Source organism: Aquarana catesbeiana, linkage group LG01 (assembly GCF_042186555.1).
Source record: "Aquarana catesbeiana isolate 2022-GZ linkage group LG01, ASM4218655v1, whole genome shotgun sequence".
In the NCBI taxonomy this organism is placed as follows: domain Eukaryota; kingdom Metazoa; phylum Chordata; class Amphibia; order Anura; family Ranidae; genus Aquarana; species Aquarana catesbeiana.
In genome coordinates, this window is record NC_133324.1 from 970,751,893 (window position 1) to 970,896,071 (window position 144,179).

Below are 144,179 nucleotides of genomic sequence, written 5' to 3' on the forward strand. Positions count from 1 at the left end.
GGTCTGGTATGATGATGAGGGTCTGGTATGATGATGAGGGTCTGGTATGAATTTCAAGGGGGACTCCAAGCAAAAACAAAATCCATAGCAGACCCTTATACAACAATGTAGCCTGGCAGGCCAAAAAAGTAGGGGGTCAATCATGTACTTCCACCCCGCTTCCTGAACCATACCAAGCCACATGCCCTCAATATAGGGAGGGTACCATTCCAGTGGTGATCCCATAGCAAAGCACCTTGTCCCCATATTGATAAATACAAGTGCCTCCTCCTCAAAACCCTGGCCCAATCTGTAGGTGGGGGGGCTTATCAGAATCTGGAAGTCCCTTTAACAATAAAGGGGCCCCTAAATACCAGCCCCTCCACATAAAAGAGAAAAGGGTACACAGTGTCCCTACACAGTCACAAAACATGTGTAAATAAAAACACACCTTTTGACAAGTGTTTTATTTTTAAAAAAAATGTCCCATTATGAAATTTCATTGTCACTCACATCATCCAGGGACAACCATGATGAACATTGCTCGCCAACTTGCTAAAAGAAAAAACCCGCCAACTGATGGGCTTGTCTTATCCCATCGCTACACTCGCAACAAATGACAGCTCTGGTCCTGTCCACAAATGTAAACAATAGGGTGGGGTATTCCCAAAATATGGCCAAGTGGCTATATCTGGGAAATGATGTCATCTACTGTTGCTGTTGACATGACCATATTTGGTCAGTGATGTCAGTGCTATCCTCGCCCCTTTGTTTACATGGCTGGAAATTCCTGGCCAGCAAGTGAATGAGGCCCAATTATGTCACTGACTGCTAAAGACATGGCTGGTGCCTGCTGCTTCAATGACACAATGACATTTGTCTCCTGCCCAGGCAGATAAAAGGCCGGATCAGCAAAGAGCTCTCTGAGATAGATGTTCTGTCCTATTCTATGATTTGTGGCTTTAAGAGAAAAGGAAAGATGGCTTACAAAATGTTAGTAAATCTTGTTGATCTGGTAAAATTACTTTCAGGGGAACTACAGACCAACGTGTGGAGGAGCTGTGTAAACTCTGCTTTGTTTTAATTCTTTTAAGATAAGGAAACCAGTGATCCTAGGAACGATGAGGAGGAGGATAGTTATGATGATGATCATGCTGATGATGATGATGATGATGATGATGATGAAAACAATAGGTGAGAAGCTGTGGATATCTCACTATTTTTTTTTCCATTAATTTTTCCTAGGTGGCAAAAATAAATAAAAAGGGAACAAGATCTTCTAACATGTCCACAGGCCAATTAGAATAGTTGAGCTAAAAATAGGGTTGGAGGGGGTTGGGTGGATGGCAGTCTACCTCCAGTATCTCCTCTATACTAAGCCTCTCCTCTAACCAGGCATGTACTGGCCATTGGGACTATCGGGAGTTTCCCGGTGGGCCGATGGCTCAATGGGCCGGTTTGCTCTGTGTGTCTCTCACTCTGCAGTCCGGGTCTCCTGCGTGTCATAATGAGAAGCAGGCAGAGCCGGCTTGAGCAGCAGCGCTTCCACCTCTAATCCTGCCCCTGTGCAAAATACATCTCCACCATGTGTGGAAGAGGGCACACAACACTTAGATGCAGGGCTGGATGATGATATTTCACAATCCCATTCCCGACCATCAAAGGGAGGGGGGAGGGGAGATTTTTGCATCTCATCTCAGTGTTAGCCAATAATGCTTTGTCCATGCTGCAGCCCCTCCCTCTTCTCCTCCCACCCACCACATTTTGACTTCAGTGTTCCAGGAAGAAGCCACCATTAGTCCTCAGCGTGCTGCTAATTCCCATGTGAGTTTTTTTCTTTATGTTTATTTCAGGGAGGGGGAGAAGGAGGTTCTGCAGCAGCAGGGACAGTCATGTGTTCATACTTCTAGTGTAGGTGATGGAGGAAGAGGGGGACAGGACCAGTATTCTTTTATCTATTCACATTGTCATGTATTTACTCTGGCACTGTATACCACCTAACCTGGCACTATATACCACCTAACCTGGCACTTTATACCACCTAACCTGGCTCTGTATATCACCTAACCTGGCTCTGTATATCACCTAACCTGGCTCTTTATACCAGCCTAACCTGGCTCTGTATACCACCTAACCTGGTACTATATACCACCCAACCTGGTTCTGTATACCACCTAACCTGGTTCTGTATACCACCTAGCCTGGCACTATATACTACCTAACCTGGCACTATATACCACCTAACCTGTTTCTGTATACCACCTAACCTGTCTCTGTATACCACCTAACCTGGCTCTTTATACCAGCCTAACCTGGCTCTGTATACCACCTAACCTGGCACTATATACCACCTAACCTGGTTCTGTATACCACCTAACCTGGTTCTGTATACCACCTAGCCTGGCACTATATACTACCTAACCTGGCACTATATACCACCTAACCTGGTTCTGTATACCACCTAACCTGTCTCTGTATACCACTTAACCTGCCCACTGAGGCTGTAGCAATGTTTCTGCATGACGTTAGCCCTCCCACTTCACTTGTTTTTGTGCTTGTTTGCAAAATTAAAGTGGGCCAGTCTGGATGAAGTACAGGGCCAAATTTTTGTCCTAGTCCATCCCTGCCTCTACCTTCAGTATCCCCTCTATACTGAGCCTCTCCTCTACCTCCAGTATCTCCTCTATACTGAGCCTCTCCTCTACCTCCAGTATCTCCTCTACACTGAGCCTCTCCTCTACCTCCAGTATCTCCTCTATACTGAGCCTCTCCTCTACCTCCAGCATCTCCTCTATTCTGAGACTCTCCTCTACCTCCAGTATCTCCTCTATACTGAGCCTCACCTCTACCTCCAGTATCTCCTCTATACTGAGCCTCTCCTCTACATCCAGTATCTCCTCTATACTGAGCCTCTCCTCTACCTCCAGTATCTCCTCTATACTGAACATCTCCTCTACCTCCAGTATCTCCTCTATACTGAGCCTCTCCTCTACCTCCAGTATCTCCTCATTACTGAACATCTCCTCTACCTCCAGTATCTCCTCTATACGGAGCCTCTCCTCTACCTCCAGTATCTCCTCTATACTGAACATCTCCTCTACCTCCAGTATCTCCTCTATACTGATCCTCTCCTCTACCTCCAGTATCTCCTCTATACTGAGCCTCTCCTCTACCTTCAGTATTCCCTCTATACTGAACCTCTCCTCTACCTCCAGTATCTCCTCTATACTGAGCCTCTCCTCTACCTTCAGTATCTCCTCTATACTGAGCCTCTCCTCTACCTTCAGTATATCCTCTATACTGAGCCTCTCCTCTACCTCCAGTATCTCCTCTATACTGAACCTCTCCTCTACCTTCAGTATCTCCTCTATACTGAGCCTCTCCTCTACCTCCAGTATATTCTCTATACTGAGCCTCTCCTCTACCTCCAGTATCTCCTCTATACTGAGCCTCTACTCTACCTCCAGTATCTCCTCTATACTGAGCCTCTCCTCTACCTCCAGTATCTCCTCTATACTGAGCCTCTCCTCTACCTTCAGTATCTCCTCTATACTGAGCCTCTACTCTACATCCAGTATCTCCTCTATACTGAGCCTCTACTCTACATCCAGTATCTCCTCTATACTGAGCCTCTCCTCTACCTCCAGTATCTCCTCTATACTGAGGCTCTACTCTACATCCAGTATCTTCTTTATACTGAGCCTCTCCTCTACCTCCAGTATCTCCTCTATACTGAGCCTCTACTCTACATCCAGTATCTCCTCTATACTGAGCCTCTCCTCTACCTCCAGTATCTCCTCTATACTGAGCCTCTACCCTTAAAAATCTCCATAGGCGATGTTTAAAAAATTGTACAGGTTGCATGTTTTGAGTTACAGAGGATGTCTAGGGCTAGAATTATTGCTCTTGCTCTACTGATCGCGGCGATACCTCACATGTGTGGTTTGAACACTGTTTTCATATGTGGGCGCTACTCACGTATGCATTCGCTTCTGCATGTGAGCTTGACGGGACGGGGCGCGTTTAAGTTTTTTTTTTCCTTATTTATTTTACCTTTTTTATTTTTTATTTTTACACTGTTCTTTTTTAAAAAAAGGTGTCACTTTTATTCCTATTACAAGGAATGTAAACATCCCTTGTAATAGGAAAAAAGCATGACAGGATCTCTTAAAAATGAGATCTGGGGTCAAAAAGACCTCACATCTCATATTTACACTAAAATGCAATAAAAAAAAAAAAAAAATTTGTCATTTGAAAAAAAATGGCCCTTTAAGAGCTATGGGCGGAAGTGACATTTTGCAATGGTATGGAGACGGCTGGGGGCCATCTTCACCTCACTCGTCTCCGTGCCACTGACATGAGCTGCTGGCGGCCCCGGTAAGCGGTGGGAGGCACCGGTGCATGGCGGGAGGGGGGTGCCCTCTCCCGCCGCTGATAAAAGTGATCTTGCAGTGAATCCACCGCAGAGACCACTATTATCGGAAATTGGACCGAAGAAGAGGATACCGGGGTTATGGTAGATAGCTGCTGCCATAACAAAGATATCCCTCTAACAAGAGCTGCTGTGTATGTAGCTCCGCATTGTGGACGTGTAAATAGGCCCCTAATGATGTATAGATGATTACATAACTACATGAATTTGTGTCTGTTATATCTGAGTTCAGCTATATTCACAGAAATCGTATCCTGTTGGTACAATGAGGTAAATGTTCTCCTTGTTCCTCTCTTTCAGCTTGGCACCGTTGTACACCACCATCACCACCTTCACCATCATGGTCTCCCTCATTGTGCTTCTGCTCATTCTGGCTGTCTACTCCCTCTGTCAAAGGAAAAAGAGAAACGCACAAAGTAAGGAGGAAATGCCGGATGTTCTTCGAAAATTAGAAAATACGAAAATCAGAAAATTCAAAGGAACGAAAATAAGAACGAAAATTCAAAAATGTGAAAATCTGAAATAATAACTAACTAATAATATCTTAACTATTACTAACTATTAAATTATAGGTATTGGAATTTCCTTTCAAATTTGGCTGTTATGCCACATACACACGGGCGGACTTTCCGACGGAATTTCCGACGGACTTTCGACGGACTTTTGACGGACTTCCGACGGACTTTTGAACGAACGGACTTCCCTACACACTATCACACCAAAGTCCGACGGATTCGTACATGATGACGTACACCGGACTAAAATAAGGAAGTTGATAGCCAGTAGCCAATAGCTGCCCTAGCGTCGGTTTTCGTCCGTTGGACTAGCATACAGACGAGCGGATTTTTCAACCGGATTCAAGTCCGTCGAAAAGATTTGAAGTATGTTTCAAATCTAAAGTTCGTCAGATTTTCGACTGGAAAAGTCCGCTGAAGGTCCGATGAAGCCCACACACGATCAGATTGTCCGCCGGACTCGGTCCGTCCGACCAGTCCGATAGAAAAGTCCGCTCGTGTGTACGCTGCATGAGTGAACGTAAGGAATACGAATTCATCTGATGTTACGAATTATCCGTATTAACGAATGCCGCATCTAAACGAACGTAACGTAACGAATTAATAATAATAAATAACAATAATAATAAAAACGTATTATTATTATTTATTATTATTTTGTTCCGTTCCATTTGTTTTAATGCGGCATTCTTTATTTTGGACAATTCCTAACTTCAGATAAATTTGTATTTGTTACGTTCACTAACAGCCAAATTTGAGCAGAAATTCCAATACCTATAATTTAATAGTTAGTCATTATTAGTTAGTTATTATTTTGAATTTTGGGATTTTCGTTCTTTCGAATTTTTGGATTTTCGAACTTACAAATTCCGAATTTCTGAATTTTCGGAAAACAAAACAAACACGTTTTTCAGCAGTGCACATGTCTACTGTACAGTCCCACTAATGAACGCAAGGCAGACTGGTGACAGTACTGGCAGTGCGGCAATCATATCCACCAACTGGGGTTCATTTCATCTAAGATAAGATTGGTTAATATGGATGGTGGCACACATGGTGGTCGCTCTTTGACGGTATCCATGGGCGTATAAAATGAATACGTGAAGGACAATCAGTGTTGGGTGAACAATCTTATCTGTATAGGATAAATTTAGTACAGCGCAATCATCAGTAAAGTAGTAATATAACATACATAAAACACAATATAAGTGTAAAAAGAAAAAGGAAAAAAACAAAAAGAAAAAGTCTCTTAAAATTCAAGTATATAAACACAATTCACTTCTTTTTCCCAGAAACGTGAAAAAAACAAAACCTTTCAAAACTAGAAAGAAAAATCGAATAAATCCTTAGATCAACGATCACAATAAATCAAAAACAGGCGCTCATACAATCCATCACCAGTGCTCTCTAGCTCTCTAGCAGCTCACCTCCAGCTCCTGCTTTACCAGAGAGTCAAAGCACAGTTCCCCTTGAGGGATAAATGGAGATCTGTGCGTGTGGATGGATATCCTTATGGCTTTCACAGCTCAGCTCTCTCCTTCATGGATGTTCACATGTAATATCAACCATATAAAACAGAAAACATACCTCTCTGTAAAAAATGTTTTAATTGTCATAAAATCTGTAACGAAACGTCCCACACTCCGCGTGAGTGCTTTCGTCATATACCTCCAGTCTGAATATAGATATCAGATATTCCAAACCGCTGACAACCAATAACTAGGCAGTACTCGTTTTGGTTACTCAACATGAACTATTTATTGAAACACAGGTACACAGAGGTAACACTCCCGTTGCATTCAGACTGTCCAATCAACAGGGAGAGGAGAGCTACCTTTGACTGTGCTCCCATCTAATCTAACTCTGTACCGCCCTATATTACATCCAGCCCTTGCAATTACCTTACTATGGTTATTTTTACAGCCTGGTGAGTTGTTTTACCTTAACATATGCCACTGTGGTGGGCATGGTGTTTTCCCTTTCACACTTCCTCTTTCTTCTCTCCCCCCCCTCCACACTACTTTCCTTTCACTTCTATTACTCTATCACCATCTAAACCCCCCTTCCCTCACACCCCTTGGTTTCCCCTTTCCCTCTTCTCCCCCTTTCCCCCCCCCCTTTTTTGTCCTCACTTATTTCCTCACTTTCATAGTTTCACTTCTTTATTTTCTGTTGCTCCCTGTCCTGTCCTCCCCTACCTCTTCCCTTTCCTTTTTCCCCCCTCCCCTCCTTTTTTTTTTCACCCCATATTCTGCCCCCTTTCTGTTTAGGTTTCCCTCCCTTCCCGTTCCCCTCCCTTTTATGTCCTGTCCCAGTACTCTCCCCTATCCTCTTCCCCCTGCCCCTTCCTCTTCCATCCTCCCCTTCCCTTTACCCCTGCCTCTCCAGTTCCTACCCTTTCCTCCCTGGCTTGCTGTTTTCCTCTCCCCTCCCCCTGTCCCCGCTTTCCCCTACTATGACCCTTCCTTCTCCTTATTTCTTCTCTTTTTTTCCCCCCTCTTCCCCCCTTCCCCCTTTTCCTTTTTTCATTCTTTTTCTCTCTCCCTCTTGTCTTTCCTTTCTTTCCCCCCCCTCCTTCCCTTTTCACCCCCCCCCCCTTTTTCCCTTGGTAATTTCTCCCCACCACCCTTCCCCCTCATCCCAGTTGTCCCTTCCCTCACTCCTTTTGTCATCCACATCCTGTCCCCGCCCCCTTCCCTCCCTCCCCCTTTCCCTCCATCTCCCCCCCCCTCCCCCCGCATTCGGCCCCACAGCAGCACTATCTTGGTTCCTCCACCACTGTACTACACCACCTTTTTATAAAAACTTTTTTATACCCCAACCTTTATTATTACCTTCTAATCAGAGATTGTCATTCACATCCCCCTTGTCCTCCACGGGGGGGAATTTGTCGGGTCCTGGCGCTAGTCGGTTTTGTCCAATCGGGTGAGCAGGTCTTCCTACTTTAACATTGTAGTATGTTGTTAAAGTTTATTTTGCTCTGTAAATATGTTTTGTCTTAATGTATTATCTATTTCATAGACCACTCTTCCTGAAGAAGCAGTTTAGACCGTGAAACCGGTAGAGGAAACAACCTATACTCCACTCCAATAGAAACTCTACGGGGGAACCCTTTAGTAGTTAGTTACTTGTGGTGTATACTTTTTTAATAATATTTTTGTATGGTTTCTATGTATTAAAATTTGATTTTTATCACATTAATCTTGTCATTGTATCAGTACCGGGATAGACCATTCAATCAATTTAGGTGGTCATGTGTGTTGGTCAGCGTGAGCAACTGCCCTCATATTTCCACCTTCCCAATTTTCGAATACGCGAAGGAGAATCAGTGTTGGGTGAACAATCTTATCTGTATATGATAAATTTAGTACAGTAGTAGTAATATAACATACATAAAACACAATATAAGTGTAACAAAAAGAAAAAGTCTCTTAATATTCGAGTATATCAACACAATTCATGTCTTCTTCCCAGAAAAGTGAAAAAAACAAAACCTTTCAAAACTAGAAAGAAAAATCTAATAAATCCTTAGATCAATGATCACAATAAATCAAAAACAGGCGCTCGTGCAATCCACCACCAGTGCTCTCTAGCAGCTCACCTCCTGCTCCTGTTTTACCAGAGAGTCAAAGCATGCAGTTCCCTTTGAGGGATAAATGGAGATCTGTGCGGATGGATGGATGGATATCCTTATGGCTTTCACAGCTCAGCTCTCTCCTTCGTGGATCTTCACATGTAATACCAGCCATATAAAACAGAAAACATACCTCTCTGTAAAAAAATATTTTATTGTCATAAAATCTGTAATGAAAAACGTCCCACACTCTGTGTGAGGCAGTACTTGTTTTGGTTGCTCAACATGAACTGTTTATTGAAACACAGGTACAAAGAGGTAACCCTCCCTTTGCATTCAGACTGTCCAATCAGCAGGGAGAGGAGAGCTGTTAGAGGAATTCCCCCCTCCCTCCTCACAGCAAATACACATACACATCACATAATACCCAAGGCAGACAGACACAATAGAACAATGGAATACAGCCACACCCCAATCGACCCAGCAAAGAGTCCCCAACAGTATGAGACAATATATATATATATATATATATATATATATATATATATATATATATATATATATATATATATATATATACACAACATTCCAGTGTGGTTGTACAGTGAGTCTGATTGGTACAGATCAAACTGGGGTTCTCGGTCGCATTGTGGCCCTAATAGACACTCGGCTCGGACAGGGGAGGGAGGAGGAGGGTAGATTGGAGAAATCCCAGGCAGGACATCTTCCCCTCCTAAGGTAAGGAGTCCGTCCTTCTCCCACGGGGGGGGGGGGGTGTTCCTGTGTTCCCTGCATTCATGTCTGTCTTGGGGGGGGGTGTCCCTTCCCCCCTGAATTATTGATCACCAGCCGCCACAGCCAAGCATATGTCAGAGAACCAGAGATAAACGTAGTAGTACAGCAAGCAGGATCAGGAGCCAGAACGAATGTCAGCCGAGCAAGTCTTCAACAGGAAAGCAGGAGAAAGTCTCTCTGATGTTAACAAAGGCGAAGGCAGAGATCAAGTGAGCTGGATGACTTTAAGAAGGCAGGACTGACAAGCAGAATCAACAACAGCTGGGTAACTGTGGAGAGAGATGGGAGCTGGCAATTAGCCGACAGCTGAGCGGCCAGCTCAGAGAAGGAATGGCTGAGTCCAGCCCTGACAGTACCCCCTCCTCAACAACCCCTCCCCCTCGGAGGGCCACCGGGCTTGAGGGGAAAATGTCTATGGAAATCACGGAGGAGGACAGGGGCATGTATGTCCGAGGATGAGACCCAAGAGCATTCCTCCGGACCATACCCTTTCCAATGTACCAGGTACTGTATGCACCAACGGAACCTACAGGAGTAAATAATGGATTGTACTTCATAATCCTCATGGTTCTCAACCTGTATAAGGTGAGGACGTGGCACTGAGGTGGTAAAGCGATTGCAGAGCAAAGGTTTCAATAAGGAGACATGAAACACATTTGAGATGCGCATACTAGGAGGAAGGTCCAAGGCGTAAGCCACTGGGTTAATCCTGCAAAGGATACCGAAAGGCCCAATAAAACGAGGTCCGAACTTCAAAGAAGGAACACGAAGTTGGAGGTTGCGAGACGACAGCCAGACCCTGTCCCCAACCTGGAAGGAAGGTGCAGGCAGGCATCTGCAGTCAGCATGGAGTCTGTACCTATCGTTAGCATGTTGCAAAGCCTCCCGAACTTGTGCCCAAGTGGAACGAAGACCACGGAGATGCTCCTCTAATGCAGGAATACTCTGCGGAACAAAGGAGTCAGGCAACATGGAAGGTTGGAAGCCATAATTCGCCATAAACCGGGACAATCGGGAAGCAGAATTCAAGGCACTGTTGTGAGCAAACTTTGCCCAGGGTAATAGGTCTGACCAGTAGGAATTGCTCCAAGGACTGATTGGCTCGTTCTGTGGCCCCATTAGCCTCCTGGTAATACGCAGAGGAGAAAGCAAGCTGAATTCCCAACTGTGCACAAAAGGCTCGCCAGAACCAGGAGACAAACTGACTACCCCTGTCCGAGACAATCACCTTGGGCAGAACATGTAAGCAAAAGATCTCCCGAGCAAAAATGGAAGCCAGTTCCTTAGAAGTGGGCAGCTTCTTAAGTGGAATACAATGACACATCTTTGAGAACCGGTCAACCACCATAAGGATAACAGTGTTGCTTTGGTTGTTGGGTAACTCCACAATGAAATCCATAGACAGGTGGGTCCAGGGCCTCTCTCCATTGGGTATGGGTTGTAGGAGGCCCACTGGAAGGTGTCGTGAAGTCTTACTTTGAGCACACACAGAACAGGCAGCTACGAAGGCAGTTACATCAGTCCGTAGACTAGGCCACCAGAATTGTTGAGAAATGGCCCAAACAAGTTGATTCTTCCCAGGGTTGCCAGCTGCCTTGGGAGAATGGTAAGCATGGAGCACGGCAGTACGGAGACTCTCTGGGACAAAGCAGCGGTCACAAGGTTTCTCAGGAGAAGCATGGACCTGAGCAGCAAGAATTTTGTCACCCAAAGGAGAAGTAAGACTGGTGCGAACCATAGCCAGGATACGATCAGGAGGAATCATAGGAACCGGAACCGACTCCAACTTGGAAGTGGAGGAAAATTGTCATGACAAGGCGTCAGCCCTTACATTCTTAGTACCAGGTAAGAATGAGACAATGTACAGTAATTAAAACTCGACAAGAAAAGAGCCCATTGCGCCCTTCTGGGAAAGATGCACTTAGCCTGAGACAAGAATGTGAGATTCTTATGGTCAGTAAGAATGAGAACCGGCACAGTGGTACCTTCAAGGAGATGTCTCCATTCTTTCAGTGCTAAAATGATCGCCAACAGCTCTCTGTCACCAATCTCGTAATTGCACTCTGCAGGTAACAATTTCTTGGAAAAGTAGCAACACGGATGCATAGCTCTCTAAGAGTTAGGACGTTGAGACCGAAGGGCGCCAACTCCAGCCTCAGAAGCATCAACTTCTAGGATAAAAGGCAACGTAGGATCAGGATGTGCCAACACAGGAGCAGAAACAAAGGCAGCCTTGAGACTCTCAAAGGCCTTAATGGACTTCCTGAATGAACTTCCGATAATACTTGGCAAAGCCCAGGAAATGCTGCAGAGGACGTAAACCCACGGGTCGGGGCCACTGTAGGACTGCCAAAAGTTTCTCTGGGTCCATCGAAAAACCAGCAGTGGAATTTAACCTGTTCACGATGGAACTTGCACTTCTCCAGTTTACAATAGAGATTGTTTTCTCTTTGTTTCTGAAGCACACGACAGACATCTGGTTGGTGGCTCTCCAGGGACTTGGAACATATGAGAATATCATCGAGATAAACCACCACACTTAACTGCAACAAATCTCGGAGGACATCGTTAATAAATTCCTGGAAAACTGCCGGGGCATTACAAAGGCCAAAAGGCATTACAAGGTACTCATAATGGCCTGTTCTAGTATTAAACACAGTTTTCCACTCGTCGCCCTCCTTAATCTGCACGAGATTGTATGCCCCTCTCAAATCAAGCTTTGTGAAAACCGTTGCTCCCTTGAGGAGATCAAATAACTGTAATCAACAGAATCGGGTAGGCATTCTTAATCATGAAACGATTGAGACCCCTATAATCAATACAAAGTCTCAGTTCACCACTCTTCTTCTTCACAAAGAAGAAACCAGCACCAGCAGGAGAAGAGGATTTGCGGATGAAACCTTGAGAAAGTGCGTCTGCAACATACTCCTCACTTTGACGAAGCGCAGGTGCGTGAAACATGTTAGTCACGGTCGCCACGGCAACACAACAGAGCTTGTGATCCGCCCAGCATTTGGTCTCTCCTCACTTCCGGCTCTGATCTTGATCTCCGGCCCTCGGATTCACCGTGTACCATCCAGAGCGCTGTTCAGCAAGCCAGGTCCTAGCTCAGCTGGTCAGCCAGCCCAACCGGTGGAATCATTTGACACGATCTACAGGATACCTTCCGTTCACAGTGAGTCTGGTATCCACGTTTAGTCACCTGTTGCACTCTAGAGAGCGGTGTCCCTCCCATTCCATTTTTTGTGCACACTGGAGTTACAGAGTCTGCTACTGAGAATTGATATACAAAGCACACTTGCTGACATTAACCCTTTGTTATCTGGAGTTACGGCGGCATCGCTTACACTAACATTCGGAGTACTTCAATTCTGACAGTGATTTGTTTTTAATCAGTTTGATTTTACCTTTTTATTGCCAGTTGTTTTTTAATTTCGATGTGCATCCAATAAATGTACTCGATTGTTTAAATCATTCATAACACTCTTTTATTGCTGGTCCCATCGAGTGCTGCATTTTTGTCTATTTTGTTGCCCACTTCCCTCCAGGAGTTAGCAGCTGCACTGGGCTCTAGCCATTTTTTGAAATATTAATATGACATGACAATGGTCTTTAATGTTTGTCAGTTCTAGCGCTTAAGGACCTACTGTGGTTTTTTTTCGTCCTGGCCAACACCCATTGTCTGAGTAATAGTTTCATGATAAGCCTAAGGCTCCACTCTGTGTTAGCTCTTGTGGTTCTGCATTTCTTTTTCTTAGGTTACTGATTTTGGTTTGTATTTGACTATGATTCTTTACTACCCATCCTTTTTTTTTACCCATCCTAACCTTTGACCCATTCCTGTGTCTGAATCTGTCTCCTTTGTACCACACTCTGCTTCTAACCCCCTAGTCAGCTGCCATATGCCTATGTGTGCCCCACGGGCCACAACCTGGTACACCCTCCAACTACCCTGCTAATTCCTGTGCTTTGCCCTCCTGACCCCTGTACACTGCCATGATTACCTACTTATTTGCCCTGCTGACCTTTGTCCTCTGCCCTGCTGACCCTTTTCTTCTCCCCCTTGCTGACTCTGATGACCCCTATACTCTACCTGCCCTGCTGACTCCCATCCTCTGCCCTGCTTACCTCTGTTCTCTACTCTAATGACCCCTGTCCGCTGCTCTGATGACCTGTTCAATGCCCTTCTGAACCCATTTTCCACCCTGCCTACCCTTGCACTCTGCCCTGCTGATCCTTGTACACTGCCTGCTGACCACTATCCTCTGCTCTAGTGACCTCCTGTACACTGCCCTACATACTGCTGCCCTCTGTACACTGCTTTACCTACTGCTGACCTCTGTACACTGCTCTACATACTACTGACCTCTGTACACTGCTCTACATACTGCTGACCTCTGTACACTGCTTTACTTACTGCTGACCTCTGTACACTGCTCTACATACTACTGACCTCTGTACACTGCTCTACATACTACTGACCTCTGTACATTGCTCTACATACTACTGACCTCTGTACACTGCACTTCATACTACTGACCTCTGTACACTGCTCTACATACTACTGATCTCTGTACACTGCACTACATACTACTGACCTCTGTACACTGCCCTACATATTACTGACCTCTGTACACTGCCCTACATACTGCTGACCTCTGTACACTGCCCTACATACTACTGACCTCTGTACACTGCTCTACATACTACTGACCTCTGTACACTGCCCTACATACTACTGACCTCTGTACACTGTTCTACATACTACTGACCTCTGTACACTGTCCTACATACTACTGACCTCTGTACACTGTTCTACATACTACTGACCTCTGTACACTGCCCTACATACTACTGACCTCTGTACACTGTTCTACATACTACTGACCTCTGTACACTGCCCTACATCCTACTGACCTCTGTACACTGCCCTACATCCTACTGACCTCTGTACACTGCCCTACATCCTACTGACCTCTGTACACTGCCCTACATACTACTGACCTCTGTACACTGCTCTACATACTACTGATCTCTGTACACTGCACTACATACTACTGATCTCTGTACACTGCCCTACATACTACTGACCTCTGTACACTGCCCTACATACTACTGACCTCTGTACACTGCCCTACATACTACTGACCTCTGTACACTGTTCTACATACTACTGACCTCTGTACACTGCCTACATACTACTGACCTCTGTACACTGTTCTACATACTACTGACCTCTGTACACTGCCCTACATACTACTGATCTCTGTACACTACCCTTCCTACTACTGACCTCTGTACAATGCCATACATCCTACTGATCTCTGTACACTGCCCTACATACTACTGACCTCTGTACACTGCCCTACATACTACTGACCTCTGTACACTGCCCTACATACTACTGACCTCTGTACACTGCCCTACATACTACTGACCTCTGTACACTGCCCTACATACTACTGACCTCTGTACACTGCCATACATACTACTGACCTCTGTACACTGCCCTACATACTACTGACCTCTGTACACTGCCATACATACTACTGACCTCTGTACACTGCTCTACATCCTACTGACCTCTGTACAATGCCCTACATACTACTGACCTCTGTACACTGCTCTACATCCTACTGATCTCTGTACACTGCCCTACATACTACTGACCTCTGTACACTGCCCTACATACTACTGACCTCTGTACACTGCCCTACATACTACTGACCCGCTAATAAGAGTGGTCAAATGCGCTCAATTACAATATACAGGCTAAAGTATAATGTTTGAGGAAAGAGAAAAATATCCTGGACGGCCGCACACCATAGAAGGCATCTTTATTGATATGAGCTATGAGCCATGAGCTATGAATAAGCGCCATGATGGGGCGTGAAACATGTTAGCTATCTTTCCTGTTCCTCCCTGTACATGAGGTGACTGCATTTGGATTTTATTTCTTCATATCAATAAAGATGCCTTCTATGGTGTGCGGCCGTCCAGGATATTTTTCTCTTTCCTCAAGCTTGTGCAGAGCCAGCACCTGTGAGTTCCATTAGGGCGGGTGTCTTGATACGGATTTGAGAGATTGGAGCGGCAATCTTTTACCTGAAGTATAATGTGTCAGAAAATATATTAGCCACTGTGATGAACCCTTGTCCTAAAACCGGACTATGTCCACCGTCAATGCTTCCTCTGTCCAGATCCAACACTATCCAAGACTGTTTAGCCCACCCAGTCACCAGCCGCAACACAGTATAGAGTGGCAAACAACAAACTGCTTTATTATCACACATGGACACAACAGATAAAATAACTCAGAGACTCTTTCCACCACCCTTGGAAAACAGGGCGGGTTAAATTGTCCAATGACAATAGACACACAGGTCAGGTGTGTTTATACTTCTCATCAGTAAACAGTCTTATCCGCAGGGGGGCTCCTGGAGGAGTCCCCCTCCCTCTTTCCTCACAGCAAACACACTTACATATCCCATAATATTTGAGGCAGACAGCCACAATAGAACAATAGAATACAGTCACACCCCAAACGATCATAGCAAATAGTACACAATGGCATGAGACAACACACAATATATACATATATACAACATTGAGTCTGACTAGCACAGATCATAGTGGGGTTCTCATTCACCCTGTGCTCCTATTAGAGACACAGGGTGATGTACACATAAGAAGACCTGGGGAAGCTGGACACAGAGTTTCCAGAGCTCTCCAAGGTAAGCTGAGTTGCACAAACCCCCCCACCCAAAGTGACCCCCGTCACAGCCACAACTAGCTGACTATACTGATTGTGGACCACATTCCTGACCACATTACATAGAGTAAAAGCAGGTTCCTCAAATTGGGACTTTAAACGGACCACAAACAATATTTATGTAAAAATATACAAATTTATTGGACATAAATACCAATCAACATCAGAGTGGAACTAAAAACAAACACATATGTTGGGAGCATAAATGGAAACAGCTGAAAAGAAAGCCCCAAACCTGTCAGGCAGACAGAGCGTCCAACGCGTTTCGAAAAAACAAAATGTAGATCTTCTTCAGGGTCAAAGAGCTTGCAAGTTCCAAATCTGTAGCTTAAATCCCAAGTGTTAGTGCTCCACCCAGACAGAGAGAGGTCATATTTCAATAATGGAAAGAAATATTTGTCCGTCAAAACCATGCACAGGCATCAGACCAGGAAGTTAGCAACAACCAGTGATCCACATAGGACAGAATAGTCCCACTAAGGAAAGGCCAGTAGCCTAGATATTTGACTGTGGTATATATTCACAGAGCCTCTAGAGGAGATATAAAGTATCCACCAAAAGCAGGTCAGGTCGGTATAGATCCTGGTTTCTGCCATTTTGGTGCTGGTTGAAAAGACTCTCCATTCTGATTGTAGAGCCACTAGACCCAGCTCAGGTCCAGCATGGACCTGAGCTGGGTCTAGTGGCTGAGAAGAAAGCATGGGCTTTCTTCTGGTGACTCGACCATGCAGCCCATCTTTCTTCAAGTGTCTCCTTATTGTGCATCTTGAAACAGCCACACCACATGTTTTCAGAGTCCTGTATTTCACCTGAAGTTATTTGTGGGTTTTTCTTTGCATCCCGAACAATTTTCCTGGCAGTTGTGGCTGAAATTTTAGTTGGTCTACCTGACCGTGGTTTGGTTTCAACAGAACCCCTCATTTTCCACTTCTTTATTAGAGTTTGAACACTGCTGATTGTCATTCTCAATTCTTTGGATATCTTTTTATATCTTTTTCCTGTTTTATACAGTTCAACTACCTTTTCCCGCCGATCCTTTGCCAATTCTTTTGCTTTCCTCATGACTCAGAATCCAGAAACGTCAGTGCAGCACTGGATGAAAGATGCAAGTGTCTGTCAGGAGTCCAGAAACTCATTGACCTTTTATACACACACACTAATTACAAGCAAACAGATCACATGTAAGGATGGTTACCTTTAACTGCTTGCCGACCAGCCACTGCAGTTATACTGCGACAACATAGCTAGGCTGCGCGAATCACCATCATGTTACCTCGCTTCTTCTGGTGGCCAATGCAAGTGCCCGGCAGCCTCGATGTCCGCTGTGCTCCCGCGATCACTCGTGACTCGTCGAGAACCGGGATCTCTGTGTGTAAACACAGAGATCCCGGTTCTCTGAGGGGAGAAAAAACTGATCGTGTGTTCAAACAGGGTATGAACACCGATCTATCTTTTCCCCTAGCAAGTCCAATCCCCCCTTCAGTTAGAACACGTAGCAGGGAACACAATTAATCCCTTGATCGCCCCCTAGTGTTAACTCCTTCACTGCCAGTGACATTTTTACAGTAATCAATGCATAATGTCGCAGTCATGATAAAAATCGCAGATCGCCGCCATTACTAGTATATATCATATTTATTGCTATAAATCTATCCCCTATTTTGTAGACACTATAACGTTTGCGCAAACCAATCAATATACGCTTATTGCAATTTTGATTACCAAAAATATGTAGAAGAATACATATCGGCCTAAACTGAGAAAAAAATTGCTTTATAAAAAGAAAATGGGGATATTTATTATAGAAAAAAGTACAAACTATTGTGTTTTTTTCAAAATTGTTGCTCTTTTATTGTTTATAGCGCAAAAAATAAAAACCACAGAGATGATCAAATACCACCAAAAGAAAGCTCTATTTGTGGGAAAAAAAGGACGCCAATTTTGTTTGGGTGCAACGTCGCACGACCGCGCAATAGTCAGTTAAATAGATGCAGTGCCGAATCGCAAAAAATGGCCCGGTCATTCAGCAGCCGAATCTTCCGGGGCTGAAGTGGTTAAGGTTATATATGTGGACACAGAGGGGTTTCTCCACAACACCAGTCGCCGTAGGAATTTGAACTGTCGTATCTGCGTAAAGGGAGGACAGAACGAAAACTTTCTTATTATCCCTCCACTTCACAACGAGCAAATTATTACATCTCAAGCAGGCTCTCTCCCTCAGCCTAAGACGGGAATCTTCAAGCCGCTGGGGTAAGCCCCGGCGATTAGATCGCACGGTGCCACATGTGCCAATTTGAAGTTCAAACAAGTGACTAAAAAGTGTCACGCTCATGTAATAATTGTCCACGTACAAGTGGTACCCCTTTCCAAATAAGGGTGACACCAAGTCCCACACTATCTTGCCAGCGCTTCCTATGTAGTCAGGGCAGTTTGTCGGCTCTACGTGACTATCTTTGCCCTCGTAAACCATAAAACTACATGTATAGCCTGTGGCCCTGTCACAGAGCTTATACATCTTGACCCCGTATCTGGCACGCTTGCTGGGAAGATACTGTTTGATGGACAAGCAGCCAGAAAACTTAATCAGGGACTCAATGCAGACAACTTGATGGGGAGTAAACAAGGCTGCAAAACGTTGGTTGAAGTGGTTTACGAGGGGCCGAATTTTCTAGAGCCGATCAAATCCAGGGTCACCCCGAGGGCGACAGAGTTCATTGTCATTGAAGTGCATGAACCACAAAATCTGCTTGTATCGTGTCCTGGCCATAGAAGCAGAGAACACGGGCATATGGTGAATTGGGTCAGTGGACCAATATGACCGCCACTCACTCTTTTTAGTTTTGCCCATGTTGAGGGAAAGGCCCAGAAAGATCTTAAATTCAGAGACCATAACAGGGTTTCCATTCTCTGGCAAGGGTCAGCTGGGGATTAGCAGCGATGAATTGACCAGCATACAAATTGCTTTGGTCCACAATAGGGATGAGCCGAACACCCCCCTGTTCGGTTCGCACCAGAACATGCGAACAGGAAAAAAGTTCGTTCGAACATGCGAACACCGTTAAAGTCTATGGGACACGAACATGAATAATCAAAAGTGCTAATTTTAAAGGCTTATATGAAAGTTATTGTCATAAAAAGTGTTTGGGGACCTGGGTCCTGCCCCAGGGGACATGGATCATTGCAAAAAAAGTTTTAAAAACGGCCGTTTTTTCAGGAGCAGTGATTTTAATAATGCTTAAAGTCAAACAATAAAAGTGTAATATCCCTTTAAATTTCGTACCTGGGGGGTGTCTATAGTATGCCTGTAAAGGGGCGCATGTTTCCTGTGTTTAGAACAGTCTGACAGCAAAATGACATTTTGAAGGAAAAAACTCATTTAAAACTACTCGCGGCTATTGCATTGCCGACAATACACATAGAAGTTCATTGATAAAAACGGCATGGGAATTCCCCAAAGGGGAACCCCGAACCAAAATTAAAAAAAAAAAATGACGTGGGAGTCCTCCTAAATTCCATACCAGGCCCTTCAGGTCTGGTATGGATATTAAGGGGAACCCCGGCCAAAATTTAAAAAAAAAAATGACGTGGGGTTCCCCCTAAATTCCATACCAGACCCTTCAGGTCTGGTATGGATTTTAAGGGGAACCCCGCGCCAAAAAAAAAAAAAAAACGGCGTGGGGTCCCCCCAAAAATCCATACCAGACCCTTATCCGAGCACGCAACCTGGCAGGCTGCAGGAAAAGAGGGGGGGACGAGAGTGCGGCCCCCCCTCCCTCCTGAACCGTACCAGGCCACATGCCCTCAACATTGGGAGGGTGCTTTGGGGTAGCCCCCCAAAACACCTTGTCCCCATGTTGATGAGGACAAGGGCCTCATCCCCACAACCCTGGCCGGTGGTTGTGGGGGTCTGCGGGCGGAGGGCTTATCGGAATCTGGAAGCCCCCTTTAACAAGGTGACCCCCAGATCCCGGCCCCCCCCCTGTGTGAAATGGTAAGGGGGTACATAAGTACCCCTACCATTTCACAAAGAAAGTGTCAAAAATGTTAAAAATGACAAGAGACAGTTTTTGACAATTCCTTTATTTAAATGCTTCTTCTTTCTTCTATCTTCCTTCATCTTCTGGTTCTTCTGGTTCTTCTGGCTCTTCTGGTTCTTCCTCCGGCGTTCTCGTCCAGCATCTCCTCCGCGGCATCTTCTGTCTTCTTCTCCTCGGGCCGCTCCGCACCCATGGCATGGGGGGGAGGCTCCCGCTCTTCTCTTCTTCTTTTCTTCTCTTCTTCTCTTCATTTTCTTCTCCGGGCCGCTCCGCAATCCATGCTGGCATGGAGGGAGGCTCCCGCTGTGTGACGGCGCTCCTCGTCTGACAGTTCTTAAATAACGGGGGGGCGGGGCCACCCGGTGACCCCGCCCCCCTCTGACGCACGGTGACTTGACCGGACTTCCCTGTGGCATTCCCCGTGACGTCACAGGGAAGTCCCGTCAAGTCACCGTGCGTCAGAGGGGGGCGGGGTCACCGGGTGGCCCCGCCCCCCCCGTTATTTAAGAACTGTCAGACGAGGAGCGCCGTCACACAGCGGGAGCCTCCCTCCATGCCAGCATGGGTTGCGGAGCGGCCCGGAGAAGAAAAGAAGAAGAGAAGAAGAGAAGAAAAGAAGAAGAGAAGAGCGGGAGCCTCCCCCCCATGCCATGGGTGCGGAGCGGCCCGAGGAGAAGAAGATAGAAGACGCCGCGGAGGAGATGCTGGACGAGAACGCCGGAGGAAGAACCAGAAGAGCCAGAAGAACCAGAAGAACCAGAAGATGAAGGAAGATAGAAGAAAGAAGAAGCATTTAAATAAAGGAATTGTCAAAAACTGTCTCTTGTCATTTTTAACATTTTTGACACTTTTTTCGTGAAATGGTAGGGGTACTTATGTACCCCCTTACCATTTCACACAGGGGGGGGGCCGGGATCTGGGGGTCACCTTGTTAAAGGGGGCTTCCAGATTCCGATAAGCCCTCCGCCCGCAGACCCCCACAACCACCGGCCAGGGTTGTGGGGATGAGGCCCTTGTCCTCATCAACATGGGGACAAGGTGTTTTGGGGGGCTACCCCAAAGCACCCTCCCAATGTTGAGGGCATGTGGCCTGGTACGGTTCAGGAGGGAGGGGGGGCCGCACTCTCGTCCCCCCCTCTTTTCCTGCGGCCTGCCAGGTTGCGTGCTCGGATAAGGGTCTGGTATGGATTTTTGGGGGGACCCCACGCCGTTTTTTTTTTTTTTTTTGGCACGGGGTTCCCCTTAAAATCCATACCAGACCTGAAGGGTCTGGTATGGAATTTAGGGGGAACCCCACGTCATTTTTTTTTAAAATTTTGGCTGGGGTTCCCCTTAATATCCATACCAGACCTGAAGGGCCTGGTATGGAATTTAGGGGGACTCCCACGTCATTTTTTTTTTTAATTTTGGTTCGGGGTTCCCCTTTGGGGAATTCCCGTGCCGTTTTTATCAATGAACTTCTATGTGTATTGTCGGCAATGCAATAGCCGCGAGTAGTTTTAAATGAGTTTTTTCCTTCAAAATGTCATTTTGCTGTCAGACTGTTCTAAACACAGGAAACATGCGCCCCTTTACAGGCACACTATAGACACCCCCCAGGTACGAAATTTAAAGGGATATTACACTTTTATTGATTGACTTTAAGCATTATTAAAATCACTGCTCCTGAAAAAACGGCCGTTTTTAAAACTTTTTTTTGCATTGATCCATGTCCCCTGGGGCAGGACCCAGGTCCCCAAACACTTTTTATGACAATAACTTGCATATTAGCCTTTAAAATTAGCACTTTTGATTTCTCCCATAGACTTTTAAAGGGTGTTCCGCGGCATTCGAATTTGCCGCGAACACCCCAAATTGTTCGCTGTTCGGTGAACTTGCGAACAGCCAATGTTCGAGTCGAACATGAGTTCGACTCGAACTCGAAGCTCATCTCTAGTCCACAATAGATCTATAGAGATCTTCAGTGAAAAACAGCGAATAAAAATCAAGTGACGTAAAATCAACTGTTTCCACCTGAATGCCGGGGTTGGCCAGTGAATAGGGGAAGTACGGGTGCTGCAGAAGTGGTGGGTTCCCAATTAGGATTGGAGAATGCAACAGGAAGGGCACTATGGGCACGACGGGCCTGTGTTCATCTTCTTGGTGGCAGTGGGACACTACTTGTGCTTGCCACCTCGCCAGCTTGAACTGCACTTATGGGACTCGCCACGTCACCAAGTGTTACTGCAGTGCTGGATGTACGACCGGGGTGTACTAGGCCGCTGGTGCTTGCCAGTTCACCAGAAGGAATAGCGGCACTAGTACTTCTCTGCTCCATACGAGAGCCCTGCGGTTCTTGCACCTCAACAACAGCAGAAGAAGTTCGGGGTCTGGTACGCCTGACCTTGGCAGGGACCACAACTCCGTTGTCAGAGCTATCTGTCATGGAGCCGCTGTCCTCTACAGGATCGTATTCTGAGCCTGAATCTGGCAAATGAGTGACTTCCTCTTCACTATCTGTCATGCTAAGAAACGTGTAGGCCTCTTCACTAGTGTACCTTCGATTTGACATTTTGGGCTCTAAATTTAGTGGTATACTAGTGAGACTCACAGGTAAAAAAGCTCCTGACTGTCAGCGACTGATTCAAATGCTACCAAAAAAACTGTTAGCAATCGCAGGGATCAGGCCTGACTCTGCAGTTATGTGTGTTGTGTTTTGTAAGTGACAGTGATCGATCGATACTGCACTTGGGTGGGCTGGGCCGGGCGGAGGGGCTAAATGCAGGTGCTAGCAGGTATCTGGGCTGATCCCGCTAACACTGCGTTTTTGGGAACCCTAAACTACTGGGGACGCTAGTATAGATCTGATCGGATTAGATATTGATCCGTTCAGATACTATACCACTAAGGGAGGTGTACGGTGCGTGCGTGGGTGTTAGTGGTACTAGCACTAATCTGACACTGCCTGGGGCGACGCAGACCCTGACTGACACTAAAACCTAATTTTGATCACCCGCCGTTAAACCTTTATTGGGTAAAATATGGCGGGTGCCCTGATGCTTTAAAAAAATAAACTAGCTAAACTGTGTCACCCATGACACTTTTACAGTGATCACAGGTGACAGGGGGTAATCAAGGGGTTAAACCTTTATTGGTGGAGGGTTAGGGGGGTCCCTAGACCTATCAGGGCCTAAGACTAATTACCCAAACACTGATTAGTGTCATTAATGACACCAGTACAGCGATCAAAAAGAAATCTGAATGCTGTACTGGGTGACACAGTGACAGGGGGTGAAGGGGTTAACTTGGGGGTGATTGGGGGGTGAATTGTGTGCCTACGTGACCTGGTGTCAGTGTAGTGTTGTGCAACTCACTCTGAGATGTCTTCTCTCCTCTCGGTCTGGAACGGGAAAAGACCGACACGAGGAGAGATGACATCACTTCCCCTGTCAGTGTTTACAGTTACACAGACAGGGGAAGGATCTCATTCGCTAGGACCGATCACCAGGTCCAGGCCACATTTCATTGGCCTGGGCCTGGGAATTGATCAGTTCCTGATCGAATCCGATCGTCGCAGCCGGCGCCCCCCCGCCGGCCGCGCGCCCGACGTAACATGGCGGCGATTCGCCTGCCCGTGCCATTCTACCGCAGTATAACTGTGGCGGCTGGTCGGCAAGCGGTTAAGCTGGTGTTCTGTTTCAGGTCTAAAATTCTGAAGATTGTCCTTTCTTGTCTGGCTGCTCATTTTGGTGATCTGCGCTTTTCTTCTTTATGTCAACGTAAGGAGAAAATGATTCTAATCTCTTGTCGGTCATTTTCCTTGTCAAAAGAAGTTTATTGAGTATACAATGTTATAAAGATACATAAAGTAAGTTTACAAGGATCTATAAAGTAAGCTCATTGTTTTACAGTAGGGTTTATATAGGTAAATATCATGAAATTTCAAATATTAAACATTGGGTTCACGTAAACCTAAATTAAAGATATATATCATTTCCTTAGTTACTTTTGTAGGTATTTAAATGATTTATACCTACTATACATATTGTTTACAAGTAGAGTGTATATAGGTCAAAAAAATTCTGATAATGAGCTTTAATCGTAAGGTGGAGAAAAGGAAAGAGAAAGAAGAAAAAGGGTTGAAAGGTAGAGGTATGGTCCACAAGGTTGTCCCGCTCGTCAGTTTATTATTCTTTTTAGTTCTCTTTGAAGCCTTAGAATGGGTGTCTCTGTAAGTCATTTAATCTGTTACCATGGCAACAGGACAGAGTCATTGAAGTTTGACAGGAACTGTTGTTTTATCCAAGGATGCCAAAGTTTTTCAAATTTTGGAATTTGATTTTGATCGATGGCTACCATCTTAGCATGGGACATTGTATTATTCATTCTGTGAATTGTTTCTGCTAGTACCAATGTAGGAGATTTCCATGCCTTAGCCACTGTTTGTTTTGCAGCCGTTATTAGTTGGATCACAAGTTTGAATTGAGAGAGTGTTAACCATTCCGGTTTTAGATTAAGTAAAGTTAAATATGGATCTGGTTGTATTATTTTTTTAAATATTTTAGATGCAATCACGAAGACTTCCTTCCAGAAGGTTTGGATTATTGGGCACGTCCACCATATGTGTAAATATGTGCCTATTTCTGGGCATCCTCGAAAACAAAGAGCTGAGGTATTAGGTGAATATTTTGCCACTCTAGTGGGTACAAGGTACCAGCGAGTTAGGACTTTATAATTTGTCTCCAGTGCTAAGATGTTGGGTGAAGATGACTTAGATGTGAGCCATATGTTAGACCAGTCCGTGTCTTCTAAAGTTCGTCCCAGGTCCTCCTCCCACCTCTGAATGTAAGAGGGTCTATTAAGATTTGCTACTCCATATAATTGATTATAAAGTGATGAAATTGTACCTTTAGCAAATGGATCTTTTGTACAGATTGATTCAAAAATGGATAATTGGGATAATGGTGTATCTCCCTTTAGGAATGGTGTATAGAAATTTTTGATTTGGAGATATCTAAATATCTCAGAGTTTGGTAGATCATATTTTTCTCTAAGCGATGGGAATGAAAGGAATGATTTAGATGCTATGAAGTCATTTAGTGTCTGAATGCCTGATGTTGTCCAAGCTTTAAAAGAATTTGGGTAGATCCATGCCGGATAAAAGGCCGGATTTCTGATAAAAGAAAGGAGAGGATTGTGTGGAGATTGTAACTGATATTTGGTTTTTAGTTTATCCCAGAGAGACAAGAAGTGTTTAGTTATGGGATTATGAATTTTAAAGCGGTCTTTAGGATCAAGCCATAATAAATTTGATATTAATAGAGGGTCATTTTCTGAAGCCTCTATAAATACCCATAATGGGATTTCCTGTTTTGCATGGTATTTGGACAGACTGGCCAAATGTGCTGCTCTGTAGTAGTTAGTAAAATTAGGGTATCCCAGGCCTCCTTTATTTTTGGGAAGATGTAGTGTGTGTATAGGTATACGTGGTTTAGAAGAGCCCCATATAAACGAAGTTGCTCTTTTTTGTACTATTCTCAAAAAATAGGAAGGAATTGGAATAGGGAGGACTCTGAATAGATAAAGCAATTTGGGTAGAATAGTCATTTTGATTGCATTAATCTTCCCTATCCAGGATAAAGGAAGTTGCGACCATTGTTTTATTAGATTTGTGATCTGTCTTAATACAGGAGGATAATTGGTTGAGAATAAGTCAGAATGAAATGCTGTTAAATGAATTCCAAGATATGGGATTGATTTTTCTGCCCATGTGAATGGGAGTGCAGCCCTAGCCGGGATCAATTCCATGTTTGTGAGTGAAATATTAAGCACTAGGCATTTCTTAGGATTAATCATAAGGCCGGATAGGGCTGCAAATCCATCAAGAGCTGGTATTAAGTTAGGACCAGAGACCTGTGGTGATGATAGAAAAAGTAATATATCGTCTGCAAATATACATAATTTGTGTGTAATACCTCCTACTTCAATGCCAGTTATAGTTTGGTTTGTTCTGATGTATTGGGCCATGGGTTCGAGTATAAGGGCAAATAATAAGGGAGATAATGGGCAACCCTGTCGGGTACCTCTTTCGATATTAAAGGCTTCAGATTTGTATCCAGCATATTTTATATAGGCTTTGGGTTTATTATATAATGCTTTGATCCATGTTAAAAAGTGGGGTCCAAAACCCCATTTTTGTAATGAATATTGCATATATTGCCAGGATACTGTGTCAAATGCCCTCTTAATATCGAGAGATAGAAAACATAAAGGGATTTTCCGTTTTTTAGCAATATGTGCCAATAACACTGCCCTGCGTATATTATCGCCTGCCTGCCTGTCTATTTGGCATGAAGCCTACTTGATCTCTATGTATTAATTTTCCTATAATGCTATTGAGGCTTTTGCTATTATTTTTGCTAATAATTTAATATCGAGGTTTAACAGAGAGATAGGCCGATAATTCACACAGGAAGTATCATCAGAAAGGGGTTTTGGGATCATACAAACAATTGCCATTAGTGTTTCTTGCCGAAAAGAATGTCCATCTAGAAGTTGGTTAAAAGTTTCAGTGAGAATGGGAGAGAGTATTTCTGAGAATGTTTTATAGTATAAAGCCGAGTAGCCGTCTGGGCCTGGTCTTTTGTTAAGTTTTAGGTCTTTTATGGCGTTAGCAACTTCATCTATAGTTATAGGCTCATCCAAACTGCTTTTTTGATTCTGAGATAACTCAGGTAAGGTTATTTTTGAGAAGAAGGATTCAGCCTCTGTAGGATTAAATTCATTGTTTGTCTTGTATAAAGTTGCGAGATGTGAGTGAAATTTATGGACTATTTTAACTGGATTGCAAGTGTAAACATTTTTTGATAATTTCAAACGTATTGGTTTGAAATATTTGTTAGTTGAATTTAATGCTCGAGCCAAATATGTACCTGGTTTGTTTGTATTCATGTAGAAATTGTGTTTGGAGCGTTTGAGGGATTTATCAACTGACTCAGTGAGAAATAGATCGTATTCCAATCTAGATTTTTCCAGATGAGATTTTGTACTCTGAGATGGATTATCTTGAAATGATATGTAGGCTGCATTAAAATTGAGTTCTAGTTTTTTTGCTAGATTTTTGCGTTCCCGTTTAAATAGTGCCATTTGTCTTTGTATTGTACCACGCAAGACAGGCTTATGAGCTTCCCACAGTGTTATTGGGGAGATGTCTGTTGTATTATTAATTGATATGTATTCCTTTAAAGCTTGTTCAATGGCCATCTGATGTAGTGGGTGTTTGAGCATTATGTCCGGTAAGTACCACGTTGGGTCATGCGCTTCTGGTATGGCTGAGGCTATAGTAGTGTATACTGCATTATGGTCAGACCACGGAATCGGAATTATATCTGATGCAATAATTTCTGGTATCATTCCTGTTGTTAGAAAAATATGATCTATTCTGGTAAAGGTTTGATGAGGGTGCGAGAAATAAGTGAATTTCTTTTTCATTGGGTTACTTTCTCTCCACGAATCTACCAGATTGTATTTGGAAAGAAGTTGAGAAAAAGGTAATCTAGAGGTTATTTTGGATGGTGTAAAAGGTGATTTATCTAGAAATGGGAGGAGGACCTGGTTCGAATCCCCACACATTATCACTGTTCCTATTTTGTGTGTATTAATAACTTGTAATATATGTGAGAGGAATGGTGTAGGTTGTTTGTTAGGAGCGTAGTAGGAAATCACCGTGATTGCTGTATCCATTATATAACCCATGAGTATCAGGTATCTACCTTCTGGGTCTTTAATTTCTGATGATAAGGTGAATGGTGTGGATCGGTGAAATGCAATTAGAGTTCCCCTTTGCTTGGTACAGGCAGAAGCCGTGTAAATTTGTTGATAAAAAGGAGAAATATATTTTGGAGTAGAATCTTTGGTGAAGTGTGTTTCTTGGAGGCATACTATGTGAGCCTTCTTGTTATGGAAAGTACGGAAGGCTTTGGTCCTTTTTTGAGGGACATTTATTCCCTGAACATTCAGGGAAAGTATATTCAGTGGTGCCATGGCAATAGATCAAATAGTTTTGACTTACTTTTTGTTATGCAGAGCTGACTGCGCAGATCAACCTGTGTGGACTGAAGAGATGAATAGATAGAAAAGAAACCAGTGAATTCTGGAGTAAAAAGTAAACAAAAAACATATGCGATTAGATGATACATTGTATAAATTATTTTTTGCAAGTAATCACAATTTACCCGTGAAAGAGAATAAATATCTCTCTCAGGGGAATAAGTGCCTTCGTCACACTCCCACATAATATGGTTGGGAGAATGAGGAGGGCTAATGGGGGTACACGGATCTTCCGCTTACAGGAGAGAAGTGCTATGTCAAAAGACATCAAAATGATGTTTCATTAATTGGAGTGCAGAATATAGTTTTTGTTGAAATTATTTATTCCAGGGTGGTTGTATATGGTTAGTCTTGCCCTAGGCTAAATAATTCAGTTAGAAAGGTACTGTTAATAACTTTGGTATTGATGAAGATAGTTTGAATTATTTTGGGATTTTAACCCTTTTAGAGTAAACAATTACATATTTTATTCATATGTAACTGTTTAGATATGTTAACTCATAAAATTGAGGTTGTATTGCTTCAGATTAGAATAAACAAAAACATAATTCTAGGAACTAGTTAGGTAATAATATATTTGTTTTAAGAAAAGAAAGAAAAAGCTTCCATTACTTCTGGGTTATTGAACATATTTGTCCTAAAAAGTAATAAATCTATTGTTATTACCTGATAATATATAACTGAACAAGAATTTCCTTATTTCACTTATATATTCTAAGGCTATATGAATCAGAAGTAATAAGAAATATAACTGGAATGTAACATGATCCCACACAGTGTGTGACTATCCGAATGCAGTTACATTCAGTTATAAATATAGGTTTTTTATAGAGAACCATCTCTTAGTATAATAAATGAAGAGATATCAGGAATTAGGATGTCAGTCCATTGAATCTTCTTGGTCCATGGATGATGTGGCATAACGGCCTCTTTTGTGAGAATGATGATTCCCATTTTGTTCTGAAATTTTCTGGGTGCTGCCTGAAGGTGAAGATGATGCCATTCTTCTGCGTGTGGGAGTGTTGCTTGTGGGTTCTGTCAGATTTAATTTTAAAAGGGTTTGTTGTAGTTCATCTGCTGATCTGCTTCTGTAAATTGTACCTTGGTAGTTAAATCTGACTGAAAAGGGGAAGCCCCATTGATACATAATGTTGTGGCGTTGTAGTTCCATTAGTTGGGGTTTCATGGATCGTCTTTTAGTAATAGTAAGTTGGGATAGGTCAGCAAAAATTTGATAATTGTGTCCTTGAAAATTAAGTTCCTTTTTTTCTCTTGCAGCAATTAGTATTTGTTCTTTCGTTCTGTAATAATGAAATTTTGTGATTATATCACGTGGGGGTCCATCTTTCTTTTTGGCTGTGAGGGCTCTGTGTACTCTGTCCAGTTCTAAACGTTCAATAGGGATATCTGGCTTTAGTTCTTGTAATAGAGCAGTAATAGTAGATTGCAGGTCTGTCACAGTTTAGGTATTCCCCTTATGCGCAAGTTTGAACGTCTGGCTCTATTTTCGTAATCTTCAAGCTTAGTTTGAAGTATTAAATTCTCTTTTTTTAATTGTTCCAATTTTGTTATATTTTCTTGGGTTGTAATTTCGATCGCGTCTTCTCCCTTCACTGCCTGGATGCCAAATGAGGGGAAGATGGCTCCCGCTCGGCTCCATAGCATTGGAGGGCAATGCTTTTAAAGGGGAATTTTTTTTTTAACCACTTCCCATCCCAGCCATTGTACGATAACGGCCGCAGAAACACTCTGTCCCCTTGGGAGGCCGTCATATGACGTCCTCGGCTTCCCGGCATTGTAGGGGGCGTGCGTGTGCGCCCACTGCATCTCTCGGGAGCCAATGCACATGCCCTGCGGCCGCAATGTTTGCTGGGCACCCGCGGTTGCTCGGCACAGAGCAGGAACATGGATCTGTGTGTGTAAACACACAGATCCACGTCCTGTCAGGGGAGAGGAGACCGATCGTGTGTTCCTGGTATATAGGAACACCGATCAGTCTCCTTCCCTAGTCAGTCCCATCCCCCCACAGTTGGAATCACTCCCTAAGACACACTTAACACCTTGATCGCCCCCTAGTGTTAACCCCTTCCCTGCCAGTGAAATTTATACAGTAATCAGTGCATATTTATAGCACTGATCGCTGTATAAATGTCACTGGTCCCAAAACAGTGTCAAAGGTGTCCGATGTGTCCGCCGCAATGTCGCACTCCAGATAAAAATCGCAGATCGCCTCCATTACTATGAAAAAAAAAATAATAAAAATGCCATAAATCGATACCCTATTTTGAAGGCGCTACAACTTTCGCGCAATCCAATCAATATACGCTTATTGTGATTTTTTTTTTACCAAAAATATGTAGAAGAATACATATTAAACTGAGGAAAAATGTTTTATCTTTTTTTTAAATTGGGATATTTATTATAGCAAAAAGTAAAAGATGCTGTGTTTTTTTCAAAATTGTCGCTCTTTTTTTGTTTATAGGGGGTATTTGTATTGTCCTGGCATGTTAGGGCCTCAAGAAATGAGATAAGTCGTCAGTTCATCAGAATTGATCAATTTTCAAATATATACTATATACCATAGTTTGTAGATGCTATAACGTTCACACAAACCAATCAATGTACACTTATTGGGATTTTTTTAAATTAATGTAGCACCCTCTAGCATTGCTAGAGTGCTAGTGATAGGTCTTGTGTTAGTGTTGGTAAATTTTCAGGCTTGCTGGCAGCCAAGCCTGTGTGTTTTTCTGGGTCAGGTTTTGAGTAACTCAGGTAGGCTGGGTGACTCCTCAGCAGCTTCTCTGGTGACTTCCCCTGCTATCTGGAAACTTGGAGAAGATTCCAGAAGCTGTTGCAAGGAGTCCAGGATGAGCTAGCTGGAGTCTTCTAAACTCCCTGACTAATCCCCAACAGAAGGGTTGGCAGGTAGCAGGCCCCCTCAAATACTCAGGGTCAACCCAGTTGGGGCAGTGTGGAGTATGGTTGGAAGTTGGAGATGGAGTGTTAGGCCATTGAGCGTAGCTCCCCAGTCTGGGGGGGGGGGGTGAACTCAAGCCTGGTCTCTGGTGGCGAAGGGATCCCTTCGCATGACACACGAAGGGATCCTGAACAGGAGGCACAGGAGCAAGGAGAGGACAGCAGGAGGACATTGCCGGGGAATTCTATAGGGAGGAGGATATGCAGGGGGGCTGGTGATTGTTACAGTCAGAGCCATGCCCGAAGGGACTGGGTGCAAGCAGTCTGGGATGGATGCAGAGTCAGTCTGGAAGGACTGTGGAGAAGTAGCCAGAAGAGCTAGTGAAAGGGGCAGCTTCAGCCAGGCAGGCTGGCAGTGCCTTAATTGGTGGTGCTGGGATCAATAGCCACAGGACTAGGACGTCTAACAGCAAAGACCTCAATGTTTGCTACACCAAAAAGGGGCCCATGGTCCCTGCCTGCAAGGGGCAATTGCTTTGGATTTGACTAAGTCAGTGTCAGATCCTCCCATCAGTGCTAGCTGGTCCTGGGAGTTGTAGTTCTACAAGCAAGTCTGTGCTGGAGGTAGAAGAGGAGTGTGTATATACCGGATGTATATAGTTTGTGTCCCTGAAGAGTTTCTACTGATCAAATGGGCATCCCATAATAACTATTTTCCCCCATCCAAGTTCAATCCCCTTAAATAATAAAACAATATATGTTTATTATTTAGTTCCCTTTTCTTTTATGGGTTGAAATTATTTAATATATTTGTTGCCTTGATCGCCTCCATGATTACTCCTCCCTCACATGTGTGAAAGGTTTTTGCAGGACCACAGCTGACCCCTATCTGGATTAGATACAATTGGTCAGGTGACCACCATGTATCATTTTGTTGTATATAAAAGACAGATTGCGATCGGTAGTCCTACAGCTGTAATTTTTTTATTTTTCTTTGTTTTTTTATTTAGAATTCACATATTTGTACAGGTCAATATCACTATTTCCCCTGAAGAAGCCAATGTTTGGCGAAACATGTAGGGAGTCATTGCCTGTAACCTATATTGGCCTGTTAAACATCTTTCCCTGTTTTGGAATTGTTCACGCACCTATGTATGTATTTTGTGGTTTAATATTTTTTATCAAATAAAATTATAAAAACGATTTTATGTATTCTTTGTAATGCATATACTTCTTGGCACCGTTATAATCCCCTTTCCCTAACCCTTCCTAATTTTCTAAACAATATTTGGGATGAGGTGCCTTACATTTTGAGGACTTTCCAGCCATACTCCATTTTTTCCTATGATTAATCTCCATTAACGGTGCGAAACGCGTCAGCTATCACCTGTGTCTCTGATTGATGTAAGGATCAAGCTTCATTCAGTAAAGGCATTATTTTGGAGTGCGGCCATCCTTTTTCCATTTTCTACCGGAGGTATATAGTTTGTGTCCCTGAAGAGTTTCTACTGATCAAGCGGGCATCCCATAATAACCCTTTCCCCATCCAAGTTCAATCACCTTAAATAATAAAAAAAACAAAGCTCCAAGGACTGCTTCTTGTCTCAGGAGTGATTGAAAAATGAATGTGCCTGGCTGTGCAGGATGGGAGATAACCAACATTCACCAGCGGCTCCTGCGGGGGTAGTGCTACACCAAAGACATGGACATGTTTTATATCAGAAAGTAGAAAATATTGTTTTTTTTTATTTTGGTCTTTTTTTCATTCATATAATAAACAATAAAACCCCCCAGTGGTGATCAAATACCACCAAAAGAAAGCTCTATTTGTGTGGAAAAAAAAATACTTTATTTGGGTACAGTGTTGCCAGTTAAAGTAGAAAAGTGCTGAATAGTAAAAAATGCCCTAGTCATAAAGGGGGTAAAACATTCCGGAGGTCAAGTGGTTAAGGTGTGAAAATCTCAGTGCTGAATACTGATGAGAGTGTTAATGTGCTTTCCAGAGGAGTAACATTCTTGGTAAATATATAGAAAAAGTACCTTGAAAAAGTATTCACACCCCTTGAAATTCTCCACATTTTGTCATGTTACAACCAAAAATGTAAATATATTTTATTGGGATTTTATGTGATAGACCAACACAAAGTGGCACATAATTGTGAAGTGGAAGGAAAATGATAAATGGTTTTCAGCATTTTTTACAAATAAATATGTGAAAAGTGTGGGGGGCTTTTGTATTCAGCCCCCTTTACTCTGATACCCCTAACTAAAATCTAGTAGAACCAATTGCCTTCAGAAGTCAACTAATTAATAAATAGAGTCCACCTGTGTGTAATTTAATCTCAGTATACATACAGCTCAGAAGCCCTCAGAGGTTTGTTAGAGAACCTCAGTGAACAAACAGCATCATGAAGGCCAAGGAACACATCAGACAGGTCAGAAGTGATGAGCTTCGAGTTCGAGTCGAACTCATGTTCGACTCGAACATCGGCTGTTCGAAAGTTCGCCGAACAGTGAACAATTTGGGGTGTTCGCGGCAAATTCGAAAGCCATGGAACACCCTTTAAAAGTCTATTGGAGAAATCAAAAGTGCTAATTTTAAAGGCTTATATGCAAGTTATTGTCATAAAAAGTGTTTGGGGACCTGGGTCCTGCCCCAGGGGACATGGATCAATGCAAAAAAAGTTTTAAAAACGGCCGTTTTTTTGGGAGTAGTGATTTTAATAATGCTTAAAGTGAAACAAAAAAAAGTGTAATATTCCCTCAAATTTCGTACCTGGGGGGTGTCTATAGTATGCCTGTAAAGGGGCGCATGTTTCCCGTGTTTAGAACAGTCTGACAGCAAAATGACATTTCAAAGGAAAAAAGTCATTTAAAACTACTCGCGGCTATTGCATTGCCGGTCCGACAATACACATAAAAGTTAATTTAATTAAAAAAATTAAACGGCATGAGATTTCCCCACAGGGGAACCCCGAACCAAAATTTAAAAAAAAATGACGTGGGGTCTCCCTAAATTCCATACCAGGCCCTTCAGGTCTGGTATGGATATTAAGGGGAACCCCGCGCCAAAATTTAGAAAAAAAAAGGTGTGGGGGTTCCCCTCAAAATCCATACCAGACCTGAAAGTCTGGTATGGGTTTTAAGGGGAACCCGCGCCAAAAATAAAAAAAAATGGCTTGGGGTCCCCCAAAAATCCATACCAGACCCTTATCCGAGCATGCAACCTGGCAGGCCGCAGGAAAAGAGCCGTACCAGGCCACATGCCCTCAACATTGGGAGGGTGCTTTGGGGTCCCCCCCAAAACACCTTGTCCCCATGTTGATGAGGACAAGGGCCTCATCCCCACAACCCTTGCCCGGTGGTTGTGGGGGTCTGCAGGCAGGGGGGCTTATGGGAATATGGAAGCCCCCTTTAACAAGGGGACCCCCAGATCCCGGCCCCCCCCTGTGTGAAATGGAAAGGGTTTTGTACCCCTACCATTTCACAAAAAAAGTGTCAAAAATGTTAAAAATGACAAGAGACAGTTTTTGACAATTCCTTCATTTAAATGCTTCTTCTTTCCATCTTCTTTCTTTTATCTTCTTTCTTCTTTCTTCCTTTGGTTTCTTCCTCCATCTTATTCTTTTTCTTCCTCCGATCCTCTGCTTCTTGCTCTGGTGTTCCCACGTGGCATCTTCCTCCGTGGCGTCTTCTTCCCTTCTTCGTTCTCGGGCCACTCCGCATCCATGATGGGAGGCTCCCGCTGTGTGACGTTTCTCGTCATCTGACGATTCTTAAATAACGGAGGGAGGGGCCAACCAGTGACCCCGCCCCCCTCTGACGCACAGGACTTCCCCGTGGCTTTCCCCGTGACGTCAGAGGGGGCGGACAGGAAAGACCCTGTGCGTCAGAGGGGGGCGGGGTCACCGTGTGGCCCCGCCCTCTGTTATTTAAGAACCGTCAGAAGATGAGAAGTGTCACACAGCAGGAGCCTCCCATCATGGATGCTGAGCGGCCCGAGAATGAAGAAGGGAAGAAGACGCTGCGGAGGAAGATGCCGGACGAGAACACCGGAGCAAGAAGCAGAGGATCAGAGGGAGAAGAAGAAGATGGATGAAACCGAAGTAAGATAGAAGATAGAAGATAGAAGAAAGAAGATGGAAAGAAGAAGCATTTAAATAAAGGAATTGTCAAAAACGGTCTCTTGTCATTTTTAACATTTTTGACACTTTTTTGTGAAATGGTAGAGGCACCCCCTTACCATTTCACACAGGAGGGCGGGATCTGGGGGTCCCCTTGTTAAAGGGGGCTTCCAGATTCCGATACGCCCCCCGCCTGCAGACCCCCACAACCACCGGGCAAGGATTGTGGGGATGAGGCCCTTGTCCTCATCAACATGGGGACAAGGTGCTTTGGGGGGACCCCAAAGCACCCTCCCAATGTTGAGGGCATGTGGCCTGGTACGGTTCAGGAGGGGGGGCGCTCTCTCATCCCTCCTCTTTTCCTGTGGCCTGCCAGGTTGCGTGCTCGAATAAGGGTCTGGTATGGATTTTTGGGGGGACCCCACGCTATTTTTTTTTTCAATTTTGGCGTGGGGTACCCCTTAATATCCATACCAGATATGAAGGGCCTGGTATGGAATTTAGGGGAACCCCATGCCATTTTATTTTTAAATTTTGGTTTGGGGTTGCCCTGTGGGGAAATTCCATGCCGTTTTTATCAATGAACCTTTATGTGTATTGTCGGACCGGCAATGCAATAGCCGCGAGTAGTTTTAAATGACTTTTTTTCCTTTGAAATGTCATTTTGCTGTCAGACTATTCTAAACACGGGAAACATGCGCCCCTTTACAGGCATACTATAGACACCCCCCAGGTACGAAATTTAATGGAATATTACACTTTTATTGTTTCACTTTAAGCATTATTCAAATCACTGCTCCCGAAAAAACAGCAGTTTTTAAAACTTTTTTTGCATTGATCCATGTCCCCTGGGGCAGGACCCAGGTCCTCAAACACTTTTTATGACAATAACTTGCTTATAAGCCTTTAAAATTAGCACTTTTGATTATTCATGTTCGAGTCCCATAGACTTTAACGGTGTTCGCGTGTTCGAACAAATTTTTTTGCCTGTTCTGGTGCGAACCGAACAGGTGGGTGTTCGGCTCATCCCTGCAGGTCCGGGATAAAGTTGTGGAGAAGTATAAAGCAGGGTTAGGTTATAAGAATCTCCCAGGCTTTGAACATCTCACAGAGCACTGTTCAATCCATCATCAGAAAATGGAAAGTGTATGGCACAACTGCAAACCTACCAAGACATGGCCGTCCACCTAAACTGACCGGCCGGGCAAAGAGAGCATTCATCAGAGAAGTAGCCAAGAGGTCCATAGTAACTCTGGAGGAGCTGCAGAGATCCACAGCTCAGGTGGGAGAATCTGTCCACAGGATAACTATTAGTCGTGCACTCCACAAATCTGACCTTTATGGAAGAGTGGCAAGAAGAAAGCCATTGGTGAAAGAAAGCCATAAGAAGTCCAGTTTGCAGTTTGTGAGAAGCCATCTGGGGGACACAGCAAATATATGGAAGAAGGTGCTCTGGTCAGATGAGACCAAAATTGAACTTTTTGAACTAACAGTAAAACACTATGGGGTAGATTTACTAAAACTGGTGCACTCAGAATATGGTGCAGCTGTGCATGGCAGCCAATCAGCTTCTAACCTCAGTTTGTTCAATTAAGCTTTGGCAATAAAACCTGGAAGCTGATTGGTTTCTATTCAGAGTTGCTCAATCTTTAGTAAATAACCCCTATGTGTGGCAGAAAACTAACACTGCACATCACCCTGAACACACCATCCCTACTGTGAAACATAGTGGTGGCAGCATCATGTTGTGGGGATGCTTTTCTTCAGCAGGGACAGGGAAGCTGGTCACAGTTGATGGGAAGATGGAAGGAGACAAATACAGGGCAATATTAGAAGAAAACATGTTAGCGTTTTTAAGGCACTGTACTTTGGGTAAAGTGTTTAAAGTAGCACAGAGCTGAATAGCAAAAAAATGCCCTGGTCATGAAGGGGATAAAACATTCTGGAGGTCAAGTGGTTAAGGTATTGAAGAGCTCAGTGCTGAATACTAATGAGAGTATTAATGTGCTTTCTAGAGGAGTAACATTCTTGGAGAAATACATAGGATGAATGGTTCCTGATAAAGTTATATTCAAACCTCCCTTCCCCTGTCCCATCATGCTCTGGATGACCATAATCCACATCTCTGGAGATCCTTCACAGCGTGTATGGAGGGTCTACATACAGGAATATGACACAGAGCAGTCTGGAGAGGACGAGTAGACGGGGAGAGACATAGGACATACCTGTACAAACATCTTTGAAACAAGAGATACAATGTAACAATTCTAGAGAATGCTTGAGTGAAATAGCAAATAAATGTAACCACTGGAATTGTTGCATTGTATCTCTTGTTATATATGCACTTCCTATGCTACTCAGCTCCATCTAGTGGCCATATTGTGGTATTTGACTACTGTCTGCATTATGGCCATTAGATGGAGCTGAGAAGCATTGGAAATACATATAACTTTTAAGAAGAGATAAAATGTACCAATTTTAGAGAACACTAGTGGGAATTAGCAAATAAAAGTAACCCTTGGAATTGTTACATTGTATCGCTTGTTACATAGATGCATTTCCTACGCTCCCAAGCTCCATCTAGTGGCCATAATGTGGTGTATTACTACTGCCCATAATAAGAGAACAATTGTTCAGCAAAGAAAACATTTCCTACAAATACAACATGAATGTGCATGCAGATTTGCTGGATGAACAGCTATCACATTTTTTTTTTTCAAATAGAGCTTTGCTGTGAATTCCTAATGTAACATGTGCTTATAATTATCATTAGACTCTTACCAGATCTCCTAGAGGAAGATCTGTACATTCTATAGACCTTCAGGTCACTCTCCTGGAATTGGCAGTACACCGATGTCCATGGGGTTTATGGAACTTCCCCTCTTCTGTTTGGTGTTATGATGGGGGAAGTTAAAGCTGTTCAGTAGAAATGTCTCATAGGATCTTAGCACCTCATCTTAAAATATTAGGCAATGTTCCTTCCTGTACCACTTCCTATTTTTCACCAGACCTCTCTCAGGCACGTACAGTAGTGTTGTTGTAGACTGAGCCGGGTTCCTCCGTCCCTTTACTGCCAGACGGACCTCCTGGAGGAGAATTATGATGACCTTCTATTTCTGGGTCCTTGTTGTGGGTGTGATAGGTAAGTCTCCAACTTTATAACTTAAAGAGAACCTGATATAGAATTATGCAAACTACCATTGCTGACTTGTATGGTTGAAGCGGTTGCTTGTAGTCTGGAAATGCTAATTAGAACTACGTAGAAATTTGCAAAGAAAAAAGGAAGGAGAATGAGGTGGGTGACCGACCAGAATAGAAAACTCAACAAAAGATGAAGATAAGTCAGAGAACCCACAATAGTCACAAAGAGAGGAAAAGATAAGCCGAACATTTCTGATGGAGATCATTTCTTCAGTCTTTCTTTTTTACATTTACTGATAAGGTAAATTAGTCTTACAGTGTTATGCCCTGTACACACGGTCGGACTTTCCGACGGAAAATGTGCGATCAGAGCTTGTTGTCGGAAATTCCGACCGTGTGTGGGCTCCATCTGACTTTTTTCATCGGAATTTCCGACACACAAAGTTTGAGAGCAGGCTATAAAATTTTCCGACAACAAAACCCGATCGCGTCAATTCTGACCGCGTGGGGACAATTCCGACGCACAAAGTGCCATGCATGCTCAGAAGAAATTCCGAGACGGAACAGCTCGGTCTGGTAAAATTAGCGCTCGGAATGGATAGAGCACTTTCGTCAGGCTGCAATGTTTTAAATTGTTTAATGCAGCGCACTCTCCTATTCTTTATAATGCTAGAAGAATGAAGTTGTTTTGCTGCTCATATTCACACAAAGTTCTCACAAACTTCTTTCTTTATTATTTATCGTGATTTCATCAATATTTTTTTATTTGTCACATCTGACTAAAAAATTTTAAAATTGTAATTTGGGGTTTTGTATTTTTTTTTTTTTTTTTTTGGTTTTGTATTTTTTTAAAGCCTGATCTTGTTTTTTTTGGTTAATTTTTTTTACTCCAAAATAGTTTTGGTGTGTTTTGTGTGTCAAGTTACCACAACACCATTATTATCTTGTATTATTTATTAATCTCAAGGAGATTGTTTGGTGTTGGTGTCTCTTGTTAATTTCACATTGTATTTTTGAAATGTACCTGAATCCTCACAAACAAACTGTCCCTTTTGAATGAAAACACACATAGGCAAGTATAATTGAAACAAAAATTCCTTTATTAAGGCGTCCTAACCAAGCAAAGAGGGAGGCAACGCTGGAAAAAATTGGCAATGCCTTTGGCCCCCAGGGCAGACATCAATTATTTTACTGAAAAATTGGTGGCCTGAGGAGTTCATATCTAAGGGAGTACAATCTGGTCCAGAAGTCCAAGAGATCATGAACAGCAGCAGATGACATTTATGTCCCCAGGCTGTGGGCATACAAGAGCCTGCATCTTTTTCCAGACCAGACTGAACCCAGGTCATCACTCTCTGGTCTTCCTTACACGCTTCCTTCCCGGCTGTGGCTCTGGTGTTGGAGGTGTGGCAGGAGGAGGAGTAGGACCTGGAGGAGGAGGAGTAGGACCTGGAGGAGGAGGAGGAGGACCATGGGTGAGCTCACAAATGTGGCTTTGGCATGTGAGTTGGCCTCTCAACCCCTTATTTAGAGCTTCTAAAATGAGAAACTCACATAAAAGGCGTTGGCCCTCCTCCATTTGCAGCATTTTGCATGCTGTTAGGTCAGCAAAATCTTCTTCCACACTGTGGGGGGTTCTGAGGGCCTCAGTAGCCTTCCAAAATAGGCCAGTTGCTGCTCCTCCAGGTTACTCCTCTTCCTGCCACTTTTTCTTTAAAGGCAGAGGGGAGGGACCTGGGTATCGGGCAGCCTACTTGGCCCGGCCACCTCCTGTCTGAGACTTTCCTGTGTATGAAAAAGGGACATCGTTTTAGTTTTTGGTTCATCAATCACAATCAGAAATTAGTACTCCAAAATAACATAGATTTAACATCATTAATTTGACAACCAGAAATATTTAGAAGAATGCTATACCTGGCTCAAGCTGGGCTCCTCCACATGTTGCTGCCTGGAAGGCCCAGGTTGGGCGTCTGAAGCCTCAGCTGGGGGGGAAGGAAGCGCTCTACAAGACTCTGGTCCGGCCGCACCTGGAGTATGCTGTCCAGTTCTGGGCACCAGTCCTCAGGAAGGACGTACTGGAAATGGAGCGAGTACAAAGAAGGGCAACAAAGCTAATAAAGGGTCTGGAGGATCTTAGTTATGAGTAAAGGTTGCGAGCGCTGAACTTATTCTCTCTGGAGAAGAGACGCTTGAGAGGGGATATGATTTCAATTTACAAATACTGTACTGGTGACCCCACAATAGGGATAAAACTTTTTCGCAGAAGAGAGTTTAATAAGACTCGTGGCCACTCATTACAATTAGAAGAAAAGAGGTTTAACCTTAAACTACGTAGAGGGTTCTTTACTGTAAGAGCGGCAAGGATGTGGAATTCCCTTCCACAGGCGGTGGTCTCAGCGGGGAGCATTGATAGCTTCAAGAAACTATTAGATAATCACCTGAATGACCGCAACATACAGGGATATGTAATGTAATACTGACACATAATCACACACATAGGTTGGACTTGATGGACGTGTGTCTTTTTTCAACCTCACCTACTATGTAACTATGTAACTATGTAACTATAAGACTGGAGAGTGCTGGCCTGGGTTCAATCTGACCTGCCAGAAAATGCAGCCTGTCATAGTACCACAGCCTGGGGAGATAAATGTCATCTGCAGCTCCTGATCTCAGGGAATCCTGGACCTTCTTGCGCTACCTTAGATAAGTGCCCCTCATGCCACCAATTAGGATCTTCAAATAGGTGGTGATGTCTGCGTCACAAATGTGAAATGTCTGGCTGCTTCACAAATTGCAGCAAATTATCCAGCGCTGCCTTCCTCTTTGTTTGGTTCTTATAATCGGGGTGGTTTACCTGCCACAGACAGGGCAGCTCCCTGAACAGATCAATGAATATAGGGATAAAATCCTGATCCTTCAATATATCCATTTTCTCTGCAAGACACAACACAAGACAAACCCTAATGTCAGGCTAAAGTCTCCTAATCTTGTCCCAATATAGTTTGTTTCTTTCTTTCTTTTTCCGATACTCCTTCCTCCGCTCACAGATCACACGTACTACGCACGCGTGTTACGCTTTATATACACTGCGCATGCGTGAAACTCTGCCCGCCCCTGACGTTCTTTCTAGTCTATTCCCCACCCCTTCTCGTTCGGCGCAGTGGGGGAAGAGCACATCGTGGAGACAGAGCAGGTGCGTGCTAATTACAGCAACGATTAGGAGGAGGAGGAAGAGGAAAGCCCGGAGCCAGAAACGTCCCGATCCCGGAGGAGACGATTTAAGGTCTCAAATATGTCCTTTGGGGAGATGGTGGAGATGGTGGACATCCTGCAGAGGGCCGAATATGACGGGAAGTATGGAGCTTACCCCAACCCCAATGTCAGAAAGGCCAAGATCATGACTAAAGTTGTGAAGAGTCTGCAGAAGACATTTGGGGTACGGCGATCCAAGGATCAACTCCGGAAACGGTGGTCAGACCTCAAATTAAGACAGCACGATCAGTATAGAAGGATGAGGAGAGTGCTGCAAAAAAGTAAGTAGTTGTCCTGTGTTCCTATTCGTTATTTTTAGAATGTTCGTGCTGCTCCATGTGCTTTTCTTTACTGTTGTAGTTTAAAATGGCAACTTTCATGTTCATGGGCACATTATTCGTTCGTAGGAAACATTGTTAGTTTGGCCAGATGCATTTCAATACATTTTTGCTAGCCTACTTCTCTTAAAATAAGTTTGTTGTCTACATGGGTTTGTAACTAGAATGAAATGCAAACTAGATTCTGTGTAAGGAGAGGACACTCAGCAGCTGTTTACACATTTGGACGCTGGAGCACTAGTGTGGGACACCAGAACACCCTTTTTATTAGGGGCCCACACAGGTGCTCCAGTGTATACTATAGGGGTGTCTCCATCTGTGAAGCTTGTACAAAACAGGTAAGTATTCAAGCTACATAGGGGAGAAAAGACTCGGAGGACACCACTCATCAGAGGAGTAGGGATGAGCCGAACACCGCCCTGTTCGGTTCGCACCAGAACATGCGAATGGGAAAAAAGTTTGTTCAAACACGCAAACACCGTTAAAGTCTATGGGACACGAACATGAATAATCAAAAGTGCTAGTTTTAAAGGCTTATATGCAAATTATTGTCTTAAAAAGTGTTTGGGGACCCGGGTCCTGCCCCAGGGGACATGGATCAATGCAAAAAAAAGTTTTAAAAACTGACGTTTTTTCAGGAGCAGTGATTTTAATAATGCTTAAAGTCAAACAATAAAAGTGTAATATCCCTTTAAATTTCGTAGCTGGGGGGTGTCTATAGTATGACTGTAAAGGGGCGCATGTTTCCCGTGTTTAGAACAGTCTGACAGCAAATTGACATTTCTACAGGAAAAAAGCCATTTAAAACTACTCGCGGCTATTGCTTTGCTGGTCCGACAATACACAAAGAAGTTCATTGATAAAAACGGCATGGGAATTCCCCACAGGGGAACCCTGAACCAAAATTTAAAAAAAAAAATGACGTGGGGGTCCTCCTAAATTCCATACCAGGCTCTTCAGGTCTGGTATGGATATTAAGGGGAACCCCGGCCAAAATTTAAAAAAAAAATGATGTGGGGGTCCCCCTAAATTCTATACCAGACCCTTCAGGTCTGGTATGAATTTTAAGGGGAACCCCGTACCAAAAAAACCAAAAACAGCGTGGGGTCCCCCCAAAAATCCATACCAGACCCTTATCCGAGCAAATAACCTGGCAGGCCCCAGGAAAAGAGGGGGGACGAGAGTGCGGCCCCCCTCCTGAACCGTACCAGGCCACATGCCATCAACATTGGGAGGGTGCTTTGGGGTAGCTCCCCAAAACACCTTGTCCCCATGTTAATGAGGACAAGGGCCTCATCCCCACAACCCTGGCCGGTGGTTGTGGGGGTCTGCGGGTGGGGGGCTTATTGGAATCTGGAAGCCCCCTTTAACAAGGGGACCCCCAGATCCCGCCCCCCCGTGTGAAATGGTAAGGGGGTACTTACCCCTACCATTTCACTAAAAAACTGTCAAAAAGAGACAGTTTTTGACAATTCCTTTATTTAAATGCCTCTTCTTTCTTCTTTCTTCTATCTTCCTTCATCTTCTTCTTCTTCTTCTTCTGGTTCTTCTGGTTCTTCCTCCGGCGTTCTCGTCCAGCATCTCCTCCACGGCGTCTTCTATCTTCTTCTCCTCGGGCCGCTCCACACCCATGGCATGGGGGGAGGCTCCCGCTCTCTTCTCTTCATCTTCTTCTCTTCTTCTTTTCTTCTCTTCTTCTCTTCTTCATTTTCTTCTCCGGGCCGCTCCGCATCCATGCTGGCATGGAGGGAGGCTCACGCTGTGTGACAGCGTCTCCTCGTCTGATGGTTCTTAAATAGCGGGGGGCGGGGCCACCCGGTGACCCCGCCCCGTCTGATGCACGGTGACTTGACGGTACTTCCCTGTGACGTCACGGGGAATGCTACAGGGAAGTCCCGTCATGTCCCGTGCTTCAGAGGGGGGTGGGGTCACCGGGTGGCCCTGCCCCCCGTTATTTAAGAGGAGACGCCATCACACAGCGGGAGCCTCCCTCCATGCCAGCATGGATGTGGAGCGGCCTGGAGAAGAAAATGAAGAAGAGAAGAAGAGAAGAAGAGAAGAAAAGAAGAAGAGAAGAAGATGAAGAAGAAGATGAAGAAGATGAAGAGAAGAGCGGGAGCCTCCCTCCATGCCATGGGTGCGGAGCGGCCCGAGGAGAAGAAGATAGAAGACGCCACGGAGGAGATGCTGGTCGAGAACGCATTAGGAAGAAACAGAAGAACCAGAAAAAGAAGAAGAAGATGAAGGAAGATAGAAGAAAAAAAGAAAGAAGAAGCATTTAAATAAAGGAATTGTCAAAAACTGTCTCTTGTCATTTTTAACATTTTTGACAGTTTTTTAGTGAAATGCTAGGGGTAAGAACCCCCTTACCATTTCACACAGGGGGGGGCGGGATCTGGGGGTCCCCTTGTTTAAGGGGGCTTCCAGATTCTGATAAGCCCCCCGCCCGCAGAACCCCACAACCACCGGCCAGGGTTGTGGGGATGAGGCCCTTGTCCTCATCAACATGGGGACAAGGTGTTTTGGGGGGCTACCCCAAAGCACCCTCCCAATGTTGAGGGCATGTGGCCTGGTATGGTTCAGGAGGGGGGAGGCGCACTCTCGTCCTCCCCTCTTTTCCTGCGGCCTGCCAGGTTGCATGCTCGGATAAGGGTCTGGTATGGATTTTTGGGGGGACCCCACGCCGTTTTTTTTTTTAGGCGCGGGGTTCCCCTTAAAATCCATACCAGACCTGAAGGGTCTGGTATGGAATTTATGGGGAACCCCACGTCATTTTTTTTTAAATTTTGGCCGGGGTTCCCCTTAATATCCATACCAGACCTGAAGGGCCTGGTATGGAATTTAGGGGGACCCCATACGTCATTTTTTTAAAAAATTTTGGTTTGGGGTTCCCCTGTGGGGAATTCCCATGCCGTTTTTATCAACAAACTTCTATGTGTATTGTCGGACCGGCAATGCAATAGCCGCGAGTAGTTTTAAATGGGTTTTTTCCTATAGAAATGTCATTTTGCTGTCAGACTGTTCTAAACACGGGAAACATGCGCCCCTTTACATGCATACTATAGACATCCCCCAGCTACGAAATTTAAAGGGATATTACACTTTTATTGTTTGACTTTAAGCATTATTAAAATCACTGCTCCTGAAAAAACGGCCGTTTTTAAAACTTTTTTTTGCATTGATCCATGTCCCCTGGGGCAGGACCCAGGTCCCCAAACACTTTTTTGACAATAACTTGCATATAAGCCTTTAAAATTAGCACTTTTGATTTCTCCCATAGACTTTTAAGGGTGTTCCGCGGCATTCGAATTTGCTGCGAACACCCCAAATTGTTCGCTGTTCGGCAAACTTGCGAACAGCCAATGTTCGAGTCGAACATGAGTTCGACTCGAACTTGAAGCTCATCCCTACAGAGGAGACAACAGACCCCCTACCTCAGGAAGAAGTGGAAATCCCCCAAAGCCAACAGGAGGAGGAGAAGGGAGACGTAATCGAAATAGTCACCACAACAGGTGAGTGTCTGCGACCACAGGCTCAGGTAAGAGATGGATGACGGCATATTTATAATACATGGTGTGTCTATATTTTTAGGTGATCGGGATGTTGTGGATGAAGGTCATTTCACAAGTGAAAGTGCCCAGATCCTGATCGGGGAGATCATGGGGTGCAATAGGGACTTGGAAAACATCAATGATGTTCAAAACAAAATGAAGAACATCATTGATGTTTTAGGGAGAGTTTAAAACCCCTCGAAATCCCTTACTTAGTTGTGCTTTTTATACAGAAAATATTTTTCTCATTTTTTGACATATTGTCGAAAAGCCAAATTTTGAAGATGCACACAGTGTGTCAACATGTGCTATCTGCCATCAAGGGAGATCAATGTATGCGTTTTGGGGGTGAAACATCTTCCTCAATAATAAAGTAGTTGAGAGGAAGGGTTTGCACCCCCAAAACACGTCCCTTGATCCCCCATGATGGCAGCTAGCACATGTTGACATTCGGCAATTTGTGTGCATCTTCAAAATTTGGCTTTTCCAGGGGTGACTTCACCCCATCTGAACGCAATATCAAACACAGTTTATAAATACTCATGTCTGATATTGCCTTCAATTTCTAACAAAGTTGAACTTTGTAAGTTCCAGATTTGTATATTTCTTGTTGGTTTTAAACATGCCTGTTTTACCTTAAATGGACATTTCTACTTTTATTAATGTGACCAAAAAAATTGTTATACAACAAACATGTTGGTTTGTTATAAAAACCTTTTATAAATGCACATGTGATTGTGCTTGTATTAAAAAGATTGATAATCAAGAATGTGTGGATTCTTCTTTCAATGCTCCTAAACTTTTTGTGTGGTAAAATTGGTGTTTTCTGTGACAATGGGGGTTATTTCCTAAGGGCAAATCCACTTTGCACTACAAGTGCAGTCTCAGTGCAGTCTCAAGTGCACTTGTAGTGCAAAGTGTCTTTGCCTTTAGGAAATAACACCCAACAGTGCTTTCTAATGTTACACAATCACGCCATTTTTAGGACTCTCCAAATTTCAGTCAGGGTCAGCTAAAAGAAATACAAGCAGTAAATGTCAGCAAATATTTTAGTAGTTAAAATTTTTTTTTATTTAAAAAATCTCTCAGACATTGTCTGGCATATTGATGGCCCCCCACCCGCAAAGTATTCCATGTATCTTAGATGGACTTGGCGGGCACTCAGGAGGTGCGAGCCAGGACGGCCAGCTTCAAGCGCGTCAGGGTTGGTTCATTGAGATTAATTCCGGATTCATGCCCAACTGAGCCAGCATAGTTCACAGAATTTCTCCTTAACAAGTTGTGGAGAGCACAGCAAGCCAGGATGATGTGATTCAGTTTATATTCTGCCATGTGTATGGGTGTAAGAAATAGGCGGAACCGGCTGGTCATTATTACAAATGTGTTCTCCACCACCCTTCTGGCTCTGGCCAGCCGTTAATTAAAAACCCTCTGGTCCAGGGCGATGGTCCCCATAGGGAATGGCCGCATAAGATGGACCCCCAGCGCAAACGCTTCATCCGCAACAAAGACGAATGGGAGTCCTTCCGCATTGTCTTCTGGAGGTGGCAAGCCCAAGCTGCTATTCTGGAGATGCCTGTAGAACTCCGTCTGGGCGATGACTCCACCATCCGACATCCGGCGATTCTTCCCCACGTTCACATGCAGGAACTCGTAAGTAGCTGACACCACCGCCAACATCACAATACTATTGAACCCCTTGTAGTTGTAATAGTATGACCCCAAGTTGGGTGGTGGGACAATGTGGAAGTGTTTCCCATCAATTTCCCCTCCGCAGTTAGGAAAGTCCCACCACTGGGCAAAGTGGGAGACCACAGTCTGCCATTCCTGTGGATTGGAAGGAAACTGTGGAATCAAACAAGAAATAAAAATTATTTGTTTTGCACATAAACATGGAGAGCAGATTAGACACAAACATTCTTGGCCAACATCAGTATTACATTTATTTTAGGGAGTATTTAAAGACAAAGGTATAAGGTCCACCTATCAGATCCCCCCCCCCCCCCATGGGCCATTTTATAAATTTTATGGGGGGGGGGGAGATGTTTTGGACAGGTAACCCTCTCCACTTCATTGAGAGAAGAATGCCTAAATAGTGTGTATTACTTTGGCCAGCCCCTCCTTACTCACACTATTGGCAGCCCACTGGACAGGTAAGAAGTGTCATAATACAAAGAGATAAATACACACTGTACACATTTTAGTACATTTTTACATTCTGTTATTACCTATCAAGATACTAATAGGATACAGAAACCTAAAAAAGTACCATTTTAAAGTATTCAGGTACTACATGCTTTGGGGAATTCATCCAGAAATCTGACCACAAAAGAGGTGGGTATAGTGTGTATGGGTTTGGCAAAGTCAGCAGATAGAGGATTAGTATCAGCTGAGTTAGCAGTTGGGGGGAGGAAGGGTTCCAAATGATTTTAAGACCTAAAAAAAAATCTGGCACTCTGCCTGAATTTAAAGCACAAATCAAAATTTAAAACACTTTAGGAGGTATTTAGGGTAAAGCACTACTATGGAGCTGACAAAATACATTGTTAAGTGACTACACTAGGTGAATATAGGGCCAGGAGAGCATGCTGGGGAGGTAAGTGAAGGCAAATATGTATGAAGGGCAAAAAAAAATTCTAAAAAATTACAGCATGCATGAGGACAAAGGGGACATTCACAGCATATTACAATCATGGTAATTAGGGAATGAGGAAAGAAATACAATATATTATCAAACATTATATACAATAAAATGTGATGTTAAAGGATAAATCTTACCTTAATATACTCCTTCTGCAGGACCTGTATGATGGCAGAACAGGTCTCTGGGATAATGATCCCCAGAGCCTGGGGGGAGATGCCTGTCGAGAACTTGAGGTCCTGCAGGCTTCTCCCCATCGCCAAGTACCGCAGGGTGGCGACTAACCTCTGCTCCGGAGTTATGGCTTGCCTCATGCAGGTATCCTGCCTGCTGATACAGGGGGTCAGCAAAGCCAACAAACGGTGAAATACGGGGTCCGTCATTCGGAGAAAGTTCCTGAAATCATCAGGATTATTCTCACGGATCTCACGGAACAAAGGCATATGACAGAACTGGTCACGCTGGAGCAACCAATTCTTGGTCCATAAACTCCTCCCCACCCTGTTCATGGACTGGGCTTGTGTCAAAGTAAGAACCCCAACACCAAGCCCTCGCACAGCACGAACTCTACGATGAGTACGTACACGCAACATGGTAGAAAACGGTCGGCTGCTCAGAACGCAGTAACAGAACGCACTGAAGAACAGCAAGGCCTGTGAAGAGCGACCTGAATAAGAACACAATGACAAAGTCAAGGGTAACTCGCTGCACGCACTGAAGACCAGATACAAACCCACAAGCACAAACTGAACAGCAGAAAACGATCTGAAAACCACGAGTCTGAAAAAGCACAAATCATCTCTCACCAAAGTTTTACTAACATGAGATTAGCAAAAGGAGCCCAAAGGGTGCAGCGCTTGGTTCTGAACTGCCCTTTTATAGTCTCGTCGTACGTGGTGTACGTGACCGCGTTCTTGGCGTTCGGAAATTCCGACAACTTTGTGCGACCGTGTGTATGCAAAACAAATTTGAGCCAACATCCGTCAGAAAAAATCCATGGATTTTGTTGTCGGAATGTCCGATCAATGTCCGATCGTGTGTACGGGGCATTACTGTGATCCATGTCAGATCCAGTGAGAACCTCATATCACCCCAATTCCTGCACTTTCACCCCTCAGATCCCCCCAATTCCTGCACCTTCACCCCTCAGATCACCCCAATTCCTGCACCTTCACACCTCAGATCACCCCAATTCCTGCATCTTCACACCTCAGATCACCTTAATTCCTGCACCTTCACACCTCAAATCACCCCAATTCCTGCACTTTCACCCCTCAGATCACCACAATTCCTGCATCTTCACACCTCAGATCACCCCAATTCCTGCACTTTCACCCCTCAGATCACCCAAATTCCTGCACCTTCACCCCTCAGATCACCCCAATTCCTGCACCTTCACACCTCAGATCACCCCAATTCCTGCACCTTCGCACCTCATATCACCCCAATTCCTGCACTTTCACCCCTCAGATCACCCCAATTCCTGCATCCTAACCCCTCAGATCACCCCAATTCCTGCACCTTCACACCTCAAATAACCTTAATTCCTGCACCTTCACCCCTCAGATCACCCCAATTCCTGAATTTTCACACCTCAGATCCCCCTAATTTGTACACCTTCACCCCACAGATCACCTCAATTCCTGAACCTTTATCTCATCAGATCACACAAATTCCTGCACCTTCACCCCACACCTCAGATCACCCCAATTTCTTCACATTCACACCTCAGATCACCCCAATTCCTGCACCTTCACCCTTAGATCACCCCAATTCCTGCACCTTCACATCTCAGATCAACCCCTATTCTTGAATCTTCACACCTCAGATCACCCTAATTCCTGTACCTCTGCTCCTCAAATTACCCCAATAGGGTCCTTGGGGGGTAGGGCCTGATGTAATTGTATCATGTTGGTAAATTGATGGTGTTACGAGTCAAACCCTTTGAGTTGATATAATAAAAGAACAAATTTCAAGTAGTGGAAATTGCATTATTTTCGATATCCTCCCCTGCTACATTTACTGTATTCACTCATCCCAGCATTTAATGAATGCCTGGAAAGCATCTGCATGTAAAGATTTGTCAGTACGCCTGAACCATCCTAGGACAGCCTGCTTCACTTCATCATCAGTGCTAAAATTCTGACCTCTGAGAAACTATTTTAGGGGTCCAAACAGGTGGAAATCAGTGCGAGGTCCGGGCTGTAAGGTGAATATGGCAATACCTCCCAGCTGATTATCTGGAATTTGCACGTAGTGCGGTGAGCAGTATGAGCTTGTGAGTTGTCCTGGAGAAACAGGACCCCCTTAGTGATCAAATCAGGTCGTGTTTTCTGCAAACGCGTATGCACATCTCTCGGAACACGACAATAATATTCACTGTTGATAGTGGCACCACGAAGTAGAAAATCCACATAAATAACGCCACGTTTGTCCCAGAAAACACTTGCGATCACTTTACCTGCAGACGCAATTGTTCGACATTTCACGCTTCCACTGCTTTGATGCTCGTTTTGACTCCGGGGGGAACTGATATGCCCAGGTTTGGTCACATGTAATGATGAAATCCTGGCCCTCAACTCTTCTGTGCCAGTCAAAAGCGTAATGCTGTCTTGGTACACAGCGTGCCCTAACTTTTCATGAATGATTGTGTTCACCGTTCCCACAGAAAGATTCATCTCTTGTGCAATTTCACCATTTTTTCAATCAATCTTGTGCATTGATTATCCAGGATCAGGCATTCCACGTGCTGAATGTTCACAGGAATGACTGCTGTGGGCTGGGAACCATCACGGCTGGGATGATCACTGGCAGACATACAGCCATCTTTGAAATATTTACACCATTCCAATGGCTTTCTTTGGCTTAGCGTCTCATCATCGTACTGTGCTTGAAGTCTTCTGTAGATATCTGCGGATTTTACGCCTTCATTCACAAGAAACTTCATCACCACAGACAAGGGGTGTATCTACCGTGAGGCAAACAAGACGTTGTTTTGGGTGGCATTTTTCAGTGGGGTGGAACAGGCTGGGGGATCCGTGACATTGGACTCAGAAGGGGGAAGCCTGAGGATGGAACTCTGTTTATTCCTACGGAACATTGGGCAGACACGGGCAACCCTCGGGTGATCGCCCTCCTCGGTGCACAGACACCACCCTGCCCCTCCTATTGCAGGGAATCCAGTAGGGGTGATGATCCAGTATGTCAGATCACCTGAGGCCAGGTAACAGATGCACTCCGTAGGAGTCAGGAGTGCACCGCTAAGGTAGTGGACCCTGGGGCTGACTGCTGCGGATTGAACCCTGGGAGGTTCAGGAAGCAGGTCTACTGGAGCATCAACACAGATCTCACTGGGAGCTAGAGCATAGATTCCCCAGGGTGCGAAGTCTAAGAGCCAGCAGGTATTCACCAGAGCCTCTAGTAGTGAGGATGGACTGCGCTGCAGTCTGGCTCCAGGTCGCAGCCCCCAAGGTCTCACAGCTCACGCTCACGGTAGACTACAGGAGAAAGAGGAAGGAAGCAGCAGGCTGGAACAACAAGGATAGTAAAGGGATAAGCCAAGTTCAGGGCGACTAGCAGAAAAGGATAAACATTGAACACACCAAAGGTCAGGGTCACAAGCAGACAGGGATAGTCGAGAACAGGCCAAGATCGGTAACTGGAATCAGATATAGGAGACACAGCAAGTAGCATATGGAAGCTAAACAAACAATGGTTGATCAGTGGGGCTGACTTGCAGTGCACAGGTATTATAGAGTTGGGGTGGAGCCATGCTTTGACTAGAGATTCTTTAAGCAGCCAGGTGAGAGTGGCTGGCCTCTTAATCTGAACACATGGAGAGGTAAGCTGACAGACAAACACTACTGCATAACCATGACACAGTAAGAGTCCCTGTCACGTACCTGGTAGGTTTTGAGCCTGAAGTGCAGAGAAAGACCTCCCTTACAGCTCCTACTCCCGTTCCCCTGGAATGGAGACAGAGGGCCAGGAGTGAAGAGTGATATTGGTGCCTGGCAGGATCAACAGTCGCTGGAAGTTCAGTAGTGGTGGCACCCTCTGGAACCTGAAGCTGAAGAGAAGACTGAAGACTGAGACTGGAATGCAGGGAGGACCAGGAACCCAGCAGGTAAGCAAGCCGGACAGAAGAACAGGGCTGGAACCAGGAACAAGCAGCAGGTAGTAGACTGGAACCAGGAACAAGCAGCAGGTAGAAGCCTGGAACGCTGGACTGGAACCAGGAACAAGCAGCAGGTAGGAGCCTGGAACGCTGGACTGGAATCAGGAACAAACAGCAGGTAGGAGCCTGGAACGCTGGACTGGAACCAGGAACAAACAGCAGGTAGGAGCCTGGAACGCTGGACTGGAACAAGCAGCAGGTAGTAGACTGGATGCTGGTATACACAGCTGGAAGGTCAACAAGCCGGTGGTCGGTATTGGTCGGACAGCAGAGGTACCAGGGATTACACAGAGGGATGGTCAGGCAAGCCAAGAGGGTCTGGTGCAGGCGGATAGCAGGATGGTCAAACAGGAAGCCGGGTCAGATAACAGGATACACTGATCAGATCAGGTTAAGCACACGGAACGCTGTAGAGCAGACAGCGGGGATAGAGTGTGACAGACCGGTTTAAATAGCCCGCCTGACACCAGCGGGAGTGCGCGCGCGTGCCCGTGCGTGACAGCACCCGTGAATGCACACGCATGCGTAGTGGGACCCGTGGCCGTGTTCCCGTGCACCTGGATTGCCGGTTACTGGCAGGATCTTCATGACATTGCCCCCCCCAAGGGGCAGCCTCCGGCTGCCCCTTTGACAAAATTTCTCTGGATGGGATCTTTTAAAAGATTGTAACAGATCTTCAGCATGAATATTATCTTCCGGTTCCCAAGAATTCTCTTCTGGGATAAACCCCCTCCATTTTATCAAAAATTGATTCTGGTTACCTCTTCTGCTATGGTCCATGATAGCCTCCACCTCGAATTCCTCCTCCCCATCTACCAAAATTGGATCAGGAGGATCCGTACTTCGGCCTGGAAATGGATTAGAAACAGAGGGTCTGAGCAGGGACACATGAAAAACTGGATACACCTTTAGTGAATCCGGGAGTTCAAGTTCGTATGCAACTTCATGAATTCTCCGCTTGACAGAAAAAGGCCCAAGAAACTTGAGACACAATTTCTTTGAAGGGCAAGCCAACCTGAGGTTTACTGTAGACAACCATACCTGATCCCCAGGTGCAAGTAAGAGCTCACCTCGCCTTTTCTTATGGAAGGTTGCTTTATTATACTCCTGGGTCCTGGTCATGGTCTCCTGTAAAACTTGGTTGTTGGAAGTAAAGAAGTCCAATTTCTCCTGGACTGCGGGTACTGTACATTCTGGAAGAGAGTTAGGTAAAAATGAAGGGTGGAAACCATAATTCGCAAAAAACGGAGTTTGTTTGATAGCAGAATGAATAGAATTGTTATAGGCGAATTCGGCCAATGGGAGAACAGAAATCCAATCATCTTGGGCAAAAGAAGAAAAACAGCGCAAATATTGTTCAAGGGTCTGGTTTGTTCTTCCTGTTTGCCCATTAGTCTGGGGATGATAAGCCAATGAAAATGAAAGCTCAATGTTCAAGGTTTTACACAGAGACCTCCAGAATCGGGAGGTAAACTGTACCCCCGATCTGAAATGATATTAACTGGTACCCCATGGAGCTTGATGACTTCTTTAATGAATGCCTGTGCCGTTTCTGTAGCTGAAGGGGTGCCCTTCATTGGGACAAAGTGGGCCATCTTCGACAACCGGTCCACTCTGACGAAGATTGAGGTGAAGCCCCCACCCGGGGGTAATTCTACAATAAAGTCTATAGAGAGCATTTTCCAAGGTCTATCTGGGACAGGCAAGGGTTTTAGTAGTCCCCATGCCTTTGTTTTGTGCCCTTTGTTCCTGATGCAGGTGGTACAGGACTCCACAAACTTTTTAAAATCTTCGCGTAGCTGAGGCCACCAGAAGGTACGCTGTACCAGATCAGTGATCTTAGCCACGCCAAAATGCCCAGCCAATGCATGATCATGACAGAGGTCTAGTACTGCAACTCGTAGTGTTTCAGGTATAAAGATCCTATTCTCATGCCACAGTAACCCATCCTTAACTTGGAGTCCTGCCTTAATGGAAGATCCCAATCCTGCAGGAGCCTGCTTAATCTGGGAAAGCAGGTTTCCCTGAAGTAAAAGAAAATTCCCCGGGGACAGAATGGTGTCTGGAGGGGAAATCTCTTGGGACTTGTGAAACATCCTGGATAGGGCAAAAGGTTTGGTTTTTTTGGAGCCAGGGCGGTAGGTGACATGAAAGGAGAACCTGGAGAAAAAGAGAGCCCATCTGGCCTGACGTGGCTTCAACCTTTTTGCAGATCTCAAATACTCCAGGTTCTTATGATCCGTAAAAATTAAGACTGGATGAGCGGCACCTTCCAACAGATAGCGCCACTCCTCCAATGCTGACTTGATTGCCAACAACTCTCTGTCACCTACATCATAATTTCTCTCTGCCGTGGACAATTTACGAGAAAAGAAGGCCACAGGATGCAGCAGGGCCTTAGTTCTCTGTCTTTGGGACAGCACTGCCCCTACTGCAATTTCAGATGCGTCCACCTCTAGTATAAATGGCAGAAAGGAATCTGGATGCTTTAGTTCAGAGGCGGAAGTAAAAAGGCCCTTGAGAGTCTCAAAAGCCTTTTGGGCTTCAGCAGAACAATGGAAGCGTGTACCTTGTTTAGTTAGTTGTGTGATGGGTGTAATGATGGCTGAGAACCCTTTAATAAATTTACGGTAAAAATTTGTGAATCCAACGAATCGCTGGATTCCTTTTTTGTCTGTCGGGACTGGCCAATCTAGGACTGCAGTGACCTTTTGAGGGTCCATTTTAATCCCCTTACTGGAAATGACTAACCCCAAAAATTGAATACTTTCCTGTTCAAATTCACATTTTTCAGCCTTTGCATATAGACCGTGTTGTCGAAGCGGGCCCAACACACTTCTGATGTGCCTGCGGTGGGATTCAAGGGAACAAGAAAAAATTAATATGTCATCTAAATAGACGATAACAAACAGGTCTAGAAAGTCACGTAACACATCATTGAAAAAGTACTGAAATGTAGCAGGGGCATTGCACAGGCCGAAAGGCATCACTAGGTACTCAAAATGTCCATAGCGGGTACAAAAGGCGGTCTTCCATTCGTCTCCGTCCCTAATACGAACGAAAAGGAATTTCAGCACCGGGAAGTAACTCGATGGGACAGTCATAGGCCCGGTGAGGGGGTAACACCTCTGCCCTCTGCTTGCTAAATACATCCAAGAAGTCTTGATAGGCTGAAGGGATGGACGGATGTAGACTAGGATCTGTATCTAGGCAGAGCAGGGTAGGGTTTTCCTGAGCATTCTGAGTTCTGCAGAACTGCTGGCAATAAGAAGAAGGGAAGGTAACCTCACCCGTGATCCAATTAATGTCCGGATTGTGAGCCTGTAACCATGGCATGCCGAGGATTATGGGAAACAGGGGTGAAGCGATAATATCCAGGCGTAGCTGTTCTTGATGGGCATTGGAAATGGAGAAGGGTATTGGGATAGTCTCCTGGGTAACAGGTCCAGATTTAATAGCGGTTCCATCAGGTAGATGGATAGAAAGTCCATGGGCTTTAGGCAACAAAGGTATCTGGTGTTGGGTAGCAAAAAGAGAATCCATGAAACAGCTGCAAGCTCAATAATGGCGGTTATCTGCAGAGTCCTTCCTGGAAGCTGTAGCAGGAGAGGGAGAGCAAGGTGAGTGGTATTCTTAACCAGAGGTGTAACATAGTAAGTAGACAGAGATAAGCCCTTACGGAGTTTAAGGGGACAGTTCCTGACATAGTGCCCAGGTTCCCCGCAATACAGGCACAAATTATTTGCTCGACGACGTTGTCGTTCCTCCTGGGTGAGAGAAGGCCGCATGACTCCTAATTGCATTGGCTCAGGGAGGTTAAACGTGGAAGCAGGTGGTGTTGGTGATGAGTGATGGGGAACCTTAGGGGTAACCCAAGTTGGAGGAGAAGATCCCATAGCTCTCTCAGACCTACGCTCTAGTAGGCGCCGATCGATCTGGATGGCTAGATCGATTAAGGCATTTAAAGTCTGTGGTGTACCCACGCTGGCCAATTCATGCTTCAGAGAGTCAGAAAGTCCCATCTGAAACTGATAGCGGAGAGCCGCATCATTCCAATTAGTGTCTGCACTCCACTTCCTGAATTCAGCCACATAGTCCTCTGCTGCCCTGCGACCCTGTTGAAGGGTATGCAGAGCCGCCTCCGCAGTCACGGACAGCTGGGGGTCATCATACAACTGACCCAATGCGTCAAAGAAGGTGGAGAGATAGGTCAGGGATATGTCCTTTTGCTCCAAGAGGCGATGGGCCCAGGTTTGGGGGTCACCAGAAAGCAGAGAAATTACGTAGCCCACCTTGGTAGGCTCCAGGGAAAAGGTACGTGGCTGAAGAGCAAAAAATAATTCACAGGAGTTGCGGAAGGCCCTGAACTTATGGCGATTCCCGGAGAAACGTTCAGGCGTGGGGACCTTGGGTTCTGGAGGGAGCATCACCACCGTTGAGGAAGGCCCGACTGAAGGAGCAGGAGCAGAAGGAGCCCCCTGGACCCCAATGGGATTAGACAAGGTTAGCACTTGTTCCTCCAGCCTGGTGTATCCTTGCTGCAGATTCTTGACTGCTTCAGTCAATCCTGCCAGGTGCGCACAAAGTTCCTCCATGGGAGACGTTCCTTGCTCAGGCTCAGACATGGCTGTCTGCTACTGTCACGTACCTGGTAGGTTTTGGGCCTGAAGTGCAGAGAAAGACCTCCCTTACAGCTCCCACTCCCGTTCCCCTGGAATGGAGACAGAGGGCCAGGAGTGAAGAGTGGTATGGGTGCCTGGCAGGATCAACAGTCGCTGGAAGTTCAGTAGTGGTGGCACCCTCTGGAACCTGAAGCTGAAGAGAAGACTGAAGACCGAGACTGGAATGCAGGGAGGACCAAGAACCCAGCAGGTAAGCAAGCCGGACAGAAGAACAGGGCTGGAACCAGGAACAAGCAGCAGGTAGTAGACTAGAACGCTGGACTGGAACCAGGAACAAGCAGCAGGTAGGAGCCTGGAACGCTGGACTGGAACCAGGAACAAGCAGCAGGTAGTAGACTGGAATGCTGGACTGGAACCAGGAACAAGCAGCAGGTAGTAGGACTGGAACGCTGGACTGGAACCAGGAACAAACAGCAGGTAGGAGCCTGGAACGCTGAACTGGAACCAGGAACAAACAGCAGGTAGGAGCCTGGAACGCTGGACTGGAACAAGCAGCAGGTAGTAGACTGGATGCTGGTATACACAGCGGGAAGGTCAACAAGCCGGTGGTCGGTATTGGTCGGACAGCAGAGGTACCAGGGATTACACAGAGGGATGGTCAGGCAAGCCAAGAGGGTCTGGTGCAGGCGGATAGCAGGATGGTCAAACAGGAAGCCGGGTCAGATAACAGGATACACAGATCAGATCAGGTTAAGCACACGGAACACTGTAGAGCAGACAGCGGGGATAGAGTGTGACAGACCGGTTTAAATAGCCCGCCTGACACCAGCGGGAGTGCGCGCCCGCGTGCCCGTGTGTAACAGCACCCGTGAACGCGTGCACATGCGCAGTGGGACCTGTGGCCATGTTCCTGTGCGCCTGGATAGCCGGTTACTGGCAGGATCTTCATGACAGTCCCTCATGGATGTCAGCAGAGCCAGGTGTGGCCCCGAAAGTGGTCTCCTCCCATGATGGCGACAGAGTTGGACGGTAGTCTTGTTGCTCCCTGTTACCCCCGTTACTCTCTGGGATAGGCTGTGGATGGTGGTGGCTCTGCTGGTCTTCTTCTTGGGCAGGGCGTCTGACCTGTGGCTGGCAGTGGATTACCTGCAGAAACACCGGCTCAGCTGCTTCTGGCCCACCTACTTGCTGGTGCTGCTGCCCTCCCCGCTTACCCAGAGCCTCAGCTTCAGCTGGGTGTTCACCGACCGCAGCCAATCTCCTCCCGGGGGCAACTGCGTCTGCTTCCGCCTCTGTTCCTCAATTCTGCAGGGCTCTGTCCACCTGCTGCACTGGGGGCATCTGAAGGCACATGGAGGATAGAGTGACTGACTAATGGTGGCTGAGGACACATGGAGGATGGAGGGACTGACTGAATGTAGATGAGGAGGGACTGAAGATACAATGATTCATGGAGGGACTGACTGACAGGGTCTGAAGACATGACACATGGAGCCTGGAAGGACTGACTGATGGGGTCTGAAGATATAATGACATATGGAGGATGAAGGGGACTGACTGCTGGGGTCGGAAGACATAATGACACATGGAGGATGGAGGAACTGACTGATGGAGTCTAAAGATACAATGACACATGGAGGCTGGATGGATCAACAAACGGGACTTCTTATGGCTTTCTTTCAACAATGGCTTTCCTCTTGCCACTCTTCCACAAAGATTTGTGGAGAGCACGACTAATAGTTGTCCTGTCAACAGATTCTCCCACCTGAGCTGTGGATCTCTGCAGCTCCTCCAGAGTTACCATGGACCTCTTGGCTGCTTCTCTGATGAATGCTCTCCTTGCTCAGCCTGTCAGTTTTGGTGGACGGCCATGTCTTGGTAGGTTTGCAGTTGTGCCATACTCTTTCCATTTACGGATGATGGATTGAACAAAGCTCCATGAAATGTTCAAAGCTTGAGATATTTTTTTTATAACCTAACCCTGCTTTAAACTTCTCCACCACTTTATCCCTGACCTGTCTGGTGTGTTCCTTGGCCTTCACGATGCTGTTTGTTCACTAAGGTTCTCTAACAAACCTCTGAGGGCTTCACAGAACAGCTGTAATTATACTGAGATCAAATTATACACAGGTGGACTCAATTTACTTATTAGGGGACTTCTGAAGGCAATTGGTTCCACTAGATTTTAGTTAGGGGTATCAGAGTAAAGCGGGGTGAATACAAATGCCCCCCACACTTTTTACATGTTTATTTGTAAAAAAAAATGAAAACCATTTATCATTTTCCTTCCACTTCACAATTATGTGCCACTTTGTATTGATCTATCACATAAAATCCCAATAAAATACATTTACGTTTTTGGTTGTAACATGACAAAATGTGGAAAAAGTCAAGGGGTATGAATACTTTTTCAAGGCACTGTATTAATTCAATAAAGCCTCCAACATGCATGTAATTAATTATTATTGGCTGGCAAAGTGAGCACATGATTAGGAGTCAAATTTGTTCCTACAGTACAGCTTTTTTTTTAAACACTCTGAATTCCAGTCAAAGCTCCTGTCACTAAATAAAATGGTTACCTTACCCTAATGGTCACACGTTGCGTTTGCTTCGCTTCAAAAATTATACCCCCTTTCTTGGTACTTCAAAGCCTCCATAGAAGTCCATCATAATGCTCGCTAACAGCATCTGCAGCATTTGAGGGGCATTTTTTTCAGAATTAAAGTTTGCTTTGTTTTGGAGGTACTGCAGGTATGAGATATCCCAGGATGCACTGGGAAACCAACAAGTGAACCAGAAAGACATCATTAGCAGTCACTTCCAGTTAATGTGTGTGAGTGTCTGGTGCAGACGTCATCTAATGTGGAGCAGCAGGAAGGTGAGCAAGGTCTGTACCAAAGTGGAGCAACTAGCAGACAGCACACGTGGTGTGCAACATGGGAAGACTATAGTGGAAGGTGAGCGGGGACCAGAGAGGGAGGACCAAGCGACAGAGGATCAGTGGAGCTGGGGGGGATCGGAGCAGGAGAAGCTAACAGATGTCACACGTGGTGAGCAGCATGGGAGCAATAAAGTGGGAGGTGAGCAAGGACTGGTGAGAGAAGGGACTGAGTGGTAGAGAATCATCAGAACTGGCGGACAAAGGCAGGATAAACTATCAGATATCACATGTAGGATGAAGCATGGGAACAATAAAGTAGAAGGTGAGCGGGGACTGGAGAGAGAAAGGACTGAGTGGCAGAGAATCAGCAGAGCTGGAGGATTAGGGTGGAAGAAACTAGCAGATGTCACATGTGGGGTGCAGCATGGGGGCAATAAAGTGAGAGATGAGCAAGGACTGAAGAGAGAATAGGCTGAGTGTCAGAGACTCAGCAGAGCTGGGGGACCAGGGTGGGAGAAGCTAGCAGATGTCACACATGGGGTGCAGCAATAGAGCACTGTACAGTAGCGGGAGGTGAGCGGGAGGTGAGAGAGAGGAGAATTGGCAAGCCAGAGGATCAGCATAGGTTGAGTTTACTACTGAATGGAGGATCAGCAGAGTTAGGGGTTACTAATGAGCAGGGGATTAGCAGAGCTGGAGGTTACTACTGAACCAGGGTGATAATGAGTTGGGGATCTGCTGGGTGGGGGTACTAATGATCTGGCATCTGCTGAACAGGTGTACTAATGAGCTGGGGGTATTACTAAGCTGGAGGTACTACTGAGCTAGGGTTCTACTGAGCCCCTTTAAAACAAAAAATCAACAGCGCTGTACATAGACCGTTCTATCTGGAAACCTGGGCTCAGCTTGTGCCCCTGAAAATGCAGAATCTGACGAAACGTGTAGGGCTGAGCTGCGTAGTGATATTCTATTACTATGTAATGTGTCAATTGCTTATTATGTTTATTGCTTATGGATTTCACATATGGTTTGAAAGCAATCTGTTTATTTAATGACAAGCACCTCACATCAGAATGAACACTTGTTCACACCTGTCCACCTGTTTTTAGTGGACAGGATCAGATGTTGGTGGGAGTCAATGGACACATGTCTGTTGACACCCGCCGCTCCATAGAGGAGACCGGTGGGTCCAATCTGGTCTGCCTGAAAAACTTTTTTTGGGTGGACCTGTTCTGCACTGATGATGAGTTTTTTAAATCATTCAGGTTGAGCAGTGGGACACCTGAAGGACATGTCTTACACCTGGTGCCCTGTAAATACACAGACTGGCTGACAATCTATAGTAATCCTGTATCATGAAAGTATTGTAGACCAGAACTTTTTTTTTTAGGATGAGTAGGGAGGGGTAAAAAGCCCTGTTATACTTTTATTGCAGGGTTACATTAGAGAGATTTCTCCTCGCTTCCTGTCCAGCTAAAAAAAAAATTACCAGATGGGAAGTGAGGAGAACTCTTTAAAAGGAACACAGACAGAAATACAATTTTTTCTAGTAGAGCGGGTGAAGGTGGTTGTTGCTGTCAGTGTTCATGCTGAGGACAGGTTGGGAACTCATACTATACCCCATCTGTGCCTGCGTGTGGCTGCTCAAATGAGAACACCTTACACTATCCTCAGATGAAGATGTGGTCCTCATGTTGGAAGTGTGCTGTATGGTGACCACACTTGAAGGTGTTAAGAATCTTCCTGCATGATACTTCTCATGGAGAATGTGTTTTATCACAATCTTCTTTTCCAGGGATCTTTGGATTAGGAATGGTAGAGGGCCTCACTGAAGGATGGAACATCACAGTCATATGTACCAATGAGAGCAATTCTGAGAACCAAATCCAGTTATTGTGCAACTTGGAGATTTTCATCTGCTCATCGATGGACGTAAGCCAGGAGAAATTTACCATTGACCAGTCTTCCATCCAAGTACCAGGCATTGTGTTCAAGGCAAGAGGGGAAGGAGCCCCAAACTCACTCCTTGCCAGTTACAGCTGTCAGAGCAAAGATTGGGTCAACATGTCCACTGTCTTCTCCACTGTTCCGGGTAGGTCACATCCAGGGATGACACTCAGGTAGGGCAGTAGAGGTAGATGCCCCAGGCAGAGCAAAAACAGGGGGTGCATTACCACACAGGGAAGAAGAAAAACTCTTTTTAAAAACTCCATGAATTCTGGGAATTTATAAGGTAAAAGGAGTAAAAACTCACGAAGGACTGCAATGTTTAGGATGGAACATTGGGACATGTGTTATAAGTGGCCTTTATTCTTGCTTAAAGGATCTGATAATATGTATAGAAATGTCTGAGCTAGGTGGAGGTTACAAATAACATTGCTGATACCCCAGAGCATCTCAGGTCTAACCAGTCATTGGGCCCATAGGGAGGGTTCTTTCGGAGGAACCACATAGATGTCTCCACCCAAAGGCCTACTGTATGTAAGAGATAACCATTTACATTGGGAAGTGGGAAATTATTGGCCTTTGTTCTTGCTCGGAGGATCAGAGGATCAGATATTATGTTTTGAAATGTATAGAAATGTCTGAGCTAGGTGGAGGTTACAAATAATGTTGCTGGTACCCAAGAACATCTCAGGTCTAATCGGTCTAACTGGTTATTGAGCCCATAGAGGGGTTCACCATTATGAACCACATAGACATCTCCACCCAAATGCCTACATAAGAGATAATTCACATTGGGAAGTGTGATATTAGTGGCCGTTGTTTTTGCTTGAAGGATCAGATATTATGTATAGAAATGTCTGAAGTAGGTGGAGGTTACAAATAATGTTGCCGCTACCCCAGAACATCTCAGGTCTTACCAATCACTAAGCCCATTGGGAGGTTCTCCATGAGGAACCACATAGAGGTCTCCACCCAAAGGTCTACAGAAAAATAGCTACCAGAGGTAACCATTACCATTGGGAAGCGCCACACCACAAAGATGCTTGAGGGCAATAGGATCAGGACTGCTTGCACTTAGAGTTTGCTGTTTGCTGGCCAAAGAGTTGCTGCCTTGTTCCATGAAAAACTGAATTAAAGTACACTCTGGGAAATGTTATTGGAACAAACAGCGGGAGGTACGTGTTGCATGTTACCTTCTGCATGATATCTATGAAATCTGGGCAGAGCTGGCCTTAGGGCTCATTCAGATGGCAGATTTGTGGCATCTTCTGTGCAGAGCTACTGCAGATGGGTGTGTATCCTCCTTGGAGCTCATTAAAACCTATTAAAGTGGAAGAACATTCAGCACCGGCATGGACACAATCCCATGTTAAAATTTGACATGTGGACAGGAGTGGGTGCAAGGATCCGAATGTTGTGCCTGTACGTTTCGATACACGCACCCGCTCCCGCCAGCATATCAAACTTTGACATGGAGTGCGGCCCACTTCCTTGTCCAGACAAGAAGGAGGGAACTAATGTCTCCCCATGTTGTGCACAGTGGGCCCCCCCTCCAGGGCCGGACTGGGAATAAAAACCAGCCCTGGAAATAAATTCATACCAGCCCCATAGTATTTTTATACCAGCCCAACCGCATAACGCCTTTATTTTCTTGTTCACAAAAGGGAAAACCATGCATTTTAAAGCACATTTGAAGAGTGTATTATATATAGATAAGAGAGACATGGCTTTTACAAACAGCAGCAATTTTTTTCAAGGCGAAAACTTATGCCATTTACTGGCACATTTTTTATTGACACTGCAAAAAAAAGGTGCCGTAAATGGCAGTTTTCAGTGCAAATATCAATATTTAAGCTATAAACTGCTATTAGCAATGTGTTAAGTTAAACAAAAGTCAAAAACCATATTTCTCCATTTACATGAAAGTCAGATTAATATAACCCAACACAGAGTTCCCCCATATATCAGGAGGATTCCCCTTTACAGTGCAAGGGAACTCTGATATAAAGGGGAACATTGCAGATCATAATCTAAGCAGGAACTCTGATATAAAAGGGGGGCACTGGTGACCAGAGACCCCACTTATATCAGAGTCCACTGCATTCCCCTTTACATCAGAGTTCCCCCTTGCACTGTAAGGTGGAATCCTGCAGACTATGATGTAAAGGGGAACTCTGGGAATGTGGGGAGGACTCTGGTGACCAGAGAGTACCTTCCGCAGAAAGAAAACACTAAAGTAAGGGGGTTTACTGATATAAGGGGAAACCTATATATCAGTGCCCCCTTACAATATTGTATTGACCCCTCCCCCCCTCAGGTAGGCCTGGCGGCGCTGTCACTGACCTCCTCTCAGGTGCACCTTACAGGGCTCAGTCAGTCGGCTCCAGCTCAGTGGCTCTGGTTTTATCCCATAGTTTCCTCTCCACAGTCCATACATGTCTGACTTCTCCCATGACCCTCATCCCTGCGGCACTCCCATTGTTGACTCCACCCCAGATTGCAGACGTGATATAAGACAAGAGATGGTCAGAGGCTGCGGATGGTACAGAGGAGGTCAGAGGCTGCGGATGGTACAGGAGAGGTCAGAGGCTGCCGATGGTACAGGAGAGGTCAGAGGCTGCCGATGGTACAGGAGAGGTCAGAGGCTGCCGATGGTACAGGAGAGGTCAGAGGCTGCCGATGGTACAGGAGAGGTCAGAGGCTGCCGATGGTACAGGAGAGGTCAGAGGCTGCCGATGGTACAGGAGAGGTCAGAGGCTGCCGATGGTACAGGAGAGGTCAGAGGCTGCCGATGGTACAGGAGAGGTCAGAGGCTGCCGATGGTACAGGGGAGGTCAGAGGCTGCCGATGGTACAGGAGAGGTCAGAGGCTGCCGATGGTACAGGGGAGGTCAGAGGCTGCCGATGGTACAGGGGAGGTCAGAGGCTGCCGATGGTACAGGGGAGGTCAGAGGCTGCCGATGGTACAGGGGAGGTCAGAGGCTGCCGATGGTACAGGGGAGGTCAGAGGCTGCCGATGGTACAGGGGAGGTCAGAGGCTGCGGATGGTACAGGAGAGGTCAGAGGCTGCCGATGGTACAGGGGAGGTCAGAGGCTGCCGATGGTACAGGGGAGGTCAGAGGCTGCCGATGGTACAGGGGAGGTCAGAGGCTGCCGATGGTACAGGGGAGGTCAGAGGCTGCGGATGGTACAGGAGAGGTCAGAGGCTGCGGATGGTACAGGGGAGGTCAGAGGCTGCGGATGGTACAGGGGAGGTCAGAGGATGCGGATGGTACAGGGGAGGTCAGAGGCTGCGGATGGTACAGGGGAGGTCAGAGGCTGCGGATGGTACAGGGGAGGTCAGAGGCTGCGGATGGTACAGGGGAGGTCAGAGGCTGCGGATGGTACAGGGGAGGTCAGAGGCTGTGGACGGTACAGGGGAGGTCAGAGGCTGCGGATGGTACAGGGGAGGTCAGAGGCTGCGGATGGTACAGGGGAGGTCAGAGGCTGTGGAGGGGGGATGACAGGAGGTCAGAGGCTGCAGGGGGGTGACAGGAGGTCAGAGGCTGCGGGGGGGGTGACAGGAGGTCAGAGGCTGCAGGGGGGGGACAGGAGGTCAGAGGCTGCAGGGGGGGGACAGGAGGTCAGAGGCTGCAGGGGGGGGCAGGAAGTCAGAGGCTGCAGGGGGGGGACAGAAGGTCAGAGGCTGCAAGGGGGGACAGGTCAGAGGCTGCAGGGGGGGGCAGGAGGTCAGAGGCTGCAGGGGGGGCAGGAGGTCAGAGGCTGCAGGGGGGGGCAGGAGGTCAGAGGCTGCAGGGGGGGCAGGAGGTCAGAGGCTGCAGGGGGGGGCAGGAGGTCAGAGGCTGCAGGGGGGGCAGGAGGTCAGAGGCTGCAGGGGGGGCAGGAGGTCAGAGGCTGCAGGGGGGGCAGGAGGTCAGAGGCTGCAGTGGGGGTAGGAGGTCAGAGGCTGCAGTGGGGGCAGGAGGTCAGAGGCTGCAGGGGGGCAGGAGGTCAGAGGCTGCAGGGGGGGCAGGAGGTCAGAGGCTGCAGGGGGGGCAGGAGGTCAGAGGCTGCAGGGGGGGCAGGAGGTCAGAGGCTGCAGGGGGGGACAGGAGGTCAGAGGCTGCAGGGGGGATGACAGGAGGTCAGAGGCTGCAGGGGGGACAGGTCAGAGGCTGCAGGGGGGGGAAGGAGGTCAGAGGCTGCAGGGGGGGGCAGGAGGTCAGAGGCTGTAGGGGGGGACAGGAGGTCAGAGGCTGCAGGGGGGACAGGTCAGAGGCTGCAGGGGGGGGCAGGAGGTCAGAGGCTGCAGGGGGGGGCAGGAGGTCAGAGGCTGCAGGGGGGGCAGGAGGTCAGAGGCTGCAGTGGGGGCAGGAGGTCAGAGGCTGCAGTGGGGGCAGGAGGTCAGAGGCTGCAGTGGGGGCAGGAGGTCAGAGGCTGCAGTGGGGGCAGGAGGTCAGAGGCTGCAGTGGGGGCAGGAGGTCAGAGGCTGCAGGGGGAGTAGGAGGAAGAGGCCACCAGACAAGTACTCACTGCGGTACTTTTAAAAATGGCGCCGCTCGGCGCCATCGTCACTGCGCATGCGCCCGCATTTCCGAGAATTGCCGAGTGTGTACGGACTTTCCCGAGCACAGCTAGCTCGGGAAAGCCCGTACACACTTCCGAGAATAGCGATAGCGCATGCGCAGTTGCATGTCAGCCTGGCGGCCCCGCGGCCATGTTTCTTTCAGGCGCTGCTGCCCTCACAGCGGCACCAGGGGCAGCCAGACAGCTGGCCCACCGGGGGATTTCCCGGTATCCCGGTAGGCCAGTCCGGCCCTGCCCCCCTCCCTTGAGGCCCGTGTGCACAGCACATATTGCACTTGTAGATGATAAGCCACTGTTCACACGCATCTGCCAGAGGCTCTGCCCAGAGGACAAGGCTAATCTGCCACCTAATGATCCTTTAGAGCTTCTGCACAGTGTCCTAAGACATTCACATCAATTAGAGAGAGGTATGTGTATAATCTGCAGATAATGCAATTTGTCTTGTTGATCAGCTGTAATGTTTGAAAGCTTTAATAAATAATGAAGATTTAAAAAAAAAAAAAAAAAAGACATTCACATCACTCCCTGCCCTTAAAGTTAAACCAAGAAAAAAAAAACCCTGCAAGACAAAGGCATAGCATACTAGCTCATTATGAATTAATTACCTTAGATCGAAGCCCCCGCAGCGGTCCCAGTACACAGCTCCGGCCAACGACATCGCTGCCGGAGTTACTTCCGGGTATCGCGGGCTCCTGCGCTGTGATTGGCCGAAACCGCGATGACGTCACTCCCGCGGGAGCTGCCGGCAATGGCACACTAACTGAAGCAACGGCATAAACGTGCCATTGCTTCAGTGCGCATGTGCCGGTGACCGGGTAGCTACAGGTAAGCTTTATTATAGGCTTACCTGTAGTCAAAAGTGGATTGTAAGGGTTTACAACCACTTTAAAGTGGTTCTAAAGGCTGACTTTTTTTATCTTCATGCATTCTATGCAACTTACCTGAACTTCCTTTCGATCCAGCAATGTACACAAGAGCATTGGCTCTATGGGAACTCTCCCTCTTCATTGGCTGAGACAGCTTCTGTCAATCACAGCCAGTGAACCAATAAGGAGCGAGAGGGGGAGGGGCCGAGCTGCAGCTCCGTGTCTAAATGGATATGAAGAGCAACAGCTTGGGAGTGTGCCTGCTTGGGTGCCCCGATCGTAAGCTGTTTGCTGTGGGGGCAATCAACAGGAGGGAGGGGCCAGGGGCGCCGGCGGAGGACCCAAGAAGAGGAGGCTCTGGGCACACAGAGTGGGATCTGCTAGGTCCCGTAGACCTTGCAACGATCCCAGTGGCATGCCTGCGCATGCACCGAGCCCCGCACATGTGCAGACATGCCGTGGGCCCTACCAGTAAACTGGGCAGAGCTTTTGCTCCTTGCCTGCGCAATGCGCAAGATCCCACGAGCTGCCTCCTGGGGGTGAGTGGTGTATAAATAACCATGAGGCAGGAGACATGGCCGCACGCATGCGCAGAAAATCCACGCTGGATCCCGGAGTGACTTGCGGTGTTCTGTGCATGCACGGGGTCTGGGTACACCATCAATGCCTAGGTGAGAAAGACCTGAACTTTAGGAACAAAAGTTACTTACATTTTTTTTTTTCACAATTATGTATAAGGAGAGGACCACTGAAAAAAGGGTGAAGGTCCACTTTAAGGTCTAGCTAAAACACATTGTAATGATATTGTTTAACTGTATTTATGAATAAAGCCTGCAATGGTTTCATTCATACAAGAACGGCTGTGATCAATCCTGATGCACAGAATGGGACCCAAATATCACACTGTAAAATAAATAGTGATCTCGCGCAACAGTGAATGATTGCTACGTAAATCATGTGCAATATAAAATATATAAACGAAAAGTGGATGTCACCAGTGAATAATAAATTAATTAATAAATAGAAAATTAATAATAAATATAAAACAAAATGATGGGACAAAGAAAAGATGATGGTAATCAATAAAGAATGGTGATTAATAAAGAAAGTTCACGTAGCAAATCCTCTTCTTATTGGGTAATCAGCTCAATTGGATCAGTCCCAGAATGTGGTGATGTAGTATAATAGCCCACAAACTAAATAATGAAGAGGAATGATATCAAAAATCCACAAATGTGCTCACAGAACTCTCACCTCCAATCCATGGATAATCAGCATTAAAGTAGTTGAACGCTTCTCTGCAGGGCCGGACTGGGAATAAAAACCAGCCCTGGAAATAAATTCATACCAGCCCCATAGTATTTTTATACCAGCCCAACCGCATAACGCCTTTATTTTCTTGTTCACAAAAGGGAAAACCATGCATTTTAAAGCACATTTGAAGAGTGTATTATATATAGATAAGAGAGACATGGCTTTTACAAACAGCAGCAATTTTTTTCAAGGCGAAAACTTATGCCATTTACTGGCACATTTTTTATTGACACTGCAAAAAAAAGGTGCCGTAAATGGCAGTTTTCAGTGCAAATATCAATATTTAAGCTATAAACTGCTATTAGCAATGTGTTAAGTTAAACAAAAGTCAAAAACCATATTTCTCCATTTACATGAAAGTCAGATTAATATAACCCAACACAGAGTTCCCCCATATATCAGGAGGATTCCCCTTTACAGTGCAAGGGAACTCTGATATAAAGGGGAACATTGCAGATCATAATCTAAGCAGGAACTCTGATATAAAAGGGGGGCACTGGTGACCAGAGACCCCACTTATATCAGAGTCCACTGCATTCCCCTTTACATCAGAGTTCCCCCTTGCACTGTAAGGTGGAATCCTGCAGACTATGATGTAAAGGGGAACTCTGGGAATGTGGGGAGGACTCTGATGACCAGAGAGTACCTTCCGCAGAAAGAAAACACTAAAGTAAGGGGGTTTACTGATATAAGGGGAAACCTATATATCAGTGCCCCCTTACAATATTGTATTGACCCCTCCCCCCCTCAGGTAGGCCTGGCGGCGCTGTCACTGACCTCCTCTCAGGTGCACCTTACAGGGCTCAGTCAGTCGGCTCCAGCTCAGTGGCTCTGGTTTTATCCCATAGTTTCCTCTCCACAGTCCATACATGTCTGACTTCTCCCATGACCCTCATCCCTGCGGCACTCCCATTGTTGACTCCACCCCAGATTGCAGACGTGATATAAGACAAGAGATGGTCAGAGGCTGCGGATGGTACAGAGGAGGTCAGAGGCTGCGGATGGTACAGGAGAGGTCAGAGGCTGCCGATGGTACAGGAGAGGTCAGAGGCTGCCGATGGTACAGGAGAGGTCAGAGGCTGCCGATGGTACAGGAGAGGTCAGAGGCTGCCGATGGTACAGGAGAGGTCAGAGGCTGCCGATGGTACAGGAGAGGTCAGAGGCTGCCGATGGTACAGGAGAGGTCAGAGGCTGCCGATGGTACAGGAGAGGTCAGAGGCTGCCGATGGTACAGGAGAGGTCAGAGGCTGCCGATGGTACAGGGGAGGTCAGAGGCTGCCGATGGTACAGGGGAGGTCAGAGGCTGCCGATGGTACAGGGGAGGTCAGAGGCTGCCGATGGTACAGGGGAGGTCAGAGGCTGCCGATGGTACAGGGGAGGTCAGAGGCTGCCGATGGTACAGGGGAGGTCAGAGGCTGCCGATGGTACAGGGGAGGTCAGAGGCTGCCGATGGTACAGGGGAGGTCAGAGGCTGCGGATGGTACAGGAGAGGTCAGAGGCTGCCGATGGTACAGGGGAGGTCAGAGGCTGCCGATGGTACAGGGGAGGTCAGAGGCTGCCGATGGTACAGGGGAGGTCAGAGGCTGCCGATGGTACAGGGGAGGTCAGAGGCTGCGGATGGTACAGGAGAGGTCAGAGGCTGCGGATGGTACAGGGGAGGTCAGAGGCTGCGGATGGTACAGGGGAGGTCAGAGGATGCGGATGGTACAGGGGAGGTCAGAGGCTGCGGATGGTACAGGGGAGGTCAGAGGCTGCGGATGGTACAGGGGAGGTCAGAGGCTGCGGATGGTACAGGGGAGGTCAGAGGCTGCGGATGGTACAGGGGAGGTCAGAGGCTGTGGACGGTACAGGGGAGGTCAGAGGCTGCGGATGGTACAGGGGAGGTCAGAGGCTGCGGATGGTACAGGGGAGGTCAGAGGCTGTGGAGGGGGGATGACAGGAGGTCAGAGGCTGCAGGGGGGTGACAGGAGGTCAGAGGCTGCGGGGGGGGTGACAGGAGGTCAGAGGCTGCAGGGGGGGGACAGGAGGTCAGAGGCTGCAGGGGGGGGACAGGAGGTCAGAGGCTGCAGGGGGGGGCAGGAAGTCAGAGGCTGCAGGGGGGGGACAGAAGGTCAGAGGCTGCAAGGGGGGACAGGTCAGAGGCTGCAGGGGGGGGCAGGAGGTCAGAGGCTGCAGGGGGGGCAGGAGGTCAGAGGCTGCAGGGGGGGGCAGGAGGTCAGAGGCTGCAGGGGGGGCAGGAGGTCAGAGGCTGCAGGGGGGGGCAGGAGGTCAGAGGCTGCAGGGGGGGCAGGAGGTCAGAGGCTGCAGGGGGGGCAGGAGGTCAGAGGCTGCAGGGGGGGCAGGAGGTCAGAGGCTGCAGTGGGGGTAGGAGGTCAGAGGCTGCAGTGGGGGCAGGAGGTCAGAGGCTGCAGGGGGGCAGGAGGTCAGAGGCTGCAGGGGGGGCAGGAGGTCAGAGGCTGCAGGGGGGGCAGGAGGTCAGAGGCTGCAGGGGGGGCAGGAGGTCAGAGGCTGCAGGGGGGGACAGGAGGTCAGAGGCTGCAGGGGGGATGACAGGAGGTCAGAGGCTGCAGGGGGGACAGGTCAGAGGCTGCAGGGGGGGGAAGGAGGTCAGAGGCTGCAGGGGGGGGCAGGAGGTCAGAGGCTGTAGGGGGGGACAGGAGGTCAGAGGCTGCAGGGGGGACAGGTCAGAGGCTGCAGGGGGGGGCAGGAGGTCAGAGGCTGCAGGGGGGGGCAGGAGGTCAGAGGCTGCAGGGGGGGCAGGAGGTCAGAGGCTGCAGTGGGGGCAGGAGGTCAGAGGCTGCAGTGGGGGCAGGAGGTCAGAGGCTGCAGTGGGGGCAGGAGGTCAGAGGCTGCAGTGGGGGCAGGAGGTCAGAGGCTGCAGTGGGGGCAGGAGGTCAGAGGCTGCAGTGGGGGCAGGAGGTCAGAGGCTGCAGGGGGAGTAGGAGGAAGAGGCCACCAGACAAGTACTCACTGCGGTACTTTTAAAAATGGCGCCGCTCGGCGCCATCGTCACTGCGCATGCACCCGCATTTCCGAGAATTGCCGAGTGTGTACGGACTTTCCCGAGCACAGCTAGCTCGGGAAAGCCCGTACACACTTCCGAGAATAGCGATAGCGCATGCGCAGTTGCATGTCAGCCTGGCGGCCCCGCGGCCATGTTTCTTTCAGGCGCTGCTGCCCTCACAGCGGCACCAGGGGCAGCCAGACAGCTGGCCCACCGGGGGATTTCCCGGTATCCCGGTAGGCCAGTCCGGCCCTGCTTCTCTGCTGTGTGGGTTGGTAACCACCAGGGTGTGCTCCGTCACCGTGTAGCTGATATCTTGTGTCCAAATCTACACACTGTGTCCGTAGTCTGACCAGTCCTTGGTTATGTAGTAAATGTTCTTCCATAAATGTTTGGAAGGACATTTACTTTATAAATTCAGAAATTCGAAAATTCGGAATTTGTATTTTCTAATTTTTGGATTTTCTAATTTCTGAATTTTCGAATTTTCATATATTCGGAAATTCGAAAATACAAATATTTGAAAATCCGAAAAAAAGAAAGAAAATCCGAAAGTTCAAAAGAAAGAAAATCCGAAAAATTCAAAATAATAACTAACTAACTAATAATAACTAACTGTTAAATTATAGGTATTGGAATTTCTTTTCAAATTTGTCTTAGAATTTCCAAATTTTCGAAATTTCGGAAATTCGAAAATCCAAAAATTCTAAAGAACGAAAATCCAAAAATAAGAACGAAAATCCAAAAATTTGAAAATCATAAATAATAACTAACTAATAATGACTTACCTATTACTAACTATTAAATTATAGCTATTGGAATTTCCTATCAAATTTGGCTGTTAGTGAACGTAATGAATACAAATTCATCCGAAGTTAAGAATTATCCGAAATAACGAATGCTGCATCTAAACAAATGTAACGAAACAAGTTAATAATAAATAATAATTATAAAAAGTTTTTATTATTATTGTTATTTATAATTATTAATTTGTTACGTTCCATTTGTTTAGATGCGGCATTTGTTATTTCGCATAATTAGTAACTTCGCATAAATTCCTATTCGTTATGCTCACTAAGGTTCAGGAAAAAACTCAAGACTTACCTCTTCTAAGAAGCTGACAACACAAAACGCATTTAGCGCCTTGAGGCGATTCAGTTCGCATTTGCAGCGCTTTACAAATCATTTATTCATTCATTCATTCACTAACAGCCAAATTTGAAAGGAAATGCCAATAGCTATAATTTAATAGTTAGTAAAAGGTAAGTTATTGTTAGTTATTATTTAATTTTTTTTCTTTAACAATAGTTTTTTTATTGAATTTCACATTAGATTGTACAGTACAGGTTGCAGTTTGTTCAAAACAAAACAGTAGTTATACAAATTGTCAACACAAGAAATTATATCAAGTTAGTTATTATTTCAGATTTTTCGAATTTTCGGATTTTTGTTCTTTTGAATTTTCGGATTTTCATTCTTATTTTTTGTATTTTAAAAATGTTTGAATTTCCAAAATTTCCAAAATGTAGAAATTCAAAAATTCGGAAATTCTGATAGCTCAGAATTAACAAATTTGTCAAAATTCGTTAAAAAACGAATTTGGAACGAAACTAATTGCACATGTCTACTGACCACCGAGCCCCACAGATTACACCTGGAGAACAGACTCCAGCTGCACCCCTCTCCCCTCCACTGCAGCTCCTCCTCTATCATAGGTACATACAGGGGGCGTGCCCAGGGCTGCTGATAAGGCAGTACAGCCAGCCACCTTGTACTGTGCCCGGGCCCCATCAGTTCAAAAAGGGGGGCCCAGACAGCAGATGAAAGGGACGCATGTACTAGAACCAATCCCCCTGCAATGCAGCCGGAAAGGGGGAAAGAGGAGGAGAAGCTGGCAGTGCTGCAGGGTTGGGGGGGTGGCAGAAGAGGATTGGTATCTGCAATAAGACCGTACAGCCAGCCCTCCTGTAGGGGGGCTGGTTGTACGGTCTTATTGCAGATACCAATCCTCTTCCGCCCCCCCATGCAGCACTGCCAGCTTCTTCTCCTCTTTCCCCCTTCCGACTGCATTGCTGGAGAGCTGGTTAATTTTCTGGCCCCTTCATTTCCTGAATGAACACAGTGAGCGATCGGTACCAATCACTTCTGTGCCCATTCATTACTGAAGCATAGAAAACGATGTTTACCATGCTTCAGTTCGTGAATGAGCAGGAAACCTCAGAATGCTTTCTATTCATTCCTCTGTGCAGCTGAGGTTGCAGAGAAAGGGACTGAAAAATGTCCTCAGTTACTTTTGTCTGGCGGTGGGGGGGGGCATTCAGGTAGGCTCTGTGGGGCCCTGTGATTTCAAACAGCAGCCTTGGGTGTGCCTGGGCACACCCTAATCACTCTGTGCAGTGCCAATTCCCCCTACTGCTCAGGCTTCCCACTGCTTCCCCTCCTTACCTGTCCCCTCTCCCACCACCCCCGGCTCCTGCGGGGGTTGTTTCAGAATGGAGAGTGGGGGAAGTAGCTTATCAATAAGTCATTTTAACAGCTCCTTTCTTTTCTAAATGAAAACACTCACTGTGTTCATTCATAACCGAAGCATAGTAAACAGTGATTACTATGCTTCCGTTTGCGAATGAACAGGAAGCCGCTCAGCACAGAGCACTTCCCAGTCATTCACTGTCCAGTACAGCTGAGGCTGCAGAGAAAGGCACGGGTGTGTTTGAGTTTTGGGGTGCACACCCCTAATGCGATGGGCTGCGCACACCTATGTCTTCTGCACTTGGGTTGTCCCCATGTACCAAATATTTTATGTCTTCTTCTTCCAGATCCAAATACCACAACCGTGCCCGTCTCTCAACCGGGTACAATTTCCTGGCACAAAAGCAGCAAAAAACAACCAACCAAACCCAAAGAAGAGCTAGAAAGTCATTTGCCGAAGGAGAACAAGAAAGACAAACCGAAGACAACAAAACCCGGAGACTGTAATAAAAACCCCAATGGGAGAGGAGGTAAGAAAAACAAAGGCAAATGTGAAGGAGGCGATGGGGAAGGTGGTAAAAGTGAACACGGTAATAAAAACCCCAATGGGAGAGGAGGTAAAAAAAACAAAGGCAAAGGTGAAGGAGGCGATGGGGAAGGTGGTAAAAGTGAAGACGGTTATAGTCGGGATGAAGCTGAAGAAGGTGATGGAAAGGACTCCGATAAGCGACTCAATGAAGGGTAAGCTGACCGTCACAGTGAAAAGACAATTCTTTACTCTACAGAAAAATTGAGACCATGGGCAATATATGGAAATATCTGGGGACCATAGACATTAGACCTGTGGTGTCCAACAGTGGCGGTTCGCAATGCAGGGTGCAGGAGCGCCACCCCCCCAATCCATGCACCCAACCCCTAATCTACATGCAGGGCGCCAGACACATGGATTCCAATGGGTTTTTTCTTTTTTTCTAAAGCACGTGATTAGAGCCTGAGGTTCTTATTGGCTTAAAAAAAGGGTGGGCTTGGGGCGGAGAGCACTGTGCCCCGAGCCCACCCTTTTTTGAAGCCAATTAGAGCCTCTGGCTCTAATCATGTTCTACTAAAAAAAAATAACACTCACCTATCCCCATTGGAATCCATGCATCTGGCACCCCGCATGTAGATTAGGGGCCAGGCACATGGATAGGGCTGGGCGGCGCCCCTGCACCCTGCATTACAGGCACCCACTTGTGTGACAATAGCGAATGAATGAGTATTTGAATAGCGAATAAATGAATAAAGCAAGGTCCATAAAGACATGGATAAGCGAGTTTGGGGGGGAGGAACTTGACTGGCCTGCACAGAACCCTGACCTCAACCCAATAGAACACCTTTGGGATGAATTAGAGCAGAGACTGAGAGCCAGGCCTTCTCATCCAACATCCCAACATCAGTGCCTGACCTCACAAATGTGTTTATGGAAGAATGGTCAAACATTCCCATAGACACACTCCTAAACCTTGTGGACGACCTTCCCAGAAGAGTTGAAGCTGTTATAGCTGCAAAGGGTGGGCCAACTCAATATTGAACCCTACGGACTAAGACTGGGAGACCATTAAAGTTCATATGTGTGTGTGTAGGTAGGCGTCCCAATGCTTTTGGCAATATAGTGAGTGTGTGTGTGTGTGTGTATATATATATGTATATATATATATATATATATATATATATATATATACATATATATATATACACACACACACAACACATTTTGTGCTGTATTAGCGCTTATTCATGACTCGTGTGGTTGATTTACTAAAACCGGAGAGTGCCACTGTGCATTGTAGCCAATCAGCTTCTAACTTCAGCTTGTTCAATTAAGCTTTGGCAATAAAACCTTGGAGCTGATTGGTTTCTTTACAGAGCTGCACCAGATTTTGCACTCTCCAGTTTTAGTAAATCAACTCCACAGAGTCCTGATGAGGTGCTAATATAGCGTTAAAACGCGTTGACTTTTTCTCATTCCCCACAGTGTTGGTTGCTGTACCATGTTGCCTTTTACCTTAACTCCTTGGTGCGGGCCGCATGCACCTCAACTCTGAGAGGCCGCACATATACCTACCTAAAGGTAAACAGACCTGTGCCGAAAGCATGCTCCCGGCACAGTTACTGGTGGCTAACGGAAAGCTCCTGATCACAAACCCCGCCCCGCCTCCCGGCTTCTAAAACCCCTTAAAGGGACAAGGGTCGGAAGGTGCTGGCGCCAAGTGTTTTAAAATCAAGTGAATCAGCCAAGGATGAGTGGAGCAAGGCACCACATCCCAAATTAATGAAAGAAAATGGAAAATGAAATAAGGGGACTTTTTAGGTGCCTGAAACAATGAAAAACTATATCACATATAGTAAAAATAGCTAATTTTTGTTAAATACATTTGCTAAAAAAGACTTAACAAACTTCTATTTAAAGTTGCGTGATCAGACCAAAACACTGAAGAATGAAATATAACTACTGTACAAAAACGTAATTCTTGACATGTTTCGCTAGAATATATAGCTTCTTCAGGAGATTCAGAATTGTGTATTCACCCAAAACTAATTTCAGTTCAGTAGGCGAACACATCAGGGCCAGCGGACCGCCATTTATTGAGGATATCAGTGTGTCATAGGAGAACCAGAATGAACTTCCAGAGGGTCAAATCTCCAAAGACTCCAAACCAGCCAAATCTCTAGGCTGCAGATGTCAGTGTGGGGCTCCTGGAGCCCTTTGGAAGTTCACCCAGGAGCCCTTTGGAAGTTCACCCAGGAGCCCTTTGGAAGTTCACCCAGGAGCCCTTTGGAAGTTCACCCAGGAGCCCTTTGGAAGTTCACCCAGGAGCCCTTTGGAAGTTCACCCAGGAGCCCTTTGGAAGTTCACCCAGGAGCCCTTTGAAAGCTTATGCAGTTTTGAAATTGGATTTTGGACTGCTTCTATCTTCTCTGCTGTGAATGATTATAAGCTTTTCTGTTTGGCTCCCTCCGGTGATTGTTTAATTAATTGCAGCTTCTTAATCTTCCAAACCAGCTTTTTACATGCTACAGATCATTATATGGGCATTCTGGTTCTCCTATGACACACTGATATCCTCAATAATTTGGCGGTCTGGTGTCCCTGGCGTGTTCGCCTACTGACCTGAAATTAGTTTTGGGTGAATACGCTGTACACATATAACTACGAATCTCCTGAAGAAGCTATATATTCTAGCGAAACATGTCGAGAATTACCTTTTTGTACAGTAGTTATATTTCATTCTTCAGTGTTTTGGTCTGATCACGCAATTTTAAATAGAAGATTGTTATATCTTTTTTAACAAATGTATTCAATAAAAATTTGCTATTTTTACTATATATGTTATAGTTTTTCATTGTTTCAGGCACCTGAAAAGTCCCCTTATTCCATTTTCCATTTTCTTGGGGGTAAAGTAAAGATGGGCTTTTTTTGGGGTTCAGTCATCCAAATTTTTGTGCATATACAGAGTATGGTGTGACGGACCGGGCTTGCACCCAAAAAGTGAGAGGTGTGTATGGGATCGTGGTGGCGAGCCGGCCTTGGAGCAGCGCTATACTGTCTATCCCAATATTTTATTGTGATCAAATCCCCCCCACACACACACTGCACTGTGATCCCAATCTGCTCACCTTTGCATTGACCCCTTAATTACAGGCAGGGCTGGTGCAAGGATTTTTGACACCCTAGGTGAAACCTAATTTTGCCTCCGCCCCTTGGCCTTACCCCTGACTCCACCCCCTTTGCCCTGCCCATGTATACCCCACCTTTTTAATGAAGCGCCCATCAAATGCAGCCTCACCAGTGCCATCAAATGAAGCCTCACCAGCGCCCATCAAATGCAGCCTCACCAGCACCCATTAATGCAGCCTCACCAGCGCCCATCAATGCAGCCTACCAGCACCCATCAATGCAGCCTACCAGCACCCATCAATGCAGCCTACCAGCACCCATCAATGCAGCCTACCAGCACCAATCAATGCAGCCTCACCAGCGCCCATCAAGGCAGCCTCTCCAGCGCCCATCAGTGCAGCCTCTCCAGCGTCCATCAATGCAGCCTCTCCAGCATCCATCAATGCAGCCTCACCAGCGCCCATCAATGCAGCCTCACCAGCACCCATCAATGCAGCCTCACTAGCGCCCATCAATGCAGCCTCTCCAGCGTCCACCAATGCAGCCTCACCAGTGCCCAACAATGCAGCCCACCAGCGTCCATCAAATGCAGCCTCACCAGCACACATCAATGCAGCCTACCAGCACCCCTCTGTTCACCATGCTCCTCCAGTCCCCCTCTGTCCTCCATGCTCCTCCAGTCCCCCTCTGTGCTCCTCCAGTTCCCCTCTGTCCTCCTTGCTCCTCCAGTTCCCCTCTGTCCTCCTTGCTCCTCCAGTCCCCCTCTGTGCTCCTCCAGTCCCCCTCTGTCCTCCATGCTTCTCCAGTCCCCCTCTGTGCTCCTCCAGCCCCCCTCTGTCCTCTGTGCTCCTCCAGTCCCCCTTTGTCCTCCGTGCTCCTCTGGGTCCCCCTTTGTGCTCCTCCAGTCCCCCTCTGTCCTCTGTGCTCCTCCAGTCCCCCTCTGTCCTCTGTGCTCCTCCAGTCCCCCTCTCTCCTCTGTGCTCCCCTTCTGTCCTCTGTGCTCCTCCAGTCCCCCTCTGTCCACCATGCTCCTCCAGTCCCCCTTTGTCCTCCGTGCTACTCTGGTTCCCCCTCTGTGCTCCTCCAGTCCCCCTCTGTCCTCTGTGCTCCTCCAGTCCCCCTCTGTCCACCATGCTCCTCCAGTCCCCCTTTGTCCTCCGTGCTCCTCTGGTTCCTCCTCTGTGCTTCTCCAGTCCCCCTCTGTCCTCTGTGCTCCTCCAGTCCCCCTCTGTCCACCATGCTCCTCCAGTCCCCCTCTGTCCACCATGCTCCTCCAGTCCCCCTCTGTCCTCGGTGCTCCTCTGGTTCCCCCTCTGTGCTCCTCCAGTCCCCCTTTGTCCTCGGTGCTCCTCTGGTTCCCCCTCTGTGCTCCTTTAGTCCCCCTTTGTCCTCCGTGCTTCTCCGGGTCCCCCTCTGTCCTCCCCAGGTCCCCCCTGTCCCGGATCTGTCAGGACCGAAGAGCAGAGAAAGGAGCCGGCATATCTATCCTTTCCTGAATGCCCAGAGTCAGTAATCACTGACTTTGTCCATTCATAACTGAGCAGAGTAAACTGTGTTTACAATGCTTCAGTTTATGAATGGAGAGAAGCCGCTGTCTCCTCTCCATTTATCTTCAGTGCAGCTGAGGCTACAGAGAATGGGACTGGGGAATCTGTGTCCTCAGTCCCTATCCCTCTATCAAAGCAGAGATGTCAGGGGCAGAGGCGTAACTAGAACCTTCAAGGCCCCGGTGCAAGAAACAATGATGGGCCCCCCTTCCATCCAACCTCGGGCTTTCAATTTTGGGAGGGTGTCCATGGACATCCTCCCAAAACTGTGCTTCCCGCATGACCCCCGGGACGTACATCCAGCGCAATCACAGTGGCCCTTTACCATGTGATGTCAGCTGATCACATGTAAACAGACTTGCCGGTTATCCACAGCCCTTTCCTCCCACGCTGTGTCTGTGTTAGGAAAGGACTGACATTAACTGTCAAGAATGTCAGTAAATTGTTTACACTGATAATCAGTGCCCCAATCATCAGTGCCATGTATTAGTGCCCATCAATGCCGCCTATCAGTGCCCATCAATGCCGCCTACAAGTGTTACCTATCAGTGCTCATTAATACTGCCTATTAGTGCCCATCAAATCTGCCTATCAGCATCACCTATCAGTGCTCATTTTTGCAGCGTCCATCTGTGCCACCTATCGGTACTTTTCAATACTGCCCATCAGTGCCCATCAATACTGCCTTAGTTCTGCCTATCAGTGTTCCTCAGTGCCCATCTGTGCAGCCTATGAGTTTTGCCTATCAGTGCTCATCAATGTCCATCATTGCCTCCTATCAGTGCAGCCTATCAGTGCCCCCCTTCAGTGCCTCCTATCAGTGCCTTCTTAGTGCCCCCTATCGGTGCCCCCTAGTGCCTTCTTAATGCCCCCTATCAGTGCCTCCCTTCAGACCCCACTTAGTGCAGACCCCCACCCCATCAATGCAGACCCCACTCAGTGCAGACCCCCACCCCATCAATGCAGACCCCACTCAGTGCAGACCCCACTCAGTGCAGACCCCCACCCCATCAATGCAGACCCCCACCCCATTAATGCAGACCCCACTCAGTGCAGACCCCCACCCCATCAATGCAGACCCCACTCAGTGCAGACCCCCACCCCATTAATGCAGACCCCACTCAGTGCAGACCCCCACCCCATTAATGCAGATCCCACTCAGTGCAGACCCCCACCCCATCAATGCAGACCCCATTCAGTGCAGACCCCCACCCCATCAATGCAGACCCCACTCAGTGCAGACCCCCACCCCATCAATGCAGACCCCACTCAGTGCAGACCCCCACCCCATCAATGCAGACCCCACTCAGTGCAGACCCCCACCCCATCAATGCAGACCCCACTCAGTGCAGACCCCCACCCCATCAATGCAGACCCCACTCAGTGCAGACCCCCACCCCATCAATGCAGACCCCACTCAGTGCAGACCCCCACCCCATCAATGCAGACCCCCACCCCATTAATGCAGACCCCACTCAGTGCAGACCCCCACCCCATCAATGCAGACCCCACTCAGTGCAGACCCCCACCCCATTAATGCAGACCCCACTCAGTGCAGACCCCCACCCCATTAATGCAGACCCCACTCAGTGCAGACCCCCACCCAATCAATGCAGACCCCACTCAGTGCAGACCCCCACCCCATTAATGCAGACCCCACTCAGTGCAGACCCCCACCCCATCAATGCAGACCCCACTCAGTGCAGGACCCCACTCAGTGCAGACCCCCACCCTATTAATGCAGACCCCACTCAGTGCAGACCCCCACCCCATTAATGCAGACCCCACTCAGTGCAGACCCCCACCCCATTAATGCAGACCCCACTCAGTGCAGACCCCCACCCCATCAATGCAGACCCCACTCAGTGCAGACCCCCACCCCATCAATGCAGACCCCACTCAGTGCAGACCCCCACCCCATCAATGCAGACCCCCACCCCATCAATGCAGACCCCACTCAGTGCAGACCCCCACCCCATTAATGCAGACCCCACTCAGTGCAGACCCCCACCCCATCAATGCAGACCCTACTCAGTGCAGACCCCCACCCCATCAATGCAGACCCCCCTCAGTGCAGACCACCATCCCTCCATCAGTGCAGACCCCCCTCCCATAGCGTTCCCCCCAGCACATGTCTGTTTGGATAAAAACATTACAGACCTCACTCAGTGCAGACCCCCACCCCATTAATGCAGACCCCACTCACTGCAGACCCCCACCCCATCAAATGCAGACCCCCACCCCATTAATGCAGACCCCACTCAGTGCAGACCCCCACCCCATCAATGCAGACCCCACTCAGTGCAGACCCCCACCCCATTAATGCAGACCCCACTCAGTGCAGACCCCCACCCCATTAATGCAGACCCCACTCAGTGCAGACCCCCACCCCATCAATGCAGACCCTACTCAGTGCAGACCCCCACCCCATCAATGCAGACCCCCCTCAGTGCAGACCCCCACCCCATCAATGCAGACCCCCCTCAGTGCAGACCCCCACCCTATCAATGCAGACCCTACTCAGTGCAGACCCCCACCCCATCAATGCAGACCCCCCCTCAGTGCAGACCACCATCCCTCCATCAGTGCAGACCCCCCTCCCATAGCATTCCCCCAGCACATGTCTGTTTGGATAAAAACATTACAGACCTCAGAGCAGCGCGGTATGGGCAGAGCTGCATGTGTCCCTCGGACTCCTCCTCCTCCCCCTCCGTAAACAGAGAGGAGGGGGAGGCGGCTTCGGTCTGCTCCACTGTGCACAGGGATGTGTAGGGGTGAGGACAGTGCGGCGCCGCTGCCCACAGGTGTCACCCCTCTGGCGGGTGTCACCCGGTGCGGCCCGCCCTGCCCCCCTCCCTCCCTGGCATCGCCTGTGCTGTCTCTCATGTAACAGCAGCACAGGCATCGATAGTTTTATTTCCCTCTCCGTGTGTCCTCTCTCGCAGGACACACAGCTGATCTTCTCCCCCCTCCCCTCTCCTGTGTGCTCCGCGGGCAGTCAGGTGTGAAGCTAAGGAGCTCACATTTCCTGCGGAGCACAGAGGAGAGGGGGGAGATCAGCTGTGTGTCCTGCGAGAGAGGACGCACGGAGAGGGAAATAAAATTATCGATGCCTGTGCCCTGTGAATAGCAACCCCGCTGGGCCCCCCCCCCCACAGTGGCGGAATGCCGGGCCCCGTCGCAAGTGCGACTGTGGCGACCCTGGTAATTCCGCCACTGGTCAGGGGCCTGTTTGGACCCCTGATATCTTACCGAAGCCACCCCCCCCCAACAGGGCTGATAAAAAAAATAATAATAATAAAAAAAATTTTTATAAATATTTTAAAATTAAAATTGTAAAAAAAAACATCATCCACTCCGCCCTCCCCCCCAACAAAAAAAATCATTGTAAATGTAGCACTAACTCTCGGTGGAGCTTCTGGTTTAAGCGGGCTTGTTACCTTCACTCTCCTTCCCTCTGTTTTGCGGGCACGGGGTCTAGGGTTCCTTTGAGTTTACCTCTGGACAATACACGCACCAACACTTGAATATGTTTTCAATGCTTTATTAAACAATTTACTAAGAAAGTAGCAGGAAAGAGGCAGAAGGGAAACCGCAGAAGAAACTCAAATATCTTCTTGTAAGGTTCTTGACAAATGTCCTGGTAGAATTTGGATATTACAATAGAATGCGCTCCCCTCGTGGGACACACTCCTTGCTCACCTGGATAGGCCTCTCTCACTTGCCTAGCAGCCAGTACGTAGCACGAACAAAAGTCTCTGCCACAGACTTGTTTGGGATAAACCGGTACGATCCTCTGCCACAGGATGTATTGGTCTTTCTGCAATGAACGTCAGTCACAGTGCTTGAACCTTTAAGCCAACCCGGCAACACTATGCTGTATAGTAGGGATGAGCTTCGTGTTCGAGTCGAACCCATGTTCGACTCGAACATCGGCTGTTCGATCGTTCGTCGAATTCCGAACGTTATGGGCCGTTTGCGCCAAATTCGTGTGGCGCGTCACGGCCCATAATTCACTGCGGCATCGCAGTGCATTGCTGGCTGATGATTGGCCAAGCATGCACTATGACCCGCATGTTTGGCCAATCACAGCGTCGTCGGTAGAGAGAGCTGTAATTGGCCAAAGCCAGGGTGGCTTTGGCCAATTATGGCTCAGGGGGTTTAGAACACGCCCCACACTATATTAGGCCGCCTGCAGTGTAGTGTGTTCCGGTGTGCTTAGATAGAGAGAGAGAGACAGTGTCATTTCATTTGAGTTAGCTAGATTAGGCAGGACAGACAGTGAGTTAGCTGCACTTACAGTGTATTGTGTATATATATGCATCCCAGGTGTTGCATATATATATATATATATATATATATATATATATACACTGTATTCAGTTTAGCTAGATCCATTCCTGTTATCTTCCTACTGACAGGCAGGCTTGTCTTGTTACAGTATATACAGCTACCTGAAGAAAATTACTGGTGTTCTTTTGATCCTATTAGTACCACAGTCAGGCAGCTAGACTATTTACAGTTAGTGTAGTGCGTCCTGCTCACAGTGTTCAGCTAAAACTACAAGTTAGTGTAGTGAGACCTCTGCACAGTGTTCATCTAAAGCTACAAGTTAGTGTAGTGCGTCCTGCTCACAGTGTTCAGCTAAACCTACAAGTTAGTGTAGTGAGACCTCTGCACAGTGTTCATCTAAAGCTACAAGTTAAAACAGCAAGAAGCGCCAATCTAAGTGCAGTATCATGAAACTTTAATGAGATAATTATAAACGGACAAACACCCAGCGATGACCCCGGTGACTACTTGCACATCCTAACGTGGACAGCGCTTCCAGGAGAACCTGCACCATGCACTTTGCCCACATCTGAGGAGGACGTCCCTGGACCCATTACTTGTCCTTGCCTTAACCTATTTCATCTTTGTGAGTAGCCATTTGGCTGTTTGTCCGTTTATAATTATCTCATTAAAGTTTCATGATACTGCACTTAGATTGGCGCTTCTTGCTGTTTTTTACATTGTTTTTTCAGAGTTGCCTGCTTCCACTCTCAAGTGAGCTGCCGCTGGTGCTTTTTATCAGATCTTTAATTTCAGTGACTTTTTTTATATATATATATACATACAATTTTTCTATATATATATAATTTTATTGACTATCACACCCTGGATGTTTTTTCACATTTACTTTGGACTCTTTATATGCATGTTTGTATGTTCTAGCGCCATTTATCCTTTTTTGTAAAGCTACAAGTTAGTGTAGTGCGTCCTGCTCACAGTGTTCAGCTAAAACTACAAGTTAGTGTAGTGAGACCTCTGCACAGTGTTCAGCTAAAGCTACCTGTAGAAGGTTGGTGGTGTTCTCATACTACAGGCAGGCAGTTGATTTTGCTAGCTGCAGTATCAGTACATATATATATATATATATATATATATATATATCCCAGCTTAGTGCAGCTACAGGCCATTAGTATGTCTGGAAGGCCAACAAGGAGAGGCAGACAGTCACAAGCCAATAAAAGAGGGCAAGCAGGCTCTGTGTCTAGTGCTGGTCATGGAGACGGTGCCCTCCTCATCAGCACGTGGCCGTGGGATACGCTTGGCCTTTTTTTCGGCAGCTGGCCGTGTTGAGCCGCAATATGCGGAAGACTTGGTCGAGTGGATGACCAAGCCGTCTTCATCCTCCTCATCCTCTCTCACCCATGCTCAGGGTACTTTGTCTGGCAAAGCAGCGGCCTCTTCCCTTGGCTCAATGTCATCAGTGACTCCTTCCCTAGCCCCACCATGTCCTCCTGAGGAGTCCTTCAAACTGTTTGACCACAGTGTTGGGTACATGCTCCAGGAGGATGCCCAGCATTTGGAAGGCTCTGATGATGATACTGAGCTCGATGAAGGCAGTAACGTGAGCACGGACAGAGGGGGTGCCCAAGAAGGAAAGCAATCTGGCAGTCATGCTCCCCCTGCTGCAGCATACTGCGAGGTTTGCTCCAGTGATGAGGAGGGAGGGGATGATGAGGTCACTGACTCAACGTAAGTGCCTGATAGGAGAGAGAAGGAGGAGGCGGCACATCACCAACGAGGCAGGATGCCCTCCAGGGGCCAGCCTAAGGGCAGCACACTGACTGCATCACACCCCAAAGCTCCACATGTGCAGGGCGCTGCAGCCTCTGCGCGTTATTCAAAAAGTTCTTTGGTGTGGGCCTTTTTGAGATGAGTGCATCAGATCGCACCGCTGCTATTTGCAACCTATGTCTCAAGCGTCTCTCGTGTGGCCAAAACATCTCCCACTTGGGTACCACATGCTTGACCAGAACCTGCCATGCAGTTCGTTGGCAAGCGTATCTAAAAGACCCACACCAAAGAACAAAGAGGACCTCTCCTTGCTCCTCATCAGCTGAGATCTCCAACCCCACTATACCTTCAGTCCTCTCTGAGACCTGCACTGAGAGGAATGAAGGTGTAGAATTAGGTGTGTCACAGCAAAGTACTTGTGGGCAATCTGCTTTCGGTACACCGACGTCAGATTGTACCAGGCAAATTTCCCTGCCCCAGCTACTGCACCGCTGAAAGAAGTTTGCTCCCAGCCATCCACATGCCCAGCGGTTGAATGCTAGCTTGGCAAAATTGCTAGTACTTCAACTGCTGCCTTTTCAGTTGGTAGACTCTGCCCCCTTCCGTGAGTTTGTGGAATGTGCGGTTCCTCAGTGGCAGGTACCCAAACGCCACTTTTTCTCACGGAAGGCGATTCCGGCTCTCTACCGGCATGTGGAAGGCAATGTCCATGCCTCGCTGGACAGCGGTAAGGTGCATATTACTGCTGACTCATGGTCCAGCAGGCATGGACAGGGACGTTACCTAAGTTTCACGGCGCATTGGGTGACTCTGCTGGCAGCTGGGAAGGATGCAGGACAAGGTGCAGTAGTGTTGGAGGTTGTTCCACCACCATGCCTCCAAAATGCCACTACTAATGATTGTGACACACCTCTCTCCTCCACCCCCTCCTCTTCTTCTTCCTCCATGGCCTCTTCCTGTGCTTTGTCCTCGGAACCAGTGGTGCTCCGTAGGCGTTCAAGGGGCTACACAAGTATGCAGGCCAAAAGATGCCATGCGGTGCTTGAGCTGGTGTGCTTGGGGGACAGGAGCCACACTGGGACAGAGGTTCTGTCAGCTCTGCAGGGGCAGGTTCAGAGGTGGTTGATGCCACGCCAACTTAAGGCAGGAATGGTGGTTTGCGACAATGGCACCAACCTCCTCTCTGCCCTCCGACAGGGAAAAATGACCCATGTGCCCTGTTTGGCTCACGTCCTTAACTTGGTGGTGCAGCGGTTCTTGGGCAGGTACCCGGGCTTACAGGATGTCCTGAGGCAGGCCAGGAAAGTCTGTGTGCATTTCCGCGGGTCATATAATGCCAGTGCTCGGCTGGCGGACCTGCAAAAGGAGTTTAATCTGCCCAAGAACCGCCTAATCTGTGACATGCCCACCAGGTGGAACTCAACGTTGGCCATGCTGCAGCGGCTGCACACGCAGTAGAGGGCCATCAATGAGTACCTGTGCGACTATGGCACCAGGACAGGGTCAGGGGAGCTTGGTTTTTTTTCCCACCGCCAGTGGGCCATGATCAGGGATGCATGCACTGTCCTGTCACCATTTGAGGAGGCCACGAGGATGGTGAGCAGTGACAGTGCATGCATCAGTGACACTGTCCCCCTTGTCCACCTGTTGGAGCACACGCTGCGTGGAATAATGGACAGGGCACTTGAGGCAGAACAGAGGCAGGAAGAGGAGGACTTCCTTAGCTCTCAAGGCCCCCTTTATCCAGACAGTGTTTCTGCATGCCCGCCGATCACACAGGAAGAGGAGGAGGAGGAGGATTGTGTCAGTATGGAGGTGGAGCCTGGCACTCAGCATCAGCAGAAGTCTTTAAGGGATCACTCCCAAGAAACACATGGACTTATACGTGGCTGGGAGGAGGTTGCTGCGGACCATGTTGTCCTTAGTGACCCAGAGGACTCCGGACCGAATGCCTCAGCAAACCTACGCTGCATGGCCTCCCTGATCCTGCAAAGCCTGCGTAAGGATCCTCGTATTCGTGGTATCAAGGAGAAGGACCAATACTGGACGGCAACCCTCCTTGATCCACGTTACAAGGGTAAGGTTGCAGACCTTATCTTGCATCGCAGAGGGAGCAGAGGATGAAACATCTTTGGGAGGCCTTGCAGAAAGGTCTGTGCAACGTGTTCCCAGAGACTGGGAGGTTACAAACTCCTGTTTCTGGACAACGTGTTGCTGAGGCTTCGGTCAGTCAAAGAAGGAGCGGTGGAGAAGGTGGCCGCCTGACCGATGCGTTCAGACAATTTTTTAGTCCGCAGCCCCAAGGTATGATCGGTTCCAGCAACCATCGCCAGCGTCTGTTTTACATGGTGCAGGAATACCTAGGGGCAAGATCTAACTTGGACACCTTTCCCACTGAAAATCCTCTGGGTTACTGGGTCTTGAGGATGGATCACTGGCCAGAGCTTGCACAGTATGCAATTGAGCTACTGGCCTGTCCTGCATCCAGCGTTCTTTCGGAACGCACATTCAGTGCTGCTGGGGGCTTTGTAACCGATCACAGGGTGCGTCTGTCCACCGACTCGGTCGATCGACTGACCTTCATAAAAATGAATCAGTCTTGGATCACCACCAGCTACCAAGCACCTGATGCTGATGTAACTGAATAATTTTTTTTTAAATCTCAGATCCCTTCAAAGACTGCCTATGCTGATGCTGAGTGACTATCCTGAGTAATTATCCTCTACCTCCTCAATGATCACGCTGATAGCTTGTAAGAACATTTTTGGTTCTGGGCTCCACCACCAGTGCCTAAGGCCCAATTTTTCAGCCCATGTTTAACAGGGGCATGTAATTACAATTTTTGATGCAATACTTTGCAGCAGGGCTCGTTCCTGCGTTCCAACTAGAGTTTCTGTGAGGGGTTGCAGTGTTATGGCACCAGCACCAGTGCCTAAAGTCTAATTTTTCAGCCACTGTTTAACAGGGGCATGTAATTACAATTTTTGATGCAATACTTTGCAGCAGGGCTCGTTCCTGCGTTCCAACTAGAGTATCTGTGAGGGGTTGCAGTGTTGTGGCACCAGCACCAGTGCCTAAGGCCTAATTTTTCAGCCCCTGTTCAACAGGGGCATGTAATTACAATTCTTGATCTAATATTTCAAAGCAGGGCCCATTTCTGCGCCCACCAAGAGCGAGTGAGGACTTACAGTGTTGTGGCACCAGCACCACCACCAAAGGCCCAATTTTTCTGCCCTTGTTCAACAGGGGCATGTAATTACAATTCTTGATCTAATATTTCACAGCAGGGCCCATTTCTGCGCCCACCAAGAGCGAGTGAGGACTTACAGTGTTGTGGCACCAGCACCACCACCAAAGGCCCAATTTTTCTGCCCCTGTTCAACAGGGGCATGTAATTACAATTCTTGATCTAATATTTCACAGCGGGGCCCTTTGAGGGCTTACAGTGTTGTGGCCACAACAACACCTAAGGCCCAAATTTCTGCTGAGTATATAGGGCAGGCCCCTACTTTCAAACATCTAACTTACAAGCGACTCCTACTTGCAAACGGAAGGAGACAACAGGAAGTGAGATGAAATCTACCCCTAGGAAGGGGAATTCTCTCCTGTAAGAGTTAATATGGGAAAAACATTTCTCCTTTCCACTGATGCTTTCCAATCCTTGTTCCACAAAAAACCCCAAATTTTCAAAAAACATTTGTCATTGGGACAAAAAGTGAGGTGAAATCTTCTGAAGAGGAGGACAGACAGCAAAACAAATGTCACAGGGGTGATAACCCTTCCCTATGTTTTCCAAAAAGCTTAAAAAAGATTTTTTGGCTGGAGCTAAACACGTTAAAAATGTACCCGTTCAAAATTACAAACAGATTCTACTTAACAACAAACCTACAGTCCCTGTCTTGTTTGCACCACCTGTATACTGCTGTTCAGAGTATATAGGGCCCACACCTTTCCTTTTTTTAATTTGGGTGCGGGGTTCCCCTTAATATCCATACAAGACCCAAAGGGCCTGGTAATGGACTGGGGGGTACCCATGCCGTTTGTCTCACTGATTTTCATCCATATTGCCAGGACCCGACATTACATTAAAGCCGCAAGCAGTTTTAAATGATTTTTTTTCCTTTAAAAATGACATTTTGTGCAGGGACTGTTCTAAGCACGGGAAACACGCGCCACTTTACAGGCATACTATAGACACCCCCCAGGTACGATATTTAAAGGAATATTTCACTTTTTTTTTTACTTTAAGCATCATTAAAATCACTGCTCCCGAAAAAACAGACGATTTTAAAAGTTTTTTTTGCATTGATACATGTCCCCTGGGGTAGGACCCGGGTCCCCAAACCCTTTTTAGGACAATAACATGCAAATTAGCCTTTAAAATGAGCACTTTTGATTTCGAACGTTCGAGTCCCATAGACGTCAATGGGGTTCTAACGTTCGCGCAAATTTTCGGTCCGTTCGCAGGTTCTGGTACGAACCGAACCGGGGGGTGTTCGGCTCATCCCTACTGTATAGTTACTTTTAGGATACGTCCTCCAACCGAGTCACCAGGCCCCTCTCCAGACCAGCACTCTGCATGATCCTTCCATGACGGGTCCTCCCCTGGGATCTCCTCAGTTGTCCAGCTTCTTCCCTTCTGGATAGACAGCTCAGGACCATTCCTTGGCTGCTGTGGTAGGCCCCAGACAAGCTTCTGGGCCCACCCCTGCACCGCAGCGGCGTGGGCCTAAGGAACGGAGGACCACGAGATTGCTCTCTAACGCATACCTGTCGGCCAGGAGGGCCAGCAGGTGGCTGTAAAACGAACCCCACAATATGGCGTCTGTCCCATAAATACCCTCGCCCAGAATGCAACTCGGAGGACCACCTCCACTGAGTTGTCTCCGGGACAGAAGAGTATCCATACACTCTGACACGTTGCCTTTCCAACACTGACCAGTAATAACAGCGACACCCACCGGTCAGTCTGGAAACACACACAACGTCAGCCAAGCTTGAACAGAGGCAAATTTAACCTATTTAACTAACAAGTTACTAAATTTACCTAACATATGGTAGATCGCAAATCTCCCAGCGCTACATAAAAAAAAAAACTAAAAAAAAATATATAAATTGTAAAAAAAAAAATAAAAAAAATAAATGAATTGTAAAAATAAAATTGAAAAAACAAACAAAAAAAAAACTACTAACACAGTCCATGTGTCATCAGTGCCCATCAGTGATGCATAATAGTGCCACTGTCACATGACATTAAAAAAAAGTATCAGCGAGTACTTGGAAAAAAAAGTATGTCAATATGAGCACATTATATATTTCTACAGAATCCAATTGGAACTGCTAGACACACTAGCACTCAGTTCACTATGGAGATCCAAAAATACCTTGAGGTCCTCGTATGTGATGCTTCACATCCATGGGCAGCACTCCCTCAGCTCCCAGTGCAGACATCCCCATGCTACCCCAAGCCGACAATACCACGTGTTGATCATTGACTGTGAGAAACTTCAGGGCAGGATATTCCATCTAATTGGTGGGTTTTCTTCCCTTTTTTTTCCTTGACCCCCTGATCTACATTGCTATTCATTATTAGATTCTTTTTGTTGTTTATGTCTTTTTTTTTATAGAGACGCATGCATCTGCTCCTGTGGAAGTGGAGCTTGATCCACGAAACGCGTTGAGACTGTTGATGCCAATTTATCACACCGCTATGCGTTTCTATACTCCACCGACACTTCCGCTCTCTAGCGATAACTCCAATAGATTCATTTTAGGTTAACCACTTGACCTCCGGAAGATTTACACCCCTCCTTCATGACCAGGCCACTTTTTTGCGATACGGCACTGCGTCGCTTTAACTGAAAATTGCGCAGTCATGCCAAGCTGTACCCAAACAAAACTGATGTTCTTTTTTTTCCCAGATGTCCTTTTTTTCCCCAGCTTTCTTTTGGTGGTATTTGATCACCTCTGCAGTTTTTATTTTCTGTGCTATAAACAAAAAAAAAATTACAATTTTGAAAAAAAAAACTTTTTTTTACTTTTTGCAATAATAAAATATCCAAAAAAACAAACAAATTTCTTCCTCAGTTTAGGCCATATATATTTTTCTACACATTTTTGGTAAAAAAATCGCAATAAGCGTATATTGATTGATTTGCACAAAAGTTAGAGGGTCTACAAAATAGGGGATATATGTATGGCATTTTTATTATTATTTTTCTTCTTTTTACTAGTAATGGCGGGGATCAGCGATTTTTAACGGGGCTGCGACATTGCAGCGGACAGATCGGACACTTTTGACACTTTTTTTGGGACCAGTGACATTTATACAGCAATCAGAGCTAAAAATGATCACTGATTACTGTATAAATGACACTGGCAGGGAAGGGGTTAACACTAGGGGGCGATCAAGGGGTTAAATGTTCCCTAGGGAGTGATTCTAACTGTGGGTGGGAGGGGACTGACTGGAGGAGGAGACAGATCGCTGTTCCTGATCACTAGGAACAGACGATCACTCTGTACTCCCCTGTCAGAACGGGGATCTGCTTTGTGTACATTGACAGATCCCCATTCTGGCTCTCTGTGGAGTGATCACGGGTGGCCGGCAGACATCGCGGCCGCCGGCCACGTGCATCAGCTCCCCCGCCATGCAGCGGGCACGCGAGCCTGCTATAGCTGTTGAAGGGACCGCCGTACAGCTACGGCGATTCGTGGGTACAAGCCGACCTGCCGCAGCATAATGACAGCGTCTGGTCGGCAAGCGGTTAACTGACAATTGCGCGGTCGTGCGACGCTGTATCCAAATAAAATTTAGGTCCTTTTTTCCCCACAAATAGAGATTTCTTTTGGTGGTATTTGATCACCTCTGTGGTTTTTATTTTTTTGCGATTTAAACAAAAAATAAGCGACAATTTTGAAAAAAAAAATGTTTTTTTTGCCTTCTGCTATAATAAATATCCAAAAAAAAATGTAAAATATCGAATTTCTTCATAAATTTAGAGCAATATGTATTCTTTTACATATTTTTGGTAAACAAAATCCAAATAAGCGTATATTGATTGGTTTGCGCAAAAGTTATCGCGTCTGCAAAATAAGGGATAGATTTATGGACTTTTTATTATTTTTTTTTACTAGTAAAGGCGATGATCTGTGATTTTTAGCGGGACTGCGACATTGCGGCAGACAAATCTGACACAAAAGTGACACTTTTTGGGGACCAATGACAATATTATAGTGATCAGTGTTAAAAAAATGCACTGTCACTGTACTCATGACACTGGCAGGGAAGGGGTTAACATCAGGGGCAATCAAAGGTTTAAATGTGTTCCCTGGGAGTGCTTTCTAGCTGTGTGGGGGATGGTTTAACTGGAGGGAGACAGAGATCCGTGTTCCTGCTTAGCAGAAACACAAGCCACTGTCAGATCGCCCTTCTGCCTCTCTCGGGGATGAGCGCCAGGTGTCGGCTCCCACTGTGTCCAATCACAGCGGGAGTGGGTCGCCAGCGTTGCACGCGCGCCCCAGACTGCCCGGGCTATTGTAATATGACAGCTGGGCGGGAGCCCTATCATCGTGGGGGGACATCATATGACATCCTCCAAGGATCGCTGCCGCATGGGCCACCCTCTGGCCCGTTTTGTCACCCGCCGCACACTGTACCGGCCTGGTGCTGATACCACGTGATTGCTGTGGCCAATCACAGCAAATCACATGACACAATGAATGGCTTTGATTAATGCCTTTCATTGAGTACTGTTGTGATGAGCTCTGTGATTGGTCACAGTGATTACATGGTACAGACAGGGCCAATCACAGCTAATCACAATAGTAAGCACTGAATGAATAGTCATTCGGAAAAAAGAATGATTGCTTTTAACTGTAAGGCTCATTTTCCACTAGTGCGACTTGTCATGCGACTTTAGACACATAAAGCCGCATGACAAGTCACATCCCCCATTGATGTCAATGGCACTCCTTTCCCATCCATGCGACTTTGAAAATCAGCAACTTTGAAAAGGTGCCTGCACTACTTTGATGCAACTTTTGATGCGACTTTGATCCAGAGAGTGTAAAGTTGCATCATAGTTGCACTCCAAAGTAGCACTGTAAATTGCGCAACTTTGGAGTCGCACTACTGGAAACGTAGCCTAATATGCACAATTATAAGCAATCATAGTGTGTAAAAAAAACTAAAAAATCCTGATAACCCCCACAGAGTATTACAGTGTTACTAGGGTAACACTGTATTGCTCTGGTTACTGTATATAAAATAAATAAATAAATAAAAATGTATTAAAGAAAATTATTATTTTTTTTTTACATATATACATTATATAATGACGCTGTACTGCCCTTGCGTAAAAAAATAAAAAAATAAAAAATAAATTGTGAAAAAAAAAAAAGTTTTTTTTAAATGTCTTCATTTTCCAAAAAATTGTGACAAAAAATAGGCAAGTTATTGTCATAAAAAGTGTTTGGGGACCTGGGTCCTGCCCCAGGGGACATGGATCAATGCAAAAAAAAGTTTTTAAAACGGAAGTTTTTTCAGGAGCAGTGATTTTAATAATGCTTAAAGTGAAACAATAAAAGTGTAATATTCCTTTAAATTTCGTACCTGGGGGGTGTCTATAGTATGCCTGTAAAGGGGCGCATGTTTCCCGTGTTTAGAACAGTCTGACAGCAAAATGACATTTCTAAACGAAAAAAAAAGTCATTTAAAACTGCTTGCGGCTATAACGTATTGTCGGGTCACGGCAAAATAGATGAAAAACATTGAGAAAAATGGCATAGCCCCCCCCCCAGCCCATTACCACGCCCTTTGGGTCTGGTATGGATATTAAGGGGAACCCCGCACCCAAATAAAAAAAAAAAGGCGTGGGACCCCCGAGCCCTATATACTCTGAACAGCAGCAGTATACAGGCGGTCCCCGGGTTACAAACAAGACAGGGACTGTAGGTTTGTTCTTAAGGTGAATCTGCTTGTAATTTGGAACAGGTACATTTTGTAAGTGTAACTCCAGCCATAAAATCTATTTTGAGCTTTTTGGAAAACATAGGGAAGGGTTATCACCCCTGTGACATTTGTTTTGCTGTCTGTGCTCCTCCTCAGAAGATTTCACCTCACTTTCTGTCCCAATGACAATTAGATTTTGAAAATTTGGGGTTTTTAGGGAGACAAGGATTGGTGAAAAAGCATCAGTGGAGACACCTTTTTCCCATATTAGGCCCCTTTCACATTTGTGTGACTTCAAAGTCACGCGATTTTAGCGCGATTTCGCGGCCGCGATTTTATCAAGTTTTTGCACAATTTTGCCGCGACTTGGGAGCAGTACTACTTTGTACGACTTTGCCACAACTTTGGCATTAACGATTCTCAGCTTGTGCTTACAAAGTCGTACTGAAATCGTGTCTATATTATTCAGGTACGCTTTGCATGCTACTTGAGGGTTTAACATTGAGGTCTATGGACATCAACTCGCATGGAAGTTGGACCAAAGTAATGCAGGGACTACTTTGAAGTCAGCACGACTTAAAGTCGTGCCAATATGAATGGTAGTCATTGAAAATCATGGAGAATGACTTGTCATACGATTTTGCAGCACAAAATCGTGGGACAAGTCGTATAAGTGTGAAAGGGGCCTAACTTTTACAGGAGAGAATTTCCCTTCCTAGGGGTAGATTTCTTCTCACTTCCTGTTGTCTCCCTCCGTTTGTAAGTAGGAGTCGTTTGTAAGTCGGATGTTTGAAAATAGGGGATCGCCTGTATATACTATATGGCCTGCCCTATATACTCTGCAGAAATTTGGGCCTTAGGTGTTGGTGGTACCAGAACACTGTAAACCCTCACAGTTACTCTTGGTGGGCGCTGGAACGGGCCTTGCTGTGAAATATTATATCAAGAATTGTAATTACATGTCCCTGTTAAACAGGGGCAGAAAAATTGGGCCTTTGGTGGTGGTGCCACAAAACTGTAAGCCCTCGCAGCTACTCTTGGTGGGCGCAGGAACGGGCCCTGCTGTGAAATAATATATTAAAAATTTTATTTACATGCCCCTGTTAAACAGGGGCAGAAAAATTGGGCCTTTGGTGGTGGTGGTGGTGCCACAAAACTGTAAGCCTTCACAGTTATGCCCTGTACACACGATCGGATATTGATCGGACATTCCGACAACAAAATCCATGGATTTTTTCTGACGGATGTTGGCTCAAACTTGTTTTGCATACACACGGTCGCACAAAGTTGTCGCCAAGAACGCGGTGACGTACACCACGCACAATGAGACTATAAAAGGGCAGTTCAGTACTAAGCGCGGCACCCTTTGGGCTCCTTTTGCTAATCTCGTGTTAGTAAAAGTTTGGTGAGAGACGATTTGCGCTTTTTCAGACTCGTGGTTTTCAGATCGTATTTGTATTTGTGGGTTTGTATCTGGTCTTCCGTGCGTGCAGCGAGTTACCCTTGACTTGTCATTGTGTTCTTGTTCATTCGTTACTGATTTTCAGGTCACTCTTCACAGGCCTTGCTGTTCTTCAGTACATTCTGTTACTTCGTTCTGAGTAGCCGACCGTTTTCTAGCCATGTTGCGTATACATACTCATCGTAGAGTTCGTGCTGTGCGGGGGCTTGGTGTTGGGGTCCTTACTTTGACACAAGCCCAGTCCATGAACAGGGTGGGCAGGAGTTCATGGACCAAGAATTGGTTGCTCCAGCGTGACCAGTTCTCTCATATGCCTTTGCTCCGTGAGATCCGTGAGAATAATCCTGACGATTTCAGGAACCTTCTCCGGATGACAGACTCGTTTTTCACCGTTTGTTGGCTTTGCTGACCCCCTATATCAGCAGCCAGGATACCTTCATGACGCAAGTCATCACTCCGGAGCAGAAGCTCGTCGCCACCCTGCAGTACTTGGTGACTTGGCGATGAGGGAGAGGCCTACAGGACCTCAAGTTCTCGACAGGCATCTCCCCCCAGGCTCTGGGGATCATTATCCCAGAGACCTGTTCTGCCATCATCCAGGTCCTGTAGAAGGACTATATTAAGGTAAGATTGTTATCCTTTAACATCACATTTTATTGTATTTAATGTTTGATAATGTAATGTATTTCTTTCCTCATTCCCTTATTACCATGATTGTAATATGCTGTGAATGTCCCCTTTGTCCTCATGCATGCTGGATTTTTATGTAACTTTTTTTTGTCCTTCTTACATATTTGCCTTCACTTACCTTCCCAGCATGGTCTCCTGGCCCTATATTCACCTCATGTAGTCACTTAACAATGTATTTTGTCAGCTCCATAGTAGTGCTTTACCCTAAATACCCCCTAAAATGTGTAAAATTGTGATGTGTGCTTTAAATTCAGGCAGAGTGCCAGAGGCTTTTTTTTGGGGTCACAAAATATTTGGGAACCCTCCCTCCCCCCAACTGCTAACTCAGCGGATACCAATCCTCTATCTGCTGACTTTGCCAAACCCATACACACTATACCCACCTCTTTGTGGTCAGATTTATGGATGAATTCCCCAAAGCATGTAGTGCAAGGGCCTGCCTGAATACTTTTAAATGTTCATTTTAAAAGTTTTTGTATCCTATTATTATCTTGATAGGTAATAGCAGAATGTAAAAATGTTCTAAAAAGTGTACAGTGTGTATTTATCTCTTTGTATTATGACACTTCTTACCTGTCCAGTGGGCTGCCAATACTGTAAAGTAAGAAGGGGCTGGCCAAAGTAATCCACATTATTTAGGCATTCATCTCTCAATGAAGTGGAGAGGGTTACCTGGCCAAAACATCTTCCCCCCATAAAATATAAAAAATGGCCCATGAGAGGGGGGGGGGGGGGGGGGGAGATCTGATCGGTGGACCTTATACCTTGGTCTTTAAAAACTCCCTAAAATAAATGTTATACTGATGTTGGCCAAGAATGTTTGTGTCTAATCTGCTTTCCATGTTTATGTGCAAAATGATTATTTTTTTATCCTTGTTTGACTCCACAGTTTCCTTCCAACCCACAGGAATGGCAGACTGTGGCCTCCCACTTTACCCAGCGGTGGGACTTTCCTAACTGCGGAGAGGCAATTGATGGGAAACACGTCTACATCATCCCACCATCCAACTCGGGGTCATACTATTACAACTACAAGGGGTTCAATAGTATTGTTATGTTGGCGGTGGTGTCGGCTACTTACGAGTTCCTGTATGTGGACATGGGGAAGAATGGCCGGATGTCCGATGGTGGAGTCATCGCCCAGACGGAGTTCTACAGGCATCTCCAGAATGGAAACTTGGGCTTGCCACCTCCAGAAGACAATGCGGAAGGACTCCCATTCGTCTTTGTTTTAGATGAAGCGTTTGCGCTGGGGGTCCATCTTATGCGGCCATTCCCTATGAGGACCCTCACCCCAGACCAGAGGGTTTTTTAATTACCGGCTGGCCAGAGCCAGAAGAGTGGTGGAGAACACGTTTGGAATAATGGCCAGCCGGTTCCGCCTATTTCTTACACCCATACACATGGCGGAGTATAAACTCAATCATATCATCCAGGCTTGCTGTGTTCTCCACAACTTTTTAAGGAGAAATTCCTGGAACTATGCTGGCTCAGTTGGGCCTGAATCCGGAATTAATGTAAATGAACCAACCCTGACGGCACTTGAAGCTGGCCGTCCTGGCTTGCCCCCCCTGAGTGCCCGCGAGGTCCATCTAACCTTGAATACTTTGCGTGTAGGGGGGCCATCAATATGCCAGACAATGTCTGAGACATTTTTTAAATAAAAAACAAATTTTAACTACTAAAATATTTGCTGACATTTACTGCTTGTATTTCTTTTAGCTGACCCTGAGTGAAATTTGGGGAGTACTGAAAATGGCGTGATTGTGTAACATTAGAAAGCACTGTTGGGTGTTATTTACTAAAGACAAAGACAGTTTGCACTACAAGTGCACTTGAGACTGCACTGAAACGGCACTTGTAGTGCAAAGTGGATTTGCCCTTAGGAAATAACCCCCATTGTCACAGAAAACACCAATTTTACCACACCAAAATTTTCGGAGCATTGATAGAAGAAGCCACACATTCTTGATTATCAATCTTTTTAATCAAAGCAAAAATCACGTGCATTTATGAAAGGTTTTTAAAACAAACCAACATGTTTGTTGTATAACAATTTTTTTGGTCACATTAATAAAAGTAGAAATGTCCATTTAAAACAGGCATGTTTAAAACCAACAAGAAATACACAAATCTGGAACTTACAAAGTTCAACTTTGTTAGATGTTGAAGGCAATATCAGACATGAGTATTTATAAACTGTGTTTGATATTGCATTCAGATGGGGTGAAGTCACCCCTGGAAAAGCCAAATTTTGAAGATGCACACAAATTCTCGAATGTCAACATGTGCTAGCTGCCATCATGGGGGATCAATGGACGTGTTTTGGGGGTGCAACCCCTTCCTCTCAGCTACTTTATTATTGAGGAAGGGGTTGCACCCCCAAAATGCGTCCATTGATCTCCCGTGATGGCAGATAGCACATGTTGACACACTGTGTGCATCTTCAAAATTTGGCTTTTCGCAAATATGTCAAAAAATTGTATAAATTTTTAGATCACAAAAAGCACAAAAAAAAGGGATTTGGATTGCTTTTAAACTCTCCCTAAAACATCAATGATGTTCTTCATTTTTTTTGAACATCATTGATGTTTTTCTGGATGTTTTCCAAGTCCCTATTACACCCCATGATCTCCCCAATCAGGATCTGTGCACTTTCAGAGGTGAAATGATCTGGATCCACAACATCACGATCCCCTAAAAAAAAAGAAACAAAAACACACCATGTATTATAAATATGCCGGCATCCATCTCTTACCTGAGCCTGTGGTCGCAGACACTCACCTGTTGTGGTGACAATTTCCACCACGTCTCCTTCCTCCTCCTCCTTTTGGCTTTGGGGGATTTCCACTTCTTCATGAGGTGGGGGGTCTGTTGTCTCCTCGGATGAGTGGTGTCCTCCAAGTCTTTTCTCTCCTATGTAAAAAAAATAGGTATACTTAGCACACAGATATTTTATGGCAGAAATAGGAATATGAAACATTGCTTGGAAGTGGGGTACAATTGTCTATTTTGGCAGAGTTCCAAGATGAAGAAATATTTTTGTCCTTTGTCCTTTGTAAATACTTACCTGTTTTGTACAAGCTTCACAGATGGAGTCACCCCTGTAGTATACACTGGAGCACCTGTGTGGGACCCCATAATAAAAAGGGTGTTCTTTTGTCTCACAATAGTGCTCCAGCGTCCAGATGTGTAAACAGCTGCTGAGTGTCCTCTCCTTACACAAAATCTAGTATGCATTACATTCTAGTTCCAAACCCATCTAGACATCAACATTTATTTAACAGAAGTATGCCTGAAAAAATGTATTGAACTGCATCTGGACAAAACATGATGTTTTCTAGGCCGAACGAACAATGTTTCATACGAACGAATAATGTGCCCATGAACATGAAAGTTTCCATTTTAAACTGTACAACAATTAAGAAAAGCACATGGAGTAGCACGAACGTAATAAAAATAAAGAATAGGAACACAGCACAACTACTTACTTTTTTGAAGCACTCTCCTGATCCTTCTATACTGATCGTGCTCCCTTAATTTGAGGTCCGACCACCGTTTCCTGAGTTGATCCTTGGATCGCCGTACCCCAAAATTACGGTGCAGACTCTTCACAACTTTCACCATGATCTTGGCCTTTCTGACATTGGGGTTGGGGTAAGGTCCATACTTCCCGTCATAGTCAGCCCTCTTCAGGATGTCGACCATCTCCACCATCTCCCCAAAGGACATATTTGAGGCCTTAAATCGTCTCCTCTGGGATAGGGACATTTCTGGCTCCAGGCTTTCCTCCTCCTCCTCCTCGTTGCTGTAATTAGCACGCACCTGTTGTGTCTCTGCCATGTGCTCTTCCCCACTGCGCCAAACAAGAAGGGGCGGGGAATAGACTATAAAGAACGTCGGGGGCGGGTGGAGTTTCACGCATGCGCAGTGTATATAAAGCGTAACACGCGTGCGTAGTACGTACGATCTGTGAGCGGAGGAAGGAGTATCGGAGGCGCAGATCGTGATAACGAAGGTAAGATTTAAACTTGGGCCTATACTGCTTCTAGATTGAGGCCTATATTGTGACAAGATTAGGAGACTTTAGCCTGACATTAGGGTTTGTTTTGTGTTGTGTCTTGCAGAGAAAATGGATATCTTGAAGGTTCAGGAGTTTATCCCCATATTCATTGATATGTTCAGGGAGCTGCCCTGTCTGTGGCAGGTAAACCACCCACATTATAAGAACCAAACAAAGAGGAAGGCAGCGCTGGATAATTTGCTGCAATTTGTGAAGCCGGTGATCCCCACGGCAGACATCCCCTATCTGAAGGCCCTAATTGGTGGCATGAGGAGCACTTATCTAAGGGAGTGCAAGAAGGTCCAGGATTCCCAGAGATCAGGAGCTGCAGATGACATTTATGTACCCAGGCTGTGGTACTTTGACAGACTGCATTTTCTGGCAGGTCAGACTGAACCCAGGCCAGCACTCTCCACTCTTCCTTTCACGCTTCCTCCCCCCCCAGCTGAGGCTTCTGACGTCTAACCTGGGCCTTCCACGCAGCAACATGTAGAGGAGCCCAGCTTGAGTCAGGTATAGCATTCTTCTAAATATTTCTGGTTGTCCAATTAATGATGTTAAATATATGTTAGTTTGGAGTACTAATTTATGATTGTGATTTATGAACCAAAAACTAGAACCATGTTCCTTTTTCATACACAGGGAAGTCTCAGCCAGGAGGTGGCCCGATACTCAGGTCCCTCCCCTCCGCCTTCAAAGAAAAAGTGGCAGGAAGAAGAGTAACCTGGAGGAGGCTGCAATTGGCCTATTTTGGAAGGTTACTGAGGCCCTCAAAACACCCCACAGTGTGGAAGAGGATTTTGCTGACCTAACAGCATGCAAAATGCTGCAAATGGAGGAGGGCCAATGTCTCTTATGTGAGTTTGTCATTTTAGAAGCTCTACATAAGGGGTAGAGGGGCCAACTCACATGCGAAAGCCACATTTGTGAGCTCACCCATGGTCCTCCTCCTCCAGGTCCTCCTCCTCCTCCAGGTCCTACTCCTCCTCCTGCCACACCTCCAACACCAGAGCCACAGCCTGGGAACATAGATTTCATCTGCACCTGTTCATGTGCTCTTGGAATTCTGGACCAGACTGTACTCCCTTATATATGGACTCCTCAGGCCACCAATTTTGCAGTAAAATAATTGATGTGTGCCCTGGGGGTCAAAGGCTTCGCCGATTTCTGCAGTTTCTCCAGCGTTGCCTCCCCTTTGTTTGGTTATGAGCCCTTAATAAAGGAATTTTTGTTTCAATTATACTTGCCTATGTGTGTTTTCCTTATAAAAGGACAGTTTGTTTGTGAGGAGGCAGGTATATTTCCAAACTACAATGTGAAATTAACAAGAGACACCAACACCAACCAATCTCCGTGAGATTAAATAATACAAGATGATAATCGTGTCGTGGTAACTTGACACACAAAACACAACCAAAACTATTCTGTAGTTAAAAAAAAAAAACAAGATCAGGCTTGAAAAAAATATAAACAAAAAAAAAATGAAAATTTTTTAGTCAGATGTGACAAATCAAAATATATTGATGAAATCACGATAAATAATAAAGAAAGAAGTTTGTGAGAACTCTGTGTGAATATGAGCAGCAAAACAACTTCATTCTTCTAGCATTATAAAGAAGAAGAGAGTGCGGTGCATTAAACAATTTAAAACATTGCAGTGTGACGAAAGTGCTATATCCTTTCCGAACTCTAATATTACCAGACCGAGCAGTTCCATCTCGGAATTTATTCTGAGCATGCGTGGCACTTTGTGCGTCGAAATTGTCCACACGCGGTCGGAATTGATGCGATCGGATTTTGTTGTCGGAAAATTGTATAGCCTGCTCTTAAACTTTGTGTGTAGGAAAATCCGATGGAAAAAGTCCAATGGAGCCCACACATGGTTGGATTTTCCGACAACAAGCTCCGATCGCACATTTTCTGTCGGAAAATCCGACCGTGTGTACAGGGCATTACTCTTGGTGGGCACAGGAACAGGCCCTGCTGTGAAATATTATATCAAGAATTGTAAATACATGCCACTGTTAAACAGGGGCAGAAAAATTGGGCCTTTGGTGGTGGTGTGCGACAACACTGTAAGCCCTCACAGTTACTCTTGGTGGGCGCAGGAACGGGCCCTGCTGTGAAATATTAGATTAAAAATTTTAATTACATGCCCCTGTTAAACAGGTGTAGAAAAATTTGGTCTTAGGCAGTGGTTGTGGTGCCACAACACTGTAACCCCTCACAGATTCACTTGTTGAACGCAGGAACGAGCCCTGCTGTAAAATATTAGATCAAAAATTGGGCCTTAGGCGGTGGTGGTGGTGGCACAACACTGTAAAGCCTCACAGATACTCTTGTTGAGCACAGGAACAGGCCCTGCTGTGAAATATTAGATCAAAAATTGTAATTACGCGCCCCTTTTAAACAGGGGCAAAAAAATTGGGCCTTAGGCAGTGGTGGTGGTGCCACAACACTGTAACCCCTCACAGATTCTTTTGTTGAGCGCAGGAACAAGCGCTGCTGTGAAATATTAGAGAAAAAATTGTAATTACATGCCCCTCTTAATCAGGGGCAGAAAAATTGGGCCTTAGGCGATGGTGGTGGCACAACACTGTAAAGCCTTACAGATACTCTTGTTGAGCACAGAACAGGCCCTGCTGTGAAATATTAGATCAAAAATTGTAATTACGCGCCCCTTTTAAACAGGGGCAGAAAAATTGGGCCTTAGGCAGTGGTAGTGCCACAACACTGCAACCCCTCACAGATTATCTTGTTGAGTGCAGGAACGAGCCCTGCTGTGAAATATTAGAGCAAAAATTGTAATTACATGCCCCTGTTAAACAGGGGCAAAAAAATTGGTCCTTAGGCGGTGGTGGTGGTGGCACAACACTGTAAAGCCTCACAGATACTCTTGTTGAGCACAGGAATGGGGCCTGCTGTGAAATATTTGATCAAAAAATGTAATTACACGCCCCTGTTAAACATGGGCAGAAAAATTGGGCCTTAGGCAGTGGTGGTGGTGCCCTGAACCAAAAATATTCTTAGAAGCTATCATCATGAAGATTGAGGAGGAATAAGATAGTCACTCAGCATAGGCAGTCTCCAAGAGATCCCACATCCATAGAAAAATCAATCGGTTACATCAGCATCAGGTGCTTGGTAGCTGGTGATCCAAAGACTGATTTTTTTTCTGAATGTGAGCCGATCAACAGAGTCTGTGGACAGGCGCACTCTGTGATCAGTTTCAAAGCCTCCAGCAGCACTGAATGTGCGTTCAGAAAGTACGCTGGATGCAGGCCAGTAGCCCAATTGCATATTGAGCAAGCTCTGCCCAGTGGAATAGGGATGAGCCAAACACCCCCCCGGTTCGGTTCGCACCAGAACCTGCGAACGGGCCGAAAATTCTCACGAACTTTAGAACCCCATTGACGTCTATGGGACTCGAACGTTCGAAATCAAAAGTGCTCATTTTAAAGGCTAATTTGCATGGTATTGTCCTAAAAAGGGTTTGGGGACCCGGGTCCTGCCCCAGGGGACATGTATCAATGCAAAAAAAACTTTTAAAAACGGCCGTTTTTTCAGAAGCAGTGATTTTAACCACTTCAATACAGGGCACTTAGACACCTTCCTGCCCAGACCATTTTTCAGCTTTCAGCGCTGTTGCAGTTTGAATGACAATTGCGCGGTCATGCTACACTGTGCCCAAACTAAATTTTTATCATTTTGTTCCCTCAAATAGAGCTTTCTTTTGGTGGTATTTGTTCACCTCTGCGGTTTTTATTTTTTGCTAAACAAATAAAAAAAGACCAAAATTTTTGAAAAAAATAAAAGTTTTGCTTTTGTTTCTGTTAAAAAAAATTGTAAATAAGTAAGTTTTCTCTTTCACTGATGGGCACTGATAAGGCAGCACTGACAGGCACTGATACGGCGGCACCGATGAGGTGGCACCAATGAGCGGACACTGACGGGCACTGACGATGGGCACTGATATGCGGCACTGATGGGCACTGGTAGGCGGCACTGATGGGTGGCACTCATATGCAGCACTGATGGGCATTGATAGGCGGCACTGATGGGCACTGATGGGTGGCACTGGGTGGCACGGATGGGCACTGATAGGCGACACTGATGGGCAATGAAAGGCGGCACTGCTGGGCACTGATAGGGTGGCGCTGATAGGTGGCACTGATAGGCCGCACTGCTGGGCACTGCTGGGCACTGATAGGCGGCACTGCTGGGCACTGATGGGCACTGATACGTGGCACTGATGGGCACTGATATGCGGTACTGATACTAGGCACTGATGGGCATCCCTGGTGGCACTGGCAGTGGTAGGCATTGAAGTGGGCACCGACTGGCAGCTGCCTGGGCACAAAGTGGCATTTCCCTGGTGGTCTAGGGGCATACCTGGTGGTCTAGTGTGGATGGCTTCCCTGGTGGTCCTGGGCAGCTTCCCTGGTGGTCCTGGGTAGGATCCGAGGGGGGCTGTGCTGATAAACAATCAGCACAGACCCCCCCGGTCAGGAGAGCAGCCGATCGGCTCTCCTCTACTCGCGTCTGTCAGACGCGAGTGAGGAAAAGCCGATCACCGGCTCTTCCTAGTTACATCGTGATCAGCCGTGATTGAACACGGCTGATCACGTGGTGAAGAGTCTCCGACGGAGACTCTTTACCTAGATCGGTGTTGCAGGGTGTCAGACTGACACCCCGCAACAACGATCGCCGCGATGCGCGCCCCCGGGGGCGCGCATCGGCTCGATATTCCTGATCACGTCATATGACGTCCGATCAGGAATATCAAACCACTTTGCCACCGTCATTCTGTAATAGGGCAGGCGGCAAGTGGTTAATGATGCTTAAAGTAAAAAAAAAGTGAAATATTCCTTTAAATATCGTACCTGGGGGGTGTCTATAGTATGTCTGTAAAGTGGCGCATGTTTCCCGTGTTTAGAACAGTCCCTGCACAAAATGGCATTTTTAAAGGAAAAAATCTCATTTAAAACTGCTTGCAGGTTTAAAGTAATGTCGGGTTCTGGCAATATGGATGAAAATCAGTGAGACAAACGGCATGGGTACCCCCCAGTCCATTACCAGGCCTATTGGGTCTTGTATGGATATTAAGGGGAACCCCGCACCCAAATTAAAATAAGGAAAGGTGTGGGGCCACCAGGCCCTATATACTCTGAACAGCAGTATACAGGCGGTGCAAACAAGACAGGGACTGTAGGTTTGTTGTTAAGTAGAATCTGTTTGTAATTTTGAATGGGTACATTTTTAACGTGTTTAGCTCCAGCCAAAAAATCTTTTTTAAGCTTTTTGGAAAACATAGGGAAGGGTTATCACCCCTGTGACATTTGTTTTGCTGTCTGTCCTCTTCTTCAGAAGATTGAACCTCACTTTTTGTCCCAATGACAAATGTTTTTTGAAAATTTGCGGTTTTTTGTGGAACAAGGATTGGAAAGCATCAGTGGAAAGGAGAAATGTTTTTCCCATATTAACTCTTACAGGAGAGAATTTCCCTTCCTAGGGGTAGATTTCATCTCACTTCCTGTTGTCTCCTTCCGTTTGCAAGTAGGAGTCGTTTGTAAGTTAGATGTTTGAAAGTAGGGGCCTGCTCTATATACTTAGCAGAAATTTGGGCCTTAGGTGTTGTTGTGGCCACAACACTGTAAGCCCTCACAGGGCCCTGCTGTGAAATATTAGATCAAGAATTGTAATTACATGCCCCTGTTGAACAGGGGCAGAAAAATTGGGCCTTTGGTGGTGGTGGTGGTGCTGGTGCCACAACACTGTAAGTCCTCACTCGCTCTTGGTGGGCACAGAAATGGGCCCTGCTGTGAAATATTAGATCAAGAATTGTAATTACATGCCCCTGTTGAACAGGAGCTGAAAAATTAGGCCTTAGGCACTGGTGCTGGTGCCACAACACTGTAAGTCCTCACTCACTCTTGGTGGGTGCAGAAACGGGCCCTGCTGTGAAATATTAGATCAAGAATTGTAATTACATGCCCCTGTTGAACAAGGGCAGAAAAATTGGGCCTTTGGTGGTGGTGGTGGTGCTGGTGCCACAACACTGTAAGTCCTCACAGACACTCTAGTTGGAACGCAGGAACGAGTCCTGCTGCAAAGTATTGCATCAAAAATTGTAATTACACGCCCCTGTTAAACAGGGGCTGAAAAATTGGGCCTTAGGCACTGGTGCTGGTGCCACAACACTGCAACCCCTTACAGATACTCTAGTTGGAATGCAGAAACGAGCCCTGCTGCAAAGTATTGCATCAAAAATTGTAATTACACGCCCCTGTTAAACAGGGGCTGAAAAATTGGGCCTTAGGCACTGGTGCTGGTGCCACAACACTGCAACCCCTCACAGATACTTTAGTTGGAACGCAGAAACGAGCCCTGCTGCAAAGTATTGCATCAAAAATTGTAATTACACGCCCCTGTTAAACAGGGGCTGAAAAATTGGGCCTTAGGCACTGGTGCTGGTGCCACAACACTGCAACCCCTCACAGATACTCTAGTTGGAACCGGGAAACGAGCCCTGCTGCAAAGTATTGCATCAAAAATTGTAATTACACGCCCCTGTTAAACAGGGGCTGAAAAATTGGGCCTTAGGCACTGGTGGTGACGCCCAGAACCAAAAATGTTCTTACAAGCTATCAGCGTGATCATTGAGGAGAAAGAGGATAATTACTCAGGGATAGTCACTCAGCATCAGCATAGGCAGTCTTTGAAGGGATCTGAGATTTCAAAAAAAATTATTCGGTTACATCAGCATCAGGTGCTTGGAAGCTGGTGGTGATCCAAGACTGATTCATTTTTATGAAGGTCAGCCGATCGACCGAGTCGGTGCACAGACGCATCCTGTGATCGGTTACAAAGCCTCCAGCAGCACTGAATGTGCGTTCTGAAAGAACGCTGGATGCAGGACAGGCCAGTAGCTCAATTGCATACTGTGCAAGCTCTGGCCAGTGATCCATCCTCAAGACCCAGTAACCCAGAGGATTTTCGGTGGGAAAGGTGTCCAAGTCAGATCTTGCCCCTAGGTATTCCTGCACCATGTAAAACAGACGCTGGCGATGGTTGCTGGAACCAATCATACCTTGGAGCTACGGACCAAAAAATTGTCTCAACGCATCGGTCAGACGGCCACCTTCTCTACCGCTCCTTCTTTGACTGACCGAAGCCTCAGCAACACGTTGTCCAGAAACAGGAGTTTGTAACCTCCCAGTCTCTGGGAACGCGTTGCACAGACCTTTCTGCAAGGCCTCCCAAAGATGTTTCATCCTCTGCTACCTCTGCGATGGCAAGATAAGGTCCGCAACCTTACCCTTGTAACGTGGATCAAGGAGGGTTGCCAGCCAGTATTGGTCCTTCTCCTTGATACCACGAATACGAGGATCCTTACGCAGGCTTTGCAGGATCAGGGAGGCCATGCAGCGTAGGTTTGCTGAGGCATTCGGAGTATAAACTGAACCATATAATACTTGCCTGCTGTGTTCTCCATAATTTTTTAAGAAAACATTCAGCCAACTATGCTGGCTCAGTTGGGCCTGAGGCCGGAATCCCAAATCCATCAACACTGACGGCGCTTGAAAGTGGCCGTCCTGGCTTGCCCTCCCTGAGTGCCCGTGATGTCCGGTTACGATACCTGGAGTTCTTTGCGGGTAGGGGGGCTATCAATATGCCAGACAATCTGTGAAACCTTTTTCAAATAAAAAACAACCAAAAGAAATTCTTTGTGGACATTTACTGCTTGTGTTTGTTTTAGCTGACCCTGACAGAAATGTGTTGAGTGCAGAAAATGTCGTGATTGTGTAACCTTATAAAAAACACTGTTGGCTGGTACTTCCTAAATGCAAAAACACATTTCACTACAAGTGCACTTGCAACTGCACTGAACCTGCACTTGTAATGCAAAGTGGATTTGCCCTTAGGAAATAACCCCCATTTTTGCAGAAAACATCAATCACATCACCCCAAAAGTGTTGTATTGTAGTGTTGAGACAATAATCCACACATTCTTGAGTAAGCCACTTTTTTATACCTGCACAATTACATGTGCATTTACCAAAGGTTTTTAAAACAAACCAACATGTTTGTTGTATAACAATTTTTGCAGTAGCATTATCAAAAATCGAAATATCCATTTCAGATAAAACAGGCCTGTGTAAAACCAACAAGAAAGCCAAAAAACTTGAACTTACAAAGTTCACATTAAGTAAAACCTGAAGGCTATATCAGACATCAGTATTTAGGAACTGGGTTTGATATAGCATTCAGATGGGGGGAAATCACCCCTGGAAAAGCCAAATTTGGAAGATGCACACAAATTTACGAATGTCAACATGTGCTATCTGCCATCAGGGGGGATCAAGGGACGTGTTTTGGGGGAGCAAGCCCTTCCTCACCGCGACTTTATAATTGAGGAAGGGGTTGCACCCCCAAAACGCCTCCATTGATCTCCCGTGATGGCAGATAGCACATGTTGGCACACTGTGTGCATCCTCCAAATTTGGCTTTTCAAAACATAGAAAAAAATTTTCAAAGATTGGACCACAATAAAACAAGTGATTTTGTGGGGTTTAAATTTGCCCCAAAACATCAATGATGTTATTTTTTAATAACATCACTGATTTGTTGCTGTATGTTGTGCAATTCGAGATTACACCCCATGATCTCCCCGATCAGGATCTGGGCACTTTCAAAAGTAAAGCGTTCTCTATCTCTCACATCACGATCACCTAAAAAAAGGTAAAGAACAAAAAAAAGGTCTCAAAAATCTGCCACCATCCATCTCTTTTACCTGAGCCTGTGGTCGCAGACACTCACCTGTTGTGGTGCCAATCTCCACCACATCTTCTTCTTCCTCCTGCTCTTCTTCTTGGGTTGGGGGTATTTCACCTTCTTCCATAGGTGGGGGGTCTGTGGTCTCCTCGGATGAGGGGTGTCCTCCGAGTCTTTTCTCCCCTATGTAAAACAAAAATGGTATAATTAGCACACAGATATTTGATGGCAGAACTAGAAATAGGAAACATTGCTTGGAAGTAGGGTACAATTGTCAATTTTAGCCGAGTTCCAAGATGTATATTTTTTATTGCCCTTTGTCAAGCTGCAATACTTTACCTGTTTGGTACAAGCTTCACAGATGTAGCCCCCCCTATAGTATACACTGGAGCACCTGTGTGGCCCCCCTAATGAAAATGGTGTTCTTGTGTCCCACACTAGTGCTCCAGTGTCCAGATGTGAAAACAGCTGCTCAGTGTCCTCTCCTTACACACAATCTAGTTGGCATTTCATTCTAGTAACAAACCCATCTACACAAACAAATATTTGGCATCCAAGTAGGCCCAAAAAATGTATGAAAATGCATATGGCCTAAACAATGGTGTTCTAGAGGCCGAAAGAAAAATGTTTGATACGAACGAATAATGGGCCCATGAACATTAAAGTTGCCCTTTTAAACGTTACAATTAATAAAAGCATATGGAGCAGAATGAACGGAATAAAGACAGAAAAGGAACACAGCACAACTACTTACTTTTTTGCAGCACTCTCCGGATCTTTCGGTACTGCTCTGGCTCTCTCAACTTCAGGTCCGACCACCGCTTCCTGAGCTGATCTTTAGATCTTCGTACCCCGAAATTCCTGTGAAGGCTTTTGATCACTTTAGCAATGATTTTGGCCTTTCGGATGTTGGGGTGGGGGTAAGGCCCATATTTTCCGTCATAGTCGGACTTCCTCATGATGTCGACCATCTCCAACATCTCCCCAAAGGACATATTTGTAGCCTTAAAACGTCTCCTTCTGGTTTGGGACGTGCCTGGATCCGGGCTTTCCTCCTCCTCCTCCTCGTTGCTATAATTAGCACACACCTGCTCTAAATCCGCCATCATGCTCTTCACCCACTGCGCCGAACGAAAAGGGGCGGGGAATAGACTAGAAAGAACGTCAGGGGCGGAGTTACACGCATGCGCAGTGTGTATAAAGCGTAACACGCGTGCGTATTACGTACGATCTGTGAGCGGAGGAAGGAGCATTGGACGCGCCGATCGTAAGAACGAAGGTAAGAGACAAACTTGTGCCTATACTGCTTCTAGAATGAGGCCTATATTGTAACAAGATTAGGAGAGTTTTGTCTGACATTAGGCTTTGTCTTGTGTTGTGTCTTGCAGTGAACATGGATATCTTAATGAAAGACAATGACTTCATGTCAGTATTCATAGAGATGCTAAGGGAGCTGCCCTGTCTGTGGGAGATTACCCACCCCCATTTCAAGAACCAAGCAAAGAGGAAGGCAGCACTGGAACAATTGTGTGAAATTGTGAAGCAGGTGATCCCCACGGCAGACATCACTTATTTAAAGATCTTCATTGGTGGCCTGAGGAGCACATATCTGAGGGAGCGCAAGAAAGTCCTGGATTCACAGAGATCCGGAGCAGCAGATGACATCTATGTCCCCAGGATGTTGTCCTACGACAGGCTGCACTTTCTGGCAGGCCAGACTGAACCCAGGCCATCCCTCTCAAGTCTTCCTTCCACTCTTCCTTCCCCCCCGGCTGAGGCTTCTGATGCCCAACCTGGGCCTTCCAGGCAACAACACAAGGAGGAGCCCAGATTGAGCCAGGTATAGCATTCCTCTAAATATTTCTGCTTGTACAATCAATGATGTTAACTAGATGTTAGTTGGGAGTACTAATTTAGGATTGTGATTGATGAAGCAACAACTAAAACCATGTCCCTTTATCATACACAGGGAAGTCTCAGCCAGGAGGTGGCCGGGCTGAGCCGGCTGGCTGATCTGCAGGTCCCTCCACCCCCCCTGAAAAGAGAAAGTGGCAGTAGGAGGAGTACCCTAGAGGAGGCTGCTATAGCATTCTTTTGGAGGGCTACAGAGGTCCTGGGAGCACCCCACACCATGGAAGAGAACATTGCTGCCTTCATAGCATATAAAATGCAGAGGATGGAGGAGGGCCAAAAAGTCTTGTGTGAGGCCCTCATATCGGAGGCTCTGGAGAAAGGTATGAGGGGCCAAATTACACCTCAGACACACCTTGCGTTGGTCCTCCTCCTCCTCCTGCAGGTCCTCCTCCTCCTCCTCCCTCTCCTCCAGGTCCTCCCAGTCCTCCTCCAGGTCCCCCCAGTCCTCCTCCAGGTCCCCCCAGTCCTCCTACTCCTCCTCCTGCCACATCTCCAACTGCACAGCCACAGCCCGGAAGGAAGCGTGGAAGGAAGACCAGACAGTGATTGCCCTGGGTTCAGTCTGGTCGGCCAAAAGATGCAGCCTCTTGTGGTACCACAGCCTGGGGACACAAATGTCATCTGCTGCTATCCAGATCTCTGCGAATCCCGGACCAGACTGCCCTCCCTTAGATATGGACTCCTCAGGCCACCAATTTTGATGTTGAAGAATTGTTGTCTGCCGTGGGGGTCCCAGGCTTCGCTAATTTCTCCTGTTGATCCAGTGTTGCCTTCCTCTTTGTTTGGTTCTGAGCCCTTAATAAAGGATTTTTGTTTTGAATTATACTCTCCTATGTGTTTTACTTCAAAAAGGACAGTTGGTTTGTGAGGATTCAGGTACATTTCAAATATACAATGTGAAATGAACAAGTGAACCAACAACAGACAATCTCCTGGAGATTAAAGAATAAAAGATATCAATGGTGTTGGGGTAACTTGACACACAAAACACACACAAAAATATTCTGGAGGAAAAATAAAAATAACATTGAACAAAGATCAGCCTTGGAAAAAATCCAAACATTAAAGAAAAAAAAAGGCTTAAAATCCAAAAAAAAAAAAAAAAATAAAAAATATAAAACTGTCAGATGTGACAACTAATAACAATATATTCAGGGAATCCCTATAAAAAAACACAAATAAAACTTTGTGAGAAGTGTGTGTGAATATGAGCATCAAAACTACTTAATTCTTGTCACATTATAAAGAAGAAGAGAGTGCGCCGTATTAAACCATTTTTAACATTGCAGCGTGATGAAAGTGCTGTATCCATTGCGAACACTAAGTTTACCAGAACGAGCTGTCCCGTCTCGGAATTTCTTCTGAGCATGCGTGGCACTTTGTGCGTCGGAACAGGCCACACACGGTCGGAATTGACGCGATCGGATTTTGTTGTCGGAAAATTTTATCTCCTGCTCTCCAACTTTGTGTGTCGGAAAATCCGATGGAAAATGTCCGATGGCGCCCACACACGGTCGGAATTTCCAACAACACGCTCCGATCGGACATTTTCCATCGGAAAATCCGACCGTGTGTACGGGGCATTAGAGTGGGTTCTCCCATGGGTAGGAGACCAAGCTGAAGCTCACTATATGTTGAGGCAATGTGCAGATGGGTTTAGTTGAAGTCCTCGATGTGTCTGAAGAACCATTATTCAACCCAATCAGCACCTGCAAACATTGTGGCATTGTAAAACTCTGACATTCACAGACATGACTAGGCATGATGAGAACTGTAGTTCCTACAGTTCCTACAGGCCTAGAGTGAGATGATGTCATCAGGATTTACATGATTGTGTCATCTCTAAACCAGAATCTCAGTCCAGGGTGTAGATAGTGACCTTGGATGATGTCTAAAAGAAGATGTCACCATCTTTCTAGAGAGAAAAGTAGATAAAGTCATCAGCAGGGGTAGTAATGTGACCTCTGTGAAAGGGAATAGATGCCCCAATTTAGTCAACAGAAAAAAACAGCTGGCAACTCCATGAACCTCAAACTTCTTTATTATGCCATCCCAGTGAGCAGAAGGACCTTAATCGCTGAGGCCTTTACTGGGTGAAACATGTTAGAGGGGGTTCTCCCATGGCTAGGAGACCAAGCTGAAGCTCACTATATGTTGAGGCAATGTGCAGATGGATGCCATTTGGTTGAAATACTCGATGTGTCTGAAGAACCAATCCGATCATCACCTGCAAACATTGTGTCCAGTCAGCTGGGATAACAGATTGGGGCATCTCAAACAGAAGCAATGCATTGCTCAGAGCAGTGGAGCCATGGTATGTAGCTGGAAGCTGTATTCCGGGTGCCCAAGCTGTTGTATCCGCCGATCCACCAAAAGACAATATAGTCAACAGAAAAAAAAAAAACTGCTGGCAAGAACCTTAAACATCTTTTTTATGACATCCCAGGGAGTAGACAGACAGTGTCAGATGCATTTCAGCAATAGTTGTGCTGTGAACAAGGCTTATCCCTGAAACGCATCTGCCACTGTTGTCTACTCACTGGGATGGCATAATAAAGACGTTTAAGGTTCATGGAGTTGCCAGCTGTTTTTTTTGTCTGTTGACTAGATTTGGACATCTGTTCCCTTTCACAGACTTTATCTACTTTTCTCTCTAGAAGGATGGTCACATCTTCTTTCAGGCATCATCCAAGGTCACCATCTACCCCCTGTACTAAGATTCTTGTTCTGAGATGACACAATCATGTAAATCCTGATGAAATCATCTCGCATTGATTGGAAAAATTATACTGATGTTGCCAGAGATGTATTCATGCAGATGTGTAAACATACTGACAGGTCCACTTTAAGAGACTCTGCCTCCTTCCAAAGTGCTTGCTGCAGCTGTTCTTTTCTCAGATTGAGTGAAGTTATCCTCTCTCTCTAAGGAAAGAGCAGCCTGTTTTTTTTGTTGGAGTAGGTCAGTCAGAAGTAGGGATCAGATGAATATAGCTGGGTTTGGTTTGGGAGGGGTTCAGGGAGCTTACTGATGATCTGGTGCCAAATTCCCACATCTGAACCCCATTAAAGTCAATGGGAGTCATGGGAGGCTGGGTACTGCCATGTGGGATATGCACCAAGCAAGCAAGAAAAAAAATGTTTGGTGGGAGCAGCAATTTTAATAAGGGTTAAAGTAAAACATTAAAATGTAAAATTCCTTTAACCACTTCAATACCGGTCACTTCCCCCCCTTCCTGCCCAGGACAATTTTCAACTTTCAGCGCTGTCGTACTTTGAATGACAATTGCGCTGTTACACTGTACCCAAACTGAATATTTATCTATCATTTTCTTCCCACAAATAAAGCTTTCTTTTGGTGGTATTTGATCACCTCTGGGTTTTTTTTTCTGCTAAACAAACTACAAAATATCTAAATTTTTGAATTTTTTTTCTTTGTTTCTGTTATAAAATTTTGTTTTCTCCTTTACTGATGGGCACTTATGAGGGGGCACTAATGAGGCGGCACTGATGAGGAGGCACTGATATGTAGAATCGATGGGCTCTGATAGGTGGCACTGACAGGCGGCACTGATGGGCACTGACAGGCGGCACTGATGGGCACTGATTGGCACTGATAGGCAGCACTAATTGGCACTGACAAGTGGCGTTGATGGACACTAATAGATGGCACTGATGGGCAGCACTGATTGGGCAGGTACTGACAGGTGTTAATGCTGGGCACTGATTGGCACTGTGATGGACACTGATTGGCACTATGGTGGGCACTGGTGTGCACTGTGGTGGGCACTGATTAGCACTTTATTGGGCACTGACAGAAGTTAATGATGGGGCACTGACTGGCAGCTGCTGGGCACTGATTGGCAGCTGATGGGTACATTTGATGTGGGCTGTGCTGATAATCAATGTGCTGATTATCAACACAGACCCCCTCTCTGACAGGGAGAGCCGCCGATCGGCTCTCCCTGTCAGTGCGAACCAAGGAATGCCGTTTACCGGCACTTCCTGGTTCACGCGATGATCAGCTGTGATTGGTCACAGCTGATCACGTGGTAAGAAGTCTGTGTCAGAGGCTTCTTACCAAGATCGGAGATGAGGTGTGTCAGACTGACACGCCAAACTCGCGGTCGCCGCGCTGCGCGCCCCCACGGGGGCGCACCGGCATGTTATCCTGCTGGACGTCATATGAAGCCCAGTCAGGATAACAGAACCACTTCCTGGCCTTCAATCTGCTATAGGCCGGGCGGGAATTGGTTAAATAACATGTCTGGGGATTCCCTGGCCCTCCCTGTGAGGTGGCACATCTGTACAATGTATACAATCTACTACAGCAACACCGACATTTACAAAGAAAAAATGCTGTTAAATTGCTGGCAAATTACAGTTTCCAGACCCTTATCTTGATGGGGGTCTGGTATGATGATGGGGGGTCTGGTATGATGATGGGGGTCTGGTATGAATTTCAAGGGGGACTCCAAGCAAAAAAAAAATCCATAGCAGACCCTTATATAACAATGCAGGCTGGCAGGCCAGAAAAGTAGGGGGTCAATCACGTACTTCCAACCTGCTTCCTGAACCATACCAGGACACATGCCCTCAATATAGGGAAGGTACCATTCCAGTGGTGTTTCCCATAGTAAAGCACCTTGTCCCCATGATGATGAATACAAGAGCCTCCTCCCCACAACCCTGGCCCAGTCTGTGGATGGGGGGCTTATAAGAATCTGCTAATTACAGGTTACAGCCTCTTACTTTTGATTGTAAAAAAATGTCTGGGGATTCCCTTCATTCACACCAGACCATTACCCTACATGAGGGTCTTGTAAAAATACATACTAGACCCTTATCTTGATGGGGGTCTGGTATGATGATGGGGGTCTGGTATGATGATGGGAGTTTGGCATGATGATGGGGGTCTGGTATGATGATGAGGGTCTGGTATGATGATGGGGGTCTAGTATGATATTGGGGGTCTGGTAGGATGATGGGGTCTGGTATGATGATGGGGATCTGGTAGGATGATGGGGTCTGGTATGATGATGGGGGTCTGGTATGATGATGATGGTCTGGTATGAATTTCAAAGGGGACTCCAAGCAAAAACAAAATATACAACAATGTAGCCTGGCAGGCCAGAAAAGTAGGGGGTCAGTCATGCACTTCCCCCCCGCTTCCTGAACCATACCAAGCCACATGCCCTTAATATAGGGAAGGGACCATTCCAATGGTGTTTCCCATAGCAAAGCACCCCGTCCCCATGATGATGAATACAAGAGCCTCCTCCCCAAAACCCTGGCCCAATCTGTGGGTGGGGGGGCTTATCAGAATCTGGAAGTCCCTTTAACAATAAAGGGGCCCCTAAATACCAGCCCTTCCACGTGAAAGAGAAAGGGGTACACAGTGTCCCTACACAGTCACAAAACATGTGTAAATAAAAACACACCTTTTGACAAGTGTTTGATTTAAAAAAAAAAGTCCTAATATGAAATTCCATTGTCACTCACATCATCCAGGGACAACCATGAGGAACATTGCTCGCCAACTTGCTAAAACTAAATACCCGCCAACTGCTAGGCTTGTCTTATCCCATCGCTACACTCTCAACAAATGACAGCTCTGGTCCTGTCTACTAAATGTAAACAATAGGGTGGGGTATTCCCAAAATATGGCCAGGTGGCTATATCTGGGAAATGAGGTCATCTACTGTAGCTGTTGACATGACCATATTTGGTCAGTGATGTCAGTGCTATCCCCGCCCCTTTGTGTACATGGCTGGAAATTCCTGGCCAGCAAGTGAATGGGGCCCAATGATGTCACTGACTGCTAAAGACATGGCTGGTGCCTGCTGCTTCCTTCACAACCACTAACAGGGGAAGAATGAAGCTCTCACATATAGCGGTAGACAAAACATTACTCTATATGACATTCGTCTCCTGCCCAGGCAGATAAAAGGCCGGATCAGCAAAGAGCTCTCTGAGATAGATGTTCTGTCCTATTCTATGATTTGTGGCTTTAAGAGAAAAGGAAAGACGGCTTACAAAATGTTAGTAAATCTTGTTGATCCGGTAAAATGACTTTCAGGGGAACTACAGACCAACGTGTGGAGGAGCTGTGTAAACTCTGCTTTGTTTTAACTCTTTTAAGATAAGGAAATCAGCGATCCTAGCCACAATGATGATGAGGATGGTGATGATGATGATGATGAAAACAACCTCCAGTATCTCCTCTATACAAACTTTTACCCTTAAAACCCTCCATAGGCGAAGTTTAAAAAATTGTACAGGTTGCATGTTTTGAGTTACAGAGTAGGTCTAGAATTATTGCTCTCGCTCTACCAATCGCGGCGATACCTCAAATGTGTGGTTTGAACACCGTTTTCATATGCCGGTGCTACTCACATATGCATTCGCTTCTGCACGCGAGCTCGGCGGGACGGGGCGCGTTTACATATTTTTTTTCCTTATTTATTTTTTATTTTTTATTTTTACACTGTTCTTTTAAAAAAAAAATGTGTCACTTTTATTCCTATTACAAGGAATGTAAACATCCCTTGTAATAGAAAAAAAGGCATGTCAGGACCTCTTAAATATGAGATCTGGGGTCAAAAAGACCTCAGATCTCATATTTACACAAAAATGCAATATAAAAAAAAAAATTTGTCATTTGAAAAAAAATGGCCCTTCAAGAGCTATGGGCGGAAGTGAAGTTATGACGTCGCTTCCACTCTGCAATGGTATGAATACGGCTGGGGGCCATCTTCCCCTCACTCGTCTCCATGCCACTAACGTGAGTTGATCCGATCTCCTCCGCCACTGCCTGCGGAGTTGGTAAGCGGTGGAGGACACCGGAGCGTGGTGGGAGGGGGGCCAATCCCCCCGCCGCCGATAAAAGTGATCTTGCGGTGAATCCGCTGCAGAAACCACTAATATCACGGACCGGAGCGCCACCCGAAAAAGAGGATACCAGGGTTATGGTAGATGTTATGCTGCCATAACAATGATATTCCTTTTCAAGGTTAGGATGTATATCGGCGTGCGGCGATCCGGAAGTGGTTAACGTGTGTTGCTGTGCAATGTGGATATGAATGGTAAGGGGTCTTTTACTGCAATGAGAGAAATCCATGAACCTTTTTCTGTTATGTACCGTAATTCACCATATGCTGCAAGGAAGGTGACCTGTCTTCGTGCATTGGGGTGCAGTTCATTGCAGCAATGGATGTAACAAGAGCTGCTGTGTATGTGTCTCCGCATTGTGGAAGTGTAAATAGGCCTCTAATGATGTATAGATGATTACAGAACTACATGAATTTGTGTCTATTATATCTGAGTTCAGCTATATTCACAGAAATCGTGTCCTGTTGGTACAATGAGGTAAATGTTCTCCTCGTTCCTCTCTTTCAGCTTGGCACCGTTGTACACCACCATCACCACCTTCACCATCATGGTCTCCCTCATTGTGCTTCTGCTCATTCTGGCTGTCTACTCCCTCTGTCAAAGGAAAAAGAGAAACGCACAAAGTAAGGAGGAAATTCCGGATGTTCTTTGAAAATTAGAAAATCAGAAAATCAGAAAATTCAAAAGAACGAAAATAAGAACCAAAATTCAAAAATGTGAAAATCTGAAAAAATAACTAACTAATAATATCTTAACTATTATTCACTATTAAATCATAGGTATTTAGGTATATACCTATCTAACTGTTAAATTATAGGTATTTAGGTATATAACTAACTAACTATTAAATTATAAGTATTTAGGTATATATATATATATATATATATATATATATATATATATATATATATATATATATATATATATATATATATATATACCTAAATATAGGTATAGGAATTTCCTTTCAAAATTGTCCATTAGTGAGCGTAACGAATACGAATTTATCAGAAGTTACGAATCTACGTAATAAAGAATGCCGCATCTAAACGAATGGAATGTAACAAATTAATAATAATAAATAACAATAATAATAATAAAAACGTATTATTATTATTATTTATTGTTATTTTGTTCCGTTCCATTTGTTTAGACGTGGCATTCTTTATTTCGGATAATTCGTAACTTCAGATAAATTTGTATTTCGTTATTTTCACTAACAGCCACATTTGAAAGGAAATTCCAATACCTATAATTTAATAGTTATTATTAGTTAGTTATTATTTTGAATTTTGGGATTTTCCTTTCTTATTTTCGGGTTTTACGAAATTTACAAATTCCAAATTTCTGAATTTTCGGAAAACAAAACGAACATGTTTTTTCAGCAGTGCACATGTCTACTGTACAGTCCCACTAATGAACTCAAAATCAGACTGGTGACAGTACTGGCAGTGCGGCAATCATATAAACCAACTGGGGTTCATTTCATCTAAGATAAGAGCTGATTTTGGATTGGGTAATATGGATGGCGGCACACATCATGGTCGCTCTTTGACGGTATCCATGGGCTTATAAAATGAATACGCGAAGGACGATCAGTGTTGGGTGAACAATGTTATCTGTATAGGACAAATTGAGTACAGCGCAATCATCAGGAAAGTAATAATATAACATACATAAAACACAATATAAGTGTAAAAAAAAGAAAAAGTCTCTTAATATTCGAGTATATCAACACAATTCACTTCTTCCCAGAAACGTGAAAAAAAACAAAACCTTTCAAAACTAGAAAGAAAAATCGAATAAATCCTTAGATCAACGATCACAATAAATCAAAAACAGGCGCTCGTGCAATCCACCACCAATGCTCTCTAGCAGCTCACCTCCAGCTCCTGTTTTACCAGAGAGTCAAAACATACAGTACACCTTAAGGGATAAATGGGAGATCTGTGTGGATGGATGGATATCCTTATGGCTTTCACAGCTCAGCTCTCTCCTTCATGGATGTTCACATGTAATACCAGCCATATAAAACAGAAAACATACCTCTCTGTAAAAAAATATTTTATTGTCATAAAATTTGTAACGAAACGTCCCACACTCCGCGTGAGTGCTTTCATCATATAACTCCAGTCTGAATATAGATATCAGATATTCAAAACCGCTGACAACCAATAACTAGGCAGTACTCGTATTGGTTGCTCAACATGAACTGTTTATTGAAACACAGGTACACAGAGGTAACACTCCCATTGCATTCAGACTGTCCAATCAACAGGGAGAGGAGAGCTACCTTTGACTGTGCTCCCATCTAATCTAACTCTGTACTGCTCTATATTACATCCAGCCCTTGCAATTACCTTACTATGGTTATTTTTACAGCCTAGTGAGTTGCTTTACCTTAACATATGCCACTGTGGTGGGCGTCGTGTTTTCCCTTCCACACTGTCCGCACTTCCCCTTTCTTCCCCCTCCACACTGTCCACACTACTTTCCTTTCACTTCTATTACTCCATCACCATCTAAACCCCCCCATCACACCTCTTGGTTTCCCCTTTCCCTCTCCCCCCCCCCCCTTTTTTGTCCTCACTTATTTCCTCACATTCATAGTCTCACTTCTTTATTTTCTGTTGCTCCCTGTCCTGTCCTCCCCTACCTCTTCCCTTTCCTTTTGTCCCCCCTTTCTCCCCCCCTTTTTTTCACCCCATATTCTGCCCCCTTTCTGTTTAGGTTTCCCTCCCTTTGATGTACCATCCCAGTACTTTCCCTTATCCCCTTCCCCCTTCCCCGTACCCCTTCCTCTTCCGTCCTCCCCTTCCCTTTACCCCTGCCTCTCCCATTCCTACCCTTTCCTCCCTGGCTTGCTGTTTCCCTCTCCCCCTCCCCCCCCTGTCCCCGCTCTCCCCTCCTATGGCCCTTCCCTCTCCTTCTTTCTTCTCTTTTTTCCCCCTCTTCCCCCTTCCCCCTTTTTCCTTTTTTCATTCTTTTCTCTCTCCCTCTTGTCTTTCCTTTCTTTTTTCCCCCTCCTTCCCTCTTCATTACCCCCCCCCCCCCTTTTTTCCTTGGTAATTTCTCCTCACCTCCCTTCCCTCTCATCCCAGTTGTCCCTTCCCTCACTCCTTTTGTCATCCTTGTCCTGTCCCTGCTCCCTTCCCTCCTCCCCCTTTCCCTCCCTCTTCCCCCTCCCTTCCCCACCCCCATTCGGCCCCAAAGCAGCACCATCTTGGTTCCTCCACCACTGTACTACACCACCTTTTTATAAAAAAACTTTTTTATACCCCAACCTTTATTATTACCTTCTAATCAGAGATTGTCATTCACATCCCTCTTGTCCGCTGCGGGGGGGGGGGGGGATTTGTCGGGTCCTGACGCTAGTCTGTTTTGTCCAATCGGGTGAGCAGGTCTTCCTACTTTAACATTGATTGTAGTATGTTGTTAAAGTTTATTTTGCTCCGTAAATATGTTTTGTCTTAATGTATTATCTATTTTATAGACCACTCCTCCTGAAGAAGCGGTTTATACCATGAAACCGGTAGAGGAAACAACCTACTCCACTCCAATAGAAAATCTACGGGGGAACCCTTTAGTAGTTAGTTACTTGTGGTGTATACTTTTTTAAAAATATTTTGGTATAGTTTCTGTGTATTAAAATTTGATTTTTATCACATTAATCTTGTCATTGTATCAGTACCGAGATAGTCCATTCAATCACTTTAAGTGGTCATATGTGTTGGTCAGCGTGAGCAACTGCCCTCATATTTCCACCTTCCCAATTTTCGAATACGTGAAGGACAATCAGTGTTGGGTGAACAATCTTATCTGTATATGATAAATTTAGTACAGTAGTAGTTATATAACATACATAAAACACAATATAAGTGTAACAAAAAGAAAAAGTCTCTTAATATTCGAGTATATCAACACAATTCATGTCTTCTTCCCAGAAACGTGAAAAAAAAAAACCTTTCAAAAGAAAGAAAAATCTAATAAATCCTTAGATCAACGATCACAATAAATCAAAAACAGGCGTTTGTGCAATCCACCACCAGTGCTCTCTAGCAGCTCACCTCCAGCTCCTGTTTTACCAGAGAGTCAAAGCATACAGTTCCCTTTGAGGGATAAATGGAGATCTGTGCGTGAGGATGGATGGATATCCTTATGGCTTTCACAGCTCAGCTCTCTCCTTCGTGGATGTTCACATGTAATACCAGCCATATAAAACAGAAAACATACCTCTCTGTAAAAAAATATTTTATTGTCATAAAATCTGTAATGAAACATCCCACACTCCGCGTAAGGCAGTACTTGTTTTGGTTTGCTCAACGTGAACTGTTTATTGAAACACAGGTACAAAGAGGTAACACTCCCTTTGCATTCAGACTGTCCAATCAGCAGGGAGAGGAGAGCTGTTGGAGGAATTCCCCCTCCCTCCTCACAGCAAATACACATACACATCACATAATACCCAAGGCAGACAGACACAATAGAACAATGGAATACAGCCACACCCCAATCGACCCAGCAAAGAGTCCCCAGCAGTATGAGACAATATATATATATATACATACAAAATTCCAGTGTGGTTGTACAGTGAGTCAGATTGCTGCAGATCAAACTGGGGTTCTCGGTCTGTCAAGGACTAATACTCACCGAGGCCGAGATGCTGAGAGCGGCTCGCCCTTACGACCACGCGCACCCAGACCCCTGAAATGGGTACAGGGAGCTGGGGGCACGTGGAGGCACGGGCTTCCGGTAGGTAGGAGGTCCGAAGATTGGAAGCGGGTGCTCTGGGGTCTGCGGGAGGGACCAGAGATCAGGGCGGAGTATAGGCAGAGGCAAGACTGTAATAATAAGCAGGGGTCAGATGTGTAGCAGGCAGTTTAGACAGTGGGAAGTCCGTTAATGCAGGCAGAGATCAGGATATCAGGCAATCCAGTAAAGTAATGGTTAAACAGGCCAAGGTTCAGTACACAGAGCAGGCAGGTAATTGGACAGTCCAGTAGAGTAGTGTTTTAACAAGCCAGGGTTCAGTACACAAAGCAAGCAGGTAATGGGACAATCTAGCAGAGTAGTGGTTAAACAGGCCAGGGTTCAGTACACAGAGCAAGCAGGTAATGGGACAATCCAGCAGAGTAGTGATTTTAACAAGCCAAGGTTCAGTACACAGAGCAGGCAGGTAATGGGACAATCCAGCAGAGTAGTGATTTTAACAAGCCAAGGTTCAGTACACAGAGCAGGCAGATAACTGGAGATAACAGGCACAGGGAATCAGGGAGAGCTGACGACGAACCAGCAACCCGACTGGGCGCTGGAGCCATCAGAAATAGTCTCCCTGCCCGGCGAGCGCGTCAGTGTAATGCGCTACCGTGCACCCGCACAGGCGACGGCGCGCACACGAGGACCACCGTGCACCCACGCGCGCCGCACCATCAGGCCACGGACGGGTGTGCGGCGAAGCGCCAGTCCCCCGCGCATGCGCACTGGAGCCTGCCGAGTGGAGACGCTCCCTGGCTCCTGACAGTGCCCCCCTCCTAAGGGCGGACACTGGACGCCAAGGCTAGCCATCAATTCTGGATGATCTTGGTGGAAAGTTTGGATTAACCGTGGAGCGTGCAGGTTCCTAGCGGGCTCCCAAGAATTATCTTCAGGTGGGTAACCCTTCCTTTGAATCAGATACTGTAGCTGCTTGCCCTTCTTCCTACAACTCAGAATGAACTCCACTTCGAATTCATTCTCGCCATCGATTCTGGCTGGCGGAGGAGGAGGCTCTCTTCTTCCCGGAAAAGGGCTAGGCACCACAGGCTTCAACAATGACATGTGGAAAACAGGATGAATCCGATATGTCTTGGGAAGTGCTAGCTCAACAGCCACAGGGTTAATGATCCTCTTGACTTGAAAAGGACCGATGAACTTAGGTCCAAGTTTTCGAGATGGCAATGGTAATCTAAGGTTAATGGTGGACAACCAGACCTCCTCTCCTAAGTCAAACTTTGGGTTCGCCTTTCTGCCCCGATCGTACTGTTTCTTGTAGTCTTCCTGCGCCTTGTGTAACATATCTTGGATTTTCTGAAAGTTGGATTGCAATGAGGTTATCCTGTCCTGGACTGCAGGGACTGTCATTTCGGGAATGTCGTTAGCAAAGGACGTGGGATGGAACCCACAATTGGCCCAGAAGGGTGTCTGGTTGGTAGAGGCATGAACTGAATTGTTGTACGCAAATTCAGCGTAGGGAAGAAGACTCGCCCAATCATCCTGAGAACCCGAGCAAAAGCAGCGGAGGTATTGCTCTAACGTTTGGTTTGTCCTCTCCGTCTGGCCATTGCTTTGGGGGTGATAAGCTGAAGAGAGACAAACGTTGATGCCCAGGGCCTTGCAGAGTTCCCTCCAGAATTTGGATGTAAACTGAATGCCCCTATCTGACACGATGCTTCTTGGTATCCCATGGAGCCTAACGACCTCTTTTAGGAAGACATTGGCTGTGTCTACGGCAGAGGGAGTACCCCTCATGGGCAAGAAATGGGCCATCTTGGAGAGGCGGTCGACAATGACAAGGATGGTAGAAAAATTTTCTGAGGTAGGTAGGTCGACAATAAAATCCATGGACACATCAGCCCATGGCCGTTCCGGGATGGGCAAAGGTCTGAGCAGGCCCCAGGATTTAGTGTTTTGGCCCTTGTTCCGCTGGCACAGAGAACAGGACGCCACATATTCTTTACAGTCCCTTCTCCATCCCGGCCACCAGAAAGAACGAGAAAGTAGTTCAGACGTTTTCTTACTCCCGAAGTGTCCTGCCATCTTATGGTCGTGACACATCTTAAGGGCTAAGGGCCGAGTCACTTGTGGTATGAATATTTTTCCTTTAATCCAAAAAAGTCCTCATAATTTCTCAAGGAGTGCACTACTGGTTCTGTGCACGAGCCCGATGAGGATCTAATGGATGACATTAAGTCCGCCTGAGTTAATCCAAGGAAGTTTTGGGGAGAGAGGATCGTGCTTGGTGTTGACGTTTGAGAGTCTGCGGAGAACATCCGAGAAAGAGCATCGGCCTTCCCGTTCTTTGCTCCAGGTCTGTAGACTATATGAAAGTTGAAACGGGAAAAGAAGAGGGCCCAACGGGCTTGACGGGGTTTTAGTCGTCTTGCTGTTCGGAGGTACTCAAGATTCTTGTGATCAGTAAAGAACATGACCGGGTGTACTGCACCTTCCAGCAAATACCTCCACTCCTCTAAAGCGAATTTTATAGCCAGCAGCTCCCTGTCACCCACATCATAGTTAAGTTCCGGTGGACTGAGTTTCCTAGAGGCGAAAGCTATTGGATGTAGAATGGCCTTAGGTCCTTGTCTCTGGGAGAGAATTGCTCCAGTTGCGATCTCAGATGCGTCCACTTCTAATACGAAGGGTTGAGTCGGGTCAGGATGACAGAGAATCGGGGCGGAACTGAACAACTTCTTTAATGTTAGGAAAGCCTCTTGAGCGGCCGAGGACCACTGAAAAGAACTGTGCTGACGAGTTAATTGGGTAATAGGTGCCACGATGGCCGAGAATCCAACAATAAATTTTCGATAGAAGTTGGCGAATCCTATAAACCTCTGTACCCCTTTTTTGTTAGATGGAGCCGGCCACTCTTGAATTGCCTGAATCTTCTGTGGGTCCATTGCGACCTCATTGGTTGAAAGGATGAATCCCAGAAACTGTATGGTTGATTTTTCAAATTCGAACTTTTCAGCTTTCAGGTATAGCTTGTGCTGTAGAAGTATGGCAAGAACCTTCTTTACGTGTCTCTTGTGTATCTCTGGAGTAGGGGAGAAGATAAGAATATCGTCCAGGTATACAACAAGGAAGTCATCCAGGTATTCTCGAAATATGTCATTCACCAGGTGTTGAAAGGTGGCTGGGGCATTACAGAGTCCGAATGGCATCACTAAGTACTCAAAATGCCCGAATCTGGACCTAAAAGCCGCCTTCCATTCGTCCCCAGCCCTGATCCTGACGAGATTGTAGGCCCCCCGGAGATCAAGTTTAGAGAACACCTTCGCTGATCGGAACCTCTTAAATAACTCGGGGATGAGTGGTAGCGGGTACCGGTTCTTAATCGTGATGTTATTGAGCTGTCGATAATCTACACAGGGTCTTAAGGTACCGTCTTTTTTACCAACGAAAAAGATACCCGCTCCGGCGGGTGAAGATGAAGGACGAATGAAGCCCTTCTTGAGATTTTCATCTATGTATTGTTTAAGAGCTTCTAGCTCGGTTTCTGAGAGAGGGAATATCCGGCCGAATGGAATCTCGGATCCAGGAAGGAGGTCGATCGGACAGTAGTAGGACCGATGAGGTGGTAGGCGGTCAGCCATCTGTTTACTGAAGACCTCTAGAAACTCAAGGTACTCGGAGGGAACATGTTGGAGGTTGCCTGATGGCGCAGCCATTGTAGCACAGACTTTGGGAGCCGGGAGCAAACAATGCTGAGAGCAATACTGAGAGGAGAAGGATACTGCCTTAGTGCTCCATTTAATCTGTGGATCATGAGTCTGTAACCAGGGCAAGCCTAGTATGACGGGAAAGATAGGTGAATGAATCAGGTCGAGCCGTAAGAACTCCCGGTGGCTGGAATCAGTGGTTACCGGAATAGGTTGGGTTTCCTGGGTGATGGGACCTGAGCAAGGAAGGGATCCGTCGGCCAGATGTACCCGTAGATCTTGATCTTTAGTTTGTAGGGGAATATTCAAACTGTGCGCCAAGGCAGAGTCTATGAAGCAACTGCATGCTTCGGAATCAATGATGGCCTGCAAGCGAGTCTCCCCTTCCGGAAGCTGTAGGGAGATAAACAACATCACATAAGTCTTGGGAATGTTATTGTTTGGATAGTTCAACACATTTGGCTGAGGAGTCTTACTGGGCCTGATCGGACAGCTGCGCAGGAAATGTCCGGTTCCTCCGCAGTAGAGACATAGGTTGGACTGTCGCCTGCGTTGCTTCTCTTCGGAGGTTAGCGGGCCCCGAACCAGGCCGAGCTGCATTGGTTCGACCTCAGGGACCGGTGCAGCAGCAGCCGAAGTTGAGGTCGAGGTCTGTGCGGAGTGGTGTCTTGGCAACGCCCAGGTGGGGCGTGGACCCTGGAACCGCTCTGAGCGTCGCTCCCGCAGTCGCCTATCTAGTTTCGTGGCTGCTTGAATGAGTTCTTCCAAGGAAGCAGGGGTTTCCATCCTAGCTAATTCATCCTTGAGTAACTCGGACAAGCCTTGGCGGTACTGATAGCGTAGGGCCGGCTCGTTCCAATTTGTATCGGCCGCCCACTTACGGAATTCCACAGTATAGTCCTCAATAGGTCTTCTTCCTTGGGACAGATGGGGCAGGATGGCCTCAGCTGTAGCCATACGCTGCGGGTCATCGTAGAGCTGGGACATACTCTCAAAGAAGGCCTCGATTGTGTTCAGGACAGGACTGCTCTGTTCCATCAAGCCGTGGGCCCAAGCTTGGGGTTCTTCGGATAGTAGGGAAATCACAAATCCCACCTTGACGATTTCCGAAGAAAAGGTTCTCGGCTGGAGAGCGAAGTAGAGTGAGCATGCGTTTTTGAAGGCCCTAAACTTCTTACGGTCCCCCGAGAACCGTTCTGGTGTAGGGACCCTGGGTTCTGGAAGTGCCATGACGACGGTGGGGTTGGCGGAAGCCTGAGGGAGCGGACCCCCACTGCTGGGTGCGGGAGCTGCGGCTGCAGAGGGTAGCGACCCTGTGATCTGCTGAAGACGGTTATCAATTTGGGTATAACCTTCCTGTAATTTCTGTACTGAGTCAGCGAGAGTAGATACCTGTTGGCACAGGATCTCCAGAGGAGAGCGCGCTCTGTCGGCCTCGGACATCTGGCTGGTTTGTACTGTCAAGGACTAATACTCACCGAGGCCGAGATGTCGAGAGCGACTCACCCTTACGACCGCGCGCACCAAGACCCCTGAAATGGGTACAGGGAGCTGGGGGCACGTGGAGGCACGGGCTTCCGGTAGGTAGGAGGTCCGAAGATTGGAAGCGGGTGCTCTGGGGTCTGCAGGAGGGACCAGAGATCAGGGCGGAGTATAGGCAGAGGCAAGACTGTAATATTAAGCAGGGGTCAGATGTGTAGCAGGCAGTTTAGACAGTGGGAAGTCCGTTAATGCAGGCAGAGATCAGGATATCAGGCAATCCAGTAAAGTAATGGTTAAACAGGCCAAGGTTCAGTACACAGAGCAGGCAGGTAATTGGACAGTCCAGTAGAGTAGTGTTTTAACAAGCCAGGGTTCAGTACACAGAGCAAGCAGGTAATGGGACAATCCAGCAGAGTAGTGGTTAAACAGGCCAGGGTTCAGTACACAGAGCAAGCAGGTAATGGGACAATCCAGCAGAGTAGTGGTTAAACAGGCCAGCGTTCAGTACACAGAGCAGGCAGGTAATGGGACAATCCAGCAGAGTAGTGATTTTAACAAGCCAAGGTTCAGTACACAAGCAGGCAGATAACTGGAGATAACAGGCACAGGGAATCAGGGAGAGCTGACGACAAACCAGCAACCCGACTGGGCGCTGGAGCCGTCAGAATTAGTCTCCCTGCCCGGCGAGCGCATCAGTGTGACGCGCTACTGGGCACCCGCACGGGCGACGGCGCGCACACGAGGACCGCCGTGCACCCGCGCGCGCCGCACCATCAGGCCGCGGACGGGTGTGCGGCGAAGCGCCAGTCCCCCGCGCATGCGCACCAGAGCCCGGCGAGCGGAGACGCTCCCTGGCTCCTGACACGGTCGCATTGTGCCCCTAATAGACACTCGGCTCGGACAGGGGAGGGAGGAGGAGGGGAGATCGGAGTCATCCCAGGCAGGACATCTGCCCCTCCTAAGGTAAGGAGTCCATCCTTCTCCCACGGGGGGGGGTTGGGGGGTGTTCCTGTGTTCCCCGCATTCATGTCTGTCTCTGAGAGGGGTGTCCCTTCCCCCCTGAATTATTGAGCACCAGCCGCCACAGCCAAGCATATGTCAGAGATCCAGAGATAAACGTAGTAGTACAGCAAGCAGGATCAGGAGCCAGAAGGAATGTCAGCCAAGCAAGTCTTCAACAGGAACGCAGCAGAAAGTCTCTGTGATGTTAACAAAGGCGAAGGCAGAGATCAAGTGAGCTGGATGACTTTAAGTAGGCAGGACTGACAAGCAGAATCAACAACAGCTGGGTAACTGTGGAGAGAGATGGGAGCTGGCAATTAGCCAACAGCTGACCGGCCAGCTCAGAGAAGGAAGGGCTGAGCCCAGCCCTGACAGTACCCCCTCCTCAATGACCCCTCCCCCTCGGAGGGCCACCGGGCTTGAGGGGAAAACGTCTATGGAAATCACGGAGGAGGACAGGGGCATGTATGTCCGAGGATGAGACCCAAGAGCGTTCCTCCGGACCGTACCCCTTCCAATGCACCAGGTACTCTATGCACCCACGGAACCTATGGGAGTAAACAATGGATTGTACTTCATACTCCTCATGGTTCTCAACCTGTATAAGGTGAGGACATGGCACCGACGTGGTAAAGCGATTGCAGACCAAAGGTTTCAATAAGGAGACATGAAACACATTTGAGATGCGCATACTAGGAGGAAGGTCCAAGGCGTAAGCCACTGGGTTAATCCTGCGAAGGATACGGAAAGGCCCAATAAAACAAGGTGCGAACATCAAAGAAGGAACACGAAGTTGGAGGTTGCGAGACGACAGCCAGACCCTGTCCCCAACCTGGTAGGAAGGTGCAGGCAGGCGTCTGCAGTCAGCATGGAAATTTGATATTCCAATCGCACACGTTCCCGGAAAAATGGCGCAAAAATTAATGGGTGCCGCTTGCCTGACGAAGGGGTCCTGCACGGCCCCAAAACGTTGCACCTTTCTTGTAATGTAACTTTTTTCATTAAAAGAACCTTTTTTGGACAACTTTTCTTGCTGATCCATGGTGTGCTGGCGAAGATGTACATTTGCAGTCAGCATGGAGTCTGTACCTATCGTTAGCATGTTGCAAAGCCTCCCGAACTTGTGCGCAAGTGGAACGAAGACCACAAAGATGCTCCTCTAATGCAGGAATACACTGCGGAACAAACGAGTTAGGCAACATGGAAGGTTGGAAGCCATAATTCGCCATACACGGGGACAATTGGGAAGCAGAATTCAAGGCACTGTTGTGAGCAAACTTTGCCCACGGTAATAGGTCTGACCAGTTGTTATGATGGTCAGAAATATAGCAACGTAAGAATTGCTCCAAGAACTGCTTGGCTCGTTCTGTGGCCCCATTAGCCTCCTGGTGATACGCAGAGGAGAAAGCAGGCTGAATTCCCAACTGTGCACAAAAGGCTCGCCAGAACCAGGAGACAAACTGACTACCCCTGTCCGAGACAATCACCTTGGGTAGAACATGTAAGCAAAAGATCTCCCGAGCAAAAATGGAAGCCAGTTCCTTAGAAGTGGGCAGCTTCTTAAGTGGAATACAATGACACATCTTTGAGAACCGGTCAACCACCATAAGGATAACAGTGTTGCCTTGGGAGTTGGGTAACTCCACAATGAAATCCATAGACAGGTGGGTCCAGGGCCTCTCTCCATTGGGTATGGGTTGTAGGAGGGCCACTGGAAGGTGTCGTGAAGTCTTACTTTGAGCACACACGGAACAGGCAGCTACGAAGGCAGATACATCAGCCCGTAGACTAGGCCACCAGAGTTGTTGGGAAATGGCCCAAACAAGTTGATTCTTCCCAGGGTGGCCAGCTGCCTTGGGAGAATGGTAAGCCTGGAGGTTTCTCAGGAGGAGCATGGACCTGAGCAGCAAGAATTTTGTCACCCAAAGGAGAAGTAAGACTGGTGCGAACCGTAGCCAGGATACGATCAGGAGGAATCATAGGAACCGGAACCGACTCCAACTTGGAAGTGGAGGAAAATTGTCATGACAAGGCATCAGCCCTTACATTCTTAGTACCAGGTAAGAATGAGACAATGTACAGTAATTAAAACTTGACAAGAAAAGAGCCCATCGCGCCCTTCTGGGAGAGATGCACTTAGCCTGAGACAAGAATGTGAGATTCTTTTGGTCAGTAAGAATGAGAACTGGCACAGTGGTACCTTTGAGGAGATGTCTCCATTTTTTTAGGGCTAAAATGATCGCCAACAGCCCTCTGTCACCAATCTCGTAATTGCACTCTGCAGGTAGCAATTTCTTGGAAAAGTAGCCACACGGTGCATAGCTCTCTCAGAGTTAGGATGTTGAGACAGAAGGGCGCCAACTCCAGTCTCAGAAGCATCAACTTCTAGGATAAAAGGCAACGCAGGATCAGGATGTGCCAACACAGGAGCAGAAACAAAGGCAGCCTTGAGACTCTCAAAGGCCTTAATGGACTTCCTGAATGAACTTCCGATAATAGTTGGCAAAGCCCAGGAAACGTTGCAGAGGACATAAACCCACGGGTCGGGGCCACTGTAGGACTGCCGAAAGTTTCTCTGGGTCCATCGAAAAACAAGCAGTGGAAATGCCCAGGAATTTAACCTGTTCACGATGGAATTCGCACTTCTCCAGTTTACAATAGAGATTGTTTTCTCTTAGTTTCTGAAGCACACGACAGACATCTGTGTGGTGGCTCTCCAGGGACTTGGAACATTTCAGGATATCATCGAGATAAACCATTACACTTAACTGCAACAAATCTCGGGAGGACATCATTAATAAATTCCTGGAAAACTGCCGGGGCGTTACAAAGGCCAAAAGGTACAAGGTACTCATAATGGCCTGTTCTAGTATTAAACGCAGTTTTCCACTTGTCGCCCACCTTAATCTGCAATAGATTGTATGCCCCTCTCAAATCAAGCTTCGTGAAAACCGTTGCTCCCTTGAGGCGGTCAAATAACTGTAATCAATGGAATCGGGTAGGCATTCTTAATCATGAAACGATTGAGACCCCTATAATCAATACAAAGTCTCAGTTCACCACTCTTCTTCTTCACAAAGAAGAAACCAGCACCAGCAGGAGAAGAGGATTTGCAAGTGAAACCTCGAGAAAGTGCGTCTGCAACATACTCCTCACTTTGACAAAGCGCAGGCGCGTGAAACATGTTAGTCACGGTCGCCACGGCAACACAACGGTGCTTGCGATCCGCCCAGCATTTGGTCTCTCCTCCGGCCCTCGGATTCACCGTGTACCATCCAGAGCGCTGTTTAGGAAGCCAGGTCCCAGCTCGGGCTGGTCAGCCAGCCTGACCGGTGGAATCATTTGACATGACCTACAAGACACCTTCTGGTCACAGTGAGTCTGGCATTCCATGTTTAGTCACCTGTTGCACTCTAGAGAGCGGTGTCCCTCCCATTCCATTTTTTGTGCACACTGGAGTCACAGAGTCTGCTACTGAGGTTTGATATACAAAGCACACTTGCTGATATTAACCCTTTGTTATCTGGAGTTACGGCGGCATCGCTTACACTAACATTCGGAGTACTTCAATTCTGACAGTGATTTGTTTTTAATCAGTTTGATTTTGCCTTTTTATTGCCAGTTGTTTTTTAATTTTGATGTGCATCCAATAAATGGACTCGATTGTTTAAATCATTCATAACACTCTTTTATTGCTGGTCCCATCGAGTGCTGCATTTTTGTCTATTTTGTTGCCCACTTCCCTCCAGGAGTTAGCAGCTGCACTGGGCTCTAGCCATTTTTTGAAATATTAATATGACATGACAATGGTCTTTAATGTTTGTCAGTTCTAGCGCTTAAGGACCTACTGTGGTTTTTTTTTGTCCTGGCCAACACCCATTGTCTGAGTAATGGTTTCATTATTAGCCTAAGGCTCCACTCTGTGTTAGCTCTTGTGGTTCTGCATTTCTTTTTCTTTGGTTACTGATTTTGGTTTGTATTTGACTACGATTCTTTACTACCCATCCTTTTTTTTTACCCATCCTAACCTTTGACCCATTCCTGTGTCTGAATCTGTCTCCTTTGTACCACACTCTGCTTCTAACCCCCTAGTCAGCTGCCATATGCCTATGTGTGCCCCACGGGCCACAACCTGGTACACCCTCCAACTACCCTGCTAATTCCTGTGCTCTGCCCTCTTGACCCCTGTACACTGCCATGATTACCTACTTCTTTGCCCTGCTGACCTTTGTCCTCTGCCCTGCTGACCCCTTTCTTCTCCCCCTTGCTGACTCTGATGACTCCTATACTCTACCTGATGACCTTAGTTCTCTGCCCTGCTGACTCCCGTCCTCTGCCCTGCTTACCTCTGTTCTCTACTCTGCTGACCCCTGCCCGCTGCTCTGATGACCTGTTCAATGCCCTCCTGAACCCATTTTCCACCCTGCCTACCCTTGCACTCTGCCCTGCTGATCCTTGTACACTGCCTGCTGACCACTATCCTCTGCTCTAGTGACCTCCTGTACACTGCCCTACATACTGCTGACCTCTGTACACTGCTTTACCTACTGCTGACCTCTGTACACTGTTCTACATACTACTGACTTCTGTACACTGCTTTACTTACTACTGACCTATGAACACTGCCCTACATACTATTGACTTCTGTACACTGCCCTACCTACTACTGACCTCTGTACACTGCTCTACATACTACTGACCTCTGTACACTGCCCTACATACTACTGACCTCTGTACACTGCTCTACATACTACTGACCTCTGTACACTGCTCTACATACTACTGACCTCTGTACACTGCCCTACATACTACTGACCTCTGTGCACTGCCTACATACTACTGAACTCTGTACACTGCCCTACATACTACTGATCTCTGTACACTGCCCTAGATACTACTGACCTCTGTACACTACCTACATACTACTGACCTCTGTACACTGCCTACATACTACTGACCTCTGTACACTGCCCTACATTATACTGACCTCTGTACACTGCCCTACATACTACTGACTTCTGTACACTGCCCTACATACTACTGACCTCTGTACACTGCCTACATACTACTGACCTCTGTACACTGCCCTACATTATACTGACCTCTGTACACTGCCCTACATACTACTGACCTCTGTACACTGCTTTACTTACTACTGACCTCTGTACACTGCCCTACATACTACTGACCTCTGTACACTCCCATACATACTACTGACCTCTGTACACTGCCTACATACTACTGACCTCTGTACACTGCCCTACCTACTACTGACCTCTGCACAGTGCTCTACATCCTACTGACCTCTGTATACTGCCTACATACTACTGACCTCTGTACACTGCCCTACATCCTACTGACCTCTGTATACTGCCTACATACTACTGACCTCTGTACACTGCCCTACATACTACTGACCCCTGTACACTGCCTACATACTACTGACCTCTGTGTTCTGTCTCTGGGACAGATAGCTAAACCTTCTTATCCCAATAACTTCAGATACCCTATTTCTTTGATCTCAGTTTTATTTGAACAAGCCAGGTGAAACTACAAAATAACAGAAATAGACTTCAATAAGTACAATATCGCATACAATACAGCATACATTGCATAAACAATGATATACAGTACAAGATGAGATAATAAAAACTTACTTTTTAAGTTCTCTAAGGGGTGATGACGATAGATTGAGAAAGACATGTCTTGCTTCCTGCAATGTGTTGAAAAGAATGGTGGCTGGTTCACTTCTTGTTAAGATTCTACCCAGAATTCCCTGCTTGCTGACAACTTCCTTAATTGCACATGCAATAAAACAAATAAACAGAACTGCAGCAATACCAAAAAGGAAGGCTAGAAGGAGCCTGCACACCACATATGATTGTCTTAAGTAAATTACACATTTTGCATGTAAATCTAAAAACACAGGTACAAATAAGGTACAAATAATCAGCAAGACGTCTGGTGGACAGAACACTCTGTACACTGTCCTACATATTACTGACCTCTGTACACTGCCCTACATATTACTGACCTCTGTACACTGCCCTACATACTACTGACCTCTGTACACTGCCTACATACTACTGACCTCTGTACACTGCCCTACATATTATTGACCTCTGTGAACTGCCCTACATACTACTGACCTCTGTACACTGCTCTACATGCTACTGACCCCTGTACACTGTTCTACATACTACTGACCTCTGTTCACTGCCCTACATACTACTGACCTCTGTACACTGCTCTACATGCTACTGACCCCTGTACACTGTTCTACATACTACTGACCTCTGTACACTGCCATACATATTACTGACCTCTGTACACTGCCCTACATACTACTGACCTCTGTACACTGCCCTACATATTACTGACCTCTGTACACAGCTCTACATATTACTGACCTCTGTACACTGCTCTACATACTACTGACCTCTGTACACTGCCCTACATACTACTGACCTCTGTACACTGCTCTACATACTACTGACCTCTGTACACTGCTCTACATACTACTGACCCCTGTACACTGTTCTACATACTACTGACCTCTGTTCACTGCCCTACATACTACTGACCTCTGTACACTGCCCTACATATTACTGAACTCTGTACACTGCTCTACATATTACTGACCTCTGTACACTGCTCTACATACTACTGACCTCTGTACACTGCTCTACATACTACTGACCTCTGTACACTGCCCTACCTACTACTGACCTCTGTACACTGCTCTACATACTACTGACCTCTGTTCACTGCCCTACATACTACTGACCTCTGTACACTGCTCTACACCCTACTGATCTCTGTACACTGCTCTACATATTACTGACCTCTGTACACTGCCCTACATACTACTGTCCTCTGTACACTGTCCTACATACTACTGACCTCTGTTCACTCCAACACATAATACTTACCTCTGTACACTGCCCAACCTACTACTGACCTCTATACACTGCCCTACCTACTACTGACCTCTGTACACTGCCCTACATACTACTGACCTCTGTACACTGCCCTACATATTATTGACCTCTGTGAACTGCCCTACATACTACTGACCTCTGTACACTGCTCTACATACTACTGACCCCTGTACACTGTTCTACATACTACTGACCTCTGTACACTGTCCTACATATTACTGATCTCTGTACACTGCCCTACATACTACTGACCTCTGTACACTGCCCTACATACTACTGACCTCTGTACACTGCCCTACATACTACTGACCTCTGTACACTGCCCTACATACTACCGACCTCTGTACACTGCTCTACATACTACTGACCTCTGTTCACTGCCGTACATACTACTGACTTCTGTACACTGCTCTACATACTACTGACCTCTGTACACTGTCCTACATTCTACTGTCCTCTGTACACTGTCCTACATACTACTGACCTCTGTTCACTCCAACACATAATACTTACCTCTGTACACTGCCCAACCTACTACTGACCTCTGTACACTGCCCTACCTACTACTGACCTCTGTACACTGCCCTACCTACTTCTGACCTCTGTACACTGCCCTACCTACTACTGACCTCTGTATACTGCCCTACATACTACTGACCTTTGTACACTGCCCTACATACTACTGACCTCTGTACACTGCCCTACCTACTACTGACCTCTGTACACTGCCCTACATACTACTGACCTCTGTACACTGCCCTACATATTACTGACCTCTGTACACTGCCCTACCTAATACTGACCTCTGTACACTGCCCTACATACTACTGACCTCTATACACCACCCTACATACTACTGACCTCTGTACACTGCCCTACATCCTACTGACCTCTGTACACTGCCCTACATACTACTGACCTCTGTACACTGCCCTACATACTACTGACCTCTGTACACTGCCCTACCTACTACTGACCTCTGTACACTGCCCTACATACTACTGACCTTTGTACACTGCCCTAGCTACTACTGACCTCTGTACACTGCCCTACATACTACTGACCTCTGTACACTGCCCTACATACTACTGACCTCTGTACACTGCTCTACATACTATTGACCTCTGTACACTGCTCTACATATTACTGACCTCTGTACACTGCACTACATACTACTGACCTCTGTACACCGCTCTACATACTACTGACCTCTGTACACTGCTCTACATACTACTGACCTCTGTACACTGCTCTACATACTACTGATCTCTGTACACTGCTCTACATACTATTGACCTCTGTACACTGCCCTACATACTCCTGATCTCTGTACACTGCCCTACATCCTACTGACCTCTGTACACTGCTCTACATACTATTGACCTCTGTACACTGCTCTACATATTACTGACCTCTGTACACTGCACTACATACTACTGACCTCTGTACACCGCTCTACATACTACTGACCTCTGTACACTGCTCTACATACTACTGACCTCTGTACACTGCTCTACATACTACTGATCTCTGTACACTGCTCTACATACTATTGACCTCTGTACACTGCCCTACATACTCCTGATCTCTGTACACTGCCCTACATATTACTGACCTCTGTTCACTCCACAACATACTACTTACCTCTGTACACTGCCCAACCTACTACTGACCTCTGTACACTGCCCTATCTACTACTGACCTCTGTACACTGCCCTACATACTACTGACCTCTGTACACTGCCCTATCTACTACTGACCTCTGTACACTGCCCTACATCCTACTGACCTCTGTACACTGATCTACATCCTACTGACCTCTGTACACTGCCCTACATATTACTGATCTCTGTACACTGCCCTACATCCTACTGACCTCTGTACACTGCTCTACATACTATTGACCTCTGTACACTGCTCTACATACTACTGACCTTTGTACACTGCCCTACATATTACTGACCTCGGTACACTGCCCTACATACTACTGATCTCTGTACACTGCCCTACATACTACTGACCTCTGTACACTGCCCTATCTACTACTGACCTCTGTACACTGCCCTACATCCTACTGACCTCTGTACACTGATCTACATCCTACTGACCTCTGTACACTGCCCTACATATTACTGATCTCTGTACACTGCCCTACATACTACTGATCTCTGTACACTGCCCTACATACTACTGACCTCTGTACACTGCCCTACATACTACTGACCTCTGTACACTGCTCTACATACTACTGACCTTTGTACACTGCTCTACATCCTACTGACCTCTATACACTGCCCTACATACTACTGACCTCTGTACACTGCCTACATACTACGGACCTCTGTACACTGCCTACATACTACTGACCTCTGTACACTGCTCTACATACTACTGACCTCTGTACACTGTCCTACATACTACTGACCTCTGTACACTGCCTACATACTACGGACCTCTGTACACTGCCTACATACTACTGACCTCTGTACACTGCTCTACATACTACTGACCTCTGTACACTGTCCTACATACTACTGACCTCTGTACACTGCCCTACATACTACGGACCTCTGTACACTGCCTACATACTACTGACCTCTGTACACTGCTCTACATACTATTGACCTCTGTACACTGCCCTACATATTACTGACCTCTGTACACTGCTCTACATACTACTGTCCTCTGTACACTGCCCTACATACTACTGACCTCTGTACACTGCTCTACATACTATTGACCTCTGTACACTGCCCTACATATTACTGACCTCTGTACACTGCTCTACATACTACTGACCTCTGTACACTGCCCTACATACTACTGATCTCTGTACACTGCTCTACATACTATTGACCTCTGTACACTGCCCTACATACTACTGACCTCTGTACACTGCCTACATACTACTGACCTCTGTACACTGCCTACCTACTACTGACCTCTGTACACTATCCTTCCTACTACTGACCTCTGTACACTGCCATACATCCTACTGACCTCTGTACACTGATCTACATCCTACTGACCTCTGTACACTGCCCTACATATTACTGATCTCTGTACACTGCTCTACATACTATTGACCTCTGTACACTGCCCTACATATTACTGACCTCTGTACACTGCTCTACATACTACTGTCCTCTGTACACTGCCCTACATACTACTGACCTCTGTACACTGCTCTACATACTATTGACCTCTGTACACTGCCCTACATATTACTGACCTCTGTACACTGCTCTACATACTACTGACCTCTGTACACTGCCCTACATACTACTGATCTCTGTACACTGCTCTACATACTATTGACCTCTGTACACTGCCCTACATACTACTGACCTCTGTACACTGCCTACATACTACTGACCTCTGTACACTGCCTACCTACTACTGACCTCTGTACACTATCCTTCCTACTACTGACCTCTGTACACTGCCATACATCCTACTGACCTCTGTACACTGATCTACATCCTACTGACCTCTGTACACTGCCCTACATATTACTGATCTCTGTACACTGATCTACATCCTACTGACCTCTGTACACTGCCCTACATCCTACTGAACTCTGTACACTGCTCTACATACTATTGACCTCTGTACACTGCTCTACATACTACTGACCTTTGTACTCTGCCCTACATATTACTGACCTCGGTACACTGCCCTACATACTACTGACCTCTGTACACTGCTCTACATACTACTGACCTTTGTACACTGCCCTACATATTACTGACCTCGGTACACTGCCCTACATACTACTGACCTCTGTACACTGCTCTACATACTACTGACCTTTGTACACTGCCCTACATATTACTGACCTCGGTACACTGCCCTACATACTACTGACCTCTGTACACTGCTCTACATACTACTGACCTTTGTACACTGCCCTACATATTACTGACCTCGGTACACTGCCCTACATACTACTGACCTCTGTACACTGCTCTACATACTACTGACCTTTGTACACTGCCCTACATACTACTGACCTCTGTACACTGCCCTACATACTACTGACCTCTGTACACTGCTCTACATACTACTGACCTTTGTACACTGCCCTACATACTACTGACCTCTGTACACTGCCTACATACTACGGACCTCTGTACACTGCCTACATACTACTGACCTCTGTACACTGCTCTACATACTACTGACCTCTGTACACTGTCCTACATACTACTGACCTCTGTACACTGCCCTACATACTACGGACCTCTGTACACTGCCTACATACTACTGACCTCTGTACACTGTCCTACATACTACTGACCTCTGTACACTGCCCTACATACTACGGACCTCTGTACACTGCCTACATATTACTGACCTCTGTACACTGCTCTACATACTACTGACCTCTGTACACTGCTCTACATACTACTGACCTCTGTACACTGCCCTACATATTACTGACCTCTGTACACTGCTCTACATACTACTGACCTCTGTACACTGCTCTACATACTACTGTCCTCTGTACACTGCCCTACATATTACTGACCTCTGTACACTGCTCTACATACTACTGTCCTCTGTACACTGCCCTACATACTACTGACCTCTGTACACTGCTCTACATACTACTGACCTCTGTACACTGCTCTACATACTATTGACCTCTGTACACTGCCCTACATACTACTGACCTCTGTACACTGCCCTACATACTACTGATCTCTGTACACTGCCCTACATACTACTGATCTCTGTACACTGCCCTACATACTACAGACCTCTGTACACTGCCCTACATACTACTGACCTCTGTACACTGCCCAACATACTACTGACCTCTGTACACTGCTCTACATACTACTGACCTCTGTACACTATCCTTCCTACTACTGACCTCTGTACACTGCCTACCTACTACTGACCTCTGTACACTATCCTTCCTACTACTGACCTCTGTACACTGCCATACATCCTACTGATCTCTGTACACTGCCCTACATACTACTGACCTCTGTACACTGCTCTACATACTACTGACCTCTGTACACTGCTCTACATACTACTGACCTCTGTACACTGCCCTACATACTACTGACCTCTGTACACTGCTCTACATACTACTGACTTTTGTACACTGCCCTACATACTACGGACCTCTGTACACTGCCTACATACTACTGACCTCTGTACACTGCTCTACATACTATTGACCTCTGTACACTGCCCTACATATTACTGACCTCTGTACACTGCCCTACATACTACTGACCTCTGTACACTGCTCCACATACTACTGACCTCTGTACACTGCTCTACATACTACTGACCTCTGTACACTGCCCTACCTACTACTGACCTCTGTACACTGCCTACATACTACTGACCTCTGTACACTGTCTACCTACTACTGACCTCTGTACACTATCCTTCCTACTACTGACCTCTGTACACTGCCATACATCCTACTGATCTCTGTACACTGTCCTACATACTACTGACCTCTGTACACTGCCCTACATACTACTGACCTCTGTACACTGCCCTACCTACTACTGACCTCTGTACACTGCCTACATACTACTGACCTCTGTACACTGTCTACCTACTACTGACCTCTGTACACTATCCTTCCTACTACTGACCTCTGTACACTGCCATACATCCTACTGATCTCTGTACACTGTCCTACATACTACTGACCTCTGTACACTGCTCTACATACTACTGACCTCTGTTCACTCCACAACATACTACTGACCTCTGTATACTGCCCTACATACTACTGACCTCTGTACACTGCTCTACATACTACTGACTTTTGTACACTGCCCTACATACTACGGACCTCTGTACACTGCCTACATACTACTGACCTCTGTACACTGCTCTACATACTATTGACCTCTGTACACTGCCCTACATATTACTGACCTCTGTACACTGCCATACATCCTATTGATCTCTGTACACTGCCCTACATACTACTGACCTCTGTACACTGCTCCACATACTACTGACCTCTGTACACTGCTCTACATACTACTGACCTCTGTACACTGCCCTACCTACTACTGACCTCTGTACACTGCCTACATACTACTGACCTCTGTACACTGTCTACCTACTACTGACCTCTGTACACTATCCTTCCTACTACTGACCTCTGTACACTGCCATACATCCTACTGATCTCTGTACACTGTCCTACATACTACTGACCTCTGTACACTGCCCTACATCCTACTGACCTCTGTACACTGCTCTACATACTACTGACCTCTGTTCACTCCACAACATACTACTGACCTCTGTATACTGCCCTACATACTACTGACCTCTGTACACTGCCCTACATACTACTGACCTCTGTACACTGCTCTACATACTACTCTCACTGGCCAGAACTCAGAGCAGACTGCCATTCCTGAAACTAGCCATGTTGGATTCCTATATCAGTGTTGCTGACTAATTATTCCTTAGTGATGACAAAAATTGTGAATAAACATGGATTTCTTCGTGCCATCCTTACTTTGTATTAGGGCCTTTCTTGTTAATTTCTTTAAAGAAAAAAGGGTTCCACACCCCAGTGATCTACTGGGTTCATTGTAGCTCCATGTTGTTTAGGTAGATTTACGCTTCTTTAAGGTTGCCTACCCCTAGTGTATGCAGAGTGATCTGACAAAATGGAGTTTATAGAGAAGGATATATATCAATAATTATCTGATAGTGATCTGCATAGTTAAGGCTCTGTGATCCAGATATCCCTAAGTATATAATGATGAAGTGTATAATAGGTATTGTGTCATGTAGGATAGTGACATTTATAGAAGAAGAGTATGGTTTAGGGCCTAGACTAGAAACATCACTATCAGATAATCATCAATATATCTCTTTGAAGGCAGTGTGATCTGGGATAGTGGACTATATAACGGGAAATATACTAGATGACTCTAGTTGTCTTTTTTTTTCATTTTAGAATTCGTCTGAGGTCATGCACAATCCTCTCCACATACTCCATGGGCGCCCTTCTCAGGAGCAGCCCTTGGGGTCACAGGGTCAGCCTCCATCCAATGGACAATACAGCCTCCTCCAATTACCAGTCAAATAGTGATGGCAGCGAGAAGATGGTGGAAGAGTTCATTTTATTTGAAATAAAGTTCCATTTTTTGTAGATTTCAAGTTTAGTGTTGGAACTTCCAATAATGCAAAAATCAGGATAATTTTAAAAATTTAGGTCTTTACTGTTACCCTTTTCTCTCTTTTTTTATACACTAGCTTATTAAAATACCTTAAAGTTGTGTCAAACTGACAGATGCCGCATGAACAACAGTTCCTATAGATGACAGGTAATGTTTTTTATTTTTTGCTTCTGATATTTTTGATGTTGTACTCAAACAACCTGACGGACCATCTCTTCATGGAGTAGATGAGATCCAACACCAATCACATCTGTAGAGCTCCCCAGTGGGCACATATTGGTGGTAGGTTTAGATTCCTGTAGTCTCCTTTACTTACTACTTTTCTTGATTTAGGCAGTAAAAAATCAACCAATACATTTTAGGTGTAGAATGATATTGTTTTACAGAATTTGGGTAAGGACTAGTTAGTGGATGTCAGTTTGTATAAGGGGTCAAGAGCACAACCCCCCCCCCCCCCACACACACACACACACATACTCCAGTTCTGCTAGAACTCTCCTCCCACTGAGGCCAATCAAAATAAATGCAGCCACGCTTACCAGAGAATGTGTGACCCGCTAATAAGAGTGGTCAAATGCGCTCAATTACAATATCCAGGCTGAAGTATAATGTGTCAGAAAATATATTTGCCACTGTGATGAACCCTCGTCCTAAAACCGGACTATGTCCACCGTCAATGCTTCCTCTGTCCAGATCCAACACTATCCAAGACTGTTTAGCCCACCCAGTCACCAGCCGCAACACAGTGTAGAGTGGCAAACAACAAACTGCTTTATTATCACACATGGACACAACAGATAAAATAACTCAGAGACTCTTTCCCTCCACCCTTGGAAAACAGGGCGGGTTAAATTGTCCAATGACAATAGACACCCAGGTCAGGTGTGTTCAAACTTCTCATCAGTAAACAGTCTTATCCGCAGGGGGGCTGCTGGAGGAGTCCCCCTCCCTCTTTCCTCACAGCAAACACACTTACACATCCCATAATATTTGAGGCAGACAGCCACAATAGAACAATAGAATACAGTCACACCCCAAACGATCACAACAAATTGTACACAACGGCATGAGACAACACACAATATATACATATATACATATACAACATTGAGTCTGACTAGCACAGATCATAGTGGGGTT

General features: G+C 46.2%; 1 protein-coding gene across 1 annotated transcript; it reads left to right on the top strand.

The window, feature by feature from the left end:
• The first annotated feature begins 958 nt into the window (after window positions 1-958).
• LOC141128837 (uncharacterized) lies at window positions 959-121,632 on the top strand. The gene is made up of 7 exons (XM_073616394.1): window positions 959-994; window positions 1,079-1,173; window positions 4,712-4,827; window positions 61,634-61,930; window positions 74,351-74,533; window positions 118,521-118,636; window positions 121,507-121,632. The coding sequence occupies exons 1-7, from the start codon at window positions 959-961 to the stop codon at window positions 121,630-121,632; spliced, it is 969 nt and encodes a 322-aa protein (XP_073472495.1).
• The last annotated feature ends 22,547 nt before the right edge of the window (window positions 121,633-144,179 follow it).

Bases quoted from the DNA above. Each gene is read 5' to 3' on its own strand.
- LOC141128837 (XM_073616394.1), top strand. From the start codon at position 959: ATGGCTTACAAAATGTTAGTAAATCTTGTTGATCTG. The intron at 995-1,078 runs GTAAAATTACTT...TTTTAAGATAAG, and splicing joins TAGTAAATCTTGTTGATCTG to GAAACCAGTGATCCTAGGAA. The intron at 118,637-121,506 runs GTAAGGAGGAAA...TCTATTTTATAG, and splicing joins GAAAAAGAGAAACGCACAAA to ACCACTCCTCCTGAAGAAGC.